General features: G+C 48.4%; 4 protein-coding genes across 7 annotated transcripts; 2 read left to right on the top strand and 2 right to left on the bottom strand.

The window, feature by feature from the left end:
* The first annotated feature begins 32,398 nt into the window (after positions 1–32,398).
* SPEN (spen family transcriptional repressor) lies at positions 32,399–96,284 on the top strand. Of its 2 annotated transcripts, none has more exons than XM_080921886.1 (15): positions 32,399–32,703; positions 46,651–46,971; positions 51,638–52,114; positions 72,004–72,164; positions 72,864–73,064; positions 76,996–77,147; positions 78,829–78,954; positions 79,265–79,378; positions 81,066–81,179; positions 82,318–82,418; positions 85,084–93,085; positions 93,804–94,298; positions 94,424–94,618; positions 94,776–94,934; positions 95,245–96,284. In XM_080921886.1, the coding sequence occupies exons 1-15, from the start codon at positions 32,621–32,623 to the stop codon at positions 95,374–95,376; spliced, it is 10,833 nt and encodes a 3,610-aa protein (XP_080778012.1). In that variant the 5' UTR covers positions 32,399–32,620; the 3' UTR covers positions 95,377–96,284. The 2 variants fall into 2 exon arrangements, with proteins under 2 accessions (XP_080778012.1, XP_080778011.1); XM_080921885.1 differs by having other exon boundaries at positions 94,421–94,618.
* A 715-nt stretch (positions 96,285–96,999) lies between these two features.
* ZBTB17 (zinc finger and BTB domain containing 17) lies at positions 97,000–116,351 on the bottom strand. Of its 3 annotated transcripts, none has more exons than XM_080920769.1 (17): positions 116,221–116,351; positions 113,748–113,834; positions 102,739–102,830; positions 102,194–102,400; positions 101,376–101,564; positions 100,683–100,823; positions 100,303–100,500; positions 99,668–99,909; positions 99,443–99,585; positions 99,054–99,354; positions 98,738–98,825; positions 98,534–98,650; positions 98,332–98,452; positions 98,067–98,197; positions 97,644–97,853; positions 97,447–97,536; positions 97,000–97,367 (listed from the first exon to the last, which is right to left on the bottom strand). In XM_080920769.1, exons 3-17 carry the CDS (start codon positions 102,782–102,784, stop codon positions 97,084–97,086), a joined length of 2,508 nt encoding a protein of 835 aa, XP_080776895.1. In that variant the 5' UTR covers positions 102,785–102,830; positions 113,748–113,834; positions 116,221–116,351; the 3' UTR covers positions 97,000–97,083. The 3 variants fall into 3 exon arrangements, with proteins under 3 accessions (XP_080776895.1, XP_080776897.1, XP_080776896.1); XM_080920771.1 differs by having other exon boundaries at positions 100,303–100,425; XM_080920770.1 differs by lacking the exon at positions 102,739–102,830.
* A 6,578-nt stretch (positions 116,352–122,929) lies between these two features.
* SRARP (steroid receptor associated and regulated protein) lies at positions 122,930–125,798 on the top strand (the record flags this gene model as incomplete). The annotated part of the gene is made up of 2 exons (XM_080921900.1): positions 122,930–123,035; positions 125,380–125,798. The coding sequence occupies exons 1-2, from the start codon at positions 122,969–122,971 to the stop codon at positions 125,796–125,798; spliced, it is 486 nt and encodes a 161-aa protein (XP_080778026.1). The 5' UTR covers positions 122,930–122,968.
* Positions 125,799–135,035: 9,237 nt separating this feature from the next.
* Positions 135,036–138,046, bottom strand: HSPB7 (heat shock protein family B (small) member 7). Its single transcript, XM_080921797.1, has 3 exons — positions 137,758–138,046; positions 137,135–137,268; positions 135,036–135,933 (listed from the first exon to the last, which is right to left on the bottom strand). Exons 1-3 carry the CDS (start codon positions 137,951–137,953, stop codon positions 135,754–135,756), a joined length of 510 nt encoding a protein of 169 aa, XP_080777923.1. The 5' UTR covers positions 137,954–138,046; the 3' UTR covers positions 135,036–135,753.
* Positions 138,047–141,440: the final 3,394 nt, after the last annotated feature.

Here is a 141,440-nt window from a genome sequence, read left to right as displayed (position 1 = left end):
CCGGGGGGGGGGGGGTGAGGCAGCCTGGTCTACAGAGTAAGTTCCAGAATAATAGCGGGTACACTGTGAAAACCCGTCTCAGAATCAAACAAGGGCATGCTAGACGGCTGGTTCAGTGGGCAAAGGCTCTTGCCACAGTGCCTCACAGGGTTCAGAGTTTGATTCCCCAACGCTGTATGTATCCGGGGTGATAGTGCCTGTCTGTAATCCAGGACTTGGGAGATGAGGCAGGAGAGTCAGAACTTCAGGTTCATTGTAGAAATCTTGAGGCCAGACTGGGATGCATGAAACCGTATTTCTAAACATCAAAACAAAATAAATAAATGGGCAAAAAAAACAAAAAACAAAAAACAAAAAACTGGAGGTTGGTTGGATTATATTTTTTAAATTTACTTTTTTACTTTATGTTAATGGGTGTTTTGTCTACAAGCATATCCGTGTATCTTGTGCTTCGAGAGACCGGAAAAGGATACCAGAGCCCCTGAAACCGGAATGACAGGACATTGTGAGCCACCAGTGGGTGCTGGGAATTGAACCTGCAGCCTCTGGACCAACAGCCTCTTACCTGCACCCTTGTTTCGTTTCTCCTGTAGCTCCTATGTTGTGTCTTTGTGATTGTCGGATTGTTCATTTGTAGGACCCGAGAGATGCTTCCGAAATTAAGAATACATGCTGCCTTTATAAAGGACCTGAGTCCGGTTCCCGGCCCTCATAAAACATATTACACTGAGTGCCAGGGGATCTAACGCCCTCTCCTGGCCTCTGACAGCTGCTGCACACACATAGCATAGGTGAGCTCACACACAAGTACACACTCACATATGAAAATAAAAAGTCAAACCTTTCTTTAAAAAATTCTAAAAAAATAAATTCATGTAAAAATCTCATTATTTCCCTACAAAAATTTTTTTCTTATTTTTATTTTATGTCCGTTGGTGCCTGCATGTCTATCTGGGTAGATCTGGAGGTCAGACAGTTGTGAGCAGCCAAGTGGGTGCTGGGAGTTGAACCTGAGTCCTCTAGAAGAAGTCAGCACTCTTTCTTTTCTTTTTTTGGTAAGGTTTATTTTTTGTATGTGAGTACGCTGTCACTCACTGTCTTCAGACACCAGAAGAGGGCACCAGATCCCATTTGTGAACTGCCATGTGGTTGCTGGGAATTGAACTCAGGACCTCTGGAAGAGCAGCCACTGCTCCAACCACTGAGCCATCTCTCCAACTCCAGAAAGACCTTTTTCTTTTTTTACATTTATTTACTGCTGTAGAGTGGGAACTGCATACCACATCCCATTTGTTCCTCTGTGTGTGTGTGTGTGTGTGTGTGTGTGTGTGTGTACACAACCTCCTTTGCCAGCAAATTCTGGCAATTTTAAGTCTTGGTAGCAACAGCCTTCACTCCTGATCCATCTCACTAACTGCATGTGCACTTGTGTGTACGAGTATGTGTGTGTGTGCATATGTGTGTGTTGCTGCAGCACCTGGAGATACACAACCATTCTCAGCCCTGAGAAAGGGCACATTCGATGTGCTTGAGGGAGCTTAGCTCAGCCCTTGAACTTTAGAAAGTGTTTCGCAATGTCCTCTGCTCCCCAAGAAAAGGTCTGGCATCCGGTGTGTGTGAATCACGCCACTTCTCAGAGGCTGGACTGTGGACTGAACCCTTTCATGACCTGCCTTGTGTGGAAAATGCCCAGGCTTTGGTCAGAAGCTATGAGCTGTCCACACAGCACATTCTTCCCCAGATTCCAGCCTTTCCCCTTGTCTGTGATCTGTTTCATAGCTCTGTGAGAGGCAGGTGGGTAAAAATCCTGTCCTGTCTGGGTAGTTTTCCCAACAAGCTTCCCTTTGTGGGGAAACTGATGTTAGCACACGAATTTCTCTTCACCTGATCTAAAATAGGCTGTATGGCTTGGCTGCTCGGTGAGCTGGTGGCAACTGCCCCTAACGAGCGGGGACTCTTTAATTTTTCTCCCCTTCCTTTTATGGCGCTGGAACCAGGGTCTTGTGAGAGTCTGGGTTCTAGCAATGAGCTAGCCTGGAAAAAATTCACTTAACACTTCCATTCCCAGGTGTTTTATGGGCAGCTTCTTGGGGGGGGGGGTAACAGTTAAAAATGACCAACAGAAAGCAGCTGCCGCAGGGCAGCCTGGGAAAGAGCACTGAGAAGTCAGAGAAGTGGGGTGGGGTAGGGGAGGGGAGGAAGGGCAATCTGTGGTGCTTGAGTGGGAGGGACAAGGTCCAGTTCTGGTTGGCTGCCTTTGTTCTGGAGAAAACCCTTTAAATTTTGAGGGGAGGAACCGAAGATAGCTGACAGTTCCTGCATTCCTGTTTTGGGTGAGGCTGAAAGGTCAGGAGAAACGCAGCCATGTTTCCTGGGGGGGTTTGGGGGGAGGTTAGAGCTAGACTTAAGAAGGTCTGACAAGTTCTTAGTCAGGATACCTGAAGTCCTACTAACAGGAACAGGCCTCACTTTGGGGACACAAGCCACATGTGGCAAGGCTTTGAATCTTGGCTTCCTGAAGAGGGACCATCCAAGCCTGTCCTTTGCACCAGGAGGCAAGGGTGACACCATTGGACAATTCAGCCACTGTGTCCTCGCACCACTGGGACCTGCCAAGTCGGCTTCTCATCTATTGTGCTTGGTTGCGATGACAGGGTCTCATGTAGCCCAAGGTGGCCTCCAACTCCAGCTGTGGAGGCTGGGGTGACAGTGAATCCCTGATCCTCCTTCCCCGGACTCACGGGTGCTGGGATTGCCGGTCGGTGCTACTGTGTCCGGCTTTCCCATCCCGGGCTGGCTCCTTGAATAGATAGGGCCGTGCTGGGCGGAGAGCTCAGTCTCATCTGGGTAAAAAGCGTGGGCTAAGGGTCTCTTCCACAGGTACCCTGAAAAGAGGGAGGAGAAAAAGGTGTGCGTGGGATTTGAGAGGAACAACAGAACAAAGAACCGACCTAGCGGAGGGTGTTCAGGACACAGCTGACTGTCCTGGCCGGTACGCAGTAACAGGACAATCCAAACAAATCCGAAAGGTGGTGGCAAGATGGAGTGAGTGACCGTGAGCCTGGTAGATTTTGGAGATGAAAGCCAGGTATGGTGGCATAGGCCTATAGCCCAGCCCTTGGGATCCAGAAGCAAGAGGAGTATCGCCAGAGGCCAACCTGCTCTACGTAGTGTGTTTCAGTCTAGCCTGAGCTACATAGGGAGCCCCTTTCTTGAAAGAAAAAGAAAAGACTCTAAAGGTGAGAAGTCTCCCACGCCAGCTGGCCAGCAGCCACACGTAGGTTTCCCGACTTCCCCTACGGGGTTCTTCCAACCCCTCCCACAGCCTGTTCCAACACCCACTTACAGACAACCCGGGCTTGTGGGGGCGGGAAGGTTGAGGAATGGAGCTGTGTGGATGAACGGGGGTCAGAGTTAGAATCAGACTGGCTGGGTGGAAGTTAGTGGCTTCTACTGATGAGAGCCATTTGCCCCAGAGGAAGTGGTCACTGGGTCTAAGGCTCAACCTTTCCCTCCTTGTGCACTTTAACCCCAGCTCTCCAGAGGCAGACACAGCCTGAACTCCTGGTGGGAGGGAGTAGCTCGCTTGGGAGGGGCGTCCACTGGCTTCCTCTCCTTGATCTGCCCTTTGGGCCCGACTGGGAGGTTGTGTCTGGACTGCCCTCCCAGCACCCCCGCCCCCATACACCCTCAATCTGAGGCTGGTAAATTTCCACTTCGGCTCCTCCATAATCTGAGTCAGGCCTGACCTGCCACCTAGGAGAGCCTGCAGGAAGTGGTGAACTTCTTTCTCCTGGGTCGGTCGGTCCGTCGCTTTCACCCTCTGACTGGGTTCTTCCACTCCCTCCGGGGTGGCTGATCAGAAACGACCGAGAACGTGATGCTTTAAGCACTAGAACAAAAGTTGGGCAAAGGGCAGGGCTCCCCGAGAGCAAATGACCAGGGAATTCCTGGATCCTGGGGAACAGCCTGGGGGGGGGGGGCACGTGGCAACCACCGAAGACGGACCTAGCAGGTCCTTCTAACTAACATGGCGGCCTTAGGAAAGGGAGGCATGTTATAGAGAGAGGAACAGGGAATACAAATGGACATGATGTCTATGAAGGGCTGCCGCATCGGGCTTTGTGTGAGGACAGAGAGACGTGAGCTTTCCTGAGGGTGGGTGGGGAGGTAGGCGGGGGGCAGATTTTCTCAGCTGGGATCCTTAGCTAAAGGATTGGAAAGAAGGAGAAGGAGGAGGGTGGGGTTGGTGCTTTAAGGAAGGGAACGTGCTGGGCCCAGAGGTCAGTCCGCGGAAGGCACGAAGGAGGGACAGTCTCTCTGGTCACAGGTTCTGAACATTCACTCCCTCCCCCGGGCACGTGACTTGTTTGTTTGACTCAATTGTCTGCCCGCACAAGGCCAGCCCTTAGTAAATATGTGTGGAATGAATTCCCCTGCTCTTGGGAATTTGGAGAGAGGTGACTTAAGCTTGTAACCCAGAGTCATGTGAAAATCGGTGGTGGCCCTTGACTGGCCTGGAAACTCGTCTTTTTCCAGACCAGATCAATCAATGTCTGTAAGAGGGCTAGAGGGGACTGGAGGGGTGGCTCAGGAGTCAAAAGCGCTGGCTGCTCTTCCGGAGGACTGGGTTCAATTTTCAGAACCCACACGGGGGGATCACAGCTTAAGTGCCGTTCCAGGAGATCGGATGTTTCTTAGGCATGCATGGACACAAAACACTCATAGCTAGAAAGATGTCTCAGTGGTTAAAAGCACCGACTGCTTTTCCAGAGGTCCTGAGTTCAAATCTCAGCACCCACATGGTAGCTCACAACCATTTGTAATGGGATCTGATGCCCTCTTCTGGCGTGTCTAAAGACAGCTACAGTGTACTTATATATAATAAATAAATCTTAAAAACATAAAAATAAAAAAGGGTGGTGCACACCTTTGACCACAGCATTCCCGGAGGCTGAGGCAGAAGGATCACTCTAAGTTCAAAGTTTCAGACTAGCTGGGATTACATGTCTAGACCTAGTCTTGAAGGAGAGGATGGCAGCTCTGTGGGAGGAAGAAGCGATACCCTATTGTAAGAACATACTCCCGTGTACCCACTCCTCAGCTAGCTAGTGTAAGGAGAGCCCCTGTGCACATCCACGTGCAAGTTTCATGTGTGGATATATGTTTCCCTACCTCCTGAGTAGGGGTAACTGCAGGGTCTCCCAGTGCCTCTTTTGCATTTCCTTATTCCTCAACTTGCTTAGAATCGGCACATAATACTTTTGTAATAAGCCTATCTTTTATTTTATTTAGTCAGTCCGGATCAGGGTCAAATTCGAGGCCTCTTGCATGCTAAGCAAGTCTACTGATGAGCCACACCCTCAGACCCCCAAATTATATGATGCATATGTATACACACACACAATCTGTCATATATACATATATAATTTATTTGTGTGTATGTATGTAAATAGGCATGCTATGGCATGCAGGTGAAGGTCAGGAGTCAATTTTGCAGAAGTGAGTTCTCTCCTTCAAACTTTATGTGGGTTCTAGGAACAGAATTCAGGGTGTCAGGCTCATGTGGCAGGTCCTTTTACCCATGGGTGATCTGGACAGCCCTACTGTTGTCTGCTATGACAAGTTTCTTTATATAGCCTCCACCTAGACGGGCCTGTTGGGCTGGCCTGTTTACACTATGTATAACTAACTATGCTCCAACTCCTAGTGACCCTCCCCAGCCTCCCTACTCCAGGGTTCTGTGTGTGTCATCCCTGCAAGTTGTCCTCTGAATGCCACAGGGACACCATGGCACACCCGCCCACCCTCCCCCATCCACACACCAGTACACTGTAGCTGTCTTCAGACACACCAGAAGAGGGCATCAAATCCCATTACAGATGGTTGTGAGCCACCATGTGGGTGTTGGGAATTGAACTCAGGACCTCTGGAAGAGCAGTCAGTGCTCTTAACCACTGAGCCATCTCTCCAGCCCAAGACAAGTCTTATAAATGACAATATTTAATTGAGGCTGGCTTACAGGTTCAAAGGTTTAGTCCATTATCATCAAGGTGGGAACATGGCAGCATCCAGGTAGGCATGGTGCAGGAGGAGCTGAGAGTTCTACATCTTTATCCAAAGGAAGCCAGGAACAGACTGGGCATACTCAGGCAGCTGGGAGGAAGATCTCCAAGCCTACCCCCACAGTGACACACTTCCTCCAACAAGGCCACACCTTCTAATAGTGCCATTTCCTGGGATGGGCATATGCAAGCCATCACAGAGGGTATCCGGTCCAGAAGAAATGAATAACTACAAGTTCACAGGAAAGCACCGTTGGGATTCTGTAAACTCCACTGCACAGTTACCTGGCAATAGCCCGGTATGCTCTGGCCCACAGTTACCTGACACTATAAAAGGGGCTACTTGCCCCCTCCTTGTTCTCTTGCTTTCTTGGTCTCTCCCTCTCTTCCTCCTCTCTTACCCCCTTTGTCTCTCCTCTTCCAATTCCCTCCCCCCACTTGCTCATGGCCGGCCTCCACTTCTCTACTCCTCTCTTCTCTGCCCCTACTACCCTCTTAACTCCCCTCCCCATGCCCTGAATAAACTATTCTATACTGTCCTGTGGCTGGTCTCTCAGGAGGAAGGGACTCCCCACATAGGTCCCTAGAGGCATCTCTCCCCCCCCACACACACTCTTCATCTTCTTCCTAACATTGGTGCTGAAACCCGGGACACATCTTTTCTATAAAAACAATAAAGCACCTCTAACTTAGAGTTAGTAAGCCCTGGAATGCTTCCATTCTAGGATATAACACACACACACTAGTGGGCTGGAGAGAGAGCTCAGTGGGCTGCTCTTCCAGAGGACCTTGGTTCAGTTCCCACCTGGCAGCTCACAAATGTCTGTAACTCCTGTTCCAAGAGACTGCCACCCTCATACTAACACACACACACAGTCAAAATACCAATATGCATAAAATACAAATAAATTATGTTTTAAAAAATGAATAAAGGAAGGCCAGCTGTGATACCAGCTGTCAGGAGGTAGAGGCAGGTAGATTTCCGTGAGCTCCAGGACAGACAACTGAAGCTACATAGTGAGACCCCCCCCACCCCCCCAAAAAAAAGGGGGCTAGAAAGATAGGAGCACTGACTGCTCTTCCTGAGGTCCTGAGTTCAATTCCCAGCAACCACAACTGTCTGCAACTTTAGTTCCAGAGGATCTAACACCTTCACACAGACAAATATACAAGTAAGACATCAGTGCACATTACCGCCCCCCCCCCCCCCGTGGGCAAATTCGGTTTGTTCCCAGAAGAGTGAACTCCGTTGGATTAGCAGGTTCTAAAAGTAGAGGGCACGCCACTTTAGGCCAGTGGTTCCCAAGCTTCCTAATGCTGCGGCCCTTTAAGACAGCTCCTCAGGTTGAGGTGATCCCCCCAACCAGAAAATTGTTTTAGTTGTTACTTTAGAACTGTTCTTTTGCTACTGCTTTGATTTTGTACTGTAAGTATCTGTGTTTTCCGATGGTCTTAGGTGAAAGGGTCATTCAACACTCCCGTATTCCAGGGAAGGGGTCCCAAACCACAGGTTGATAGCAGCCGCTTTACTTGTGAGTACATTGTAGCTGTCTTTTAGACACACCAGAAGAGGGCATCAAATCCCATTACAGATGGTTGTGAACCACCATGTGGTTGGTGGGATTTGAACTCAGGACCTCTGGAAGAACAATCAGTGCTCTTAACCGCTGAGTCATCTCTCCAGCCCCCTGCTGGACCTCTTTACATTGCTTTCCTTCTCTTTTTCTTCTTAGTATTAGACAGGGTCTCCTGTGGCCCTGGTTGGCCTCAGACTTACAATGAAGCTCAAGATAACTTTGAATCTCCCTTCACCCTGACGAAAGCCACCTCCCAAATGCTTGGACTCCCAGGGGAGCTCCCAAATCTGTTCTTTTGTCACCATTTCTAAGAGAGGTGGGGGAGAGCTGAGGCTTTGTCATTCACTCATTCCAAAGAGCAGCAGGAAGAGCTGAATCACAATGGGTGGATTACAGCCCCAGCCAGAGCTGGCAGGAAACAATGCCCCACCCGGCATTTTCAACCAAAAAGTTTTCTTTTCTCTTGCAAGCTCCTTCCGGTGCTCTGGGTGCCAGGGACTGGGGAAGTATCGAGGGGAAATAGCATAAATTCCATAGTCGTGTATTTAGCATCTTCTTAGAACCCACTTTGGGAACTAGATTTCTCTTTAAGAGGGTTTTATTTTTGTTTTTTTTTTTTTTTTAATAATGTGTGTTGGGATTCTGTAAACCCCACCCCTCAGCTACCTAGCAACAGCCAGGTATACCCCACCCCTCAGTTACCCAGCAGTGGCCAGGTATGCTCCGCCCCAGTGACCTGACACTATAAAAGGAGCTGCTTGACCCCTCCTCTCTCTCTTGGCCTCTCTTGCCCTTGTGCTCTTGCAGCCTTGCTCTCCCTCCCCCCCCCCATCCCACGTGCTCATGGCCGGCCTCTACTCCTTTACTCCTCTACTTCTCTCTCTCTGCCTCTACCACCCTCTTAACTCTCCCATGACCTGAATAAACTCTATTCCGTACTATACTGTTGTGTGGCTGGTCCCTCTGGGAAGGGATTCCCAACATGGACCCCTCAGAGGCATCTCCCTTGCCCTCAGGCCTCGCCGCACCTCCATGGGCCATATGCCCCCCACTCTCTTCATCCTTCCCCTAACATTGGTGCCGTGACTCGGATCGTTAACCTTTCACAACATTGGTGCCCTGTGACTTTTCCTTTCATTGGTGCCCCGTCATCTTTTCCTTACAATGTGCACTTGTGGAAGTGTGTGCACCAGAGAACAGGTGGCCTCAGAGGCCGGAAAAGGTGTTGGGTCCCCTGGAGCTTGAATAAGCACAGTGGGCAGGATATGGGTGCCAGGAGCCAATTCAAGTCCTCCATTACTGCTGAGCCAGCCCTCCAGCCCTTAAGACCCGGAGAGTTTGGCTAGATGCTCGTGAGGAGCCCCCTTCAGGCCTAAAGAGGGTATGTTCTAGACAGGCACTGTGTAGCTAGAGGGAAAAACCCCAAACCTACACATGTGTCAGAGAGAGCTAAGAGACAAGGAGCCCTGGAGAAGATTCTGGAAAGAGGCTTCAGCAGGGGAAGCTCTCTGAGTTTGGAGACAGGAGTTTTGATCCCCATGTGACGGGGCAAGACAGAACAGAGGCTCCCCCATTTTGTATTCTTGCCGAGGCCATTTCAGGTTACCTAGAATTTGATCTTGGAGAATGCCATGGGAAAATGGCACAACTCTGTTCTAGGACCCGAGGTCAAGATGCCCCAGGTAGGGCTGGAGAGATGATGGTTCCGAAGTTAAACCTGCTGACTGCTCTTCTATTAGACCTGAGTTCAGTTCCAAGCACCTAGATGGCAGCTCACAACCGTCCTGTAACTCCTGTTCCAAAGGATCTAGGTGCCCCCGGGCACAAACAGTCAGGCAGATCACTGGTGTACATACAAGTAAATGTTTTTATGAAAATACCCCAGTTAATCCTATTTTAGAGCCAGTTCTCCCTGCAGCTGCCGAGCAAGATACCAGGATGTGCATGTCTCTTTAAAGAGCCTTTTCCCTAAATACCTAGCGGTTGCTACCCTTAGTCCTGAATTCCTGACTGTACTCCCAGCCGGCTTGAATAAAGGCTTGCTCCCCCCTCCATCTCCCTCTCTCTCTCTCCCTCCATCCCTTCCTCCCTCCTCCTTTTTCTCTTTCTTTCCTTCCTTTTTTATCATTTGTTTCTTTTTGCTTTGGTTTTCGAGATAGGGTTTTTCTGTGTAGCCCTGGCTGTCCCAGAACTCACTATGTAGACCAGGCTGACCTGGAACGCAGGAGAGTTTGACCTCGGATTGGCCTCCCAAGTGCTGGGATTAAAGGTGCCTTCACCGTTGATGCTGCTCTGCTGGAATTTTGTTTGTTTGTTTGTTTGTTTGTTTGTTTGTTTGTTTTGAGGCAGGGTTTCTCTATGTAGCCCAGGCTGTCCTTGAACTCACTTTGTAGATCAGATTGATCTCAAACTCACATAGATCCTCCTGCCTCTGCCTCCAGAGTGCTGGGTTAAAGGTGTGTGCCAGGACACCTGGAGAGAAGAAAGGTTATTTTTTAAAACGAGGTGTGTGGTTTAGCCCACACACACACACACACACACATCCTTGAGTGTGGCTCACTAAACCAAGCTGTGTTATCTGGAGTAAGGAAAGGTGGAAGGTTTGGGCCAGCTGTTACTAATAAGAAAGTGGGTCCCTCGATCGGCAAGTGACAGCCAAGGAGATTTTGGAGTAGTGGCAACTGCTACCTTGCAGTTGAGAGGCAGGGATAGAGCTTGCCAGCCAATATGACCCTAGAGGCTGCTAACCAATGCAGCAGAGACTCCGTGGGGCTCCTGGCGGGTTCCCACTATGTAGACCAGGCTGGCTTTGAACTTAGATTTCTGCCACCTCCGCCTCCCAAGTGTAGGAATTAAAGGCCTGTGCCACTGTGCCTGGCTATTTGGTTTTTGAGACAGAGTCTCCTACTGCAACCCAGGCTTTCCCAGAAGCAACCCCCCTGCCTTGGCTCTCCCAGCAATGGGTTTGCAGGAGTAAGCCACTACATGGTTGTGCGGGATTGGCTTATGTTGCACACGCTGAGAGTCACAAGCAACTTTATAGTATGAGCTACTGGTTGGTCTTGAACCCTTGACCTCCCTGACTCAGCTTTCTGAGAGCCGTATTTACAGATGTATGCGGCTATTCCTGGTTTTCGGGGAGAGATTAAGCAATTAATTTGAAATTTTTAAAAGTTTAGTTTGGGAGGGGAGGAAGGGAGAGAGAAAGAGTTTATGGGTCACACACCCACATGGAAGTCAAAGGCCAGCTTTGTAGTAGTGCTGGGTCTTCCCTGCCCCCACCTTTGGGTGAGCCCCAGAGGTCCACAGGCTAGTGAGGCGAGGGCCTTTAGTTGATGAGCCTTCTCACCTTCGTCCTACTCTCCCCACCCCTAATCTCCAGGGAATTGCTAGAAGGAGGGAGCAAAGAGAGAAAGCCAGACCTATGGAGTTAGGATCAGCTCAGCAATGGAAGTCTGGAAACAGGGAAGAGGAGTCTTCAGGGAAAACAAAGAAGAAGCCCAGAACATTCTTACCATTTTTGATCAGTATCCAGAGAAGTCTCGCTTTTTGAGCTAGAACTCAGAAAAATCAATCAGGCTTAGGAGGCCGAGAATTGCGTGAAACTGCTAACAGGAATGTTGTGGTTGTTTTACTTAATTTTGTGTGTGTGTGTCCGTATGGGCCAGAAGAGGAAGTCAGGTGTGTCCTATTTTACCCTCTTGAGACAGGGTCTCCCACTGAATCTGGAGCCCAACCCCCGCTGCTGCCCACCACATGCCAGGGTCACACGGTGTTACATGTATACACAGGTTTCCATGGTGACATCTTTGACCTTATTTGAGCACTGTGGCTTCAGCACAGTGTCTTCCTCACTGGGGCTATTCTGAGACCGGGTCTTAGCTCACTTATGGTGGTCTCAGTTGCACTTCTTGGCTGAGGAGGTCCTTGGAGTTACTTCTGATCAGGCTTCCTCTGACTGGCGTGGGGGAGGGGAAGACTGGCAGCGATTATTCTCGGGTTTGTTCTTTTTATCTATGTCTACTTTTGCCAGGCAGATGGAACACACATCCAAAGCTGTTTGGTTTGGGACCCGGTGACAGGGGCTGAGGTGCCTATTTTACTCATCAAAGCCGACCTGACCTCCAGGTTTTCCCAGCATCCCCCAGTCCCGACCTGGCAGACCCTGCCCCCAACCTTGAACTTTCCAGCCCAGGAGCTGGGCGGCCCTTCCCCAGAGGCTCCTCCCTACATAACCCATACCCCCTCCAGAGGGTCTCTCCCTCTTTCTTTCTCTGTACGTGAGGAAGCAGGAGCCTTTCTCTTTCTCTTCCCCCACCCCTCTTTCCCCATGACTCCTCTGGCCTCAATCCTTAGGGTCAGTGAACTCGCCGGAGAGAGCGGCTTTCCAATAAACCTGCCTTTAATTTAATCTAATCTGCCTTGAACTGGATCATTTGGCAGGCAAGAAATAACCTATCAGGTTATTTATTTGCAGAGGCAGGCAAATCTCTGTGAGTTCTGGGTTCTATAAAGAGGGTTCTAGGTCAGCCAGAGCTACAAAGTGAGACCCTGCCTAAGAGAAAAAAAATTATTTGGAAAATTATGACTATTTTGCTGGGTGGACGTGGCGCACACCTTTAATTCCAGCACTCGGGGAACAGATAAGAGGATCTCTGTGAGTTCGAGGCCAGCCTGGTCTACAAAGCAAGTTCTAGGACAGCCAGAGCTGTTACATAGAGAAACCCTGTCTTGAAAAAACAATGAGTATATGTATGTATCTGTGTGAATGTGCATCCTAGTGCAGGTTCCCTTGCTCCCTGGAGTCCAGAAAATGGCGTTGGCCTCCCTGCAACTCGGATCTACAAGCAGTGTGGGTGTTAGCATTATTGCGGTCTGTCTTTAAGTCTGGCAGCATCTACGTTTCTTAATGAAAAAACAAACAAAACACCCCAGCTGGGTAGGGTGGCACAGAGGCCTATAATCCCAGCATTTGGGAGGCAGACAGGGGGATCTAAGAGTTCAAAGCCAGCCTGGCCTATAGAGTGAGTTCAAGGACAGTCAAGGGTTATATAGAGAGATTCTGTCACAAGAGAAATTAATTAAAACCAAAAAAAAAAAAAAAAAAAAAAAAAAACTAACAAAACAAACAAACACAGAAGCAGGGCTGGAGAGTTGGATCCCTGGTTAGGAGAGGACCCAGGTTCGGTTCCCACCACCCACCCGGTGGCTCACAACTATAAGTCCAATTGCAGAGACTCTTAACAACTTCTGGCCTTTGAGGGCAGTAGTCTCGAATGCAGTGCACAGGCATACATGAAATAAAATAACAAATCTTAAAAGACAAAAACCAGAAAGGGTTGAGCATGGCGATTTGTTCCTGAAATCCCTGCTTTTGGGGGTCTGAGGTCAACTGCTTCAAGATTGAGGCTCGCTGGGGATAACTACTGTGTTACAGAGGGAGTTCCAGAACACCCTTGAAAACTTGTCTCAAAAACAAAAAAAAAAAACAAAACAAAACAAAACAACAACAACAAAAAATAGACCAACAAAAGCTTCTCGCATTACCACAATTATTTCTGTGCCTCCGGTCACATAAGCCAAGATCCAGTTCCTTCCCACTTGGCTACCTGGGTTCTTCCTCCCGTAGGTACATCTACCACCTCCAGAGGGCAGCACTAGCCAGCTTGAGTCCAAAGTCCACCCTGAATGGGAACAAAAATGGGTACTGTGTTTTGTCCCGAGAGGAAGGTTAAAAGAGAAAAGGCCAGAAAGGGCTGGAACTGCTCGTGGTGACGGCACACGCACTCACGCTAATATAGAGGCAAAGGTTTTCTTTAAGAGACTTCTAGCACAAAAGACATCCAGCCCGACTGAAGGCAAAGAAGCCGAGTCAGTGGCAAAAGCCAGCCTGGGCTTTCAGAGGCGCCCAAGGACACTTTTGTCTGCAGAGTCCTCGGGACGCATGGAGCCGGGGCCAGTAGTTCCCACGGGCGCAAAGCCAAACGGTAAGCAGGTGGAGCTAGGCTCCTGGTCCAGCTTTGTCCTTCCTCTGAGGACAGAAGAGATGGATTCGAAGATGTCCAATCAGAAAACGGCGCTAGCAGGGCTTGCAGCTCCGTATCAGTGAGGTGTTTGTGACAATGCTTGCGAAGTCACTGAGGTCCTTCAGATGAAAAACTGCCCCGTGCACAAAGCAAGGCGAACTGGTGTTGCTCCGAGGGCAGCCATATTTTGTGGGCGTCGACGCGGCTGTTATTTGCTGAGGCACGGGGGGGGGGGGGGGACAAAGGTTAGGATCACGTGGGCACCACCTCACAACGTGACCCAGAATTGGGCCACAGGAAACCAGTACAGGCAGACTCTCACATCAGGTGGTGGAGGGAAATTTCACAGTAAATAGCCGATATCCCCAGAGGCTAAATGCTTGGCTTCACCATTACACAATCACCTAGAAAAATCTGCTGGGGCCAATTAGAACACACACCGGGCTGCTGGCTTTGCAGGAAGGGGACCCATCAGGCGTTACTCAGCAAACCTCGCCCCTCAGCCTGCAATTGGCTTCTGCAGTTTTCTGAGAACTGGGCGTTTGTTTCTAATTAATCCTAAAAGGCCTGGTGCTGGGTAACAGCAGGTAGTCTAATTAAGCATCCCCGCGCTGCCACACTTAGGAACACATATGGGAACCCCAAAGAGTTCCTAATGTCTCGTTCCTAAATTTAATCCTAAAGTGTAACACAGAACCCTCTCATGTGATTTTGGTTAATTGTATAACGTCTTCTTCTCCTGTGCTGGAAGGAGGGACTGGGGAAAAAAACGATGCCCTGGTCGCTTCTCTTCTCGGATTGCTTACTGGCTCCTCAGAGGAGTAAAGCCTCAGCAGATAAGAAAGTCTGCAGAGCTCAACAATGGGGACTCCTGAATTCAGGACGTCGGAATGCACTAACTGTGGTGTGTGTGTCTGTCTGTCTGTCTGTGTGTACATGGAACCCACAAAGGTCAGAAGAGGAAGTCAGGGATCTTGCTGTATCACTCTGGCCTTTACTCCTTTCCTTTTTCTTTTGTTTTTTTTTTTTTTTTTTTTCCAATGTGGAGAGTTTTTGGGTTTTTTTTTTTTTTTTTTTTTTTTTTTTTTTTTTTTAATGTATTTATTTTATTTATTTACATGAGTACACTGCAGCTGTCTTCAGACACACCAGAAGAGGGCATCCCTATTACAGATGGTTGTGAGCCACCATGTGGTTGCTGGGAATTGAACTCAGGACCTCTGGAAGAGCACTGAGTGCTCTTAACCATTGAGCCATCTCCCCAGCCCTAGAGGTTTTAACAGAAGATGGGACAGGGGTTGGGGTAAGAGGAGGGAGGGAGGGGGAGAGAGAGAGCGCGCGCGGGATCGCCACTCCCTTTCTTAGACTCACTACTGAACGGGTCATGGTGGTGGGAGAGGCTGGCAGATGAGTGAGTTCCGGGACAGCCAGAACTACATGGAGAAAACCTGTCTCGAAAAAACAAAACAATAACAAAAGAGAGATTAGCGTGTTAACACCCGTGTCCACAGGATCTCTGGGACTTAATTTCTGATGCGTTCACTTTCCTGACTTAAATGTCTTCCTGACCTTTTCACATGCATTTGTCAATTCTGTTCACAGGGCCAAACCATTCTTTTTCTTTCGCTATGTGCCCCATAGTGGTTGTATGTACAAACGCTCCATGTGAGGACGACCTTATAGTATTGTAATTTTTGTGGAGAGAGGGTATCATGTAGTCCAGGCTGTCCTGAAGCTCACTGGGGGAATCAAGGCTGTTCTTGAATTCTTGAGATTCTCCTGCTTGTCTCTGTCTTAGTTGGGGTTTCTATTGCTGTAATGAGACACCATGACCAAAAGCAAGTAGGGGAGGAAAAGTTTTATTTGGCTTACAATTCTACATCCTAGTCCATCATTGAAGGAAGTTAGAAAGGAGCTTAAACAAGGCTGGAACCCAGAGGCAGGAGCTGATGCAGAGGCCATGGAGGGATGCTGCTTACTTGCTTGCTCATCATGGCTTGCTGAGCCTGCTTTCTTATGGGATCCAGGACTACCAGGCCAGGGAAGCACCACCCACAATAGGCTGGGCCCTTTCCCATTGGCCATTAATTAAGAATATTTTCTATAGGCACGCCTGCAGCCCAATCTTATGGAGGCATTTTCTTAATTGAGGCTCTCTCTTCTCTGATGACTTTAGCTTGTGTCAAGTTGACATAAAACCAGCCAGCACAGTCTCCCACATACTGGATTACATATGTACACCAACACACCCAGCTGCAGTGTTTTTCTTTGCTTGCCTTGTTCGTTTTTTATTTATTCTTTTGATATATATATATATATATATATATATATATTCATCCTTTTAAAATGATCATTATTTTATGTGTCTGAGTATTTTGCTTGAATGTGTATCTGTGCACTGTAGGCAGACCTGATACCTTTGGAGGCTAGAGAGGAAGGCTTCGGAGCCCTTGGAACTAGCATTCCACAAAGTTGTGAGCTGCTATGTAGGTGCTGGGAATCAAATTTGAGTCTTCAGTAAGATCAGTGAGGGCCCCTAACTGCTGAGCCATTTCTCTAGCCAGAGTAGCCCAGGCTAACCTGATAACCTGAAACACACTGCCAAGGATGAACTTGAACTCGTGGTCCCTGTGTGTGTGTGTGTGTGTGTGTGTGTGATGTACAAATACATGTACAAATCTGTGTATATATTTTTTTCCTTTTTTCCTGTTTTTTGAAGCAGCGTCTTATGTAACCCAGACTGCTAGCCTCAAACTTCGTATGTAGCTCAGGCTGGCTGTTTTACCCTCCCTGGTGCTGCTGGCACCGTAGGCTGCACCATATGCATCACGGATAATGGATTCGTCTCTGAAATCCAATGAATATTTCATGAGTAGCCGCTGTTTGCCAGGCTCTGGTCTAGAAGAAGATTCTTTTTGAGGGGGAATAAAACACACCACACACGGAAACACAGCCCAAGAACACTGACATAACCTACCCAGGGAGAGGAAATGGGGAGCCAGTTCCTTTGACCGGCCACTAAAGTTGTAAGAATGAAGACACGTGACCACCAAGACTCCCTGTTAGTCAATTAGTGGCACTTCTGGAACCTTCCATGCGAGAGCTATTTATATCCCCGTCTGAGGCCAGCTCCTTCACATAGCCAGCCCCTCTCCTTAGGACACGGACCAGGGGAGCTGTTTCCACTCCCTCACACCCTGATCAGCTCCCTCTGCTTCTGTGCAGTGCACACCTATTGTGTTCCTTCCGTTCTCGTTGAGAGCAAATGAATGCTCAGAGTGACAACTACTGCAGAGACTGAGATGACAGGTCACTTGTTCCCTGATGCTTGATAGTAGCCTGAGCCACATAGCAAGACAACTCTACCTTGAAACAAAAGAACAAAACCCAAACCAGGTATCTGGAGGCTGAGGCTGTCATTTTAGTACTCTGGAGGCTGAGGTAGGAGGATCCAGTTCCGCGATACTGGGCTAGAAAGCATAAATAAATATTTAAAAGCTGTGCCACTGAGCCCTGCTGTTCCAATTTTTATTCTCTCTAACAGGGGCTTCTGATGAAGGACCTACTATCTCACATTTATGGCAATTCTCCTGCTTCAGGCACCCAGGATTATGGGTATTTGCGGGGCTACTGTTGTATCACTTATTTAATCTCGGTCTTTGATCATTTGCTTCCCAGATAAAAGGCACAGAACTTTTACTTTCTAAAAAGCTTTTAATGCACTACAGCTGGGGCAGGTATCTACACCCCCCCCCCCATGCTATTATGTCTATTCCCCTATCAATAACCCTGAGTTATAACTTGCTCTGTTCCATCTGGGCTGCTCTTAACTCCAACTGGACAGCCCTCATGACCATGTTTTCATGACTCACCTACCCCAAGGGTCTCTCTTCTCTCCATCTCTCTTTTTTTCTTCTTCTTTGTGATCTCCTCAGACCCCAAGCCCCGGGACCCAAACCCCAAATATTTCCCTTCTGCTTAGACTGTAGGCATCTTGATTCACCAGTCAGGTATAACTTGGGGGCCAAGGTTACAAAGTGTCACTTGTGTTTGTGAAGACTCTCTCATCCCTGGGGGACAACCAGGCCTTGGGGGCCAGGACTAAGCATTACATACATAGCAAAAGACCAAACTTCAATATGCTGCCTTCCAATTTATTCTAACAGTTTTTATGCTTTTTAGCAAATCCCTATCAATAATTTTTTAACAAATGGATACTATTATGCAGGGATGTTTAGCATAAAGATCACAATATGTGTAAATTCATTTTAAATAAAGAGCTTGTCTCTAAAACCAAAAATCAAACCAGTTTCTTCAGCAGGCCAAGCAGCCAATGGTTAGAAAAACATCTGGGATGATGTCTGCCCAAATAGTTTCAATTTCTCCCGTATAATGGACACCACACCGTTTTTTGTTTTGTTTGTTCATGCGTTTTGGTTTTTCTTATTTCCGCAAGAAATAATAAATAAATAAATCTCTAGCATTTTCCAATATTTCTCTTGACCCTTTTAAGGAAGCAGGATTTTCATAACAAAACCTTCACTAAGAACAACAAATAAAACCAGAACATCTCGAATACATTCGAGTCAACTAATAAAGAAGTAGGCTTTTGTTAAACTTTAGTGTGTGTGTGTGTGAAAGAGAGAGAGATGAAGGGAGGAGGGACCCTCACATGTTCTTATATCATAGCATGGTTGGTTGTGGAGTCAAAGGACAATTCTGGGGAGTCAGCTCTGCCTTCCACTTGCTGACAAGGTCCCTTTCCATTGCTATTCTGCACACTGCAGGCTGACTGACTTCTGTCTCCACCTCCTATTTCCCTGTAGGAATAATGGGATTCCAGATCCCAGCCACCAAAACCAGCTGCTTACCTTCCGTACCTAGTACTTTTACCCACTGTCTTAGTTAGGGTTTCCATTGCTGAGACACCTTGACCACAACAACTCTAATCAGGAAAACATTTAACCTGGACTGGCTTTCATACAGAAGCTAGCATATTGTCATTGTGGTGGGGAGCATGGTGGCAGGCTGGCAGACATGATGCTGGAGAAAGAGCAGAGAGCTTAGCTACATCTGGATCTGCAAGCAGCAGGGAGATACATTGAGTCACTGGGTCTGGATTGAGCTTCTGAAACCTTAAAGCCCTCCCCCAGTACACACTTCCTCTAACAAGGACACGCCTCTTAATGGTGCCTTCCCCTGTGAGCCTACAGGGGCCATTTTATTCAAACCACCACACCCACTGAGCAATCTCCCGGGCCTGGGTCCCCCACCCCACTTGGAGACAAGGTCTCACTCATCCCAGGCTGGGTTCAACATACAGTGCAGCTGCCACTGACCTTGAATTCCTGGTCCTGGAGTACCCCTCCTCCCCTGAGTTCTGGGATCAAAGGTATGAGGCACCACACTTGGATAAAGAAGCCGTTTTTCTTTTCCTGGGATGTGACATTCACGTGGCATAGTTGTGTGCATCCACATCTGTGACCAGAGGCTGATGTCAGGAATCTTTCTTGACAGTGATACACTATCTTATTTGGTTTTTGTTTCTGATACACTTTTACTTCTTGGTTGTTTCTTGAGACTGTCTTCCTCTGTAGGCTGGCTGGCCTGAAGCTCACGAAGACCTGCCTGCCTCGGCTTCCTCAGTGCAAGGATTCAAGGTGTGTGCCTCCACCAGACACTGTTTCTATTTTTTTTTTTTTTTTTTTTTTTTGAGACAGGATGTCTCAAGTCATCAAACTGGCCAGTGAGCTACAATGTATCCACCAGCACTGCCCCTCCCCACTCCCTGTCTTTTCCCCAGTGCAGTTCACCGAGAGGACCTGCTTTGCCTTTCTTTTACAGAGATGCTAGGCACTGGGACTCATACGCTCATGTTTGTGTAACTGGTACTTTACTGAGTCATCTCCCCAACCTCCAGAAGTGGTCTTTTTTTTTTTAAAGAAAAAAAAAAGAAAAGAAAAGAAAACACACGCACCCCTGTGAACATAGTACCTGGAAGGCAGAAGCCTCAGCCTTGCCTGCATAATGAGTTCCAGGCCAGCTAGGACTACATAATAAGGCCCTGTCTCAAAACCAACAATATTCAAACAAAAACCAAACCCAAACAAATATGCTCCCAACTTGTAGTAGAGTTAGACCGCATCCTGAGGGTGGACCATTCCCTCCAGCCTGGCTCCTATACTGGTGCACATGTTATTTTGAAACTGAAGGCACTGGTATCTCCAAGCCCCTCTGTAGAATTTTTCTAGAGAAATTTGGGTGTGGGGCGGGGCGATGACAACTTATGGTAGCACGTTTATAATCCCAACAGTCTGGAAGCAGAGACAGGCATGAGTTCCAGGCCAGCCTTGTCTAAATAAGCCTACGCAGTGAAAAACCCTATTTCAAACAAAACTAAGCCAAATGTCTACAGATTTCTTTTTATGTATGTGTTTGTGCGTATGTATTGGTACATCCATGCAGGTGCCCTTGGAAGCCAGAAGAAGGTAGGGGATCCCCTGAAGCTGGAGTTAGAGAGTTTTAAGTGGCCTGCCCAGGGTGCCAGGTCCTCACTTCTCCAGTGGGATGATCCCTCGACTTTTCCCCTTCAGTTTATCCCAGTGCCTCACTATATGCCACACCTGGCAAATCCATTGCCTTCCCTCTCTCTGCTCAGTGGCATCCTCGTTTCTGGGTAACAATCTCTCTGTGTTGTCCCACAGACACTCTGCCTCCTTTCCGCAGACTTGCTGGCCCTACTGTCACTTGTGGCTCCTCCCAGACAGCTCTGCTGACCCCTGTCTTCCCTATCTCCCAGAAGGAGTGGCTCTAGGCATCCTTTCTTCCCTTAATCTGTCTCTATTGATGGACTCACGCAGTTCCGGGATCTTACATACTACCTACTCAGGAAGAACTTCCTTAGACACCCGTTCACAAACACACCCAAGGCTAAGATGTTAGACACAGCAGTGGCGGTGCAGATGTGTGTCTATGGCCACCACCACCAGCCGAGTAACAATCCACAGGAGGTATGAAGGTGGTTTGTTTCAATTCGACTAAGTGGTTGGTGTTGGTTCAAACCTCATGTGTCTGACCTTGAGTAGTTCATTTTAGGCATATTTAATCATAAAACAATTTAGTAGAAAACTTGCTGGTGGTAACATGATGAAGCTTGGAAGACTTGACCATATTGAAGCTTTGTAAAGTGCACACAAGACATCTTCCATACACACAGGTTCTGTAGATTTACTACATGTGTGGCACCTTCCAGAAAGACGGGTTCTATCAACCAATAAGTTCATCTAAGGGTCTGGGGGAGAAGCTGGTGTGATCTCAGTCACACCAATAGTTCAAAGGTCACTAGGTTATTAACTACCGGATCCCAGCTTTCCAGCAGATAAGCTACACATCCCTCCCTTTGAAGAACAAACCTGTGTGTCTAACGTTCTTGGTTTTCCCAGTGTTTACACGTGAGCACAGGGCGCATGCCTTGTCTAGAGCTGGCACAGGATGGCTATGAAGATGTCCTAGAGATGGGTCTGGAGTCCCAGCACTTAGTAGGCAAGAAGATCTCTTGTGACTTTGTGGCTAGCCTCATCGACATAGCAAGTTGCAGTCCAGCCAGGGATATGTAGAGACCCAGTCTCCAAAAGCCAAGAAAAAAAAGGTGGTCCCAAAAGACACGACAGGAGCAGCCGTGCCATTTGAGTTTGAGAGGAGGCTATTATGATGCTTCAATAGAGACACAGTGAATGTCACCTCTCAGAATGTGTTCCCCCACTCACCGAAGCATGAATTTGTGCATATATGACATATACACATATTTGATACATATGTAAAAGAACATAAATACATGTGTGGAACTGGCTTCAGAGTCTGGTGTGACCATGTACACCTATAATCCTAACACCTGGGAGGTAAAGTTAGGATGCTCGGTTCAAGGTAAGCCTTCGCTACAAGATGAGCTTGAGGCCCCCAAGTTGCAGCATCCAATATCTCCATGTCAACCAAAAAATAAAAAATTGTATCCTACATGCTCATCTGAGCTTGCCTTTTTTTCATCCATACTGTTTCTGTGTGCTGCTTGTGTTCCTGCTTGAAGGCTCTGACTAGGAACACTTCACTAGCCATCCACAGGACCGCTCCCTGGGCGCCTGCATAAACATGTACTTGCTAATAAGGTTTACCTTTAAGAGCATTTAAGATTATAGGGTGCACCTTACCTTTCATCACCTGTATTCTTCATGCTACCACTTACTTTTTGTGGGGGGAAGGATACAGGGAACCAGACCTAGAACAGTGGACACTGCACCAAACCGCTGAGCACACCTCTGGTTATTCATTTCCTTCTTCTGTTGGTTTGTGGCCTTCTCCCAGTCCCCACTAGGAGACTCTCTGTAAGAGATTCTGGTATTTTTATGCTCTGAGGCATTCAAAGCACCAAGGCAGGGCACACAGTGGATGCTCAAGTTATAAAACAGATTACTTTAGATCTTGGCTTTTGGAGGTTTGGTATTGAAGAGCACTGGTTGCTTTTTCAGAGGACCTAGGTTTGATTGCCAGCACCAACTACTCTCAGGAGGCCGACAACCTTCTGACCTCTACTTCTAGGGGATCTGATTTCAACCATCTGTCCCCCATGGGCAGGAGGCACAAAAGTGGTGCACAGTCATACATTCAGACCAAACATCTCTCTCTCTCTCACACACACACAGAGAAAAGTAACATCTAGAAGAATGTGCTGTATTATCTACTAGTCTATTGAAGCTATGGGATTTCACTCTAGGGATGACCAATTTGCATTCAGACAGGACAAACCTAGTAGACTATTTCTACTAGACTCTTTGCTAGTAAAGATTTATTCCTTAACTTCAGCACTTTTGAAGTGCAGGGAAGCATTTTACAACTAACTTAAAGCTTTGCCTCAAAGGAGAACTATCACAGCATGTAGGAATACTAAGTCCTGCCAGCAATATTTTGAAGGACTTCCCATATTACTAAAATCTCTAAAAGCTCATTTAATTTGATCAGGAAAAGGTTATTATTGTTAGAATTTTAAGTTCCCTTCTCTGCCTGATTTGGCATGAAAAGTTGTCTTTTCTTAGAATAATGAGAAATTAAGTGTTTCTAATGTTTAAAAGCACACACAATGTCACCAAATGCAAAAAAGGAAATAAAAACCCAGAAGGGAGGTTAAAAACAAACAAACAAACAAACAAAAAAAAAAAAAAAACAAAAAAAAAAAAAACAAAAAAAACAAACCAAACCCAAAGGCATGAGTTAAAGGACAAAGCATTTCTGCTCAGTAAGACTGTCTTAAGGACCTGGGTATAGCAGATGAAGAGATGGCTCATTGGTCATGGCTTTTTCTATCCCTGCTCAAGACAGTGGTTCCAAACTGCCTGTAACTCCAGCTCCAAGAGACCCACACACCCTTTTCAGACCTGAAAGGATGCATACATTAAAAAAAAAAAAAAGAAAGAAAAAGAAAAAGGAAAAAGAAAGAAAGAAAACAAAACCCCCCACAGAACAAAAACAAAAAAATCTTGGGTATAATACAAAACAGGATCTTTATTCAAATTTATCCTCAACCATTGAACAAAGCTGAGTTCAAGGCCAGCTTGGGCTACTTGAGTCTTTCTCAAAAATAATGAAAAGTTCTAAAGGAATTAGAATTCAGAATTTTAATCAAACCTTCCTTGTCTGTACAATGAAGTGCTGGGCAATTATTCTCCGAGTGTCAACCCTTCAGTTAGTAGTGTATGATCCTTGCCATGTTATTCTAAGGTCCCAGGATAAGATTTCACTGATTTCCTAGAGCTGCTACATAGAGAAACTCTGTTTCAAAAACCAACTAACCAAATAAGGATTTGGTTGCTTTTACTTGGTTACAAGAAAACAGGACAAAGACAACACATTTTAAGGAATCGCCACTAAAGGCTTCAGACTATTTATGTAATCCTAAAGACACAATATACAATTTTGTAACTCTGCCCAGCCCACCTATTCATGAAATGAAACTTGAAATCTAAAAGCCTCTGCTAAATGTCTCTCATCTGGAAGTCATCAAAATCCGGATTGGTTCCCTCAACACTGTTTTCAACCTTTTCAGTCTGTCATCATAAGCTTTACCCTACTATTACAGAAAAGTCAAGCAATCGCCATAATTATAGTGAGAAAACAAAAAAAGAGGTTTACTGTAGCCTAGACACAAATAGATGACTCAGGATGGGCTGGTTCCTTTATGATACCAGGCTGTTGTGAAGAAAAACCACGTCAACCATTAAGGGGGGGGGGGGGAAGCTGCACAAAAAGCTGGAAGTCAAATTTAGCAACGTTTTTCAAGTTTTCTGGCTTTGCTAACGGGTGCCAGAATTGTTAGGATTACACACAACCAAGATTCGCATTTAAATATTCCCTAAGAAGCCGTTTGCCTTTTCGGAATGTGAAAGGGAGACGTATATTTTATTATTTATAAACTCATAAGGCTTTTTGAAAATAAGTGGAAGTTGATGTCGACAGACAGAAGGAAGCCATCACAACCTATTTATTGTTCAGACTTCTGGGTCAGAGAGAATGGGTCCCCGAAAGCCTGGTGCTGGAGGGCCAGCCAATGGAAGCCAAGCTCTCAGTGCTCCTCCACCTCGTGGGCCGCATGAGCCCCGCCTCCCGGCGCTCCGTTCGTCGCAGCTTCGGCACCTTTGTTAGTTTCCACACTTGACTTTGTTTGCAGAGGTGGAGGATGCCGAGCGGGGCCAGCCCGTAATCGCTTCCCACCGCGGCGGTCCAAGGCTCCCCACGCAGGACGTCATCCCCGCAGAGGGACACTCCCCCCCGCTTCCAATGAGCCCCGGGATCCCGCACGCCTCCGGGCTGCTCTCCCCGTTCACACGCGGCAACAGACAGCCCAGCCCGAGAGGCCCCGCGACCCCAGGCGAAGAACAAAGGGGCCGGGGCCGCGCCCGCCGCCGGCCACGCCCATCACCAGCCGCGGGGCCGCGCGCGCCCCGAGCCCCTCCCCCGGGCCGCGCGAAATGGCGGCCGTGCTACAAAATGGCAGCCGGGTGGGCGGCGGAGTGGAGACCCGAGCCGCCGTCCGCCGGGTCCCCGCGGCCAGTGACCCTTCCCACGCTGTCCATGTGCCCTTCGCACTCTCGAGCCGGAAGGGAAGGAGCTCGGGCGCGAGTCACATCCCCACTAGTCCCGGGGGCCCTCCGAGTGAAGACTGGCATGTCAAGAGCCCCCACGTGAGCGGAGCTAAGGAGAACGGGGTTCGGGACCCCATAATCCAGCGCCTGCCCCGCCGTGCCGAGTCCTATCCTTCTGAGCCCCGCGCCCCAGCGGCTCCGCCTCCATCTTTCAAACGTCCCCGCCATGCGGCGTTTCCCAGTCCGCTGCCTGTCCCCGTGCTTCCTCCTTGGCTGGGAGTGTGTCGTCGGCCGTGGGCTCTGCTCAGGCCGTGTACTTTGGACTTTTTCGCCGTCTTCTCTCAGAGAAGGCTCGCTTCCCATCCCCAGGTCCCTTTTGTGTCCTTTCCAGAAACTTCTCGGTGGTAACTCAAAGGCAGAGGCCACAAGCTCCGCGCCCGCCCCTCCCCGCGCATGCGCCTGACGTCAGGCAGAGGGCGACCGTGGCGCGCGCCCCGGAGACTGTGAGAGTGCCGCGGGCGCGCGCCGGCCCGCGAGGGCGGTTCTCTCTCACAATGGACAGGTTTCCTCCCCCTTCCAACGTTTCCCTGCGCGAGTCGCGCAAGCGCATTCGCGCAACCTCGCGTTTCCTTGGAAGGGACTGGGAGCCGGTGGGGAGCAGAGAAATGGGTGGCCTTTCCGCGCGCGTGCGCAGTTCGGCCGTGTGCGGTTTTCCGCGTTGCCTCTGATGAGAAGAGCATTTGAGGACCTCCTTTGCCTTGTCCTCTTTTTCTCCGCACCCCAGGCTCGGGAACGGGTCGCTCACTTGGCGGAAAGCTAAACAAAGCCGAAGCACTGGGGTCTTCTTGCCCACCTTCTCCCGCGCCATGTTTGAGAGGTTCCCAACTGTACTCGGGGACCCTGCGGGTCCCGGGTGGTGCGCTGCCGCTCCGCTTTGTTCTCGCTTGGGAAGCCGAGGCGAAGGTGCCCTTGTCGCCCGCGTGTGCAGGCGGAGGTCGCCGGGCAGCTCGGGTTCCCTCCGCCAAGGCCTCGCGCCGCGGTAACCATAGTGACCGCGTTCGCGCTTCGGGAGAAGTGTAGTGGAAACTACCATCAGGGCTGTGGGTTCTTAGGGGGCGGGGAGGGGCAGACCAAGAAACCCCAAAACCCCACTTGTCATGGAATCTGTGTGTTTGAATCCAGGGTTTGAAGTGCAGCCAGAGGAAATTGCCTCTTCGGTTACTGGCCTGGGCGGAGTGTGAGCTGGGAGCCTCCGTGAAGAAAGCACGCTGGCTGTGTGACAGTCCCACATCGGGGAGACCCCTGCCCGCCTTTGTCCCCGCTGCTTCCCGGGTTGGGGTGCCCGGGCGGCCTGCAGGTGTGCGAGCGCCCTGCGCCCTTGACCCTCAGTGAGGTCAGCCGACCGGGCTCTGGGCGGAGCCGGATCTGCCTTCCCGGTGGGAACCGGGAGCTGATGACCGGTTCCTCCCGGAACGAATAGTGTGGAAAGCCAGTCAAGAGAATTCCTGCAAAGCTGTAAAACACGGGTTGCAAATGACCTCTGAGTCATACATTCTGTAAATTTGGAGAATTCCTGCTGCACATTTCTCTGAACAGAAATTAATGGTGCTTATTCGATATGGTCCTTCAAATCACTCTTCCTCCAGTAGGAAAATAAAGCAAATACTGAGTTGTTTTTTTTTTTTTTTTTTTTAAGTGTCCTAAAACCTTAATTTTTTTTTCCCGGATTTCATTGTTGAATAACTAGGATTTCTAGGAACATCTTTTAATTTTTTTGTTTTGTTTTTAAAATTAGCCTCTCACTGTGTCTGGCCAAGCTAGGCTGGTCCCTCTATCAGGTGCTGCAACTAAACCGATCTTAAGAGAAAACGTTCTTTCAGTGCGACATTTTTAGGACGAATTTTAAAAAGGGGTGTGTGCGTGTTAAAATTCAGATGGGGAAAACACTAGATTTAGAGCGTTTTTTGTTTTTTATTTACCTTTATTTTACGTGCATTCATGTTTTGCCTGCGTGTATGTGTGTGAGACTGTCAGATCTTGGATTTACAGACAGTTGTGAGCTGCCATGTGGGAGCTGGCATTTGAACCCGGGTCATTCTGGAAGAGCAGTCAGTGCCCTTAATCACTGAGCCACCTCTCCAGCCTCTACTTAGGGCATTTTTGTCAGTGACATTATGAGGTACACTTGGATAGTCTTCTCTGAACTGGTCAGAAGCCCTGATTTGCATTACTTTTATTCTGTTTGTTTCCTGGTAATTTAAATGTTACAATTTCCTAGATCTAGTATTTGGATAATTATCATTTATGGCAGAGTTTCATTTGGAGATTTTTAGGGTTTCTCTGTGTAGTCCTGGCTGTCCTGGAACTCACTATGTAGACCATTGCTGGCCTCAAACTCAGAGATCCATCTTCCTTGGCTTCCTGCATGTATCACCACTGCCTGGCTTCCCTTTTAAAAATTTTTTTAAAAAATATTTATTTATTTTTATGAATATTTTATGAATATATTACAGATGGTTGTGGGAATTGAACTCAGAACCTCTGGAAGAGCAGTCGGTGCTCTTAACTGCTGAGACATTTCTCCAGCCCCACTTTCTTGGTATTATTATTATTTTTTAACATGAAGATTAACACTACCTTTAAGGTTTTAAAGGATAAATGAGGCAGCAAGCTGTAAAATGCCATTAATCCCAGCAATGGCAGAGGAGTCCAGGACTGCTCAATAAATAAATAAATACACAAATAAATAGATATTAAAAAAGAAAAAAAGATCTGTGAAAATCAATATCAGTAACGTTAACATTTTGTTCAGATGGGACCTATTGTACACAGTGATTTATGGTAACGAAGTATTAACATTTCAGAATTGATAGATTCAGATGCTGACTTCCAAGAGAAAAAGAAGCAATCATGTAATTGAGCTGAGGGTACAGCTCAGATGCATGCATGGAAGCTCTGGGTTTGATCCCCAGGACCACAGTGCAAATAAATAATCCCAAAGTACATTTGTTATGACTTTTCCAATTATAAAAGTGAATTGAAGTTTAGGAAATACAGAGGAATTATCTATCTATCTATCTTTCTATCTATCTTGCTTTTTCAAAACTGGGTTTCTTCCTCGTATAGCCCTGGCTGTCCTAGAACTCACTGCCTCCCAAGTGCTGGGACTAAGGGTATGTGCCACTACACCTAGCCAAATAATTTAATTCAAATTCTAGCTGATTAAAGTGGGCTCACCCCTGTAACCCCCACACTTGAAAAATAGAGGCTATCCTGGACTACATGGAAACTTTGATCATTCTGAGTCATGGAAAGCTATTCTAAAACAAACAAGACAAATTCTGATTCTGTTACCTAAAACAACCATGATTTACATGTATAAGTATCCATCTAGTATAGGTTCAGTTTAATTTTACAAATATTAGTTAATAATTCTGGATATTAGACACTGCTGCAGCATTTGTACATGGAGAAATCTCCTCAACAGCTGTTTAGGATAAAGAAGGGTAGAAAGTTAGGAACTGATTCTCTAATGAATTATTAAGTTATTCTATTTTTTTGGAAAACTAAAAACAGAAAGTACATTATTTAACTCTCAGAGTCATGAACAGCAGACTATAAAGTGTTAGTTCTTGTGAGAGTCTATAGGTCTAGGTAGACAATATCCAACTATTGGGGGTCCTGGTAATCTGTGAAGATAATTTCCGCACACTGTTTGCTAGTTTGGTGATAGATTGCTCTCTCTCTTACCATTAGAAACATCAAGGATTCAAATACTTTTAAGTATTTTATTTTGTTTCATTTTTTTGGAAAAAAAAAAACAACCCAACTCTGATTATAACAGGCCTTTCTGAAAATGTTATTCTCTAGTTCTCACATGCTTAGGGCTTGGGTTGTTTTAGAGCTGGTTAACTTATTTTTATATGGTGGCTTCTAGAAGAAATGCATATATTTTAAGTACATGTCTTCTGGCATTTGTAACTGTTTTTTTTTTTTTTTTGTATCAATTTGTTGCGAAATATCTGGTGGCTACTCTACCCTGCTGAAATAGGTGTATCAACTCACCCGCTGTACTGAGGAGGTTAATGCTCAAAGCCCGGGTTTGACGCTCAGAAGCTTTCTCCACCTCAGCTTCCATTCCGCATGACTGAACTCTTTGAGCATGTCTAGCATGCTAAATACAGCAGCTCTTCACAGTGTGAAAATAGGAGTTGATTAAAAGCAAATCTATTTTAACTCCCCTCTGCAAAGGGCTCTGCTTTAATGTCACCTTCCTGAATACTCTTTAATATTCAAATGACATGCATTTGATCCATTTTCACAGTTAAATCGAGACCTATATTTTTGTGATTTGCAGTGATGGGGAGGGGCGGTGGCACATCATAGATGAATGCTTTATCATGGAGTTAGGACCTAGAAACCTGGTTATTCTTTTGCCATGAGCATCAATTACTGTTCATTATTATTATTTTATTATTTTGAGATAGGGTATTACTATATCTCCTTGGCTGTTATAGACGTCAATATGTGGACTGAATTTCTGACCCACATAGCCCTACCAGCCTCTGCTTCCCAAGTGCGGTGATTAAAGGTGTGTAAACCATACCTAAGCATTTTTTAAAGTTTTATTTTTAATCTTATAATTTAAAAAAAAAAAAACACATTTTTGTGATAGGGTCTTTCTGTGTAGCCCTAGCGGTCAGAGGAACCCATTCTATAGACAAGGCTGGCCTTGAATTTACAGATTCACCTGCCTCTGCCTCCTCCCAAGGGCTGACATTAAAAGTGTGCAGCACCAAGCCCATCTCTGTTTTCATTTCTAATTACGCGTATGCGTGTGTGTTTCCTTCTTGGGTTTGTGCAGGAAAGTGCAGATGCTCTTAGAGGCCAGAGGCCTGGGCCCTGGGGAGTCAGACTTACAAGTGGTTGACTGTGAGCCATAGACTGGTGCTGAGAATCCATTCAGACTTCTTAAAGAACCGTAAATTGTCTTTACTGCTGAGTCACCTTTCTACCCCTGACCTCAGGTCCTTTTTAAGACATCAGGAGATTGGACTGTCTTTGTGTCAGCTCCTCGGTTTTGTTCCTTTCTTCTACGGAAACTCACAAGGATACCGGTTCATGAAGAAATCCCCCTTAAGTATTTTGTAACACAGATGGAGATGAAAAACATCTTCCCCCGTTTCCTGATGTGTTTTCAGCAGACAGTGCAAAGCACTGAGAAAAAACCCTCCACTGGGACTATGCAAAAGGCACTTGCTTGTCTCTTGCCTTGTTATCCACAGCATTTGCACTAGGAATAAAAATCAGAAGGAAGCAGGCCAGTAATTCCTGAGCCTATTTATCTTCGTGTCCTGCCCCCCCATCTATTACCGGGGTGGGGGTGTCACTGCATCCCTCCAGGAGCTTCTCTTCTCCCACTCTGGTAAGGTTTGGAGCTTGGTAGCAAGCCATCTTTACCTGCTTAGTTTTCTCATGGACAGATTTTTTTTTCTCTGTTTTTTTTTAAGGCAGGGTGTCACTATGTAGCTATGACTGTTCTGGAGCTCAAAAATATAGTCCTGCCTCTGCCCACTGAGTGCTGGGATTAAGGGCCTTGCCACCAGAACTGGCTGGCATCAGTACCACTATAACAAGCCCTCCAGCTAATCTAGGAGAAGGATATTTTGTTATTTAAAAAAAAAAAAAATCTAGTTTTGGGGCTGGAGAGAGGGCTCAGGAATTAAGAGCACCAGGTGCTCTTCCAGAGGTCCTGAGTTCAATTCCCAGCACCTAGATGGCAGTTCCTAACAGTCTATAACTAGTTCCAGGGGATCTGACACCTTCATACAGACACATGCAGGCAAGGTGCAGTACACATAAATCATTTTTTTTAAATCTAGTTTTAGGAAGCTGAGGCAAAAAGATTGCCTGGGCTATATACCCAGTCTCAAAAACGAAAAAGGAAAGGGTTGGAAGGATCGCTTAATGCTTGAGAACACTGTCCCTCTTGCTAGCACCCACATGATACTTTAACCACCCCTAACTCCAGCTTCACTGGTTCCCTCTTCTGAACTTCACTGGCACCAGGCACACACATAATACACATGGATGCAGGCAAAAACACACAAGTAAACCACCATATAATGTGTGTGTGTGTGTGTGTATATATATATGTCCTATATGATGACATATATATGAATATATATGTATATTTGTCAAGATACACACACACATATATCAAGAAACTTAGGCTACATGGCAGACGAAAATGACCAAATTAAAAAAAAACAACAAAACAACAACAAAAAAAAGCACCCCAAAACCCGAAACCCTAGTAAGTTCATCTTTTATGGGACAAAAGAAACAATTATGTAACCCCAGATATTATTGTTATTGCTTATGATTCTTCCAATTCAAAATACTGCCTGTATATGGTAGCCAGGTCTACAGTCTCTCAAAAACATAAACGGCGGCCCTGGAAAACCTTCCAAATTAAGCTAAACAAATAAAACACTACCAAGAACTGGGAATGTAGCTCAGTGATGTAACATTCCTTGTTAGACGTGAGCGAGGTCCTTAGGTAGAACCCTAATTTGTGTGTACTGCGCACTTTGTAGTACCCAAGGGCATTACGAAACAAAACGTTTAGGCCGGCTGCACCCAAAGCACCATTTTATTTCTGTGTATGAAAAACTAAAGTATGAGTTGCTGACGGTTTTAATGAGTTAGGTTCTTTTTGTTTCTCTACAGTTGCCTTTTGCGGTTTTATCCTTCTGTAAGCCAGCCTTATATAAAAGGTCAACTGCAAGTTTCAAAAGTCTGAAAGGGCCGGAGATCTAATCCTGTTTAAAAAAAAAAAACAAATTATTCCAAACCTTCTGAGGGGAACGGTATGAAATGCTTGTATCCTTCCAGCTCTCGTTCTTGTGTACCTACGTAACCAAGAGCAAAGACATCTTGCAGAAGGTTTCGCAAGCTCCTATATAAAAAGTTGCTTAATATTACAAGCCAATGATTCTTGGGAGGGATGGGTTTCTCTGCAGCGCTGGTCCCTTGTCTGGGCGGTGAAAAGGGCGGCCTGGTCCCGACCACTTTCCCAAGCAGGCGGGGAATCTAGGCGTCCGGAAACGGTCGGGGGCGGGCCGTAGGGCGGACAGGCTAGGGACTTTGTTCTCTGGAAACCGCTTGGCCTCGAAACTAACCGGGTTCTCCAGTGTTTCCCCAGAGCAACGTCTGATCGCAGGGACAAGCCGCCCCATCCTCCCCCGACACCTTAGGCGGCCGGCCTCCCGCCCTCCGTCGCGCCTGCGTACTAAGCTGACTGCGCGGGCGCCGCTTCCCGGCTCCGCAATCCTCCCCCTTCGGGGCTCCTCGCGCATGCGCGCCGGCTGGGAGGAACTCGGCGTCGGGGCGGGAGGACGCGCGCGCGCCCGCGGCCAGGGGGCGGCGGCCAGGCGGCGGGAGGCGGGCCGCGCGCGCCGGTGGGAAGCGTCCGGCAGCCTCAGCGCCGGCTCCGTCTTAGTCGCGGCCGCCCGGGTCTCGCTCGCCCCTCCTCCCGCTCCCCCGCCCGCCGCCGCCCGCGCGCATGCGCCGCCGGAGCGCGAGGGTCGGCTTCGGGTGTTTGGTGGCGGCAGAGCGGAGCTGCGAGGCCCGAGAGTCAGAACCTGGGGGAGAGGGATGGTCTCTGCACCGGGGGGAGCCGGAGGAGCCGCCGCCGCTGCCGACGCCACCGCCGCAGCCGCCGCCGCCGCCGCCCCGGCGCCCGCCTCCCTGCGCTGACGGCCGCGTACGAAGCCGGCGAGGGGGAGCCAGCCACCGCGGTCGCCGGCACACCGCCCAGCATGGTCCGGGAAACCAGGCACCTCTGGGTGGGAAACTTACCGGAGAACGTGCGGGAAGAGAAGATCATCGAGCATTTCAAACGGTGAGTGACACGAGGCCCGGGACCGCGCTGCCACCTCGGGCGCCTCTCCGGCCCGTTGCTGGCCACCGGCAGAGCGGCGACGCGCGGCTGGCTCCTGCGCTCTGGGCGGGCGGCTGCCGTGCGGCCACCGAGGGAACGGGAGCGCTGGGGGGCTGCGGGATCGCCTCTTTGCGCGCCGCCTCGCAGTCCAGCGCGGCCGGCCGGGGCCCCGGAGCGCCCGCAGAGACGGGGCTGTGCGGACGCCGCAGCCGCGCCTGGCATCGTGGGGCACCGGGAGGTGGCAGGCACCCGGAGCTGGGGCAGCTCTCTAAAGATCCGTGCCGCGGCAGATGCTTCTGTTTCCTGCGCGGCTGGGCGGAGCGGGCTGCCTGGCGCTCGGCGGCGACTAGATGGGCTGCCCGTGTCCCGGGGCTCGCGGGGATGGGAGCGCGAACGCCAAGGCGCTGCGGATGCATTCCCGCGCCGCGCTGGTGACCGAGCGGTTTTTACAATAGATTTCTCCAACCCCGAATTCGTCCATGAAGTAATCAAAAAAGTGCAAATCTTTCTCGATTAGGTGTGATTTTTTTTCGGTTTCTCTGAATACTTTTTCCTTGTGGAAGATAAAAGGAAATGTTGCTTTTCATACGCGTTGGTAGCACTTAGCGCTCATTTGCTCCCAGAAATGCCTGTCCCGTAACTGGTAGAGGCCTCAGCGTGCAACCCCACTTACAACGAGAATTTATTCATACTTTCACACATTGAGAAAGGACATAGCAAATCTGCGATCGCCTGTGGAAATTCATTTCTCCTGATACCTAGTACCCTGGAAGGTTCCAAGTTGGGCGTACTCTGAATTCCCACTATCCAGTGGGTGCAGGGAATATAATTAGGGGAACGAACGTCCTCATTAAAGTCAACCTGAGAAAATGGGTTGTGTCACCCGGTCTGGAACCTCTTTGGTAAGGCCTGGGAAGCGTGAGCGCCTTTCTGGAGGGCCATTGATTCTGTTGGCCGTTGCTGTTACCGGGGTATTAAATCTTCGCCTCTGGGGCGCGCGTGTGCGCGTGCCCGCGTGTGAAAAGGAGCTGGGCATAGTGATGCCATTCATAACCTGCCGGGATGTCCTCCGCAGGCCTGGGGGAGGTGCGTGCTGCCTGGGACTCCCGGTGTTTACTACATTGTGTCTGAGACACGGGAGAGGGGGAGGTCCGGAGACGGAGTGTTGGCCAGGGTGCCCGGGGATGAAAGGGGACTGCTGCAGCTGGAGCGCCAGCAAATGGGAACTTTCTCTGCCGAGCTGCTCCACCCCTTCCCTCTGCCTGGGTCCCTGTCCTCTAGTAGCACCTCCTGAGCGTGGAGGAGAAAGCACTCAGCTTTCTTAGGTCTTGGAGTGGAAACCCTTAGCGCTGTACCTCCTTTTAATCACCTGGTGGGTCTCTGCATGGAAAATTGAGACGCACCGACGTGCAAACACGTGCATTGCCTCATTCGCTCTGCTGTGTTGGGTGGTCAGACTTGACATTTCACATTATGCAGATTTCATCACTGCTTGCCCCAGACCTGGAGTTTGACCTCCCCTGTGCAAGACCGGGAAGAGGGAGAGCAGCGAGGGAAGCGGTTGGGGGCCGTCCTGGGAGGCTTGGAAGCCTGGTGCCGCGGTCCGGCTGGTGTGAATGACTCTCTAAGATGGCGGCCAGGACCCACTTTATGTGGGAATCTGCGGAGCCGCTCAGAATGCAGGAGAGGGAGGGAGGAGGCGCGCAGGAGGGCTGTCTGGAGAACCCGAGGAACGCAGCGCTAGCCAAGGCTCACCGGCACACTGCTGACCCCGCGTTTACAGCAGCGTTTTATCTGTTGTAGAGCGAAAGCAGATGCTCTTGGTAAAAAGATTATTTGAAGCATCTGCAGACATGTGTCCCCGAAACTCCTCTGTCGTAAAAGCGACAGTTCTCACTTTGAAACAAATGGATCTTATTTAGTTACACCTTTAATGGAACAAAGTAATCTCCCCCTTCACCCCCTTGACTCTGGAATTCCCAGTTTTCATGCCCCCTCCCCCAAAACAGGTACTCTGTTTCTGGTTTCTTGATTGTTTCTCTGCCTACAAAAATGTTCTTGCCGATCTAGTTGTGGAGCTAAGTAGATATTTCTTTATCCGTATAGAAGAATGTATTTTGTTAAATATGCGATCGCTACTAGGAAGGAAAATAGAATTTGAATCCTTTAAAGGAAAGGATGAAATGATAAGAAAACTTACTGGGGTCCAAGCTCTCTGCCCTGTAGACCTCAGAATGAGAAGAACTGAGATGCCGGTATTAAACCGAACCCGAATGCCTTTTCCTACCCTTTTCCCCAGCTGATTACAACATTAACTAATAACTGTTTTACAGGATTAAGAGGTGTACACTGGGAATACATTACATAAAATGCTTCAAAGACTAATGTTCTTTTAACAGCAGTTAGGCTTTTGCAGTAGGTATTTGGATTAAAAGGACACCAGAAAACCATGGAGGCAGAAATACAGGTCTTCCTCCCGCTCGGGTTTGACCTGTGCTTTCACTGCACAGCAGATGGAGGAAGGGTGCTCCCCCACCCCCACCCCAGTGCCGGAGAAAGGCCGGCCCGAGAGAACATGGAGTATTTTTAAAAATTGGCTGTACCTTCTTGCATATAATAAGTCTACTGTGTTCATTTTCTTTACAGCTTTCCATATGCTGAATTAAGGAAATTAAATGACTGTTTCTGAATAGGGTTTTAGTTAACAAAGATCCATTACAGGGCCACAATGGAGAAAGTCCTTTCTTTCCTTTGTATGTTAGCCTAGCTGAAGAGTTGGAGGGGGCATCATACAACAATTGGTTGCTGTCTTGTAGAGCGAGGTGTGTGCCAGGGCTTCTTGAATTAGAGTTAGCAGATGAATAGGATCCCTCAAAGACTAACCCTTCTCTCTGCCTTACTTTCAGGGCTAAGTACATTGCATTTTCCTTGACCACCCATCACTGGTGTATTGCAAATGGGATTCATAGTAATTGAATAGGGGGAGTCCTTTTAAAAAAATTGTCAAAGAATGAAACTGGTTTAAAAAATCTTCTTAAATTATTATTATTTTTTTTTAATGGAGACAAGGTTTCTTTGAAAAAAATTGTTTGTTTTAGCACAGTGGTTTTTCAATTAAAAGCCATTACACATACACAGATATCTTTTTGGTCGAAAAAAATCAAATAATCCCACAGCGTCAGCCTTCCGCTCTCACTGAAGATGTGTTTAGAGGCCGTCTTTGCCATAGCCTTTCTTTATTCGAGCCCAGATGGTGTCTATGAAGTCACCTCTAGTTTCCAATATTGTAAATATCTGAGCATCTATTTTAAACTTTTTTTGGGCATATTTTAAAATCTCAGGAACACTCAGTTACCTTGAAACAGCATTGAAATTAGTATATAATGCTTAAAATGCATTTTATTTCTTGAAAACAAACGTATGTAGCAGACCGTGGGAAGACACGGGGCTCTTTGACCGTCTCTGTCTGTCTTGGAGAAGGAACTTCACAGCCACCTTTGTTTCAGCCTCTGGGTTGCTTGGGTTTCTACTGTTTAGTATGCTTAGGAAGAGGTTTCTGGCTGGGTTTATGAGATAGTTTTAGCTCAGTTAACACTGAAGCTTTGGAAAAATTTATGCATTCTGCTATAAAGACAGTGGTGACAAAGCATGCTGAGGTGGCTCTTGCCTTTGTCCCAGTCCTTGGGAGGCCGAGGCAGGTGGACTCTTGAGTTCAAGGCCAGCCTGGTCTACAGATCGAGTTCCAGGATAACCAGGGCTATAAAGTGAGACCCTGTTTCAGAAAAGAAAGACAGACAGTGGTGAAGGCAGCAAGCTTTTTTGCTTTTCTGAGTTGCTTCCACCTCTCACTTTCTTAGTTTTCACTTTTTACATTTTAATTTTTGAGTTTTACACCAGGCTGTCACAGTAGTCACGGTATGACTCTTTAGCTCAGGCTGGCCTCTCTCTCCGCCTTCGAGGTTCTGGGGCTACTCACCTGACTCTTTACTCTCCATTACATTTCAAAAGTATTTAAACTATTTCATGAAGACACTGAACATCCAGTTGGAGATTATATATTTCTTTTTTATTATTTTTACCCCTCCCCCATTTCAGCTGAGGATGGAGCCCAAAGTCTCGCATGGCAAGTTTCTGCTTGCGGTTGGATCCTTGGGTTTAACCTCTATGCCAGGGAAGTAGCAGTGGTTTGAACTGTCGTCAGCCATTCTGGTGTTTAGAATGAGCTACGAAATGAGCACGGTAACACAAAAGGAACGACCAGATCTGGCTGTGGAATGATTTCTACTTTATTGTACTTGTTTGTGCGTGCAGGGTGTTTTGTCTGTACCACATGTCTATCTGGTGCCCTTGGAGGCCAGAAGAGGTGTAGATTCCCTTGGACTGGAGTTACAGATGGTTGTGAGCACCATGTGGGTGCTGGGAACTGAATTCCAGTCCTCTGGAAGAGCGGCCAGTGCTGAGCCATCTCTTCTCTCCCAGCTTGGGATCTACTTTAGAGTGATACATAGCTGGTTTTCAGTGTGTGGAAATAAGTCTTGCATATTTCAGATTGTTCTCCCACATGTGTCCCAGTCCACTAAGTTACACATCAAGAGTGTCAGGGCTGGGTGTGGTGCTGAACTACTTTAGTCCCAGATACCTGCAGAGGCAGGAAGGTCTCTGAGCTCCAGGCCAGCCAGGGCTGCTGCATAGCAAGACTTTGCCTTAAAAGGAAAAAAACAAAACCCAGAGGGTGTGTGTGTCTAAATCTACAGGTGAGTGAATTTTCTTTGTTTGCTTTTTGTTTTTTTTTTTTTTTTTGAGACAGGGTTTCTTAGGGTCTCTTTTATGTACCCTAGGTTGACCCTGGTACTCGATGGATAGACCAGGGTGGCCCTGAAGGCAGAGGGATTTTCCCCTCTTGCCTCTCCCTCACAAATGCTGGGATCAAGCCAACATGCTGGGTTGCTTTTTATTTTTGAGAAAGGCTCTCCCTAATTTTAGTCTAGCCTTGAATTTGCTAGAATTCTTGATCTTTCAGCTCCTACCTTCTGAGAGCTGGGGTTATAGTGTGACCTATCAGGCTAAGTTTACGGGGTGGGCATCAAACCTAGGGCTCCGTGCATGGTAGGCTAGCAGTCTACTAAAACAGAGCTACCTTTTTGACTTGCAAATTTGGATTTAATTATGATTCTAAGTGTAGAAAACTCATGTTTAACTATAGCAAAACATGCTTGTTTTTGAGTCTCACTGTGTAGACCAGGCTGGGTTTGTGTGGAGACCTTTCCCCAGCCTCCCTCCTGACTGTTGGGATTACAGTCTTTCAGCTTGTGTATTTTCGTATTTCAGGAAGTTAGAACATTCTGAGATAATGCCTGAATAAAAATGGCCTGCCTGTCTCACTGAAGTCATGTTAGCTTTGAACTCCCCATGAGCTCCAGCCTCAGCCTCCTGAGTGCTGGAGTTAGAGGTCTGTGCAAACATGCCCTTCCTGTGCTCCCTTTTGAGCTAGGCCTGTCCAGGAGTGAGGCCTCCTCGTCTGGACTCCATATCTCCATAAGTTTGCAGCAGTAACCTCTCTCTAGCATCCTTACCTCTGAGCTCTGTTTCTAGTCCACCTGAACCTTAGAGTTTTAAAGAACATAAATTCTCCCTTCTTCGGGATAACTGAGTTTCTCTGGTCCTTGACTTGTTTGTTTAATAGTGTATGTGTGTGTCCTGGTCCCTGAAGAGGTCAGAAGGGGCATCAAGTCCCCTGGAAGTGGAGTTACAGATGGGAAGTTAGGCACATGCACAGGATGACAAGTGCTCTTATGCAGCCAGCAGCACTGTGCTCTTAGGTTTGCCAGGCTAGACCAGGCATGGTGACACTGCACTGTGATCCCAGCACTAGGGAGGCAGAGGCAGGTAGATCTCTTGAGTTTGAGGCCAGCCTGGTCTTCAGAGTGAGTTCTAGAAATTCTGGATGATCCTGTCTCAAAACAAAGGAAACAAAGTTTGCCTAGCAAGGTTGGTGCTGGTGGTGTAGTCTCCCCCTTGGTACCTGACAGGTATGTTGTGGGAGATTCCCTGGACTTGTCAGTCTCCACTCAGCAGCCTTAGCATGGGGTGACAGCTCTCCCTATGTTCCCTTCCTCGGGAGGCTGAGGCAGGAAGATGAATTGGAGCTCTGGATGAAGTGAAGAGGGGCCTTCCTTTGGGTGGCGATTAGCTCCTCAGCTTACTCATGTCCCCAGTGTGGCGGAAGCTTTCCATATCTCAGTCCCGGAAGAAGCCTCTTTTGCTAGTGGTGTGGTTCTTTAGAAATCAAAAACTTAGATTTATTTTCAGGTATTTATTGTGCATGTCTCTGGGGTATGTGTTTGTGAGAGAAGGTGTTGGTGGAGACCACAGGCATCAGGTTCTTTGGAGCTAGAGTTGTAAGCTTGGTTATGAGCTTCCTGACACGGGTTCCTGGGAATTGAACTTGGGTCTTTAAAATACTATGCTCTGTTAGCTGTTGAACCACCTCTTCAGTCTTAGAAATCAAGATTTTAAGTGCTCAGAACTGTGATTTTTTTTTCAGAGCTGAGATGTGTGTACTGTACACGCATGTATAATCATGAACATTGCTGTGTCTTAATTTACATTTGTGTGTGCTCATAGAACTTAGAGCAGATGTGCAGCAGTCAGGCTAGCTTGCCGTTCTGTCCTCGTCCCTTGGGAACTGGACTTAGGACAGGAGCAAGCACCTTTTCTCACTGGGTCCTTGCACCTGTAACCATTTGATTTTACACTGAGTTGACTTGTTCAGTTAATCAGAATATCTATTATCAATGATTAGTATTACAGTCATTATTTTGTAGGTGTATGGTATGTCTGAGTACAGGCCTGAGCATGGTGTGGTGTGTGTGTGTGTGTGTGTGTGTGTGTGTGTGTAGTATGTAGGTCAGAGGACAACTTTTGGGGGTTGAGCCAGGGAATCACGCTCAAATCCCCAAACTCCCACAGCAAGCCCCTTTACCCACTAATGGGTCTTAAGGGATGGTGAGGTTTTGACCTCGCTTTTCCGTGCTTATAACTCTTCCAAAGTAGTGAGGGACCCGACTCCTGCCCTTACATGCACAGCTTTGTTCAGTAGTTACTGTCCTTTGTAACTCAGCTCCCAGGTGCTCTGCCACCCACTCCTGCCACTTGTGAGGACATGGCCCTGGTGGCTCTTAGCAAGTTTTTGGAATCCAATGTGGTGAGGCTGGCAAAGAAGAAAAGAAGGTGACTTTGGGAGTGGCTTTGCTGGTTTTGCCCTTTTCCCCTGTCAGATGTGCTGCCTCTGGGGCATGATGAACAGACTCACTCAGCCTCACTCAGCCTCAGGGTCTGGAGGCGCAGCTGCTGCTAAGCACATGGGGCTGAGCCTAAACAGCACATCAGTCTGAGGTGTGTTTTTTCTCCTGCTAGTCATACAACTCATTTATCAACTTTCTTACATTATGTTGAGTATAGGTTTTAGGATTTGTGATGGTGAAGAAGGCTTACACTGAATCAGGCAAGCAGCAGCCTTTAATGTGGACTTGGGAAAAGCAACCGTTTCCTAAAATTTAACATAGACTATAGAGCCCTGTGGCCACTAGTGACTTAGAGCTCACTGTGCTCTAAGAACATTAACTCTTTTTCTTTTTTTTCCTTTTCTTTCCTTAGCAAGCCACCCCACTTCCCTCAGAGACAGGGCCTCCCTCTAAAGACCAGGCTGGCCTAGAACTCAGAGATCCACTTGCCTCTGCCTCAAATGCTGGGATTAAAGGCACAAACCAAAAAAGAAGTGCTACTTTTTAAGATATTATTTGTTTTACTTTCTGAATGAGCATTGCCTGCACGTATGTATATGCACTGTATGCATGCTGGGTGCCCACAGAGGCCAGAAGAGGTCATTGGATCCCTGGAACTGGAGTTACAGGTGGGTGCTGGGAACCGAACCCATGTCCTCTGGAAAGCAGCAGATGCTCTTAACCGCTGTGTTCCAGTGGGCTCATTTTTTTATTTGGGGCAATTTTTCTATCTCAGCCTCTCTGAGTGCTGCTGGGATTATAGGCGTGAGCCATCATCTGTGGGTTGGGGCTGCTTTTTTCCATACTATTGGTATACCTGTTCCTTGGCATAAGCCTCACAGTGGGTTTGTTGCTTCATCATCATCATCACCATCATCATCATTGTCATCATCATCAGTGTGCCTGACAAGGTCATGAGGGTTGTCAGATCCCCTGGAGTTGGGTGCTGGGACTTAAACTCCCAGTCCTCTAATGTAAGGACAATCTATTCTCTTTTGTTTTGATTTGTTTTTGATGCAAGGTTACATAATGGAGCTCTGGCTGGCTTGGAACCCACCACATAGACCGGCCTGTTCTCCCTCTGAAATCACCTGCCTCTGCCTCCTCAATGCTAAGAGTTAAAGGTGTGGACTACAGCACCCTGCCAGTGTTTGCTCCTAACCAACCAGTCCTACCCCAGCTCCGAGTAACTGTTTTTCTGAACCAGATCTCGGATGTCTCATTTTATCCATTAGTATTTCAATACTTTCAGAATGTGGAACTGTTTAAAGACGCCACAGCACTATAGTCATTATAATTACACCAGAGTGACTAATTCTTCTTGTTGTCAAACACCAGTTCAGAAGTTCTGGTGCCTTAGGAAAGAATCAAGGCGCTGTAGTAAGGTGCCTGGAGAGGCCAGAAGAGGGCGCCCGACCCGCGGGAGCTGGAGTCACAGGCCTGAGTTGCAAGCCTTCTGACATGGGTGCTGGGAACTGAGCAACTGCTTTCCCTGCTGAGCTATCTCACTAGCCCCATGTGAACGTTTTCTCCCTCCCATGTGCTCCGTCGCCGAGCTATATATTCTCAGGACCTTGTCCATCTTTTTTTTTTTTCCTTAAAGATGTATTTATTTATTATATACAAGTACACTGTTGCTGTTTTCAGACACACCAGAAGAGGGCATCAGATCTCATTACAGATGGTTGTGAGCCACCATGTGGTTGCTGGGAATTGAACTCAGGATATCTGGAAGAGCAGTCAGTGCTCTTAACCACTGAGCCATGTCTCCAGTCTTTTTTATTTATTTATTTTTGATCCTGTCCATCTTTTGTGGGTTGATTTATTTAATCTTTTTCTTTACTTCTTTTCTTTCATGGGGATGGAGCAGGTTGTCACTTTCCCTGTACTTGTAGGGATTTTGCATTGTTATCAATCTTAACTACTTTCCCAAGGTTGTATGTACTGAAATCCAGTGGTTTTTTGCTTTGACAGAGAGACACATACATCAACAAATAGTTGTAAATCCTACTCCTCTCCTCCCCTCCCCCTCCCCTTCCCCTCCCCTTCCCTTCCCCTCTCCTCCCCTCCCCTCCCCTCCCCTCCCCTCCCCTCCCCTCCCCTCCTTTCACTCCAAGGGCGGTATCTCAGGAGCCCATAATAGGAGCAGGAACCCAGTTTATTGGCTTACACTTGTGATCCCAGCACCCAGAGGCAAAGAGAGAAAAGAAGATTGCTGCAATTAAATGTTTCCATAGTGACTTCAGGACAGCTGGAGCTATGTAGCCAGATCTATCTCACCACCCCAAACCCAGGAAAAAGGACCAGGGCTTATGGTGGACAATTTTGTTGGATTTAGGGATTTTGAGGAGTGTTGTTGTTGCTTGAGTCAGGAATTTTTTTCTTTTCTTTTTCTTTCTTTCTTTCTTTCTTTCTTTCTTTCTTTCTTTCTTTCTTTCTTTTTTTTTAAAGATTTATGTAAGTACACTGTAGCTGTTTTTGGATACACCAGAAGAGGACATCTGATCCCATTACAGATGGTTGTGAGCCACCATGTGTTTGCTGGGAACTGAACTCAGGACCTCTGAAAGAACAATGCTCTTAAACTGCTGAGCTGTCTCTCCAGCTCAAGTCAGGGATTTCTGTGTAGCACTGGCTGTCCTGAATTTCCTCTGTAGACCAGGCTGGCTTCGAATTTAGAGATCCCTGCCTCTTTCTCCAAAGTGCAGAGATTAAAAGGGTGGGTACCATCACTGTTTATCTGGTTTTAAGTTTTTAACCATCTTTAGTAATTAAATTTTATGAATCAGTTTCATATATAAATTAATTGCACATTAGATTTTTTTTAACATCACTGTGAAGTAAACATTTGACCATTATAATAAATTACTACCATAGTCAGGTATACTTGAAGTAGAAAATGCCTTTCAAGTGTGTCCTGTTTCAGAAAGTGTGTCAGTTGACATGCAGTGAGGTTATGTAGAGCTTTTTGCCTTCCTGCCTGCTGTCTGCTTTTCTTTCTTTAATGTCTAGTGTGTATTTTATGTGTATGAGTGTTTTGCCTGCATGTATGTATGTGTACCATGTGTGTATCTGGTGCCTATGGGAGGGGGACAGAATCAGAAGAGGACATCAGGTTCCCTGGAACTGAGTTACAGCTGGTTGTGGGCCACCTTGTGAGTGCTGTGGACCAGACCTGGTTTTCTGCAAGAGTAACAAGTGCTCCGAGCCACTGGCCCCTCTCTCCAACCTCAGAATCTTGTTTGTAAAGTAAAGCCTTGCAGGGATTGGGGCTCACATTGGAGTGATTGGGACTCCACACACTCAGGAGGCTCTTCCAAAAAAAAAAAAAAAAAAAAAAGAGCTCTTTTGTTTGGCAGACAAGAGGATCCCTTCCACCCCTATTTGATCTGAAATAGGTTATCTAGACAGGCTTAAACTTTATGTAGCCAAGGATGGAATGGCTGACCTTCCTGCACAACCCTTTTGAGTGTTGTGTATTTTGTGGGTTCTTCCACTCCTTTCCCACCCTTTTAATGCCCTTCCAACCCCCTAGCACTAGATTAGAGAGAAAAGGATAGAGGGACAGGGGCAGCGTTATAGATTACATTCTTTGTTGATTAGGGCCTTCAAGTTCCAAGTTTCTTGGGGAAGTTTGACCTTGGATGTCAGCTAATTTCTTCTTTGCATATGACTCCTCAACCATCTAACAATCCACCAACTCTCTCAGGCCCTAGCATTTATCTACCCTTTCAGAACAAGTCCTCAGAATTCTCAGTGTTACACAAGTGCAGAAACTATGCAACAGGCAAAATCACACCCCTGCTAGAGCACAAAGCAAATCATAGTCCGCTTCTGTGGATGGTCTGAAGCAGCCCTGTATCCCACACATGTTAAAAGAATAATCATACTTGTTTTTAAAGAAACCAAAGATTCCACTACAGTGTTGGGATCATAGATATGCATTATGTTTGGTGTTTTGTTGTTTTGTTTTGAGAGAGTCTTGCTGTGGCACTGCCCGGCCCTACAGTGTTGACCTTTCTACTTTAGCTTCCAGGGTGCTGGAAATTAGAGAGATGAAGTTGTGCTTTTTTAAGCTATTTAAAGTTAAATACACATACATATTATTTAACTATATATACTATTTTCTCTATATATATACAATTCTATATGACTATTATATATATAGAGAGAGACAGCAGTTATTTTAATTATTGTAGAAGTGTTTTGCTTTTCTGTTTTCTTGTATGTCTGTGTACCACACACGTGTGTTTGGTGCCTGTGGATGGAGACCAGAGGAAAGCATCAGACATTCTGGTTGTGAGCTGTCCTGTGGGTGTTGGGAACCAAACCCAGGTCCTCTAAGAGCAGCCTGTGCTCTCAGCTAACCGTCTCTCCAGCCCTTAAAAATGTAAATCTTATTTTAAATTATATGTGTGCACGGTATATGTGGTTATGTAATGCATGTGTAGGTGCCCACAAAGGCCATCAAATTCTCTGAAACTGGAGTCATAGGCAGTTTTGAGTCATTTGACACAGCTTGTGGGAGCTGAGCCCCTGTCCTCTGTAAAAACAATGCATGATTTTGGGCCATCTCTCCAGCCTGCTATATAACTTTTAAAGCCATGCTGTCACTGGGCTATAGCTGTAGACTCCTCTTATAGTCTCTGGCTTTTCTTCTATGTTCCCAAGTTCTTGAATATACAGTCTGAGGCTATTAAAATACTGAAGTGACATTCTTCAGGGCATCTCTGAGGACTGTTAATATTTATTGTAGACAGTTTAGAATGTTGAAAGACTAAGCTTGACAAAACCTTACAGTATTTTGGGTAGTTTTTCATTCTGTCCTGAAAACTTAGGTGATTTGTCAGCCCTCTGTGTTCAGCCAGCTAGGGGTGGGAAGGGGGATGTGTGTTAGGGAAAAATGTCCTCTTGGGACTGGAGAGCCGGAGAGCCAGCTCAGCAGGTAAGAGAAGCGCAGGAGCTCAGCTCCCAGCACCCACACATTGGCTCACATCCATCAATAGCTGCCCTTTCAGCCCCTCTTCCAACCTCTAAAGGCACTAGGCTGAAAAGATGGTTTTTGAAGAAATGGCTGCTCTTCCAGAGGCCTTAAGTTCAATTCCCAGCAACCACATGGTGGCTCACAACCATCTGTAATGGGATCCGATGCCCTCTTTTGGTGTGTCTGAAGACAGCTACAGTGTACTTATATATAGTAAATAAATAAATCTTTTTTTAAAAAAAAGCATTTTATCTGTTTAATAAAAAAGTGAGTTTAGCCATGCATGATGACACATGCTTTTAGTTCCAGCACTTGGGAAGCAGAAGCAGGCAAGAGTTGAAGGCTAAGCCTGGTTTACAGAGCAGTTCTAGGCCAGCCAGGGCTACCTAGTGAGGCCCTGTCTTTTTTTTTTTTTAAAGTTAAATTGTATGTATTGTTTCATGCTACAGACTCAAGGCTCTTGTCATATATTTAAAAGGTATTTTGTTTGTATGGGAAGAATCATTTAAATTTCTATTAAACCATTCCCTCAGCTTATGGTACCCCCCTGCACCCTCATGTGCGCACACGTGTGTGTGTGTGTGTGTGTGTGTGTGTGTGTGTATCAAGTATGTGTTTATGCACCATGACTGAGGATAGCCTTCTGGAGTCAGTTTTCTCATTGTGTCTTTTGGTTTTTGGGTCAAATTCAGGTATGTATCAGGTGTGTCCAGTTTTACCTGCTGAGCCATCTCATTGGCCCTCATCAATCAATTGTAACAAATAGTTTGTTCACTCGTCTTCAAGTGAAGAGTTTTCTGATAAGACAGGCTTTGGTACCGTGTGTTTCATTTTTAAAAAAGCAGTAACTTAAATCATCACAGGACTGGAAGAAACCTGCTTTCTCCTAATGTTAGCTTTTCGGGGAAAACGAGAAACCAGTTGGCTTCCTAACTCTCCTGCCTGTCCCCAGAATGTTGGAACTGCTGTCTTGAGCCACCACATCCCTCTTGAGCGTTTTAAAGCTACTTTGATTTTATTTTAGCTTTCATCATATTTCTTACAGTGTAAGGATTACTGAGAACTTTTGAGGAGTTCATTTTAGCTAAGTGTTCTTGGAAGGGTAAAGGTAGTTTTAGTAAACACAAACAGTGGTAAAATGATAAAATACTGATGTGCAAATAAATACTTGTTTCAGAGTATATACAGCATGAAAGTGCAAATGAGCTTTACCAGTCTGTGAGTGTTGTGTTTTACCTGGGGGTTATTTAAGTAGCCATTTTGGGGACCTGGGAGATAACTCAGTTTGTAACGTGCTTGCTGTTCAAACATGAAGACCTTTGTGTGTTCAGTTCTCAGCATCCTCACAAGAACTAGACTGCAATCACATCTAGCCAGATCAAAGTCAGTGAGATGCCCTGTCTCGGAAATGAGGAGACAGACCAAGGCCCTTGACATGGGTCTCTGCCTTTCCACATAATAAGCATTTAGAAACAGGTATCTCCAACAGAACTACTTTGTAGGTCATGTTTCATACACACACACACATATACATGTACACATATATAAAACATAAATTATCTGAAAAAATATTTTGGAAAATTATTTTTTTTTGGAAAATTATTGATGTAAATAACTTTATTTCTTTTTTTCCCCCCCCAGATATGGCCGCGTGGAAAGTGTCAAAATCCTCCCCAAGCGGGGGTCTGAAGGAGGAGTGGCTGCCTTTGTGGATTTTGTGGACATTAAAAGTGCACAGAAAGCTCACAACTCCGTTAACAAAATGGGAGACAGAGACCTTCGCACGGATTATAACGAACCAGGCACTATTCCGAGTGCTGCTCGGGGACTGGATGATACAGTATCCATAGCTTCTCGTAGTAGAGAGGTTTCTGGGTTCAGAGGAAGTGGTGGAGGGCCTGCTTATGGCCCCCCACCATCACTTCATGCACGGGAAGGACGCTATGAGCGGAGACTCGATGGGTAAGTTCCAAGGTTTTGGTAGGCAGGTATTTTGTATTTGATGTGGTGAGAAACAGAAACTCATATTTAGGGGCCCCAGATGGATTTAAAGTTTTGGGCATTCTCAATGTTTCCTATTTTGGGTTGGAAACGGAAGCTATTTCTGTCCCAGTGGCTGGCACCTCACTGAATCGTAGAGGATATTTCCTGCAGCAACTGGATATCTACTGGTGAGATCATATGGCGGAAGAGCTCCCGTAGAGCTTCAGTCTTGGGGTTACCTGGCTTCTAGAAGGACGTGTCCTCCTTTTGGATATTATCAAGGCCTTCCTTGGATATATCCTTACTACCAGATGGAGCTATTTGGCTGCCGGTTTTGTCTTCGGGCTATTTGGAATATAACCGGAGTATCAGAGCCTACAGAGCTTCTAGAAGCTGATAAGCACCTCTCAGTTTTCAGTATGTAAAGCCTACAGACAGATTGGATTGTCACAGAATATCTCGCAGATCACTGATTCAACCACTTGGATGCTACAAACAATACTCCAGTGTGGAAATGTGTGCGTGGGCGAGGGAGATCAAAGGCAACGCTTGATTTCCCATTTTGGATCTACTCCCTTTCTGTGGAATTACATTTGATGGAATTGGGGAAACTGAGGCAATGGACATTTATAAATGCTGGATATAGCCGCTGCTAACTGCCGGGATATATGGGATGCTATGAGCTCAAGACTCCAGCAGCCGAGGGGAAGAGGATTACTGTCGCTTCTTTAGCAGGTTACCGCCCTGCTGAGGGAACTTTAGCTTTGGACTGGCCGATCCGTTGTGGATACAGCAGTCAAACTGACCGGGCTGGATGTCTACAAAAGTGAACAGTTACCAGCAACTTTGTTCTTCATTGGTTGGAATTATAGAGAAATTTTCCTCGTTGCCAGCTGCCTGATTCCTTTCTTTAGGGATGCAGATTTTTATGAATGTGGATCAATTTATAATTGTCTACTATCTCAAGAAAGAAGTCTGGGGGTTTAAGAGTTACAGTTTGTTTGGGACTACTTGCTTCCTGTGGAATTATTTGTCTGGTCACTAAGATTTTTTTTCTTGTGGTTCATCTAAATATCATTTGACACCCTTGCCCACTAAGAAGGTGGATTACCCCTGTAAGAGGGGCCAAAATTGGGGAAGTTATGTTCACAATTCTCTCCCTAGATTTAATTGGGATTATAGGTCGTGTTTCCACAGTTGGAAAAGGTTGGTATGTCCTGACCTGTGTGTATTAGCCCCTCTTCTAACCCAAGTCATTCTCTCCCCCACTAACCTAGATGCACAGTACTAATAGACGAGCCCGAGACTAGCAGTTAGATTTCAGCTCTGCTCCTCTTGTGCCTGCCTGTGTTTTCCTAATGGATAAGAACTGCACATACTTGTGGAATACCAGCTGTAGCAGTAACTGCCTAGAACTGCTGCTTATCGCTTCTGTTTTATTAATTACGGCTTCACCAATTAACACTTGGTAGTGTGCGGAAACAAATGTTTTCTTGTACATTTCAAAGGCACCTTCTTGTTAGACATTGAAATAGTCAAATTTCGAAATTATAGTTAATGAAAAAGAAAAATAATGTCATTTAATAGAATTATAGATAATGAAAAAGAAGTAATGTCATTTAATACACTTAAGGAAATATAAGACACACACACACACACACACACACACACACACAGTCTAACAGCTTCAAAGTTTTCCCATGATGGTAGCCGAAGCCAAAGTAGCTGACGGCAGTCTGAGGAGATGGCACATCCACGAGATGCTTCCATGTAGCCAGAGTCCTGAGTTAGATCCTAATACCCAGTAAAGCCTGGCACAGTGATTGGCAGCTCTTGCCCTCACTGAGGAGCTGGAGACAGGCACCTCGGGAGCTTATTTGCTAGTCAGCTAGCTCGGTTGGCGGGGCTCCAGGTTGAGTGAGAAACCTTCAAAAATGAGGTCTAGGTTGGGTGTGGTAACACACACCTTTAACCCCACCTTTAACTGGAGGCAGAGGCAAGTGAGTATCTCTGAGTTTGAGGCCAGCCTGGCATATACAGTGAGTCCTAGATCTTACAAAGTGTGACTAGAAATAAGGTTTAAAAGGAAGACACCCAGTTTGTCCTCTCTGTGGGTCATAGACATGTGCGTGCACACAGCCTGGGTTAGTACTGAGCAATCTGGAAGATGGAGGTGAGCCCTGTGGAGATACTGGAAGTCTAGGGATGGATTGAGAAGATGATGTCAGTTGTCACAGAACTGAATCCAGCCTTGTTGGAGACTCTAGTTTATCTTCATGATTCTGTATTTCTTTGATAGAAGATTATTGATAGAGGTTGGGGTCTCCTTCCTTCCTTCCTTCCTTCCTTCCTTCCTTCCTTCCTTCCTTCCTTCCTTCCCTCCCTCCCTCCCTCCCTCCCTCCCTCCCTCCCTCCTTCCTTCCTTCCTTCCTTCCTTCCTTCCTTCCTTCCTTCCCTCCGTCCCTCCCTCCTTCCTTCCTTCCTCCCTCCCTCCTTCCTTCCTTCTTCCCTCCTTCCTTCCTCCCTCCCTCCCTCCCTCCCTCCTTCCTTCCTTCCTTCCTTCCTTCCCTCCGTCCCTCCCTCCTTCCTTCCTTCCTCCCTCCCTCCTTCCTTCCTTCTTCCCTCCTTCCTTCCTCCCTCCCTCCCTCCCTCCCTCCTTCCTTCCTTCTTCCCTCCTTCCTTCCTCCCTCCCTCCCTCCCTCCCTCCTTCCTTCCTTCCTTCCCTCCGTCCCTCCCTCCGTCCCTCCCTCCTTCCTTCCTTCCCTCCCTCCTTCCTTCCTTCCTTCCTTCCTTCCTTCCTTCCCTCCTTCCCTCCTTCCCTCCCTCCCTCCCTCCTTCCTTCCCTCCCTGCCTCCCTCCCTCCCTCCCTCCCTCCCTCCTTCCTTCCTTCCTTCCCTCCTTCTTTCCTTCCTTCCTTCCTTCCTCCCTCCCTCCCTCCCTCCTTCCTTCCTTCCTTCCTTCCTTCCTTCCTCTCCTTTTTTCCCCCTTTTTTTTGAGGCAGGATTTCACTGGCCTCACACTGAGACTCACTTATCTCTGCCTCCATAAAAGAGTGTGGGCTGCCATGCCCAGTCCCTTAAATTACCGTATAACTGCATATGTGCTGTCTCTCTCTCTCTCACACACACACACACACACACACACACACACACACACACACACGCTCGCATGTATGCACACACATGCAGTAAGTTCTGTGCTCTTGAGTTGGTAACTGTTCACATCTTAACTAAGAATGTTCAGAGGACTAAGGATGTTGCTCAGAGGTGGGGCACTTCCCTAGAACACATCCAGAACATGTACAGGGTTCTGGATCGGGTCCCAGCGCTGCAGAACAACCAGTGACGTTAAGTTAGTTCATCGCCAATAGCTGCTCAGAGTAGCTCACAGTCACCAGCATTGCTGGTTTTATCTCAGGCACCTTGAGTGCAGTCAAAGCCAAGAAGACCTTTCCTCCCGTCACTGAGCACACATGTTAAGAAACTGAACCATGGAATAGGTATTTAAAAATTATGTGACAGTGGTTGGGTACACAAGGAGATAAAACACCTTCCATTCTTAGCTACAGTTGTGAAGATTCTTTTAAACAACATCCCAGGATTTTTGATATCCTAGTTGCTCTTAAGATTCTTTTTCATTTTTAAGTCTAATTATTTGGGCAATGTATGTAGCTTAGTGATTTATTTAGAGTCCCTATGCATAAAAAAATGGATGAGAGGCCCGATGGTGGTTCATGCCTTGTAGTCCCAGTTCCTAGGAGGCTGAAGCGGATGGGTTGAATGTTGCAAGTCTGTCCTGGGATACTCAGGAAAACCCGGTCTGTCTCCATGGGAAGGAAAGTTGAGGAGTAGGAAAATGTTGCATCTGATTTTCCCCCCTTATTTGTTTTGTAATCCTTCCACTGAAGTGTGGGGCTGTCACAGGCTGCAGCGTCTTCTCAGTGCGGTATGCAGATGTGTCCCAAAGTAAACTGCAAATAATTAGAAATTTTTTACTCAGATGAAACTGCAAAAAAACCTTTCACATCAAGTTGTGCCTGGTGGGTGTACTCGGAAGCAGAGGCAGGCAGGTCTCTGAGTTTGAGGCCAACCTTGTTTACATACGTCCGTCAGGGTTACATAGTGAGACCCTGTTTAAAAATAAACCTCAGCTAGACAAACATACCAGCGAACTTTCCTATTGAAGTCAGGGTGCAAGCTGGGCACTGTGCGCTGTGCACATCCTGTAATCCTGTGCTGAAGATCAGAAGTTTAGGTTAGCCTTGTCTATGTAGGGAGCTTGAGGTTAGCCTGAGCTATAGTAGACTTTTAAAACAACAAACAACAAAAACAGGAAAAAAGGTTGGTGTTACAACACACACACACATACAAATGCACACAGACACCACACCACACCACAACCAATTCAAGTTGGGAAACTCCCAATAAAGGGATCACCACCAGGGAAGGCCCATTAAAGAAAGAAAGTAGCAATGCTCTAGTGAGGTTTTGCAGTCAAGTACAATGTCAGAGTTCGCTTACACTACGGTTTGTGCTGTTCAGAAAGAGGTGAGGTGGTAAGGCAGCTCTGATGTGAATGTTTGCATGACTTGCATTCAGGTTTGCTTGCTCCTTTCTGATTAAATATTTTCCCCTCCTAAATGCAGGGCTTCAGATAACAGGGAGCGTGCTTATGAACATAGTGCCTATGGACACCATGAACGGGGGACAGGAGCATTTGATCGGACAAGACATTACGATCAGGATTACTATAGAGACCCTCGAGAGCGGACTTTACAACACGGGCTCTATTACACTTCTCGGAGTCGAAGTCCAAACCGCTTTGATGCTCATGACCCCCGATATGAACCTAGGGCTCGGGAGCAGTTTACACTGCCCAGTGTGGTACACAGGGATATCTACAGGGACGACATTACCCGGGAGGTACGAGGCCGACGGCCAGAGCGCAATTACCAGCACAGCAGGAGTCGCTCACCACATTCGTCCCAGTCTAGAAACCAGTCCCCGCAGAGGCTGGTGAGCCAAGCGTCCAGACCCACCAGGTCCCCCAGCGGCAGTGGCTCTAGGAGTAGATCCTCCAGTAGTGACTCCATCAGCAGCAGCAGCAGCACCAGCACTGACAGGTAGGTTCTCAGCTGCTCACTGGCTCCAGTGAACCAGCGCCTCATGTGTTCTCAGTGGCCGGCGGCAGTGGCCAGAATACTTCATGTTTAAAGAAAGTAATCTTGGATTTTGTGTTTAATGAGTAACATGCAGATATGGAGTTAACCAGAGTCTGAGTGATGATTTGTGTGTCAGAGCTGTTGTGAAAATTCGGTTTCTGGAAAGGAAGAGAATTAGTGATGGAAGTCTGGTGAGACAGATGTGACCTGGGTCTCTGCGGTTTCATTGGAACTTAAGTGCACAGAGTCGGGTTAAATGTGTTGGTGGAATATTGTTTATTGTCAGCAAGAAATTCCACTTTAAGCATATTTTAATATCACAGAGTGCTTTACCAATTTTATAAATGTCTTCTTTCACCCAGAGTTACGGCATTGTTCTTCAAGGCTGCAAAAACTCAGTTGTTGGGCTTTTTTGGATACTAAGGGGTTTTATGGTAGAGATGGCAATACTAAACTGAAGGTAACTAGCAAGGAGACTTAGAGCTTAGGCTGTAAGCTAAACTGTTCCAAAACTTCATGTTGTAGAGTTGAGTAGATGGTACAGTCCTTAGGTAACACTGGGTAGTTAGTGTCCTTGTGACTTGTAAGCCCTCGCTTTCTCATTGTGTGTATGAATCTGATGTAGAAGTAGGATTGGCATCACACGCCTGCAGTGCCTGCCACACCCCCAGTGGTATGCTCACCACAGATGAAGAGCCCCAAATTCCTAGAAAACAAACAAATACTGTTATTTATTGTGAATAGTAAACTGAAATGGCTTACTGCAACGTCAGGATATAAATCCCTTCCTAGTGGGCAGATGTCATTTGCTTCATGGCCGCTGGCAGGCTTCGTGCATTCCTTCTCTCTGTTGTTATTCAGACTGTTAAACAAGGCGCCCTGTGTTTAAATTTGGGTAGCATTTATTATAAACCTAGAACATACAGCTTCTTTGACCCGATTATAAAAAAATCCAGAATTTTCTTTCAGTATTATGAGTTTTCAGTATTTAATAGAAACAAATAGTCATGTTATTGAATAGCTCTCTTAGGTTTCCTAAATAGCTTAATTTAAAATAGTAAAGTGGAAACTTTTAGCTTTTTTTTTTTTTTTTTTTAAGTATTCATTTATTTATCTATCTGAGTGCTCTATTTCTATGTATGCTTGCAATACAGAAGAGGGCATCAGTGTTAGGGGAAGGATGAAGAGAGTGGGGGGCATATGGCCCATGGAGGTGCGGCGAGGCCTGAGGGCAAGGGAGATGCCTCTGAGGGGTCTATGTTGGGAATCCCTTCCCTGAGGGACCAGCCACACAACAGTATAGTACGGAATAGAGTTTATTCAGGTCATGGGAGAGTTAAGAGGGTGGTAGAGGCAGAGAGAGAGAGAGAGAAGTAGAGGAGTAGAGGAGTAGAGGCCGGCCATGAGCACGTGGGACAGAGGGGGAAGGGAAGGGAAGAGGGAGGCTGCAAGAGCACAAGGGCAAGAGAGGCCAAGAGAGAGAGGAGGGGTCAAGCAGCTCCTTTTATAGTGTCAGGTCACTGGGGCGGAGCATACCTGGCCACTGCTGGGTAATTGAGGGGTGGGGTATACCTGGCTGTTGCTAGGTAACTGAGAGGTGGGGTTTACAGAATCCCAACAATCAGATCTCATTACAGATGGTTGTGAGCCACCATGTGGTTGCTGGGAATTGAACTCAGGACCTCTGGGAGAGCATTTAGTGCTCTTAACCTCTGAGCCATCTCTCCAGCCCCTAGCTTCATCTTCTTAATCTAGCTATGATCTATTTGGAAATTGCCATGTTAGTGAACTAGTACTTACTTTAGGAAGCCAGAGAAGTCGGATTGGCGTGTTAGCTGGACAAAGGGTGGATGAACAGGTTGTAAAACCCTGTTGTGTTTCACTTTCTTCTTTATTTCTCTAAAACCTGCTCATTAAAGGAACCCCTCAGTATTTCAGGGGTCAGATCTGGACTGAAAGTGTGTGCAGTGTGGGTGTTGATGTAGTGTTAGGAAAGTCCATGAGCTCAGCCCCGTGTCAGCTTTACACTGAAGGCCCTGGTTACAATATGGCCAGGACACAAAGCTTATGTGCATGTGTGATCTGATATGCTCCTAGAGCTCGTCTTTGCTCACATAGATGTTCAGATCTGTGTTCTGACAGTCTGAACGGGAGGAAGGGCAGAACGTACCTGGAAAAGACCTGAGAACCAAGTCTTAGGGTGAAAGTGGGTGAGCAGGAAGATCCCAAGGTGGCTGTGGCAGGTGACCCTGTCCAAGATGTCCTGCTGACAGAGAGGACAGCAGCTGGCGGGTCAGAAGCTCACGTCTGACCAGCTGAGCAGTTTAATGTGTCTCACTCACGGTGTTTGTATCTTTAAAATGTAAACGTTTATGCTCTTTGTATTTTCCAAGGCTCTGATTTGTACCGGGAAGGCACACATTAATGAGGCAGGAATTCAAGCCTGCTACCAGAGGACAGCACCCCATGGGCTTGGGGATGTTGACATTACAAGTGTGTGATGCCATGCCCTGGTTTATGGGGTTCTTTAGGTTGAGCCTGGGCTCTCTGTGTGCAAGGCATCCCAGCTACCAAGTGAGTCTGGTCTTCAACCTGTTTGTTTAACCCCTTTGAAGATGTTCTGATACATTTCTTAGCTTATTGGTTTCCTTTTATATATAGTAATAAGGAAGTAAGTGTGTATGTACTTATGAATATGTACATATATTCATTATATGTGTGTGCATGTATAAGATTAATTGTGGTCACAATCCCTTTTCCAGAAGCAGGATTTTCTGGGCCTGGTATATTTCAGCCTTACACATTGCTTTTAGTTACCTGAGCCTAACATGTTAGCTTATTGATTTCTTTCTGTTATTGGCAGTGTGACAGCTGCTTTGTGATAAGTGCTTGGTATCTGTGTGTTGAATAATGGGAGAACCTTGAGACCTAAGGGGGAGCTGGTCAGGCTGTAAGGACCATGTAGAATGGAAGGAGAAAGGCATTTTAATTTAGATGGAGACTCGTGTGGGCAGAAGAACGATCTGAAAGTTTTGAGACCAGCAGTTAGTTTTTGTGTGTGACAGGGTCTCCCTACATAGCACTGACTGACCTGAAACCTTACTGTATAGACCAGGCTGGCCTCAAATTCAATCACCTGCCTCCGTATCCTGAGTGTTGGCATTAAAGGGGTGTGTTACTGTACCTGGCTAAGACCAGCAGATAGCTTAAAAATGGTTAAACATGTTAAAAGTTTAGGATTTTATTCTTTAACATTAAATCTTTGTAGGTTTACTTGTTTTATGTGTATTAGTGTTTGGCCAGCATGTATATATGCGTGTCATGTGTGCCGGGTTTGCACAGAGATCAGAAGATAGTGTACATCCTGGAACTAGAATTATGGACACCACTGTGTGGGTGCTCAGAACTGAAGTCAGGTCCTCTGCAAGAGCAGTAAGTGCTATTAATCGTGGAGCCATCTCTCCAGCCCCAGGGTTTTGCTCTTTATACAGAGATAAGCATGCAAGGACTGAGAATAGAGGTGGCTGCTGAGGTGTGCACTTTGGGAAAGCAGCTGCTGGGCCTGCCCACTTGGAGTGCTTGTCTAGAATGCATAAGGTTTTGTTCTGCAACACACAGCAGCAACGAAGAACAAAAAAAGAAGACCCCCAAACCCACAAACCTGTACCACCCCACTCTGCAGAAAAACCAGCCAGTCAGCTAACCACATCAGCCCGTCAAAACCATGGGGAGGCACCTGTAAGCTCAGAGTAGAATTACAATGTTAGGTCTTTGGAGAAGGAAAGCAGGTTGTGCCAGAGAGTGCCTGACTGGGGATGGGTGGTGACAGTGTGCTGAGGCTGAGCCAGGGATGACACTGCCGGTTCCCCAGCAGCACCACAGCGCCACAGCGCCTCAGTGCCACACGCTCTTGGCCTTTCTCAGAGACTTCTCGGAATCAGCTGGGAAACTTAGCCGGGTTCATAGTTAACATGAGGGACGCTGAGCCGGTGGAGGGGGATGGTCATATGGTCACAATGAAATTAGCTCTTGTGGTACTGAGAAGGTTCTCTTAGCCCTGTGTTCCTTTATCAGATGTTCCTTTTCCTCTATAATTAACATGAAAAGAGTAATATTTTGGAAAGTCATACAAATTTATACGGCTTTATTTCTTTTTGGGAAGAAATAGCTCCTTTAAATCAGGTGTGGTGTTTATCATTTAAACAGGAGGCTCAGAAAGTCCAGGGGCATCCTCAGCTACCTAGTGAATTTTGAGGTCAATTTGGGACATATAACCTGTTGGTTAAACAAACTGAAGACGTGTTGGTTTTTTTTTTTTTTTTTTTAGTACAGAATAGAGTTTATTCAGGTCATGGGAGAGTTAAGAGGATGGTAGAGACAGAGAGAGAAGTAGAGGAGTAGAGGCCGGCCATGAGCATGTGGGACAGAGGGGGGAAGGGAAGGGAAGAGGGAGAGCAAGGCTGCAAGAGCTCAAGGCCAAGAGAGGCCAAGAGACGCGTCGTTCTTTAATCCCAACACTCGGGAGGCAGAAGCAGGCAAATCTGTGAGTTCAAGGCCAGCCTGGTGTGCAGAGTGAGTTCCATGCCAGCAAGGTCCACAGTGAGACCTTGTTGCAAACACCTTCCAACAAATGCAAAACCAAAACCCCAGACAGAATCACTAAAACAAGCCCCCTTCTCTCTCCCCTTTTAGATGATTTTTAAATGGAATAGTCACAAAAGCTATTTAAAGATGTTTGAAATTAACATTGTTTTATATGTTGTAAGTTGACCACACCATAAAGAGTTTCTCCTTGTCATTTTGCTGACTGGGAGACCAACCTTTTATACACCGTGACTGAGGGAATGACAGTGGCAAGACTTCTGGCAGCCCACCTGGAGTGAGCCCACGAGGTTGTGCCACTTTCCTGAGAGCTTTTCTCACAGCTTTCCCGGCAGTTGCTGGTGGGACGCAGGCCCGGGTGTAAGCTCCACCCCGTCCTGTCCTGTGCTGCGGCAGGTGCCTGTCTTTGTTGTAGCTGCCGTCCAACACACTGGTTTGCCTTTAACAGAACACTTACTTGTTTTATTTTATTTTTAATTTATTTATTTTCACGTACATGGATACACTGTCACTGACTTCAGACACACCAGAAGTGGGCATCAGATCCTATTACAGATGGTTGTGAGCCACCATGTGGTTGCTGGGAATTGAGCTCAGGACCTCTGGAAGAGCAGTCAGTGTTCTTAACCGCTGAGCCATCTCTCCAGCACGCAGATCACTTAAATGCATTAAGTTTCTTGAGTGTTTGAAACTAGAACATGTACTTTGTGACCAACAGTTGCAATTCTTAACATGAACTGCCTCTGCTGTCACCGCCAGTGGGTTGGGCTCTGCACCAGACCCACACCTGGGCTTCTTTACTTAGAAGCACAGACCAGCACGTCAAGCCTCCACCGGAACCTTAAATCCTGGGTGGGATCATTAGTAAAGGGTTTGGTACTGTTGCCTCTTGCCCTGGCTGTGGTGCTGTCGCCTCCTTCCTGTCAGAAGAGTAGTCTGCTATTTCTTTAAAGGAAAATGGGAGGGGGTGTTTTGGTTGTTTTTAAATTGATACAGAGTTTTTCTGTGTAGGCCAGGTTGGACTCAAACGCAGAAAGATTTGTCTGTCCCTCTTGAGTGCTGGGGTTAAAGAGAGCTAAAAATGTAAATATTAAAAGATTTAACTTTACTGGGGCTGGAGAGATGGCTCAGTGGTTAAGAGAATGGACTGCTCTTCCAGAGGTCCTGAGTTCAAATCCCAGCAACCATGTGGTGGCTCACAACCATCTGTAATGAGATCTGATGCCCTCTTTGGTGTGCCTGAAAACAGCCACAGTGTACTTACATACATAAAATAAATCTTTTAAAAAAGTTGTCTATAAGTGGTCATGGTCTTGAATGATGTAATCCTAGGCTTGTGGGGGTGACCAGACATTCAAGGCCATTCTCAGTTTACGTGGCACACTTGGGTCAGCCTAAGGACACATGGGACCCTGTCTGAAATGAAAAATAGTCTATGACACCACTAAGTTCCCCTGATGTTGGACAGTTTGGAATTTTATCTTACTTGAATTTTGGGTAAAAAGTTTTAAAAAATATTGAATACCTTTTAGATCCCCCCCTCCCCATTGTTGGGTAGCTGAGGAAGACCTTGCTCTACCACTGAGATAGATATACTGTGACCCCTGAGCTTTGATACTGGGCATAAAAAGGTGGTGAAAAAGACACTTTTAATTTAAACAGTGTTAACATAATGTAATTCTAGTCCTTTGGAGGCTGAGGCAGTTTAAGTACAGGGCCATCCTGTATATAGTGAGGTACTCTCTCAACAAATAGAAGCTGGTGGTGGCACAGACCTTTAATCCCAGCACTTGGGACACAGAGGCAGGCAGATCTCTTGAGTTTGAGACCAGCCTGGTCTACATACAAAGTCCAGGACAGGTAGAGCTATACAGAGAAAGCCTGTCTCAAAAACAAAACAGACCAGAATTGACCCTGGTGTCTAATCTCTTATTTCTCCTTGAGGACAGAGTTTGCACAGGGCCCTGTGGATATCTGCATGTTCCATACAGTTCACAAGTAGCTTTGTAGAAGTTTTACCTCTACAAGCTGGTTTGAGTTGTGAGAGGTACTTTCTCTCCAGCTCACATAGACACTTCCAAATGCCCAAACACTTACAGGGTTTGAAAGAATGTGTGAGGGAGCCCTGGGGTTGGTCCCCTTGTCACTTGACACCTTTGTTTTGCTTTTGTGAGTGTGCTTTTTTAAGGGGTTAATTAGGAGAGTGAATTGGCTTGTGCGTGGGTGTGTGTAAGTACACTCCTGCCACAGTGAACATCTGTCCTTCCTTGCCTTCTGTCTTGTGTGAGGCAAGGTCTCTTGTTCCCCACTGCTCCTGCCAGGCTCTCTGGCCTTACAGCTTCCTGGTTTCTCCTGTCTCTACATGACAGCGCTCTTAAGGATTAATACATCCATAAGGAACGATGTCTGGTTCTAGGGATGGAAACTAAAGTCCTCAGTCCCGACGACGGCTCTCCAGCCCTTGTTTGGTCTTTTAGAGAGAGGCTCTTGCAGTGCCCCTACTCCTGTGTGTGAGGATATAGGTGTGTGCGATCGTGGTGGACTCTGTGAGATCTTTTTAAAGTTAGGGCAATGCTTTTGTTATGACATGCTCAGAGATAACATACCAGAAAGTGTATATGAGTGCTCATTTTATTGCCTGGTCATGCAGTTCACTATGATATATAGTCTTCTAGAAAGTTCCACATGTGGGAGTAGCTTCATAAGTATAATAAAGAAGAGCTTCTCGCTGAGTGTGGTGCACACCTTTAGTTCCAGCACACTGGAGGCAGAGGCAGGTTAGCCTGTTCCAAGTATTTTGGACTCTGTATCCAATATAAATAAATAAATCAGATTAAGATGAATTGCTTAAGTTGAAATGTTATTTTTTCCATTTGAGAAATGATGTATGGAGAAAGATGTCTTGTTAAGAGACCATTGAAACAGTCTTGTTGGTTGCAAAAGAAGTACACACACATACACACACACACACACACACACACACGAATTTGTGAAAGTCAGCAATTAGGTTTATATTGCCTTTTTTTTTTTTTTTTTTTTTTTTGGCTAACAAATGAAATACATATTTTGGGACACTCAGGAAGGTTTCAAGGAAAGGCTTAGAGGATTCTTTTTACTTAAAGCAGCCATTGTCAAAAATTAAAGATAGAGGGTTTTTATTTTTGTTTGGTTTTTGTTTTCTGAGGAGGGGATGTTGGGTATGGAGCCTTGGCCCTTTTGCACGCTCTCCCACCAAGCTCCACCCTCTAGCCAGTACATGCTCTTAATTTGTCTTGTGGCCCATGTTTTCACCTAAAGTGCAGTTATTTGCACTCTTATATAAGCTCAAGTAACATGCTGCATTGCCTTATGTGTGTTTCTTGAGCCTCTCCAAGGGCTCAGAGAACAGTACCAAAGATGTACTATGAGCAAGAACTATAATCCTGACTGTGGGCCTTTGTAGCTACCGGGTGCTGTTTCTAGTTTGCAATTTCCTGCTGTTTGTGATAAAATCCAGTAAAAGTCAGTTCATGGTATTATCCACCAGTTACTCTGCTTCCTTGAAGTATAGTATCCAGATTTTCCTGGAAGTTATATTCAGAACTTGTAGTCAGTAGCCAGACCTGAGGGACAGCAACTCCTCACCTCCCACCCCCAGAGTATTTGTGCATGCTCTGCTACAGGTAGTGTAGGGCTGTTTAAAGGCCGAGTGTGTTTAGTAGAGTGTTCTGGTGAGGAGGAACACTGCAGGTTTTCCCTTCCCTTCCATGGCAACCTGCAGAGGTCACTGCAGAGCCTCGTTTTGCAGATGTTCTGCTTCCCACACAACCTTGTATCTTAAGGTTGTGGGCATGGCCGGGCTGGGAGTGATGTGGACTAAGTGTGGAAGGGAAGTTGGCTGCCTAGTTCGGACTGTGGTGATCCGGGAACAGGTGCATTTCCTAGCTGGCTTCCCAGAAACCATGTCAAGTCTAGAATTTTAGTAACACTTAAAAGAAGTCTGTGTGTGTGTGTGTGTGTGTGTGTGCGCGCGCGCGCGTGCAGGTGCCTGCCTGCCTGGTGGTTTTAGGGCCAGAAGAATAAATCTTCCTTTTGGGGCTTAAATGCTGAGCCGACTCGGTTTTTCTCTCCCACCGGAGGGAGGAAAAAAAAACTAGTCCGTAGCTGAGCTTGGTTTAACGAGCTAGGGACTGTGTATCTTGAACCAGCCTGAACTGGAATTATCCGGTTTGAGTTGGCTATTTGCCACCTCCTGAAAGCTTCCTTGTTTTGCCAGCGTTTGCCTTGTTTGTGGAGTTGCTGGGCGCAGTGGGCAGAAACTGCTGCTGGGACCAGCAGGCCTGGTGGTGTGGGTGTGGCGTGGGTGTGCTCTTGGGGGCGGTGCCTACCAAGCCCAGGGGCGGGGCCGCCGCGCTGTCCTGCTGCCCCGACCTCTTGCTGTAGTACATACACTGTTCTGATCCCCAGTGCTGCCTTGTTGCACCAACGCATTCTCTAGGGACCTGGTGACTAGAGCTCTCTGGAGCTGCTTTTATTCAGCTTCCCATTCTTTTTTCCCTTGGGCTGTGCCAGGGTCGATTTTTGGTTAGGTTGAAAGTAATTAAAACAAGTTAGGGTAAATGTGCACTTTGATAAGATTTTGACATTGATGTAATGTTTGGTTTGCTTGTTTTCGAGGCAGGGTCTCACTATGTAGCCCTGGCTTTTTTGGAATTTACTCTGTAGACCAGGCTGACCTTGGAACTCAGAGATCTACCTGCCTCTGCCTCCAGGTGCTGGAATTAAAGGTGCTGCCACGTCCCCTTTGTTCTATTTTTGATACAAGGTCTCAAGTAGCCCAAGCTGACCTGCACTTTCTGGAGGATGGATGTTCTAGAAATACTGACTCTCATCTGTACTCCTGAGTGTGGAGCCAGGTGTGAGAAGCCTGGCTCCCAGTTTGTATTTAGTAATCCCTTGCCACTTTCCTTTCTTCTTAAGATACCTTACTTTCCTGGGCATTGGTGTTTTGCTTGCCTTTGTCTATGTATCAGGGTGTCAGATCTTAGAGTTACAGACACTTGAGAGCTGCCATGTGGGTGCCGGGGATTGAGCCCAGGTCCTCTTGGAAAGTGGGTGTATGTGTGTGCTCTTTACCTCTGGCCCTGAGTTTTCTTTTTAAGGATGGAAGCTAAGATTTAATACCTACTGAGCAGAGCTTTTTGTTGTTTTTTAAAGATTTATTATTTATTATATGTAAGTACACACCAGAAGAAGGCATCAGAGCTCATTACAGATGGCTGTGAGCCACCATGTGGTTTCTGGGAATTGAACTCAGGACTTCTGGAAGAGCAGCCAGTGCTCTTAACTGCTGAGCCATCTCTCCAGCCCCATGAGCGGGATTCTACTACCAATCAGTATAGGTGTTCCCCAACCTTATGACAGAACTCACTCTATATCTTAGACCTGCCTGAGTGTGTGTGTGTGTGTGTGTGTGTGTGTGTGTGTGTGTGTGTGTGTATTTATGTCTGCTTGGAAGCTAGAAGAGGCCCCTGGACAGGAGTTAGGGTTTAGGGTTGTTTGCAGGTCCTGGCTTACATCAGTCTTGGGGTCTGAGCTGTGGTCCTCACACTAGGGCTGCTAACCACTGAGCCATGTTCTTGCCTTGCTTCTGGGCCACCACACCTGGGTAAACTTACTGTCCATAAGGAAAAGGTTAGTGTGAAGGTTGTTTAAAGTGATGACTAACGTCTTCAGCAGAGGTCCTACTATGTGTCTGTGAACATGCAGTAGAGTTGTGCTGTGTTGCTCCAGAACAGGGTTCCTACAACCAAACTGAGGCGTTCTATGGGGACAGCTGCTTTTGAATGTGCGTCAAGTGCCGTGACCATTGTGCACTATTGCTTTCTGTCTTTGGAAATTCTAAAGAAATGGTTGCATTTAAAGGGAACAGCTTTAGGTTGAGGTTTCTCAATAATAAGCCAGCATTCCTGCATTGTGACGCCAAGCTGTCTCTGGGTAGATTAGTGCCTTTCAGACCTCTAGGGCCTGAGGATACTTGCAAAGAATGTTCAGAAGTAGGCACTCGCAGGCTTCTTGTTCTGGACAGGATGGAGAGTTAAATTTGGAAAGGACAAAACCTCACGGTGTATTGATGCGGCATTGATATAGGCTGCATCAGGTACCAGTTGGGATTGCATTTGAAATTAAATACCCCATGTGTTGGTGGGTATGCGGCCGACACTGGAATCACTGTACTCAAGTGTCCCATTTAAGCTTGAGCTACAGAAGGACATCCTGAATATAAAAAAAGGTGGATCAAAAAAAAAAAAAAAAAAAAAAAAAAAAAGGCAGATCATGGTAAACTGCACCAAAGAGGCAGAGGCAGGTGGGTCTCTGAGTTCGAGGCCAGCCAGGATTACATAGTGACACTCAGTGGTTTGAGTGAGAAAGGTCCCACATGGGCTTATGTGCTCGAATGCTTAGTCCCCAGTTGCTGGAACCATTTGGGAAGGATTTGGAGGCACGGCAAGGTGCTTCTCTCGGTGTGGGCTTTGAGGTTTCAAGAACCCACAAAAGCCCTGTTCTCTGTTTTCTGCCTGTGGATCAGGGTGTAAGCTCTCAGCTGCTGCTGCAGTGCTGTACGTGATGCTTGGTTGCCGCCAGGCTTCCCACCATGTTCTTGGACTAACCCTCTGAAGCTATAAGCAAGCCCCCAGTTAACTGCTTCCTTGTATCGGAATGTTTCATTGCAGCAATAGAAAAATAACTATGACACCTTGGTGCAAAACAAAAGACACCTTCCAAAAACAACCCTCCAAACAAAAACCCTTCCACATTCTATTTGATCTGTGTGCTGTCTTGGTTCAGGCTTTTCTAAGCATTTGAGTTAATTTTATACACTACACAGTTAAGAGAATAAGTAGATTACACTATGACATCATTGATACTGAGATTTCCTTTCCCTTCATCTTAAAATTTATTTACTTAATGTGCATGAATACACTGTTGCTGTCTTCAAACACACCAGAAGAGGGCATCAGATCTCATTACAGATGGTTGTGAGCCACCATGTGGTTGTTGGGAATTGAACTCTGGAAGAGCAGCAGTGTTTTTTTTTTTTTTTTTTTTTTTTTTTGGAACAACTTTATTTAAGAAAACAAATAAATGAACAAATTTTAAGCATTTTTGCATAAAAGTATATGAATACGTTTTTGTCAGTGCTTGGCGTTTTTTTTTTTTTTCAAAGGTTTGATAGTGTGCATTAAGGTTTTACTAGTTAGAATGAGCATAAAGTACATGTAAAACAGGAGAGCAGCAGTGTTCTTAACCACCGAGCCATCTCAGATTTTCTTATCTGTCTCCTGACTGTCAAGTCCAAAGGAAACTCCCAGTTCCCCAAACTCCAAAAGGCAGCCCAAATGTCCAGAAAGGAGGGTCCAGGCTGACCTGTCTACAACAGGATTTCTGGTGATTAGAGAAAAGCCAGCTGCTTCTTACCTGCCAAAAGGAGGTAGTTTTCTTACCTCTGGCAAAAGGGACCTGGCTCTCCAATTACCATAAGCCTGTGTTGCTTATCAGCATATCAAGGTTCCTGTTAGCCTCTAGGCTCCCTCAGTTCCTACTTACAAGTACTTGCTGTACAGTTCAAAGACACTGGCAGCCCCCTGCCTCTGCACTCCCTCCCAGCTATTCTTACTACAGGCTCTCCAGTCTCCATCCCCTGCTAGTTTCTCACAGACCCTGCTCAGTCTACTTTTCTCTGTCTGCTCTGTACTTTTTCAGATGCCTCTGGTGTTTTTTCACACCATTACTGGGAGCTGTAACTGTAACCATTACTGGGAGCAGGCTGTGGGCAGGTTCTTTCCTGCACACCCTCCGATGTATTGCCTGCCCCGGCACCCTTGGGTGCTCTAATGCTGCTGCTGTGAGGACAGCTCTTCTTCTTCAGGCAGACTTGCTCTGACTGTGGAGAGAGCATTTGTGCTTGACGCTTTTGGAACTTTATTTTTCTTGAGACAGGGTCTTTTGGTGTAGCTCAGGTTGCCCGCAAACAATCCTCTTGCCTCGGCCTTCTAAGCGCTTGAATTCTAGGTGCATTTCACCGCAGTGGGCTGTATTAGGTTCCTTTGCTTTGAGGATGACTTGAGAAGGAGCTTTTCTGAAGAACTCGGCCTTGTGCAGGCCAGGCAGGTACTGTGACGTGCCCTGTGCTTCTCACCTGCTTTCTGAATCTCAGGGATTGCAACTACTTTTACTTGTCCTCTTTGGAATTTAAACTGAAAACACTCCGGAGCCAAAGTTGGTTGTTTCCCAAAAGTGAGTCAGTGCTCTTAGCCGCCCCTCCAGCCCTGCTTTTTTTGTTTGTTTGTTTGCTTGCTTGCTTGCTTGTTTTTGGCAGGATTTCTCTTTTCTCTTGGCTGTCCTGGAACTCACTCTGTAGACCAGGCTGGCTTCGAACTCAGAGATCCACCTGCCTCTGCCTCCTGAGTGCACCATCGCTGCCCCTGTCTGTGCCTCTGCCTTTTCATTTCACTTAGCATACTTCACCTTGTTCTAAGTCACTCCTTTGTAAGGCTGAGCAGCACTTTCACATTGTTGTTAGGACAGGATCTTGCTGTAAAGGTCAGCCTGGTCTCAAGCTTGCAAATCCTTTTACCTCAACCTCCCCAGTGTTGTAATGTTACAGCTGTGCCCAGTTATAAAGATTTCTGCATATCTGATTCCTCCAGCTCCCCCGCTTCCTTTCTTTGATTTATTTCAGCCAGGTCTGATGGGGATGCTAAAACAGAAGGTCCGGTGTTCTGCTTGTGTATGTAAGAAGTTCAAGGCCAGCCTGGGCAGTTTACCAAGACTGGCTCAAAAAGGTGCCTGTGGGAGGATGGTGATGGTTAGTGGTAGTGCCAGCTCAGTGTACGCTCCAGGGCTCAGAAGGGGCGTCGAAGTTCATCTTACTGTCTCGTGTTGCCAGAGGCTTAGATCTGGGTCTCAACTATTATGGGCAAGTGCTCTATTGTTGAGCAGCACTGTGCTTAGCTTTAGGTTTTAATCTCTTGCTTATTACCCAGCTCTTTGTGATGAACTATTTCTATATTTTACATAACTTCCAAAGATAATCATGAGCCTTAAAAAACCAGCTGCAGCTGTCGCTGCGTTCTGAAGAATGAAGTCATGGTTACCCTTTTGTGAGAGCTAAGTGCACATTTTAAACAGCACTTTCTGCTAAAACCAGACGCTCCAAGTCCTTGGGCTGGGGATACAGTTCAGGGTCCAGTACCTGCCCAGTGTGTGGAAGACCCTGGGGTCTGTCCCCAGCATCTGATAAAGCACAAACCCTTCAACTGGGGTAGATTGTTACTATTTGCCTGTCAGCAGGAGTTATTACATGTAGCTAATTGTCTGGTTTGGGTGTGACACAGCTTTGCCCTTCTGTGAGTTTGTCCTCTAACTTCCTCACCATTGTTTCAGATTGCTGTTACGATTGGTTTTCTCAGTAAGGTCTTGAGTGGAGAGCTGGGCCCTGGGATGTCATTTCCATCACCCGGGGCCACCTTGCTGCTCTACTCTGCCTTTGCTGAGTCACAGTTGTCTCAGGGCAGCGGCTGTGCTAGCTAAAGAAACTTACTTGAAGACAGGGTGTGTGAGACCCCTTGAGATTGACCAAAAAGCAGTAGGAGCTACTTACATTCTTAGGAAACAAAGGGAACTCTTGTTACCGTGCAGGATGTCTGTGGACGGTAAACAAGAGGACTCTCTCCATTTCAGACTGAAGTGCTCAGCTCTGTGGCAGTACGGTTCTCACATCAGCTGACTTGTACCATCTCTAGAATTTTCCCACCTTTCCAAACAGAAATACCTAAATTTTTAAAAATTTGTTTATTTTATGTGTGGGCATTGTGCCATGCGTGCTGATGCTCAGGGAGGTCAGAAGAGAGCGTTGGGTCTCCGGGACCGAAGTTATGGATGGTGAGCCATTATCAGGAACTGAACCCAGGTTCTCTTCAAGAAGAAATGTTCTTAACTGCTGAGCTGTCTCTCCAGCCCACCAAACTGAAATGTAAAGGCAGTGTCTGTTAAACAGTTTCTGTGCTGGGGAGGGGACTCAGTCAGTGGCCTTGCCATATAAGTATGAGGATCTCAGTTCAGATCCCTAGCATCCACGTAAAAAGCTGGCTGTGGCGTATGTGGGACAGGATTCCTAGCTGCGTGAGACCTCAGCCAGCTCCTAGCTGCGTGAGACCTCTGCCTCAAAATATAAGGTGGAGGGGAATTGAGAAAGGCACACCACGCCACTCCCCACACATGTGGGTTCGTGAATGTGTGTGTGCACCCACTGATTCTTTGCCTATGACTTTGACTACACTCAGTGTCTAGTACGGAACCATAAATGTGCTTTTGTATCTGGTTCTTTTGCTCAGCACAGCGTCTTCTAGGTTCTTCACATCATAGATTGTGTTAGGCCGAATTTACTTCCTCCTTAAGGCTGAACAATAGCAGTAGTATTGTGTGTGCCCACTGCACACTACATTTTGTGTATCCATTCAGCTGTCTCCTGTTTGGTTTTAAGTGCCTACCTCTTGACTGTGGACGGTGTTGCCTGTGGGTGTACAGATACCCATGAGTCTCTTTTCCAGGTTTTTAGGTGTATGGGCGCAATGGAAATGTTGGGTTCTGCAGTGTTGAGTTTGGGGGATCTGCTATACACTTCTCTCAGTGACTGCCCAACACCTGCACAAAAGGCTCTAAATTCTTTGCATCCGAACTGTTTGAAGACATAGAGCAATGACCACAAGCTGGCCTTAAACCCTTCACCTTTCTGTCTCAGTCTTTCAAGTGTTGGGTCTACACTTGAAGTAGCTCATGGTTGAGGCTAGAGAATGGTTGCAAGTTCAAGGCCAGTATGGTCTAATGGAAGAGAAGTAAACTGTCATGTAGGTTTTGCTATGTTTGGTTTTGGAGACAGGTTTATACTTCCAGATCATCTGGTCCTCCACCGTCTCCTGAGCCATCGGCACAACCTCAGTCACCACATCCACCCATCCTCCCACCGCCCTGATTTCCATCTGGGCGTGCTCAGTGCTGTTGAGTGGCTTTCCATGTACTTGGTTTTCTTTCATTAGTTCAAGTCCTTTGCAAATTTTGGGGGACCCCCCTCCCCGATTGTTTGAGTTGTATCATTTTAAAAGACAAATTGAAAATATCTCACTCAGGAGCTGAGTTAGTCAGGGTTCTCCAGAATTACAGGATTTACAGAACGAATCTCTTTATATATAGAAAGGGAGTTTATTAGAACAGTTTAGAGGTTGTGGTCCAGATAATTCAATAATGACTAATTGTGAATGTTAAGTCCCAAGAATCCAGTGGTTTGTCAGTCCACAAGGCTGGATGCCTTCGCTGGTCTTCAGTAGACTCTAGAATCCTGAAGACGTAAGCAGGCTCCGATGCAGAGGAGTGGACTTGCTAGCAAGGCAAGAGCAAGAGGGCAAAGAGCAAAGCTCCCTCTTGTGTCCTCACATACACGTCAGCAGGTGTGGCCAGATTCAAGGTGTGTCTTCCTGCCTCAAGATACAGATTAAATGTGGACCTTCCTACTTCAAATTAAGCAAAAATTCCTCCATTTTTGGATTTTAGTTAATTCCAGATGTAGTCAGGTTGACAGCCAAGAACAGTCAACAACAGGGGCTGAGAAGAAGATGGCTCAGCAACAGGAGGGTGAACTGGTCTTGCGAGGACTCAAGCGAGGTTCCTAGCACCCAGACTTTACAGCTCACAGTTTTCCCGGCGCTTCAAGAGATCTGACATTTTCTTCTGGCCTTCTCAGGAACCTGCACACATTTAGCAAAAACGTGTACTGTGCTATACACATGTGCATGCACATAAGTAAAAATAAAAATAATCTTTGGAATGTTAGTTATAAAGCAAAATAATTCACTAACCTTGATATGCAATATAGATAGCTTATTAATTTTTTAAACTTACATTATTAAAATTACAGGGGTTTTAGTGTGCACACCTACACCCTATGGCACTTCTTACACATGAAAACCAGAGGACAGCTTGTGATAGTTAATTCTTTCTCTCCAGCGTGTGTTCTATCAAACTTGGCAGCAAGTGCCTTTACCACAGTGCTGCCTTATTGACTCTGTTAATATTGAGCTTTGAGGGCTGAGTATGGTGACACACGCCTTTAATCTCAGCACGCAGGAGGAGGCTGAGATAGATGATCTCTGAGTTGGAGGCCATCCTAGTCTACAGAGAGAGTTCCAGGACAGCCTGGGCTACACAAAGAAACCCTGTCTGGAAAACCGACAAACTAACTATAAGGAGTTTTTTGGCCTTGCTATCAATGCGGGGAGAATCTGATTTTCCTTTTTGGGTTTGCTGCACCCAGGTGCACTGGCAAAATGCAAGACCCAGTCTTCCCTTCAGGCTAGAGACACACAGGAAGGATAACAAAGACCCCTGAGAATGTCTTCATCTCCACACATTGTGGCATGCTCGTGCACAGTACACGTGTGTGCACACACACCAAACAAGCAAGTGTAATAAGACAATATACCTTGTCCTTAACTAGAGATGTGGGGAATCATTAGTGCTGTTGGGGTTGGAAGGCTAGGAGTAGGAAGGCCAGCATGGTGGCCCACATGCACTGCCAGCACTCAGATGCAGGAGAATTAGGACTGATCCTAGTCACAAAGAGTTTGAAGCCTGCATGGATTACATAAGGCCCTGTCTCAAAAAAAAAATTGTTTAATACCAAGTATCTGTTTCCCCAGTGCTCTAGCTTACAGAGGCCAGTGAACTGCAGTCCTTCCTGCACTGTGTCTCTTAGTGCAGTGATGCATTTTATAATGCAGACATCTGTTCTGTATCCGAGCAAAGCACCGAGGACGATGATCACGATTTGAAGTGTCTAATGAAAAGATCCACTAGACACACTTTCCCTCCTGGTTCAGGCTTATGAGTTATGTAGAAGACAGAAGTTAGTAGCTACCCGGCAGAAGAGAAGTATTTTGAAACAAGCGGTGGTGGTGCAGGCCTTCTATGGTGTGCTCCAGGATATCAGGGCTGTACAGAGAAACCCTGTCTCAGAAAACAATTACTGCCCTAGATTCTGTCCAATTCCCTGTCTCAACAAAACAAACCGGGCCAGCAAGATGGCGTCGAGAGTGAAGGAGTTTGTCACCAAGCCTGATGACCTGAGGTGGATTCCAGGGACCTAGATGGTAGAAGGAGAGAATCAACTCCAAAAAGTTGTCCTCTGACTCACGTGCGCATAGAGCCTTGAGATGGAACCACAGGCAGCCTCTCCAGGTTTTCTATAATGTCCAGACCATCACAAAAATATTACTTCATTATATAAGCAGCATCTTGAATAGGAAAGTGTGTTGTCATGGAAACTCACATCTAAGATCATAGCTTTTTAACTAATGATGCCTGTATAGGTTAAAAAACCAAAAACAAATTCTTCAAGCAACACAAGTCACTGCAGGGTGACCACAATATTGAATGTGCTACACAGTAGCACCTGAAATTGCATCTAATCACCAAGTAACTGTTAAGGGGAAACCTCTTCATCCCAGTGTTATGTTTACACACCCAAATTCCTTAGCAATGAAAAACACGGAAGCAGCAAGTGCACTGGCACACATGCAGTCTACTCAGATCATGGGCAAGTTCTAGCTCTAGCCAGATCCACACAGCAAGGTCCTCTCTTAAACAAAAGCAACAACTAAACGTGGCTAAGACCTCAAGTCCTGGCATTGGAAATGAACAGGTAGCCACACGTTATACACACAGTTACATTAGCGAGACACAGGGAAGGGGTCCGTGAGATAGCTCAGCAGGTTGAAGGTGCCTGATATCCTGGGCTAGTCCTGGCAGAAAGAGGACCAGTTCTGTCGAGCCAGCCTCTGCTTCCACAGGTACAGACCATGGCATACGCATTTAGAAGGCAAAAGCAGTTGGGTGTCGGTTGGAGACTCTCCTGATCTACATAATTAGCTGTATCCAGACCAGCCAAGGCTACACAGTAAGAAACTGGTTTGAACAGAACAAAACCAATAAACAGAAGCAGATAGAATCTGTCAGGTATGGAGGCTCCTGTGTCAATAAATTCTTAGAGGCTTGCCAGTGAGTGCCAGGCCTCAGACCGAGACCCTGCTATTAATCTCCATAGAGCCTCCGGAGCTAGAGGCCTGTCCGCCTGGCTTTCTCATTAATAAGCTTATTAAGAAAATGTGTGTAAGGAGTCTCTTTGTTGTTTTCAGTTGACCAGCTCCCTTTCTGAAGATTTTATTAAAGTGAAAGAAAATAAAGTTTATTTTATTTATTTTTTTAAAGATTTATTTATTATATATAAGTACACTGTATCTGTGTACACAGACACGGAAGAGGGCATCAGATCCCATTACAGATGGTTGTGAGCCACCATGTGGTTGCTGGGAATTGAACTCAGAACCTCTGGAAGAGCAGTCAGTGCTCCTAACCACTGAGCCATCTCTCCAGCCCCCCAAATCTATTTTATTAATGGTCACTTCCTCCTTCACCCACAGAGAAGCCAAGCTGACAAGGCTCAGGTAAGTTGATGCACTTCATCCTCAGTCACTCGAGTCTGGAAAGCAAACTGGTGTCGCACACTTCTGTTGGAGACAGTACTGTGTAAGGCTAGACAGTGCTCTTACCAAACTTGGAACGTACCGAAATCTGGAATAAAAGTCCTCAATGCTGTTATCATGAGGCTTTGTGTAGCGTGTGCTTGGGAGATGAACGCTCTGTGTTTGCCTTGAGTTGTGTATCTGTAACAGTCACAAGAGCCTACGTGACCCGTCCAAGGACGGTGCAGTGTTCCTAAACCAGTGTTGGGACTCTTCTCTCCTGAGCTGACTCCCACTGGTCTACCACAGTTGTCACTGTTGATATTCTAGGGAATCACGTACAGTAATGTGTCTCTTTGCTTTTTTTAGGTAAGGTCTTGCTGTGTAGTCTCAAGCTCTCAAATCTTAGTGCTACCTCCTCTAGGACATAGGGTTACAGATGCAATGACTTGAGGGGGGACAGTTGTGAATAGTTGTAGAAGCTGCAGTTGCCTTTTGGTGGCTGTGGTGAAGAATGCTAAATTTTCTTTCTAGACACAGCCAGTGCGAATTGCCCTCTGTTCTTTGAGGACAGAGCGTGGACTCCAGAAACCTTGTCCTCAGAGTGGCCCTTATTGCCCTTCCTTCTGCGTAGCTCGCTGCCGTCACACTAACGTGTGTCTCCCTGTGTTTTGTGTGTTTTCTGATCTGCAGTAGCGACTCCAGCAGCACGTCCAGTGATGAGTCCCCGGCCCGCTCCGTTCAGTCAGCTGCCGTCCCCGCACCCGCTTCCCAGTTGCTTTCGTCTCTTGAAAAAGATGAGCCCCGGAAAAGTTTTGGGATCAAAGTTCAGAATCTTCCGGTCCGCTCTACAGGTACAGTTCCATGTGAGCGCCCTTTCCTCCCGGCTGTTGTGAGACTGCGGTGCTCACGGATGAGCTAGACTGCGCAGTTCAGTTCACGTGTCTTGCTTCTCTGGCTCATTAGTGTTTGATGCCATGAACAAAAAGCAAGTAATCATTATAACTGTATGTGCCTTAGTTCCTAAACATTGAGAGCAAACTTCTCTGTAGGAGGAGGGAAGTCAGGCCTTAAGGGAAGCAGGCAGGGCCAGCAGTCCTCAGGCAGTAAGGAGCAGAGAGGTTTGGGGACAGCAGGCTTAGGATTCTCACTGTATGTAAAAAGATAGAAAGACATGAGCAGCGACACACACACACACACACACACACACACACACACACACATGAATGTCACAGATACAAGCAGAACATGGTTTGCCTTTGAAAGGTTTATTTATTTATTATCTATAAGTACACTGTAGCTGTCTTCAGACACCAGAAGAGGGCATCAGATCCCATTACAGATGGTTGTGAGCCACCATGTGGTTGCTGGGAATTGAACTCAGGACCTCTGGAAGAGCAGTCAGTGCTCTTAACCACTGAGTTATTTCTCTAGCCCCTTTGGAAATAGGTTATTTTTCTAGATTAAATATTTTGGTTTGGGGGGAAGTAGTTTGCTCTGGGGTTCCAGATATAACACGAGAAAAATTTGCTTGTTTTTGTTTGGCTATGTAGACACAAGCCTTAAAGATGGCCTTTTCCATGAATTTAAGAAGTTTGGCAAGGTGACTTCAGTGCAGATCCATGGGGCTTCCGAGGAGAGGTACGGCCTGGTGTTTTTCCGGCAGCAAGAGGACCAAGAAAAAGCACTGACTGCATCGAAGGGAAAACTCTTCTTTGGCATGCAGATTGAGGTGACTGCATGGGTAGGACCAGGTAAGACACAAAGACTGACTCTTAGTTAGAAAGTCACTTCCCCATTTCAGTCCATTTGTAAGTGGTAGTTAGCGGTTGGCACAGTTGTTTCTTAATTTCTGGCCCAGTGTCTCAGTTTGTAACAGGTAGCTGAGTTCTTCAGTCACTGAGCTGCTCTGAGTGGGGTACTGACGTGCTTTTGTCATGGTGATACTGTGTCTTTGAGAGTCTGAGTAGAGCTCTGTCCCAAGGGGAGGCAGCCTTCCTAAAGGATGGGAGTGAGACCGGGAAGCAGAGTCCATGTTTATCAGTTGAGGGAGTCATTTGCATTATCCTAGGTGACTAACAGGGTTTGGATTGTCTCCTTACTGGATCAGAGCCTGGACCCTGGTCTCAGCATCATCCTCAGTTGGTGTGACAGTGAAGAGCAGAGGGGCTCACTCAGTGTAAGAGCAGCCCCCCCAGTACTCACAGTAGGCAGCTCACAACTGGGTGACTCCATTTGCAGGGGATCTGCACCCTCTTCTGGTCTCTGGGCACCCATGTACACATGGTACACGTTCATACACACATGTTCATACATGGAATACATTCATACACGTATTCACACACGGCACACATTCATACACATAAACACAAATGATGAAAACTTTACAACAGATGAAAAGCAGAGAAGGAGACAGCACATTATTCAGTGTCTGTTGAGAAGACCATGGATATCCCGACACCTTGTCTTTCTCCAGGGTCGCAACATGAGGATTAACATTCATTCAGAGGGCGAAAGGTGCACACAGCCGAGTACTGGTGTCTTTAGAGATGGGGGGACGGTTGGTGTGGGTGTGGCCGACCCCTTGAGAAGGAAAAGGAAGCACTTCCGTTAGCACAGCCCTCCTGTACGACCTGCCTGGAAGGCTGCAGGTCCCTTGCGTGGCTCCGCTCAGTTGTGGTCCCTTTCAGAAAACACACGGTGCTTGTTTGACAGGTAGCCACAGCTTACCTGATTCAGAATTTGGATGTTTAAATAGACTGTGAGCAATTTAATAGAAGTATTAGACAGTGAGTTTGTGAGTCTGAGAAGAGTGAACTTTAAGACTTTGAATGGAATTTATAGCCCATTTTTATGGTAAATCTTACACTATTCGTCTTATTTAATAAAAAATATATATGTTCATATGAATATGTAAATTTATACTAAATCAAACATAATATTGGCAAAGTGGGTGTAGTGGGTATTGTAAGTTACATTTATATATATCTAATTTTTATATAATACTATATATCTATAATTTTATAATGGCAGTTTAAAATGCAGTTTGAGTATATTGTTACTGTAGTCATTGCTGATGAAGGAAACTTACGTGAGAAAAGTTAGGTATGTTTTGCTCACAGTTTTGGTGTCTGTCTTAGGGTGGCGAAGAGCAGTCAGGAGCTTGAGGTGCCTGGTCATGTGCGTCAGCACCTGAATTGTCACCCACATTTAGGGTGATCTTCCCACCTCAGTTACCCTACTCTATACAGTCTTCACTGATAGTTCATCCAGATACTTCCATGACAGGTTATATGTCATACCAGGATCCAGAGGACAGTCTTTGTCCAAAGGATTCCTTCTCCCATTACCCACTGAGTTGTAGGTGTGCTGCCCCAAATTGTACTCAACTAAGAACAGTCCATGAGGTCTTTTTTTGTTTTGTTTTCTTGAGAGTTTCACTGTATAGCACAGGCTAGTCTAGAACTCACTATGTAGTCCAGATTTCCCTTGAACTTAGGGTGGAGTCCTCTCAGTCTCTGGAATGCTAGGTCACAGGTGAGTATTGGGTTCTCCTTGGATTGCTGTGGACAGTACAGGCCTCTTTAGAAATACTCAGCGTATACCTAACCTGTGTAGGCCTTCGACCATCAGTTGTTAAATAACGAAGTTCTAATTCCGGGACATTCATGGAAGATGGGACTTGAATCTTTAAGTTTGTAAGGATCGTCTAAGATGTTTAGTATATAAGGCCTTAGTGTATAGCATTCAAAGACAGTTGGGTTATTACTCATTCTTTTGAAACAGTCTTATGTAAACCAGGACAACTTTAAATTTAACATCTATTGCTTGCAGTTCCCAAATGCTGGGGTTAGAGATGGGGTCACCATGCTCAGCTCATCTTTCGATTATTTAAGACAGGGTTTCATAGAACCCAGGCTAGCCTTGAATTTGCTATGTAGCAAAGACTACTTTCAGACTCCTGTTCCTTCTGCCTCCACCCTCTGGGGTCATAGGAATGTGCCTCCCGTGCCTGGCTTCATTATGTGCATGTATGTGTGCATGCGTGCTTGCGTTAGGATTGAGCATGCTACACAGTGCTCTTCTTCTGAGCTATATCCTCAGCTTGTCAACATATCTTAGTTTTTGTTTGTTTGAAGACAGGGTTTCTCTGTGTAGCCCTAGCTGTCCTGGAACTCACTGTAGAGCAGGTTGGTGTTGAGCTCGGAGGTCCACCTCGCTCTGTCTCCCGGTCGATGCTGAGGTTGTGAGCACACCCCATCATATCCAGCTTTCTACTTATCGTGTGTTGGGTTTGTTTTACATTTTCTAAAAGTAGAGAACATGTAGTGCTGAGCTATAAATATCATCAAAGCCTTGAGTGTGTGTCTCAGAATTAATAAGTGGATCCTTAACAAAGCTGTGATCAAATTAGATGTTAAAGCAAAGCTTTTCATTATTTAAAAAAAGAAAGAAGAAAAGAAACCCTGCAGATGTGGTTAGGGACCACATAACACCAAAAGAAAAAGAAAAAAGCCTGCAGATGTCACTTGAGTCACTTTCTACATAATTACTCTTACATCTGAAAGTTTTTAAATTAATTAGTATAGTATTCGTATGTGTCTTGTGCCTGCATATGTGTCTGTATATGTGTGTGTGCCTGATATTCATGGAAATAGGTGTTTGATCCCTTGGAACTGGATGCTGGGAATTAACCTGGGTCCTCTGCAAGAGCAGCCAGTGCTTGGCTGTAGAGACATCACTCCATCCCCTAGAAATCTTGATGCAAACGTTTGAATTACTACATTAATGTAGTATGCATGGATTGCTGAATATTATTAAATCTTGAAAGTAAATGAAACTAGCCAATGAATTGGAGCTGTTAATACTGAGCTGTATCTCACTGTAGATTGTAGAGTAGAGGTTTGTTTGTTTGTTTGTTTGAGATAGGTAGGGTTGCCCTGTGCAGCAGCCCACTGTCGCCTGGAATGTTCTATATGGTACAGGCTGGCTTTGAACTCTTAGCTCTCCTAGGTCTGCCTTCTAAATGCTCGGATTATAGGTGTGTGTCATCACACCTAACCACATTATAGTTTCATACTCTCTGTGTTAAGATCAGAGGGTAAAGTGCACTTACCTGCTGACCTGAGTCTACCCCTGGAGCCCTTGTAGAAGAGAATAGAGAGAACCTGCTGACAAAATAATCCCTTGTCCTCCATTCTCACATGCCCACATCACATGTGCATGCACTGACATGATAAATGTGGCCCTGGTCATGGTGTCTAACACTTCTAATTGCAGCACTCAGAAGGCAGAGGCAGGTAGATATATTTCTGAGTTCAAGTCCAATTTGGTCTATATACAACTCACAGGACTATCTGTGTGTTGAAGGCCAGTTAAGACATGGTGGAAGCCTGTTTCAAAACAAACCCAAACCAACTAACCAAACAAAAGAAAAAAGGAACAAACAAAACCTTTTCTTACTAAATTTCTCTGTGTGAGGGGAATCTTCAGTTTCTGCACATTCCCTGTTTTCTGAAACAGTATCTGCTGTGTGGCAGGCTGGTCTTGAACTCCAGGCCTGTCAGTGTTGTTTCTGGACTGGTGAAGTACAGGCCTGTTCACAAGGCCAGAGTAAGGTAGTTGGTCAGTTATGAATAGAGTGTATTAAAGCTCCTCGTTCTGCTCTGCCCCACCCGTCCACAGAAACAGAGAGTGAAAACGAGTTCCGGCCTTTGGACGAGAGGATAGACGAATTCCACCCCAAAGCAACAAGAACTCTCTTTATTGGGAACCTTGAGAAAACGACTACTTACCATGACCTGCGGAACATTTTTCAGCGCTTTGGAGAAATTGTGGTATGTTGTTGAGTGGCAGAATGCTATAGATGTCTGCAAAACGCAAGCACAGGGCATAGAGTGGAAGTGGCTGCATGGTATTAAAGGGTAAACTCAATGTCCCCTGCTCTTTTTTATTTTTAAAGTCTAGTGTCTCGTGTACTCCAAGCTTACCTTGAACTGATAGTGTTTCCTCAGCCTCTTCAGGACTGGGATTCTGGGTGTGAAACCTGCTTTCCCCATCCTCCCATTAAAAAGTTTCAGACACTTAGGAAAAACAGAGTATGCATACACATATTTTGCCTGTGTATATGTCTGTATATGCTGTGTCTGTGCCCTGTAGAGGTCAAAAGAAACATGGGGCTCCCTGGAACGGATTTCCAGGTGATGTGGGACTGTCAGGTACACAGTGGGAACTGAACTCAGGTTCTCTCCAAGAGCAGCCAGTGCTCTTCCACACCACGCCATCTCTCCAGCCCCTCCAAAACATTTCAGACACTCTTGCTGCGTAGACCAGCTTGCTCTACAGAGCGAGTGTCAGGCTAGCTAGGCTACAGGTTGTTGGGTTAATTTATTTTGTATTTGTGATACGTGAGAATGTATATGTCTGTGTGTATGTGCCAGCTGGAATTAAAGGCAGTTAGGAGTAGTCAGAAGACGGTTCTGGGAACTGAACTCCGCTCCTCTGCAAATGGAGCAAGTACTTGTGCTTAACCTCTGCGCTATCTCTCCAGACATAGTCTTTTCCAAAAAGACAAGTACTTTCATAATTTCAAGTGACTTTTTAAAATTGTTATTTGTTGTTTATTTGCTTGTTTGTTTTTGAAGAAGGGAGGCTGGAGAGATGAACCAGTGCTTCAGAGCACTGGCTGTGCTTGTAAACGACTCGGGTTCCATTTTCTGTACCTACCTGGTGTCTCACAACCTGCTATAATTACACTTTCCCTAGGATCCAGTGCCCTCTTCTGGCTGGTGCAGGCACTGCACACATTTGGTTCACAAACACGCATGCAGGCAAAACACCCATAACACATAAAATAAAAATTAATAAACCTTTAAGGAAAAAAATGAAAGATTGGTCTCCCACATCCCACTCTGCCCTTGGATGGCAGAGGTGTCCTGGAACATGCAATAGTGTCTGCCTTCCCAAGTGCTGGGAATGGCGCTGTGTGCTGCTGTACCTTGTCTTCTTTTCTCTTTCTTGTTTTGTTTTGTATGTTTTGAGACAGTGCTTCTCTGTGTAACCCTGGCCGACCTGGAACTCACTCTGTAGACCAGGCTGGCCTCGAATTCAGAAATCCACCTGCCTCTGCCTCCTGGGTGCTGGGATTAAAGGTGAGCGCCACCAGACCTAACTTAGGTATTGCATTAAGGGGTTTGGCTCTACTAAAGCTTTTCTGAGATTGCCAAAGGGAATTAACCTCTAAGTATTTCACTATGTAGGTAACCTTTTCTTTGTTAAGAATTTCTCTTTGCCCTGTATTTGAATTTTTTGTTTGAGTTATACATAGTTGCTTTTCTCTAGGAGCCTCAAACAGATTGCTTTCATGGAATGTGGTCTTTATACCTGATGTTTACAGTGTGTTTGGATACATGATCCATCTAAGAAGTTATTGAGACTCCTAATTGTAGAACTAATCATTCTACGTGGACTTGGCTTCTTGTTGGTCTGTTGCTAAGCGATATTGCTTGGCTCTTGCAGGACATTGACATCAAGAAAGTGAATGGAGTCCCTCAGTATGCATTCCTGCAGTACTGTGACATTGCAAGTGTGTGTAAGGCCATCAAGAAGATGGACGGCGAGTACCTTGGGAATAACCGTCTCAAGGTAAAGCACATCTCAAGGATCATAGGTTGTTGCTATTTGACTTGCTTTAGGACTTTCGGACCTTACTAATTTAGGGCTGCAAAAGGACAGTACACTTACACGTTGATTTGAACAGTTGAGGGTGTGGCTCACTGGTAGGTGACACATGTTAGCATATGTGAGCTCCCGGGTTCAATAACCCAGTTGGTTACAGGCATGCACGCATGTACACACAAACAATTCAGCATTTCTATAGACTAGCTTTAGGAAAATTTTGTAATTAGATAGTAATTATGATCTATGGTGATACAATTTTCCCTTTTCATTTCAGCTGGGTTTTGGAAAGAGCATGCCTACCAACTGTGTGTGGTTAGATGGGCTTTCTTCAAACGTGTCTGACCAGTATTTAACGAGGCATTTCTGCCGATACGGGCCTGTGGTAAAGGTAGGCACTTGCTTTTGACTTTGTTTTCTTAGTATTCTGTCCTTTGGTCTCTCTCTCTGTTATCACCCCTTCCTTTTCTTAAATAATGTATGTCTTAAAACACTTCAATGCAGCGATGCCCAATGCTTAAAAAGCTTGCTACCTTTTCAGAGGACCCGAGTTGAGTCCCCAGCACTCAGGCCAGGCGACCCGCCCTGTCAGACTCCAGCTCACTCTTCTGGGCTCTGCCTGCCTGCACATATGTGCACGTTTTTTTAAAAAATCAATTTAAATTTATGGTCAGTTCCGCCAGGCTCTTGGCTTAGTCACCTGCACTGCAAATCATCAACAGTAAAGCTGTTTCCCAAACAGGCAGGATTCTAGGAAACTTAAACTTCTTTATATATAGTTAAATAAAATAGGATTTTAGGAGGTTGGCGGGGGGTTAGTTGGCAAACACTAACTGCTCTTCCAAAGGTCCTAAGTTCAATTCCCAGCAATCACAGTGTGGCTCACAACCGGCTTCGATGGGATCCGATGCCGACTTGTGGTGTGCAGACAAATGTGCAGGCGGAGCCTTCACACACGGAAGTGTGTCTGTCTTTCTTAAGGTGGTGAGAAAGCCCAGTGCACAGCTGTTGTCTTATGTAGCATCCCTGTGCATGTACACAGGATACGTGCACACACCGATAAAAGGAAAGTTAGCTGAGGGGATAAGATTCCTGAGTTTAAATCCTAAGCCCGAGATTGCTTCAGTGTTCATGCTCAGCGTGGAGTCAGGAGAAGCTGAGAAACAAGCTGGAAGCAAGGGTTGGCACCTACATTTGTTCTTTGATCTCTGCACACACTCTGTGGCACACACAGGCCAGACTCATAGCCAGACATGGTGGCTCATGGCTGTGAGCTCAGTAGGAGTACCACTGTCTGCCCCGTGCTACCCCATAAGACCCTGTCTGAAATGATAGCATCACAGGGCTGGGGTAGGTTGAGGAAGAGAATTTACACCCAAACCACAGTGGAACCAAATGTTTACCTTCACTTGCTTTTTGTGGTGCTGGGGACTGAGCACTGGGTTGTGCAGGACTGGGCACGTCTGAGTTCTGTCCGTAGCTCTGCTCTCTGTGTGAGTGCATGTGACCAGGATTGGCCAGGTAGCACCCATAAAGAACAGGAAGAGGCTCCAGACTCAGCTCTGTGGTCTTCCCATGACTTTAAGCCTTAGAAGAGGAATGATCTCCTTCCATACGGTAAAGACAGGAGGAAAACAGTGGATACAGAGAAAGAAAGGTTTGATAAACATGAAGCCTCAGTAGTGCATGATTTCCATGTCTCTGCACCAGACTTAGTGTGTTTTTTCTTCTTCTTCTTTTTTTTTTTTTTTAAAGATTTATTTATTATATATAAGCACACTGTAGCTGTCTTCAGACACACCAGAAGAGGGCATCGAATCTCATTACAGATGGTTGTGAGCCACCATGTGGTTGCTGGGATTTGAACTCAGGACCTCTGGGAAAGCAGTCGGTGTTCTAACCTCTGAGCCATCTCTCCAGCCCCTACTTAGTGTGTTTATTAAGACATGCCTCTTGGAACAGCCTGCATGTTTCTGGAATACTCTAAATATAGTACTTGTAGCATCCTTAGGAGTTTGTTGGGACTGACAATCAAACCTGTAGATAAAGCTCTTGATTGGTTGTTTTGTTTTTTGCAGGTGGTGTTTGACCGCTTGAAAGGCATGGCCCTGGTTCTCTACAGTGAGATTGAGTACGCACAAGCAGCTGTCAAGGAGACCAAGGGCAGGAAGATCGGTGGGAATAAGATTAAGGTGTGCAAAGTGACTAACAAAAGCCAGAGGCTGCGTGTGCCCTACACCTTTAACCCACAGGTCCACACAGCATGACACTCCCCAAACATTAAGAGCAAAAACAAAAAAAAAAAAAAAAAAAAAAAAAAAAAAAAACAAACCAAAAACCAGAAGCCAAACAAGTCTGTTTAGATCTCTGCCCATAGTTACATTTGGAGGTGGCATCCTGGACAGGGGTTTATAAAACATGGTTTTATTTTCCCTCAGGGTTTAGGAGCAATATTAGGATTTTCATTCTTACTGTTTGTAGACAGAGGCCTTTTGCGCCCTTAGCCCTTAGAGCCTCCCCTATCCATTATATAAAATAATAGCCCTTTTGAAGCATTTCTCCTTTCCTGGGTGTCTGGTGTTCTTAGCTGTATTCTTGCTGCAGGACACTCCTTTCCCTATTACAGAGAGTGTCTGTATGCCTGTGGCTCATTTATGAGTCAGTCAGCTTCCAGAAAGGACGCTACCTGTGGCTGTGTGTATATGCGTGTGTGCAGCACTTAGCACAGCCCAGGATGCCATGAGCCTAGGCACAAGCCTCACTTCAGGGCCTGAGAGCAAAAGGGCCAGAGACACTCCCTGTTCCACTGCCAGGTGTCCCCAAACACCAAGCCCACGGCCACAAAACACTCGAGTGATTCACAGAGACATGCAGGCTGTGGGTCACTGCATCTGTTTTGTCAGCTGCCACAGGTGGCCTCTCTCATGATGACTGGGCTGGCATCTATGAGCAGAGCAGGAAACCACTGGCTGTCATGTCATTGCTGGATGGGAGTCCTGTTTGTCCCCCTAGATCTCTGGGCCATCCAGCTTCAGGTTCCTGTCACCCAGGCAGAGTTAGGGATGGGCTCCCTCTTGTGTATGGGCCTCACATTTGACCAGTTACTGGTTGGCCCTGTGGTGTACACCTTTAGTCCCAACGCTAGGAGGCAGAACCTAGGAGGAACTGAGTTCAAAGTCAGCCTGGTTTACAAAGTGAGTTCCAGGTAGCCAGGGCTAAACAGAGAAACACAGTCTAACTTTCCAAAGTTGAAATCTGAATTTTCCAAAATACTTTAGTGTTTGTTCTAAATATGCTTATCCTATAGCAATTATATGATTTTTTTTTAAGGTGGACTTTGCAAATCGGGAAAGCCAACTGGCATTTTATCATTGCATGGAGAAGTCGGGTCAGGACATGAGAGACTTCTATGAAATGTTAACAGAAAGAAGGTAGGTGGCTTGGAGGTGCATCTCAGAAGCACCCCAGCTTTAGATGTGTGCAGCAGACCTGCCTGTAGTCAGGTTCTAATTTCTGTCTGTAGCCTGACATTTGTTCTTCTCTTTTTCATTTCTGCCCTTCCTTCCCCACATACATTCTAAGTGTGTCATGAAAAGCAAAGGTTTAGTTTTACAAATCTGGTTTTTAAGTAGTTGAAGTAGGTTGGGTTGGTTACCTTGTTTGTCTTTGGTCTCAGTCCCCACTGAGTGCCCTTGTTTGTATCAGAAGATTTGTGAAGTATGACTCTTATAAATAAAGCAGTCAGATCATTATAAACCTGTGATTTTGGCAGTGCAAAAGGTAAGTAATTCTTTTCCAGTCACAGTGATGTCACCTTTGATTTTTCTTTTTTTTATTTTTTTTAAAGATTTATTTATTTTATGTATGTAAGTACCCTATCACTGTCTTCAGACACACCAGAAGAGGGCACTGGATCCCAGATGGTTGTAATCAGGACCTCTGGAAGAGCAGTCTCTTAACCACTGAACCACCTCTCCAGCCCATGTTTGATTTTTCTTCTTCTGTTGTTTAGTTACTCTTGATTATACCAATGCAAACTTTTGCAGCGGTTGGTCTGTGGTCTCCTGGAGTGTCAGCACTTGTTCCCCACCCCCACCAAGCACATCAAAGGCTTTAGACAGTTAAGATCAAGAACCTCCGGAATCCTGGAGGCCTGCTAGAACCCAGCACGAGTCTCCCATCCACTGCCACAGTTCCCAGTTTGCTGTGTTGGGGTACACAGCAGTATCTCTTGGAGGCATTTTCTAACTGGATATCCAGCTAAGTCACTGAACTCCTGAGCTTTTTAAGTGAAAACTGACCCCTACTGCCAAACTTAAAAGCTAGCGCTTTGGTATTACTCATGAATCGATCAGAATCCAAACTGCAAAACACTGAAAATGTACAGTTCTTCAAGCTAGAGAGAGTAAGCTTGTGTGTGCACAGAATGTTCTCAGCTACAGGTCCCAGAGTAGTGGTTTGAAGTCAGTGGAGGTGGGAGAGGTGTTCTTTGTTTTTTTGAGAGGGCTGCTACTATAAAGCTACGCCTTAGACCCAGGTTTGTTTTATAGCCAAGGATGACCTTGAAGTCAGTCTCTGAGTCCCTGCCACTGCACCTGACTTAGTGTGCTGGGGTCTACCCAGTGCCTTCCACTTGCTAGGCTGTAAACTCTTGTTCTTAGTGAACCGGACAAGCAGCTGTAGGTAGGGTCTCTGGGTGCTCAGAGCCAGTCTTAATTTGTTAGCTGGCAATTTGAGGAAAAGTTTTAAGTAAACAGAAAAGTTGAAGCTAATTTTGTCTTTAATTCTCTTTTTAAGATTTGTTTTATTTTTACATGAATGCCCGGTACCCACCTAAGTCAGAATAGAGCTGGATCCCCTGGAGTTGGAATTATAGATGGTTATGAGCTGTCTTGTGGGTACTAGGAATTGAACCCAGGTTCTCTGCAAGAACAAATGCTCTTAACTGCTGAGTTGTCTCTCTAACCTTGAAGCATATATTATAGAGAGAGGGGTGGGGGAGAGAAAATACTGTTTTCACATATAATCACTTGGGAGGCAAAGGCAGGTAGATCTCTGTGAGTACGAGGCCAGCCTGGTCTACAAAGTGAGTTCTAGGACAGCCAGGGCTACACAGAGAAACCCTGTCTTCAAAAAACTAAATCACCACCATATTTTATTATTGTTTTATGGGGGGGTAGGATCTCACTATGTAACCTTGGCTGACCTAGAGTGACACCCACCCAGAGATCTGCCTTCAAGTTCCTTATTTTTATTTTATGCAGAGTGTTTTGCCTGAAGTGTTTGTCTATGCACCAGGGATCTCTGGTGCACAAGGAAATCAGAAGGAGGCATCTGGTCCCCTGGAACTAGAGTTATAGACAGTTGTGAGACACCCTATGGTCTCTGGGAACTAACATGAGTCCTTTACTGTTCTTAACTTCTAAGCCACCCCTCCAGCCTTGATTTAAACATTTGAAAAATTCTTCTCAAAAAACTTGATATAGTAACATATATTACACTGGGCAGTGTGGTAAGGTAGGTGGATCACATCTGTTTACTGGGTGAATGAGAGAATGTATATATGTGCACAGTATAGCACAGTGAGGTACAGGTAGATAGCGGTCTCTTTAAATATGTCTCATTTATTTGTGATTACTGAGGTTTTTTGTATAACTGTGTCAGTGCTGGGCTTGTGGCTTCTGTTCCCTTTAATCCCAGCACTCCAGAGGCAGACGCAGGAAGGAGATCTCTGTGACTTGGAAGCCAGCCTGGCCTACAGAGTGAGTTGCAGGCCAGAGCTTAATAAAAACCTGGCATTTTACATGTGAATTTTATTTAGGCCACTAGCTTTTAAATTCCCACTGCTTCCTTTGGCTTAGGAGCTACTGCTAAACACCTGTGGTTGGCCAAGTGACTAAGTAAACACTGAGGATTCCAGAGGTCCTGGTGTGAGAGTTTCACCGTGCACTGCAGGCTGGCCTGTAACTTGTACAGTTGAGCCAGGTCTCACGTGCTGTCCTCCTGCCGCTGTCTCTGAGTGCTGGGATTGTGGAGATGGGACTGCAAGCGATAAGAAGACAGAGGAGCTAACGTAATCTTTCTGATGTTTGGCAGAGAGGAACGAAGAGGATCCTATGACTACAGTCAAGATCGGACATACTATGAAAATGTCCGGACTCCGGGTACCTACCCTGAGGACTCCAGGAGGGACTACCCAGCTCGAGGGAGAGAGTTTTACTCAGAGTGGGAGACGTACCAAGGAGAGTATTATGAGTCTCGGTACTATGATGACCCTCGAGAATACAGAGAATATAGGAGTGATCCTTATGAACAAGATATTCGGGAATACAGCTATAGGCAGAGAGAACGCGAGCGAGAACGGGAGAGATTTGAATCTGACCGGGACCATGAGAGGAGGCCCATTGAACGAAGTCAGAGTCCCGTGCATTTGCGTCGTCCACAGAGTCCTGGGGTGTCCCCTGCACATTCGGAGAGATTGCCAAGTGACTCTGAGAGGAGGCTGTGCCGCCGGTCTTCGGAGCGAAGTGGAAGCTGCAGCTCCGTGTCTCCCCCGCGGTACGAGAAACTGGAGAAGGCGCGGGTAGAACGCTACACAAAAAATGAAAAGACAGATAAAGAACGGACTTTTGATCCTGAGAGGGTAGAGAGGGAGAGACGAATAATCCGCAAAGAAAAAGTAGAGAAGCCTGACAGGCAGAAACGAAAGGGAAAAGCTCACTCCCCCAGTTCTCAGTCTTCTGAGACAGAGCAGGAAAATGACCGGGACCAGAGCCCTGAGAAACCACGGGGTTCTACCAAACTGAGCAGAGAGAGGGCTGACAAGGAAGGACCAGCCAAGAACCGCCTGGAGCTCATGCCTTGTGTGGTTCTGACCCGAGTAAAGGAAAAGGAGGGTAAGGTTATCGACCACCCACCCCCAGAGAAGCTCAAAGCCAGGCTCGGTCACGACCCTGCGAAGTCCTCAGCTCTGGACCAGAAACCCCAGGCCTCTCAGGTGGAGCCTGCCAAGTCAGACACCTCCAAGGTGGACTCGGCCAGAGGGAAAGCGCCAAGGGAAAAGGCCCCTTCGAGCCACGCGGAGGGCGTGGATAAGGAGGGCAGGCCTAAGCTCAGGAAGCACCTCAGGCCGGAGCAGATGCCCGAGCTGAGTGCTCTGGACTTGGAGAAGCTGGAAGCAAGGAAAAGGCGCTTTGCAGATTCCAGCTTGAAAGTAGAAAAGCAAAAGCCAGAGATCAAGAAAACCAGCCCTGAGACAGAGGAAACTCGAATACTTTTAAAGAAGCAGCAGCCTGACACGTCGAGAGATGGTGTTTTGCTGAGGGAAGGAGAGTCTGAAAAAAAGCCTGTGAGAAAAGAGATCCTTAAAAGGGAGTCAAAAAAAACGAAGCTGGAAAGACTTACTTCAGCTCTCAGCCCCAAAGACTGCCAGGAGCCTGCTGCTGTCTCTGCAGGGTCTGGCTCTCGGCCCAGCTCAGACGTACACACAGGGCCGGGAGAACCAATACACGGATCTGTGGAGACTCAAGAAGCCCAGCCCAAAAAAGCCATCCCCTCAAAGCCTCCGCTCAAACAGCTGCAGCTCCTGGATAATCAAGGGCCTGAGAAAGAGGAAGTGAGGAAAAACTACCGCAGGCTTCGTGAGGAGCCGACGGAGCACAAAGCAGGCCAGGAGAAGCCACATGGAGTAGCTGCTGAAGAAAAACTTGGCATTGACATCGATCACACACAGAGCTACCGAAAACAGATGGAGCAGAGTCGCCGAAAGCAGCTGGAAATGGAGATAGCGAAGTCTGAGAAGTTTGGCAGTCCTAAAAAAGATGTAGATGAATATGAAAGGCGCAGCCTTGTCCACGAGGTGGGCAAACCCCCTCAGGATGTCACTGATGACTCCCCGCCCAGCAAAAAGCGAAGGACAGATCACGTGGATTTCGATATCTGTACCAAAAGAGAGCGAAATTACCGAAGTTCGCGGCAAATCAGTGAGGACTCGGAAAGAACCAGCTGTTCCCCCAGTGTCCGCCACGGCTCCTTCCATGAAGATGATGATCCCATAGGCTCCCCTAGGCTAATGTCAGTAAAAGGGTCCCCTAAAGTGGATGAAAAGGGTCTCCCCTATTCTAATGTAACAGTGAGAGAAGATCCGTTAAAATGCAATCCTTATGATTCTGGCAAGAGAGACCAGGCAGCAGACATGGCCAAAATAAAGCTGTCTGTCTTGAATTCTGAGGGTGAATCAAATCGTTGGGACCCTCAGATGAAACAGGACCCCAGCCGGTTTGATGTCAGCTTCCCAAACAGCATAATTAGGAGAGACAGTCTGCGGAAGAGGTCCGTGCGCCATCTGGAACCTGGTGAGGTGCCCTCTGACTCTGACGAGGATGCCGAGCACAGATCTCAGTCACCCAGAGCCCCTGCCTTCTATGACAGCCCTCGGCTGTCTTTTTTATTGAGGGACAGAGACCACAAACTTCGTGAGCGAGATGAAAGACTCTCTAGTTCTTTAGAAAGAAATAAATTTTATTCTTTTGCACTGGATAAGACAATCACACCAGACACTAAAGCTTTGCTTGAACGAGCCAAATCCCTCTCGTCATCCCGTGAAGAAAACTGGTCTTTCCTTGACTGGGACTCCCGGTTTGCTAATTTTCGAAACAACAAAGATAAAGAAAAGGTTGACTCGGCCCCAAGACCTATTCCGTCCTGGTACATGAAAAAGAAGAAAATCAGGACGGACTCAGAGGGGAAGCTGGATGATAAAAAAGATGAGCACAGGGAAGAGGAGCAAGAGAGGCAGGAGTTGTTTGCTTCTCGGTTCTTACATAGCTCCATCTTCGAACAAGATTCCAAGCGGCTGCAGCACCTTGAGAGAAAAAGTGAAGAGGCTGACTTCCCTCCCGGGAGGCTGTACGGCAGGCAGGCTTCTGAGGGTGGGAACAGCACAAGTGACTCGGTCCAGGAGCCGGTGGTTTTGTTCCACAGCAGATTCATGGAGCTCACACGGATGCAGCAGAAGGAGAAGGAGAAGGACCAGAAGCCCAAAGAGGCTGAGAAACAGGAGGATCCAGAGACTCATCCCAAGACTCCAGAACCCGCTACCGAGACTAAAGAGCCGGAGCCCAAAGCCCCTGTTTCAGTTGGGCTTCCTGCTGTCACCGCCGTGACACCAGAACCAGCATCAACACCAGAGAAGGCTGAGGAAACAGCAGAGGCTCCTTCGCTAGCAGGAGAGAAGCCCGTGGAGCCCACTCCAGTCTTGGAAGAAACAAAGCTTGTGTCTGAGCCGGCTTCTGTATCCGTGGAACAGCCCAAGCAGGCGGACTCAGCCCCTGGAGAGGGCAGCCACGGTAGCGCTGCTGTGGCACCCTCGGCTCCTCAGGAAAGCGCATCTACAGACGCTGTCCCTACTGTGGATGCCGAGCCTCTGACTCCGGGACCCACAGTTTCCCAGGTAGAAGGCAATGTAGACCCAAAACCCAGCAGTCCCCAGTCACTTTTAAAACTGTCTCCGAAGTCTGAGGAAGCTGAAGAGCCTAAAGTGGAGAAGCCAGATACAACTCCGAGCATTGAACCTGACACCACTGACAAAGCTGGAGTCGTGCCTGAAGTTCAGCTCCCAGCTGCTGAAAATGTAGAAGCCAATCCTCCAGCCACAGCAAAGGACAGGAAGACTAACAAAAGCAAGCGCTCCAAGGCATTGGTCCAGACAGCTGCCACAAGCGTCGTGGAGAAGCCTGTCACCAGGAAGAGCGAGAGGATAGACAGGGAAAAGATGAAACGGTCCAACTCTCCTCGTGGAGAAGCACAGAAGCTGTTAGAACTAAAGATGGAGGCAGAGAAGATCACAAGGAATGCATCTAAAAACTCTGGGGGAGACACGGAGCACCCTGAGCCTAGTTTGCCTCTCAGCAGAACCAGGCGCCGGAACGTAAGGAGTGTTTACGCCACGATGGGTGACCACGAAAGCCGTTCTCCAGCCAAAGAGCCTACTGAGCAACCCAGAGTGACCAGGAAGAGACTGGAGAGGGAGCTGCAGGGGGCCGTGGTGCCTCCCATCGCCCCTCGGAGGGGAAGGCCTCCTAAGACACGCCGGCGTGTGGAAGAGGACGGTGAGCATGAGAGGAAAGAACCAGCAGAAACACCCAGGCCCGCTGAGGGGTGGAGGTCTCCGAGGTCTCAAAAATTGGCAGCTGGTGGACCCCAAGGGAAAAGGGGGAGAAACGAGCAAAAGGTTGAGGCTGCTGCTGAAGCCAGTGCCCAGGTGAGCATGAGGGAAGGTAACTCTAAGTCCAGGGGCGATAAAGAAGCAAGTGAGCCAAAACGTGACAGGAAAGACCCCAGCACAGACAAGGATGGACCCAACATCTTCCCAGTTGAGGTAGTGGAGAAAAAACCTGAGAAAATCTACAAATCAAAGAGAGGCCGTGCTCGTAGCACCAGGTCAGGGATGGACAGGGCTGCACATCTGAAGAGCCTGGAAATGGCCACCAGGGCAGCAGGGCAGGCGGTAAACAAGGAAGCCGGGCCTGTGGCAGCCTCTCCTGAGAAAAACGAGAGCCCCCAGAAGGGAAATGGCTCCTCGCCTCAGCTGGCAAACAACCCAGCTGATCCTGATAAGGAAGCAGAGAAGGACAGTGTGTCTGCCTCCATGGAGTCCCCAGAAGCCACACAGCTGGCCAAGCAGATGGAGCTTGAGCAGGCTGTGGAAAACATTGCAAAGCTCGCTGAGCCCGCCGCCGGTGCCGTTAACAAGGGCGCGGCCACGGGAGCAGCTGAAGAGCCAGCCACTGAGGACGGCCACAAGCCTGCACACCAGGCAAGTGAAACTGAGTTGGCTGCGGCCATCGGCTCCATCATGAGTGACAGCTCTGGAGAGCCAGAAAAGTGCTCCACGTCTCCCTCTGTTCCCCCAGGATCTCAGACACATCTCCAGGAAGGAATGGAGCCAGGGCCCCATGAGGCCATGCCAGGAATCTTGGAGACAGAGGTAACAACAGAGACTTCTGCCCCACAAGTCAGTGCCTCAGACCCACCAGCAGGTTCTGTAGACACCAAGGAAGCCAGAGGAAACAGCAGTGACTCTGTAAAGGAAGCCAAGGAGGCTAAAGTGGAAAGCACGCCTCCCCGGAAAGACAAAGGGCGCCAAAAGACCCGATCACGCCGGAAAAGGAATGCCAACAAGAAAGTGGTCGCTGTCACAGAGACCCGTGCCTCTGAGGCTGAGCAGACTCGAACTGAGAGCCCTGCTGATGATGAGGCGGCGGCAGCACCCCCAGAAGTTCCCCAGGAAGAGAAGCAGAGCGAGAAGCCTCTCTCCCCTCCAGGGGAGCGCACTTCTGACCCAAGCAAGACCCCACCTGCTGAGAGTCTGTCCCAGGAAAACAGTGTTGAAGAAAAGACTCCATGCAAGACCCCTCCTGCACCCCCTGACCTGCCCCCCCTTTCACAGCCAGCACTGGTGGATGATGAACCCCAAGCCAGGTTCAAGGTGCATTCAATAATCGAAAGTGATCCGGTGACCCCACCCAGTGACTCAAGCATACCTCCACCCACAATTCCTTTAGTGACCATAGCAAAGCTCCCACCTCCTGTTATTCCTGGGGGAGTCCCACATCAGAGTCCCCCTCCTAAGGTGACAGAGTGGATCACAAGACAGGAAGAGCCTCGGGCTCAGTCCACCCCATCTCCAGCTCTTCCCCCAGACACAAAAGCTTCTGATGTGGACACCAGCTCCAGTACACTGAGGAAGATCCTTATGGACCCCAAATACGTATCTGCCACAGGCATCACTTCCACAAGTGTCACCACAGCCATTGCAGAGCCTGTGAGTGTCCCTTGTCTGCAGGAGGTACCAGCTCCTCCATGTGAACCTAAGTACCCTCCCTCAGAAGAAAAGCCAGCAGCCACAGTATCAACTGCGGACACACAAGCCTCAGAGGCTCCAGTAGCGGCCGATAAAGAGAAGGTGACTCCAGTCATTGCCCCTAAAATCACATCTGTTATCAGCCGGATGCCCGTTAGCATTGACCTGGAGAACTCACAGAAGATAACGTTGGCAAAGCCGGCTCCTCAGACCCTGACAGGCCTAGTGAGTGCCCTCACTGGTCTGGTGAATGTCTCTCTGGTCCCAGTGAATGCCTTAAAGGGTCCTGTGAAGGGCTCAGTAGCCACCCTGAAAGGTTTGGTGAGCACCCCTGCTGGGCCTGTGAATCTCTTAAAGGGGCCCGTGAATGTCCTCACCGGACCTGTCAATGTCCTGACCACTCCAGTGAGTGCCACAGTGGGCACAGTGAACGCTGCCCCTGGCGCCGTGACTGCTGCCTGCGGCGTGACTGCCACAACAGGTACAGCAGCCGTGACGGGTGCCGTGACCGCCCCAGCGGCAAGGGGCAAGCAGCGGTCAAGCAGCAGTGAGAACAGCCGCTTCCACCCCGGCTCCATGTCAGTCATCGATGACCGGCCAGCAGACACAGGCTCTGGTGCAGGGCTGCGTGTGAATACTTCAGAAGGGGTTGTGCTTCTGAGCTACTCGGGTCAGAAGACAGAAGGCCCACAGCGGATCAGTGCTAAGATCAGCCAGATCCCCCCCGCTAGTGCAATGGACATTGAGTTTCAGCAATCAGTGTCAAAGTCCCAGGTGAAAGCAGACGCTGTCACCCCAACCCAGTCTGCACCCAAAGGCCCTCAGACCCCTTCAGCCTTTGCAAACATGGCCGCACATTCTACCCTGGTCCTCACTGCCCAGACATACAATGCCTCTCCTGTGATCTCCTCTGTGAAGACCGACCGTCCATCCTTGGAGAAGCCTGAGCCCATTCACCTCTCTGTGTCCACACCTGTCACCCAAGGTGGCACAGTGAAGGTGCTCACCCAGGGCATCAACACACCCCCAGTGCTGGTTCACAACCAGCTTGTCCTCACCCCAAGCATAGTCACCACTAACAAGAAACTTGCTGACCCCGTCACTCTGAAAATAGAGACCAAGGTCCTTCAGCCAGCTAACCTGGGTCCCACCCTCACTCCCCACCACCCCCCTGCCCTGCCCAGCAAACTGTCTGCAGAAGTGAACCATGTTCCTTCTGGACCCAGCAATCCGGCAGAGCGGACTATCACCCACTCGGCAACCACTAAGCCAGATACTCACTCTCCTCGGCCCACTGGGCCTGCACCGGGCCCGTTCCCAAGGGCGTGCCATCCCAGCAGCACGACATCCACGGCGCTTTCCACCAATGCCACAGTCATGCTGGCTGCAGGCATTCCGGTGCCACAGTTCATCTCCAGTATACACCCAGAGCAGTCTGTCATCATGCCCCCCCACAGCATCACTCAGACTGTGTCTCTGGGACACCTGTCACAAGGTGAGGTGAGAATGAACACGCCCACCTTGCCCAGCATCACCTACAGCATCCGGCCAGAGACACTGCACTCTCCTCGGGCCCCTCTGCAGCCCCAGCAGATAGAGGCAAGGGCCCCGCAGCGTGTGGGCACACCCCAGCCAGCCACAACCGGTGTGCCTGCCCTGGCCACACAGCACCCTCCTGAGGAAGAAGTTCACTATCACCTCCCCGTGGCCCGAGCTGCAGCCCCTGTGCAGTCGGAAGTGCTGGTCATGCAGTCTGAGTACCGGTTGCACCCATACACTGTGCCCCGGGACGTGCGGATCATGGTGCATCCACACGTGACTGCTGTCAGTGAACAGCCCAGGGCCGCAGAGGGGGTGGTGAAGGTGCCACCAGCCAATAAGGCCCCCCAGCAACTGGTGAAAGAAGCAGTTAAGACTTCAGATGCCAAAGCAGTCCCGGCTCCAGCCCCTGTCCCTGTCCCTGTCCCTACCCCTGCCTCTGCCCCCGTCCCGCCCCCTCATGGTGAAGCCCGAATTCTCACAGTTACCCCCAGCAGCCAGCTTCAGGGGCTGCCTCTGACGCCACCTGTAGTGGTGACCCATGGGGTGCAGATTGTGCACTCCAGCGGCGAGCTGTTCCAAGAGTACAGGTATGGTGACATCCGCACCTACCATGCCCCCGCTCAGCTCACACACACTCAGTTTCCTGTCGCCTCTTCCATCAGCCTACCCTCCAGGACCAAGACTTCTGCCCAGGTGAGGAAGCCAGGTTTCTTCCCTCCCCTTTAAGCACACACTGGTTTTAAAAGACAGGCAGATCTCAATAATAATAATAATAATAATAATAAATTTGGGGGGCTGGAGAGATGGTTCAGCGGCCAAGAGCACCGACTGCTCTTCCAGAGGTCCTGAGTTCAATTCCCAGCAACCACATGGTGGCTCACAACCATCTGTGATGGGATCCGATGCCCTTTTCTGGTGTGTGTGAAGACAGCTACAGTGTACTCGCACATAAAACAGATCTTAGACAGGCGGACTATCAGGGTGCTTCAGTGGGTGAGGGCATATGCTTAAGTATGGATCCAGTGACCGTAGTAAAGGTGAAAGAGAGCTCGCCCAGTTGCCCTCTGACCTCCACACGCACAGTGTCACACCTGTGTCTTCCGCCATGTACTCATGTATACAAACTAATAAAAATGTCCAAAACAACCTTCAAGGATCACAAGCAAGGTACGAATAAGCTAGGCAGGAGGTCTAAAGGGGTTTTGTGAACTCCTGGAAAGTGGGGAGATGCTTTGTGCAAGGGCTCCTTCATGCAGGGTGAGAAGTAAGTTTGGTGGCTTCTTTCCCTGAGGTGAGCCCCACTGCCCAGAGACACAGATGCCTCTCGTCGGGCCCATTGAGCTCTTGTTTGGGAGCAGGGGCTTTTGTACAGCCAATTCTGACTGACCCTTTGTCTTCTTCCCAACTCCAGGGCCCCCCTGAAGGTGAGCCCTTGCAATCTACGCAGCCTGCACAGCCTGCCCCGTCTACGCAGTCCACGCAGCCTGTGCCACCTACCCCACCCTGCCAGCCCTCCCAACTCAGCCAGCCTGCCCAGCCACTGAGTGGCAAGATTCCTCAGGTCTCCCAAGAAGCCAAGGGGACGCAGACAGGAGGTGTAGAGCAGACTCGCCTCCCAGCTATCCCCACAAACAGGCCTTCTGAGCCACAGGTTCAGAGGGCGCCGGTGGAAACAACCCAGCCAGCCCACCCGTCCCCTGTGTCACTCTCCATGAAGCCAGACCTCCCTACCCCTCTTTCCTCTCAAGCTGCCCCAAAGCAGCCATTGTTTGTCACTGCAAACTCAGGCACAAGCACCCCTCCTGGAGTGGCTCTGCCTCATACTGAAGCCCAGCCAGCCCCCAAACAAGACTCTTCTCCACACATAACACCACAGAGGCCTGTGGATATGGTCCAGCTTCTGAAGGTAAGATGGTGGAGCCTGCCCTTGACGAGCTGACTTTGTTCTAAGTGTCGGTGTGGCCCAGCAGGCTGCTGCGGCCATGCCGGACATGTCGTGACCCTGTCTCTGTTGTTTATCCTGCTAAGCAGAAGTACCCCATCGTGTGGCAGGGCCTGCTGGCCCTCAAGAACGACACGGCTGCTGTGCAGCTCCACTTCGTCTCTGGCAACAATGTTCTGGCTCATCGGTCCCTGCCGCTCTCTGAAGGAGGTCCCCCACTGAGGATCGCCCAAAGGATGCGACTAGAGGCCTCCCAGCTGGAAGGGGTTGCCAGGAGGATGACAGTAAGACTCTCGGGCAGGGTAAATGCCTGAGCCGTTCTCAGGGAGGGAGGAACAAGAAGACAGCAGTGGGCAGTGAGAGACAGACTACACGGACACACACAAGCAGGTGGGCACACATGCTGTTTAGTCACATCCTGACCATTCACTTCTGCTCCAGGTGGAAACAGACTACTGCCTGTTGCTGGCTCTGCCCTGTGGCCGTGACCAGGAGGATGTCGTGAGCCAGACCGAGTCTCTCAAGGCTGCCTTCATCACTTACCTGCAGGCCAAGCAAGCAGCAGGAATTATCAATGTTCCCAACCCTGGCTCCAATCAGGTTGGTCCATTGTCTCATCCTTACCCACAGGTAGTACCAGTTTAGGGCAGGACAGGAGGGCTGGTCTGCCAGATGGCATGGATATTTTTAATACTAACCAGGCTACCCCAGGAGTTCTAGAGATGAGCATGCAAGTAACACGGGTACTAGCCAACAGTTGCCCATCCCAGATAAGGGAGCTAGGGGACAGCTGAGAGACAGTGTAGACCATCCCCTGATGCCCTGCACAGGCCTGTTAAGGCCTACCAGGTACAAGCACGGTAGGAGGGTCGTAGAAGACAGTGGTTCCCACTCTCTCTCTTTCCTCCAGCCTGCCTATGTGCTGCAGATCTTCCCACCCTGTGAGTTCTCCGAGAGTCACCTCTCCCGGCTGGCCCCTGACCTCCTCGCCAGCATCTCCAACATCTCTCCCCACCTCATGATTGTCATTGCCTCAGTGTGAGGCTCTAACAGTCACCACCTCAGGGCATTTTCCTGAGGCTCTGCTGCAAAAAGATGAACACAGGACAGAACCGTGGACAACCCAGCCAGGCAGAGGGGAGGCTGCTGAGGGGCAGACTGCCAGGTGCCCCCAGCTGCCCTCGCCCTCCTGCCCGCCCAGCTCTATGGACAGACCTCCTCTGGGGGTGGTGCTGCTTGTATGTTTACATGAAATCCTCGCCCAGGACAGACCACCAACCCATGGACTCGCAGAAACCTTAGGGGCTGGGTTTCTCCTCACTTGGAGAAAAGGAACCGGGCCGTGGGATTCTTCTGTTTTTGTTAAACAGAATAGAACAGCCTTTGCACTAAATTAGTGACTCACACAGTGAACACAGGCTGTGACGCTCTGGAAGTGTGTACGTGAGCACGCCATGGACTCTCATGCAGGACTTGGGACTTGTGCTGAAACCTTGGGGTCAAGGAACATTTCAGTGGGTTTTTGCCCCATCTCTTCCCTCACCCTGCCCATCGGACATGTCATCCTTCTTAATTCTCCTGCCGCCGCCACCTTCAGCTCATCGGATGCACAGTTTACAGTTGAGTAAAAGTGAACAGAAGGATTTTCTTTCTTGGTCGGATGTGCAGAACTTGGGATGTGTATATATAAATATAATATATATATATATATATATATAAATATATATAATACTGACTTAAATCAAATTTCCCTGACATACATTTTTTTTAATCTGTGCCAAAAATGTGTTTTCAAAGAAAATCTTATTTTCCTACTCAGACTTTGTACCGCCACTCCTTTGTATAAGCGCGCTCCGTTACTGCACGGGTCCTGCTCCTGCAACATGGAAGTGTCACGTGGCACCTGTACAAAAGACCTGGCCACTCCACCCCTCTTCCTGCGACTGACCCCCCGACTTCCTAACACTTATTAATTTATGAAACTTTTCCTCAGCGCAGTTTTGTTCTGTGTGTCCATTGGATTACAAACTTTATTAAAAAATACAAAACACCTCGTGTGAAGGTAGTTGTCACTCAGTGGGAGCCTCGGGGTTCTTGATTTGGACAGCAGATCCCACCCCTCTGTGAACAAGGAACCTTTCTGCTGCCTAATCTCCCCCAGAGCCTCCCCCCTCGTGCTCAGCCTAGACCACTGGGAAGGCACCTCAGACTGAGACCCTTTCTCCACCCCCTTGCAAGCTCCTGCTCTGGGCTCATGCTGGTTCCTTCTCCCCTCCCCAGGGCTTTGTTCCCTGTGGTGGCAAGGAGCCCACTATTCCTCGGGGCTGTACCTGCCTCAAGAAGAAGCACTGGGGGACACAGTGGGGACTACAAGCTGCCCCCTTTCCGTCCTTGCCGTCCTGGTAGCACACTGCAGCTTGGTCAGTATTGCCAATGCATGGTGCTGCTGTGGCCTTGGTAAAGCAGGTACTTGGTCCTACTTTCCAGCCAGTGGTCTGTACCTGCACTGCTGCTCTGGCTGGATCCTGGTACAGGCCTCAGCCATAGGATGCTACCCACACCTTAAATAACTTAGTCCACTTCCCACAAGGGACAGCGGAAATCAGCCTGTTCCCCACCCACTGGTAACACAGGGAGACAGGCAACATTAGAAAATAATCAAATTTATTCTCTCTAGGGAATGGGGCAGGAGCACCTTGAGTCCTAGGGTGCCATCCATCCTTAAATAAACAGTCAGAGGGCCACCTGCTCACTCTGCAGGTGGGAGGCAATCAGGAGCCGTGGGTGGAGTTTCTGCCAGTGTGGGCTGGCCCTCAGTCCCATCCCTAGGACGGAAGACCAGCTCTCCAGCCTGCAGCATCTGCCCAGCTGGCCACGCGCTGCCTGGCCCATACTGCTGGTAGAAGTCCGCATCCGTCTGGAACATGACCAGTGCCTGGGCTGTGTGGATCCGGACATGCTGGGCCAGGCTATTGGCATCCAGGAACTTGTCCCCACAGGAATCACAAGCGTAGAGGATGTGGGTGTTGGGGTCTGTGGAGGTGGGGGCTGTGATCAGGATGGGAAGGACCTTGGGTCCACTGGCGTTCATGCCCCAGACTGCCCCTCTCACCTTCTTCCTGCACTTGTTTGACAGCTTTGCTGATCTCAGCTTTGAGTACTTCCGTCTCGTCAGCTGTCACTGCGGCCCCCACTGGTACCACTGTAGGCAGAGTTAGCAGGGTCTGAGGCAGAAGCCACAGGGACCTACCCACTGTTGCCACTGGGCTGCTGTAGCTGCCCCTCTGCCACCCTGCCCGCAGTGCACACCTGTGAGCTGAGTGACCGCTGTTGCTGCCAGTGCCTCAGTGGCCAGTGTGACCATGTCGTCCACAGTGACTACGCTGACCTCACCACCCTCTTCTGGTTCCAGGATCTTGATGCCCGCCTTGCCCTGATGCACGGTCTTCACATGAGATCGCAGGTTGTCGACCCGGTTGAAACCACGGCCACACTTGTCACACAGATAAGGCTTCTCTCCTGGTGGGGAGGCAAGTTACCATCCTGCCACCTGCAGGCCTTCCAGTACCCAGCAGCCCCAGTGCTGCCAGAAGGCAGGTGGAATCCACACTGGAACCCCATGGCTACCTGTTAAGCAAGTGTGGCAGGAGCTCCCTACCTCCACCCCTTACCCGTGTCCTCATATGGGCTGGGAGGGGACACAGGTGGGCTGTGCACAGGTGGTGTGCTCACCAGTGTGGATGATGATGTGCTTGGACAGGTCCCCCACATTCACGAAGGCCTTGCTACACACGCTGCACTTGTGTGGTCGGATGTTGTCATGGTGACGAATGTGATTGGCCAACTGGCTGGACTGGACAAATCTACAAGGCCACAAATAATAGGCTCATGTTGACCCACAGGAGCTTCAGTGTGGAGGAATTTGAGGGTCCCCACCACTCTGGGGCACAGCCTGAGATCTGGCCTCATGCTCCCTGGGGTGGGGGCAGGCCACTACCTCTTGCCACAGCGTTCACAGACGTAGGGCTTCTCCCCCGTGTGCTGGCGGACATGGGCGATGAGGGAGCTGGCTTGGGTGAAGGCCTTGCCACATATCACACACTGGCACGGCTTCTCACCTGGGGCAGAGGCACACGGCACTCGCACCTGCTCGGCTCCCTGTGCCCCTTCCACAGCCCACACAGGGCCTCCTCACCCACCCGTGTGGATCCGTACGTGCCGCTGCAGCGCGCCTGGGTCGGCAAACTGCCGCTGACAGTGGGTGCATACGTACGGCTTCTCCCCACTGTGGATCCGCAGGTGCCGCTTGAGGTTCCCTTTGGAGATGAAAGGCAAGACTAGCGTGCTGCACTGTGAGGGAGGCGGGGGACAAGGCATGGGGAACCAGGGTGCTCTGGGCCTACCTGAGGTGGTGAATTGCTTCCCGCACTCCCGGCACTTGAGAGGGCCGTCGGCAATGTGGATCTTCAAGTGGGCCTTCAGGTTCCCCACCTGCACCCAGACAGGGGCTCAGAAGGGTCCCCTTGGAACCTGGCTTTTCCCCAACCCCGTAAGCCAGGGATTATTTCTGATTGAAGCCCAGGTTCCTGGAAGGAAAACCAACCACAGCCCTCCAGGGTACCATCCTAGGAGAGTCCCTGTCCATAGACGGTGGCTGTTGTGTGCTAACCCTGGGGAGCTATGAGGAGCCCTGCGGTGCCGGCTCAGGAGGGTGCACACCTGGTTGAACTTCTTGTCGCAGTGAGGGCACTTGTGTTCCTTGTCAGTGTCATGAGTCTCCAGGTGGCGCATCTTGGAGGTGGGGTCAGAGAAGGAGCGGCCACAGTAGTCACACTGGTAGGGTTTCTGGCCACTGTGTACCAGCTGGTGGCGCTTGAGGTTGCCTGAAGTAGTGAAGAGCTTGCCACAATCCCCGCAGCGGTAGCGGGCCTCCCCGGAGTGCCTCTTCTTGTGCAGGTTCAGCAGACTGATGAGCCTGTAGCTCTTGCCACACTCCTCACACCCATAGGGTTTCAACGGGCTGTGGGTCAGAAGGTGCGAGGTGATAGGAAGGGGTGTTCGCAGGGTCCCAAACAGGTGCCCAGTCTTGGGGAGGCAAAGTGGGGTACCTGTGTGTCTTCTCGTGAGCCTTGCATGCCGCGGGGTCCGAGAAAGCCTTGCTGCACTCCCGGCATGAGAATGGCTTCTCACCCGTGTGGATGCGGATGTGCCGTTTGAAGTTCCCTGTGTGTGTGAACTCCTTCCCGCAGTCCTGCAGGCGCAGCAGGAAGGAGCGCATGAGGGGCTGCAGAGACCCTGGAGGCACAGGGCTGGCACCGCCCACGGCCCCGCACCTCGCACTTGTGGATGATGGAGCCATAAGCCTTGGACTCAGTGCGGTCCCCGTAGGTGCCTGAGCGCAGGTTCTGGCCCTCCATTCCGAGCTCCTGCCCAGAGTCTGTGCCTGCAGACTCTTCATTCTCCTCAGGAGGCTCTCCATTCTCCAGATGCATCCCCTCTTCCTTGACTGTGGCAGGCCCTGTGCCCTCTTCCTCTTGTCTCTCTTCTCCTTTGCTGGCTGGCTCCACTTCCATTTCTGCACAGAAAAGAGCAGGGACTGAGGACTTTCTGGGTCTGGCCCAAGCTGCCCCCCACTCTGTAGGTAACAGTGACTCCAGGATTTGTAACATGGGTACTGACTACTTAGAGAGTGTGCTACCCCAGGCAAGGGTGTGTGGACATTTCCAGCCAACCAAGTACTCTGGGCAGCATGGCACAGCACATGTCATGCCCAGGGCTGAACAGAAAGCTCCAGGGCAGTGTCAGGATGCTTCCAGACTAACAGAAACGTGGAGGGGATGGGAACGTGCAACAGACAGCTTAAGAGCGAAGAAAAGAGATGAAGTAGAGGATGGGTCCGAGCAGACAGGCTAGAGACAGATGTGATCTGAGGGCGTGACAGACAAACCCCTGGCTGGGGGAGGGGCACCTTGCTCTGAGCTCTCTGACAAGGCTTCCGCTTCTGCAGCAGCCATGCCGCTCGTGGGGTCCGGCTTGAGTTCCACGGATGGAGGCTCCCGGGGAGCATCTGCCTTCTCTGTCTGTTCTGCGCCTGAGGAGGGATGGGAGGCTGGATTGGGACTCTGTCCAGAGGCCAAATGGGTCTCTTCCATGGCTGGAGCAAACCCTGTAGAACAAACTGTCTGAGCTAGATGTGAGCCAGAAACTTAGAGGAGTGCATGCCACCAACCTCCCAACCACAGGCCGTTACTGTGTCCTGGGGCCCAGACTGCACAGATGGGCGAGACCACCTTCCAACTGTCACCTCCTTCCAGGTAGTCAGCCCACGAGAGCCAGATCACAACTCACCACTGGATGCACTCTCCGCCTGGCCACCCCGCTCCTCTTTGAGCTCTCTGCCTGGGCCTGTGGATGAACTGCTTCTTGCTTGGTCCAGCCTGCTCAGCATGGTGGCAGCAGCCTTCTCTTCTTTGGCTCTCTTGTCTCCTCCTGGAGACAGAACACAACAGACTTGTCATTTGTCATCAAGTGTCGACCTCAACCTGAGGGATGAGGTGGCTCCTGGGTCCCCACAGTACGTCTAGGTCCTCTACTGGTTTGTTCAGGGAACGCCTCAGCCCAGGACGCTGACTTCACAAGCCCTGCAGCCCTCGACTGTACAAGTGAGATTATCTTACACGGGCTGGTGACACTGGGTGTGGGTCGGTGCTCAGCAGGGAGAGACATGAGCCTTGACCTGACCCAAGATAGGAGTTACGGGCTTCTGAGGACACCCTGAGAGAACACCAAGAGAGCTCCTGGAAGGGCAACTACAAGAGGATCTGGGCCACTAAGTGCCCAGGTGTGGCTCCTGCCCTCTGCTGCTCAAAAGTAGAAAGGGACACGCATGGGGACCCTTTCCAGAATGCTAGCTGTGCCTTATCAGCATCCTCCCACCCCCAACAAAGGCAAGGCAGATGTGGAATGAGAGCCAGTGAGGTGAGCCAGGGTCAGGCAGGCTCCAGAAGCCACTTTTCAGAAGTGGCCTGCCAATGACCTCACCTTCCACAGCCGAGGCATCTGCATTCTCCCCAGGGGTGCTGGTTGGTTCCGAAAGGGACTTCAGGGTGTGGCAGGCTGTGATAATATCCTGCATCTGGAGGAAGCTGGCCACGGCCAGAACATCATCCACATTCTCAGGGCTAAGGTTCAGCTTAGCAGTGTACATGAACTCCAGCACCTGCCCCAGGCCTGTCGAGGACAGGACGGCTGTCACAGACCCACTTCAGGGCCTATCAGTATGAAATCAGATTTTGCAACGGCTTCACCACCTGTCTGCTGGGCTAGAGACAGCTTCTAAAAAGATACACAAGGGGACTGGACACCCTCTCTTCTGACAATGTGGTCTTCAAGACCTTGTCACCTGCTCTACCAAACCCTCAGTCATCTGACCTTTGTGTATCTATTTCCACATCTATAAAATGGGAGACTACCTTTTCCTGACCATCTCAGAAACAGGTGACAGGGCTGACCCATCTTCCTCAATTCCAGGCCCATCTCAAGCCTGTGCCCCAAGCTAACTCCTCACTCTTTATGCCTGGCTGTCAGCTCTAGGGCTAACGCAGCCACAGAGAGAATCAGAGGTCTAGGGCCTGCCTCGCTCTGTCCTTGATAACAAGGCTGGTCCTACTTTCTCTGTGCTCTAAGCCCATGAATCTGTCCCTCCATCCTGCCAACTCCATGTCCAGTCAGAAGAGGCTCCGAAAGGCGGGAGAAACTTGGTACCTATAGGGTCAGAGGTCAAACTCAGGTGGGACATGGCTTGCTGGCACTGCCCTACAAGGGCCTTGTGTGACGAGGCCCTGGCCCCAACAGGGTACCTGCCGCATTACTGATGTCCAGGTGCACCACATCCTTCTGGTCCACAAAGAGCATCTTGAAGTACTCGCTGCAAGCTGCCAGCACCGCCTTGTGAGCCTTGAAGTCCACACCGTCCACCACAAAGGTGCAGTCACAGAGGAGGCCCAGTTGCCGCTGCTGGTTCAACTGCTCCAAGACACGCTGGCTGTGCTGGGGGAAATCCATGGCTGCAGAAAGCCAGAGCCTTCTGTCAGCATGGAGAAAGGATGCCAGCCCAACTCACCGCCAACTGCCAAGCAAGCCCAGGTGAGACTCACAGAGGAGACAGAAAATGAAACACGGGACAGGCTTTTCTACCGCAAAAGGGCAGATGACTTACTGCAAGGCGAGGCAGCCCTGTCGCTCCCAAAGCTTACTCAACAAGGCAAGTTCCCCACAGCAGAAGGTATCAAGACAGCCCCATATCTTGCCCCCACTACACAGGAGTCAAAGCAGCAAACAAATGAAGCAAAGCGAATGTGCTTCTGCCTCACACAGTTGGCCACCTTTACCCAAGAACACACACCGTTAGAATAAAACGCTCTAAGTGCGGGCGGCTCTTCCATTGTCATCTGCAGAGCTCCCTCTCCACGGCTCCCACAGGCTCTGGGAAGTTCCCTGTGCACAGGGTGGTGGCTGGGATCTTTCGGGTGGGGAATGGTCCTCTGCCTCTCCCCTTCCTGGCCTTTCCCACCCACCCTTGCTCAGTTCCTCCCTCCCTCTCAGGCTCAAGGCCCTACAGAAAGTGGGTTAAATGGGCTGCCTCGACATCTGAGTGTGAGCCTCCCTGGCCCAAGAGCTGCTTGGGCTGGCTGCAGTTTCAAGGGCCTCCCTTAACGCTGGGAAAGCCCACAGCCATCCCAGGGGCTCAGATGTCCTGGGCTGGTCCTCAGTTATGAACGATACACACAGAAAGATGAGACAAATACTCTAGCAGCCCAGCCCCACTGCAGAATCTTCTCCAGATCAGCAATGTTCTAGGGAAGCGAATGGTTTTTCTTTATAGAAAAACTTGTTTCAGAACATTTTAAAATAAAACCTGGCAGTGTATGAGGCCAAAGTGCAGAGAGCAAGTGTTGGATCCAAACCCCAGTAACAGCCAGCCACTCCAGAACCAGGCTGTCCCTGAGCAGGAGAGTGACTCTGGGGCTCTGTGCCCCGATGCAGCAGCCCTGGCTGCTCCTGATGTTACCATCCCAGGCTCTCACTGGCCTGCAGCCTGGAGCCGCAGTGACCATTTGAGGAGAGCACAGAGGTCATAGCCCTCACATTGTGCTTTCTGGAAACTTCTGAGTATGTGCCTGCAATCTCAGCACTTAGGAAGCTGATGCAGGAGGATGAGTTCCAAGCCAGCCAGAGACACTGTCTCAAGCAGCAAGAAAATATGGAGATATGTACATGCTGATCTAAGGGGAGTATCCAATGGGGAGCGTGCCTGGTATCAGGCAAACTCCAAGTTTAAACTGGAGACGAGGACCAAGCAGGGACACTGCTTTCGGGCCTGGCAGTGTCAACAGCTATAGCTAGAAGGCAGCCTGAAGCGAGAGATAGGCATGGGACAGCACAGCAAAGCCACTGGGCACCTTCTCTAAGTCAGTGCTTCTCGACCCTCCTGATGCTTTAATACAGCTCCTCATGCTGTGCTGACCAACTGTAACATGTTCATCGCTACTTCTTCATAACTGCAGTCTTCTTGCTGTTATGACTCCTAATGCAAATGTCTGTTTTCCAATCAACTGTCTTAGGCGACCCATGTCAAAGAGTCATTAGGCCTTAGAGACACCATAATCCACAGGTTGAGAACCACTGCTCTAACTCCAGAGAGAGCAAACTCCGGAAGGATGAGAGGGAAACTCTCAAGAGTTGCTGTTCAGAGTGAACACACAGTGAGAGACACACGCCCAGGAACAAAGCAGATGTGGACACCCCACACCAGAGTGATCCTAGTGCTGTCTTCTGAGGCGGAAAAGCTGTGGGCTCCACAGCCAGTGAGCCAGCTGAGCAGGCAGGGAGCCAGCATCGCAAGTGACCGACTCATGCAGGCATGGAGCGGGCCGGTCTTGGCAGAGCCCCGGCCTCCTTCCTTTGTCCAGGAGGCTCACCTAGTTCCTGACCCACCATGACCCTGTCTCTGTTGTTCCCCTGTGTTCTGTAGCCCTCACTTTGATGTAGCAAAGCACCCAGCTCAGTGAGTGGAGCCCTGTGAGCCGTCTGCGTGACCATCTCCTCCCAGCCCCATGGAACTCCAGCAGTGGGCATCTGGATTTTTTTTTCTTTTCTTTACTTTTTTGAGACAGGGTCTCTCTGTATATCCCTGACTAGCTTAGAACTCAGAGGCCAGCCTGCCTGCCTTTGCCTCCCAAGTGTTAAATTAAAGACGGTTACCATCACACCTAGAAAGTTCAAGGCTTTTAAATAAAACAACAAAAATGAAGCAGCAGTGCTGGTCATGGCACAAGGTCCATGGCTAAGATCCCTCGCTCTGGGCTCGGTTTCCTAAGACTCTGGGGGAGGGTCAGGACGCTGAGCTTCAGAGGGATATTAACCTGACATGGGACCCACGAGGGCTGGAGATACACACTCCTTAGTTCAAACCATTCTGGAGCTAAGATCCACTCTGCCAAACTCAACAAGCTCCTCCAACAATGAAGAAACAGCATTTATTGAGTTGAGCAGCCTGGCTGGTCACAGAGCCAGAACACCACACCCCGCTCACCTGCACACTAATCACACAGCCACTCTGGGCACCAGCTTTCCTGCCGCTGCCTCAGAGATACAAGGACTAGGGAGAATTTCTCCAGACCTGAATCCAGGGTCTGCCCTGGCTGCCAAGGGACCAGAGTGTCTCCAGTAGAGCAGGAGCTCACACATTCTTTACAAGATTAATTACACCAACTCAAATAGGCCAGGGGGAGGGGCAGGGGGCCCCCTAGCTCAAAGCAGCCATCTGTTAGCACAAAGCAGAGAGACATGTTCCCTACATCCTTTTACTTGGGCACTCTGGTGAATAGACCAATCATAACCTATCATCCCTTCTAAACACAATCTGGAAAAGGCCTATAACACAATTCCAGTGGTGCTGAGACAAAGGGAGGGCATGCTAAACAGAGCATGGGGGGGGGTTCTTTGTGGACAGACACTTTACACAGACCCACTGCGCTGTTACAACCTGAGGCCAATGCCTGCCTGAAGCACCAGGGCAACACAGCTCCTTCCTAAAGCCACACCGTCCTGTCAAACACTGAAACATGATCTAAGTCACTGGCAGGCCCTGACTAGCATGAGGGGTGGGGCCACATTGCTGCACAGAAAGCAACCTCCCTCAAGCACACACTGAGCTTCTCTGGCTCCCCAACAGAGGGCTCAACAGACACACACCCACGCAGGCCAAGGAAACAGAAGTTTTGCAGGCCACCCCTTCGAGGTGAAAGCTATGCACTCAGCCCCATTACCAACCTTCATGTAGAACCTGGAAGAGAAATGACTGTCAGCACCTGTGCCTGCTACCTCAGCAAATGCTCCTTGTATAGAGACTGTTTCTTCCATTTTTAGAAGTTCTTCCTCAATATATACATGTACATACATGTGTACGCACACACACACACACACACAATCGTCTAGAAAGATAATCCTTCTTCTGCTCAGTGAATAAGGGGAGACAGTGCAGTGCTGGACCAAACCCCGGGTGACTAAATGCCTGACCCTTGCGCTGTTCCCCGTCTCCTCTTCTAAACACACATCTTTATAGAAACACCCAGGCCTACTTGAAAGCCCAGCTTCCGACACTTCATCCTTCCGGCCCAGCTCCCTAACTCCTGTGGCCATGACACCTGGTCACTCCAAAGCTCATAAGCAGACTAGGCAGAGAAAAGAGGCGAAGAGCCTCCAGAGAAGAAGGTTAACCACCGACACCACGTGTAACATGGGCATCTGATAGAGAGGGGACGAGGAGGGCCCCTCTGAGGAGGGAGAATTTAAACAAAGACCTGGAAGAAGGTGCAAGAGGAAGCTGCGCCACTGCAAATCCAGGAACCACTATGGAGCCGGGGCAGACGGCAGTGACCTTTCTTCCAAAGTTCTGTGCATGGTAAGATTTTACCCATTAAGCTACACCCAAGATTATTCTAAACACACTTTTAAAAAGTCCTGGGAGAACTGAAAACAGAAGGGCCACTCAGCTGCTAAGGGACAGCAGGGAAGCAGGAAGGCCAGCAGCCACTGCAGAGAAGGCCACACGCAGTGGTCTCGGCTGAAAGCGATGCTCCAGTCAAGGACATACGTGAGCTGGAGGAAAATGGCTCACATCTTTAATCTGAGCACTCAGGAGGCAGAGGTAGGGCTATCTCTTGAGCTCTGAGTTTGAGGACAGCCTGATCTACAGACAAATCTACAGAGAAACCCTGTCTTGAAAAACCAAACAGCAACATATGTTGGAGCTGACATAATTAGCTGTCGCAGAAGTGGACTGTGAAGGGAGAAGTGCTTAGGGGGAAGCAGGAGGGTCCACAGTTCTATCATGAGAAAGAAGCTGGCATGGTGACACCATTCCTTGAGAAGAGGAGAAACAAGAGCCCATGGAAAATTACAGACTCTTCAGACCAAGGAGACAGTGCAAAAGGAGGAGGCAGTGGATAAAACAAGAAACAGGTCAGCGTACAGCTTGGGGGCTAAGCATACTTCTGCCAGCCTGATGGCCCAAGTCTCACCCCCACAATCCACATGGCAGGACGGAACCAGCTCCAAGTATCCTCTGAACCCTGCATGTACACACATACATATACACATGCAAAATAAATACTTTTTTTTTTAAGGAAAGAACAAGGGGAGAGTGGCAGGAAATGAATGCGCAGGGACAGCCTGGACCGTGACAGCCGAGCAGGGACAGCCTATCCTCCACAATCTGAGAACAGCCAGCAGGTCCGCAGCTTGCCAACTAATGGCTGGAGGTGCTTCCATCGGCTGGCAGACGCTTCTGGAGCATACACAAAGCTCTGGGTTCAATCCCCAGCAATGTACAAATCCCAAGTGTCGGTACACACCCCAAATCCTCAGCTACACAGAGCCTTAGGCAAACCTGGGCTTATAAATAAAGCTGACTTGAAAAAATTAAATTTTCAACTGAACTGCTGGAACCCGAAAAAAATGGTAATATCCCCTGATGACATTGAAAGTGTTCAGTCTCTGGCCCAACACCACAGAACAGGGAAGCACTGCTCCCTTTAGGGGCTCAAGGCCCAACATTCAGCTCAGTTCTGAGCACTTCAGTGCTGAATCACAACGTGACCGAATCTCTGGAGACACCCACATCCTGCAGGGCACATGAGGGGGAAAAAAGAAAACGGAGAAGGCACTCCTCTCACATGGAGCTCATGGGAACAGTTGCCCGAAACCTTCCTGTCTTACCGTAACCCATAATATCCTTAAAAATTAAAACAGAAGTGGCGGAGGAAGGGGTGTCCTGGGTTGGGTATTTGCTCAGAGACCTTCGCCATCATAAAGCCTTTAAGGTATTCAGGGTGTGCACCGACACTCGGGGCTGGTGCCACAGGCTGTTGTAGAATACACCTGTAAAATCCGAGCATCAGGAGGCACAGTGCAGCGCATTGCTGCTAGTTCAAGGCCAGCCTGAGGTATCCTGTGAGGCTCTGTGTCAAAATAACAGCAAAAGCCATTCCTACTTCCTGTAAGACCTGGTGACTAAAAATTTCTCAATAGAAAAAAAAAAAAACATTTTATATGGGAAATGGAAAATTACAAAAATTTTCACAAAGGATGTGTTACTCAGAAAGATTCTGGGAGCAGAAGTCCCTGAAGAGGATTCCCCTAGAGCAATAGACCCTCAGGTCAGGCACAGATGAAGCCCTGACACTGTAAAGAAGCCTGCCAGTGCTGGGGCCACAGCTTAGCTACGGCTCAGGGCTTGCAATTAAACAGAGCTGATCCTTGGGCAGCGGTACACACATCTCTAACCTCCATTCCTTCCTGTAAATCAGGCTAACAATGGAGGCTTCTACTTCAGAGAGCTGCTGTTGGGCTCCTGCACTGTGACACTATCATACAGAAAACCATGCTGGGGCAGCGACACTACCCACCGCCTCCTTTCTAAAAGCACGTGACTTGTACAAGCGAAGAGCCATCACTGAGTAAAGCACAGCCTGGCCGTCCACAGAAAAAAGGAAACCAATTGTCGCCTGCATTCTACGATCTCATTTTCCTTTAGCGTTGAATGGTATTCCATCACACACACACACACACACACACACACACACACGCCACTGCTGCAACTGCCCAGCCAAACTAGACGGTCCAATGCACTGATGAAGATCACACATGCTCTGGCTGCAGGACGTGAGAGAGAGGAGCCCCCCCAGCCCTCATGGTGTCAGAAGGTGCTAGGAGACTCTGGGGAAGAATGGTCAGCGTCAGCCATGCTCAGCACGTCCCTACGGAATACACCTCACTGAGCAGCAACGAGGGCCCACTGCCGTAACAGTGGCGTGGCGAGTCTGTGACGACCAAAAGCTTCCTGAATGACTAGAGATGCTTCACAGAAGGGAACTCATGTTTGATACTGTAACCCTGGTCAGAAGCTTGTGACTAGAGAGGCCAGAGAGAAGCTGCTGCTTTACTAAGTGGATTCAACATAGTCATTACACTTCCTTCTATAAATGAGTCTTTTAAGATTTATTTATTTTATATATATAAATACACTGTAGCAGTCTTCAGACACACCAGTTGAGGGCATCAGATCCCATTACAGATGATTGTGAGCCACCATGTGGTTGCTGGAATTTGAACTCAGAACCTCTGGAAGAGCAGTCAGTGAGTGCTCTAACCACTGAGCCATCACTCCAGTCCTACATTTCCTTCTAAAGACTTATGTTACTCCTCAGAGATCAGTGCTGCCGTCAGAAAAGTTTCTTTGGGAGTAGGAAGCAGCAACCCCATAATTTATCCAAGTAAGGAAAGTCAGTCAGCCATAATTGGGGTACCTGTATCACCCTTCCAAACCTCAGGGGACATCATGGGAGGAGGGGAAACAGAAGGGATATACAAGCCTGAGGAGGGTGAGCCCTGATATTCCTGTGCTCAGAGCTGTGGTCACTGGACTCATCAACAGCCTGTAATAAACAAACGGTGGTGGGGTGGGGTGGGGGTTCATAAGGTGCCACCCCTCTGAAGATCTAAGAGGCTAATAGTTCCTAAGAGAAGTAAAAAAGTGTCCGTGCTCCTGTAAATAGCTCCTCACCCATGTTCCTGTAAGCAACCTTAATTAAGTCACTGGGTTAAAGAAGAGGAGAGGAAAGGAGGGGGCATGAAAGTAAGGACTAGCTAGGAAGAAGGGGAGAGAGGGAGCAGAGAGCAAGAGTAGGAGGGGAAGCATGACCAGATACAATGTGTACATGTATGAGGGGCAGGGATGAAATCATTATATATGTAATTAACATGTGCTAAAGCACATTAAAAGCCTCCAAGAGACAGAAGTCAGAGCCTCACACCGCTCTCTCACACTCTAGCACATGGCAGTGAAGGCTGGAAAGTCAGGAGCTCCAGAAAGAAAAAGAACAGAGTAAGACTTGGTGGCCCTCAGTGTGACATGTCTTCTTCACATACAGACCTTTCCTGAGCTTTTGTTCTACATAGGATTGAGTGCTAAGGTCCCCTCTAGGGTTAAGATTTAATACATGTTAAAGAATGAAGTTCACTCATGATCCGGCCAGGTTACTGTGACCAGCACACGCAGCAGGACAGAAGCCACGGTGAGGACAGAAATGAGGTGCTCGCTAGCACTCAGCAGACTGTTTTAACTTTATATTGTCTTTGGATTTCCAACAGCTCCAGGCCATAGTGATGGACATGCGCAGTGCCGGTGCTTGGGATGCTGAGACAGGACGAATGAGTTCAAGGGCAGTCTGGTCTTTGCAACAAAATCCTGCCTCAAAAAAACAAAATCCAGAAGCCAGAGCGGTGTTCCCTTTAATCCCAGTACTCAGGAGGCAGACAGATCCCTGGATACTGGCCTGCTCTAAAGCGTGAGTTCTAGGACAGCCAGGGCTATGCAGAAAAACTGTCTCAGAAATACCAAAACAAACAAGAAGCTAGAGCTTGGAGAGGTGGCTCCGGGCTTACAAACACTAATCCCTCTCTCTTGTAGAATACCCAGGTTCAGTTACCAGCAACGATATGGCAGCTTACAACCACTTGTAACTTTAAATCCAATGCCCTCTGATCTCTATGGACACTGAACACACATGGTGCCCAGCCGAAATACATGCAGGGGAAACACCCACACACGTAAAATAAGAATAGAAAACAATAAAAAAGCAAACGAGCCAGAGCTGGAAGCACACACCTGTAACTGATGTATTTGTTAGGCAGAGGCAAGAAAGAAAACAGGGGACCTAAGTTCGATTCCCAGCACACACATGGTGGTCCACAACTGTCTGTAACTCCAGATCCAGGGATCTGATGCCTTCTGTGGGACACTGGGCATGCTTGTGGTACAGATATATAGGCCTGAAAAACACCCTCTGTAGCATCCTAATGAAGAAAGGCCAAAAATTATGAGTGCATTTCCATGTCTAAACAGCAAAGGGTTCATGTCCAAGATAAACATAATACCTAGTAATACCTACAGACAGGCACTGTGGCCCAGGGAGGGCACCAGGTCAACTGGGAAGAGGGTGGGTTAGTGTCCACAAAACATAGCAAGAAACCAAACTCACCCTGCTGACCTGAGTTCATCTCTGCACTGGTGAAAGGAGGCCAAGGAAAGGAGAAATTTCTCCCACTTCCTAATGCTGTCCTCTAAACATCACACATGTTCTATGGCATACATGTGTCCACTTACACAGACACACATGCACGCGTGCACACACACACCAGTGAAGTTTAGAAACTTTTTTAAAGAGACAAGCAAACAGAACAGTGGACACAAAATGTAAACGGATGTTTCAGAAAGGCCGGAAGGAGAACGAACCTCAAGTGCAAGCATGGCTCCTGCCGCACTAAGAATCAGGAGATGCAGATCAGAAAGTGTATCTGAGAGGTGAGCAGGACAGTGGAAGGTGGAGGAAGCAGGGGCACGGCCCACTGCCTTATGACAGCGCAGCAACATCAGCAACAATGTGGGCACCTCTAGCACTAGGAAGCCAGAAGCAGGATTACTATGCCTTTGAGGCCAGTCTGAGCTACAGAGAGTCTGGGGCAAACCTGGGCTATTGAGCTACCCTGACTTAAAAACAAACATTCAAACAAAACACCTGAGTTGAAGAAAACAATATTATACTGAGTTTAAAGTGTGTAAAATCAGCCCAGTGCCCCAGCCCCCAGAACTTAAACAATGTCTGAAGCGTGAAGGACCGCTCACTGACCCGCACTGGCAGTCCAAGGCCTTCAGCCCCAGCTGAGACGGTGCGCTGCCCTCGTCAAGCTCTGGCCTGAGCTGGGTGGGATGTCGAATCTGTGGCAGACTTCCATTAGGGACGGGGGGTGACTGTGACAGTGGACAGGCCTGGGTGTCCTTCAGGTGTGCTGTGACAATGAGGCAGCAGACCTGCCTCGGCTCCGTTCTTCCAGCTGAGCCTCGGTTCTCAGGACTGCAGACTGAGCATTCCTCATTCATTCTAACCTCATCCCTTGCTTCCTTCCTTCGCTATGGAAACCAGGCTGGCCTCAACCTTACAAGACCTGCCTGCCTCTACACCCTTCTTCTGGGTTAAAAGCATCAGGAAACAGGGCTCCCCCCAGCTTTTAAGGAGTCTTAAGACAACCTTCCAGAGACCCAGCAACAGACTTTTCAGGGTTTGGTATGTTCTCCAAGGTCCAGAGACAAGCAGCTTTGATTAGAAAGCTGAGGATTCCTGGGAACAGATGCACAGCACAGTCCTGACTTTCCAGGTACCACTCAGCTAAGGTCTGCCTAGGGGAGGGACAGCAACCAGCCTTGATGTCTGGGCTTTCCTCTTTAAATCCCGACTGGCTTTAAGGATTGAGTCACCTTGCACCTTGCAGCAGGAGGCAGCAGACACCTGGTAAGTAGCCATGGCACACACCCCATAGATCTCATCCAGGTCTCAAAACACCCCCAGGAAGGAGGCTTTTAGCCCTGCTTACAGAAGGGAAAACTGTGACTTGACCATGACAAAAACAGCCCCCTAGACAGAGAGTTCTCACGGTCCCTACTTATCTGACAGGACATTTAGCATGAATTCAATCTAAGTTTTCATGGCCTCAGCCCAGCCCTCTGACATCAGGCAGGTCCCCTCCTCCACTGTACATGACATGAAGTCCCCTGATTTTGGAATCCAATCACAGTGGGCACCATACACCAGGAAGTGTCTGATACATGCTGGGCACAGGGCATACTTCAGTCCTACACAAGCCTGGATACTCCAAATCTACCAGAACTCTATCCCATGCACCATGGCCTGAGAACACACCCAGCCCCACTCAGCCTCGCACTAGATTTTCCTTCGGGTATGGCCGCCCCACACTCCAGACCTCATCCCGCTGGACCCAGGTTCTCACAGTTGGCTCACCTCCTGCACCGAGTTAGCATAACATCAGATGCTTAGATGCTTATCGGATGAGAATAGCTCCCTGCTCTCTCTCCCTTTGTGAGAGATGAAGTTCCTATATGATGGCAGGATCATAAGGAGCCAGCTTGGGCTGTTAGATGCCTGGCTTAAGCAAAAACCATGTGGTCAAAGAAATCCTGGTCCAGGTGCAGCTCATGGGACAGTGGCCTGCTCAGCGAGCTCTAAGGAGTGTATCTAGGCTGTTGAGGGGCGGAGAAAAATAGCTCTTTATTTTAGCCACCATATCTGGGGCTGCTTCCTTAGAACATTTTCCTCATTCATTGATAGCCCTGGAGACTTGAACCCAGGGCCTTCAATGGGCTGGTACTACCACTGAGCCACACCTCTGCCCTGTAGGAAATTTTAGATTTCACCTAATTAAAATAAGATAAAACCTGGGTGTGGTGATATACACCCTAAATACCAGCACCTGGGAAGCACTAAGAGACCTCCTAGCGAGGGGTAGAGAAACATTGTTTCAAAGAGGGAAAAAAAAAAAGCCTGCCCAGGAATCCACTTTAGTGTTTGCTGGCAAAAATAAGTAGATCAAGCCGTAATTCTGAACTCAGAAAGCAGAGGCAGGAGGATCACTTTGAGTTCAAAGCCAGACTAGATGACAGAGAAAGTACCATTTAGACTCTGTTCAAAATAACAAAGCAAAGATTTGGTCAATTTTACAATGTAACTATTACAAAAACTTGTTTTGTTTTTAGTTTAGTTTTTGGTTTTTCAAGACAGGGTTTCTCAGTGTAGCCAAGTAACCAGCCCTGACTGTCTTGGACTGGCTTTGTAGACCAAGCTGGCCTTGAACTCAGAGATCCATCTGCCTCTGAATCTCCAAGTGCTAGCACACCTGACTTTAAAGAAAAAAGTCTTGAATAGATGATCTGAGCCATGCTGAGTGTGGACAGTAACTGGAAGCAAGCTCTGCCTTCAGTGTTACAGACATACATACCTCAGATCTCCAAAAAGCCGGGGGCTCTCTTCTCAGACAGTTTGTCTGTAGGAACTCCAGCTCGGCTCCCCTCCTCCAGCTCATCACCTGAATTAGATACCCGAGAAGAAGCCCCAGTGAGACCGTGAGAGAACCTCAGCCTCCAGGGTCAGCTCTTCCTCCCATCCATCCATCAGGCAAGTGCAGAGCTTAGCTGGGAGCCCTTAGTGAATGGTAAGTGAATGATTACTGGCTGTAGGACAGACTGTGTGCTGGGCTCGGGGAACACACTCAGGAACTCCTTCCTGGGACAGCTGTGCCCAGATGATGATCTTGCCCCGTTCAGTGCAGCATGAACTTTGCTGAGATGCCCACTAAAGGGTTACTCACCCCAATACATGCCCTACCCATGACCTCAGCTGGATACCAGCCATAAGCTCACCACTGGAGGGTCTCACTTAAGTGTTTTTGGTGGGTTTTTTGTTTTTGTTTTTTCCTAAAACAGGGTCTCACACTACAGCTCAGGCTGGCCTGGAACTTACAGATATGGCTCTGGTTATATAGTGAATGGTGAACGACCCACAATTCTGTCCTGGCCTCCCTAGTGCTGGGATTCTAGGCTCACACACCACGGGCTTCGCTTCACCGTTTCTCAGGCACACATTCCCCACCCATTTAAAGCTCAATCTTTCCTGCTGTAAGTGGTGACACGCCTTTAATCCCAGCACTTGGGAGGCACAGGCAAGTAGATCTCTGTAAATTCAAAGCTAGCCTGGTTTGAGGCTACAAATCAAGTTCGAGGACAGCCAGGACACACAGAGAAACCCTGTCTTGGGTGTGGGGGGAGTACTAAATCTTTCTTTTACTCATTGTGTTCCCTGTCCTACCAACAGCCATCAATAGAAGACAGGGGGCAGTGCCAGAACTTGGCTTAGCAGGCAAAAGTGCTTGGCTTCCTAAATAAACCTGACAACCTGAGTTTGTTTCCCTAAAACCCACAATGCAGCGGGGGGACATCTGTGATCTCAGCTCTTCCAGGGAGAGCTGCCAGGCAGATAGTAGAACCAGGTGGATGCAGGAAGCTAGCCTGCTATACAACACAGCAGGAAGGAATGAGACCGTGCTCAACAAGGTAGATGAGAACCCAACCAAGCTGTCCTCTGTTCTGCACACACACCACAGTTTGAAGAAATGAGACAAACCTGAGGACTCTGTGCCTTCCCACAGTTATCACCCCGTTTTATCAAATCTACCTCCAAAATTAGCTCCGCCCACTTGGCATCTAATCTAAAATTACTCAAGGCCACCCTTACCGTGAATTAGTCTAACAATCTTTCTCCCTCTTTCAGAGATCCACCTGTCTCTGCCTCCCAAATGCTGGGATTAAAGCGCACCACCACCCAGCATCTAGCAATCCCTTAACTGATTTCAGGTTCACTCCTTTATGCTTCTTCAACCTGCCTCAACCTGTGATCTTTCTAGTCCACAAACCGGACTCTTAAATGCCTTCCCATTAACCTAAAGTTAAAAGTGCTGAACTAGGTTTGCAACTTCCCCCAAAGACTTTGACTGAACCCACCGACCGTACCAGCCACCTCCGAGGAAGAGGAGTTTGAACATTCACACGGACAACACCTTAAACTAAGGATACACTGCCTAAGGACCCTTTAGGCTCAGCTTTCTGGGACACCAGAACTCCCTGGATTCACCTAAACTGTGTACGGTGTCCCGAGTTAGGCTTTCTTCCTGCAGCGCAGTGACATCTGAAAAGCCTGTTTCTCTCTCCCGCGTGAGTTTCTGAGCTCTCTGGGTGACATCGGTAATGACAGTAACAACAAGGGACTTTCCACGCATTCATGCTCCAACTGTAAGCATGCTAGGCCCCAGACAATATACCACGTAACCCATCACACAGCTTAGGTTTATTATAACCCCTGCTTTAAGGATGGTAGAGTCTCCGCTCGTAGCTGAGAACCCTAGTCGCACTCGGGGACCCAGTCCGCCGGCATCTCTCGCTCCGTCCTCAGATCTGTCAGGGGCGGAGAGAGCGAGGGTAGCGGGGATGGAAGGATGGATGGGTGGGTGAATGAATGAACGGTCTGTTACGGGGGGTCAGGGCAGCTCCCGGTCTGCGACACCTCCAGGTCGCCCCCGCCAGCCCCGCGCCGCCCCGCACTTCGCCTCCGCGCGGCCGTAGCACGCCCACCCGCCGCGGCCGGCGCGCGGGGTCAGGGGGCGGTGACAGCCCGGCGGCGGGGGCGGAGATGCCACCAGTCGCCCTGTCACCCAGCCCCAGAGGCGACTCGCGCCCCTTCGTCCGCGCGGGTGCATGGCCACCCCTCCGGGCCGCTCTCGCCGCTCCCCGCCCCGCGGCGCCCTCCACCCGGGCCTCCCCTCCCCCACACAACCGTCCGGGCGACCCGCGGCTCCGGCCTCAGCCGCTTCAGTTCCGCCTCCCGGGACTCCCGGGCCGCCGGCGCCGCCCGGGCCTCACCTGCCATGTCCCGAACCCCGCCACAGATGGAGGTGCATCACGGCCTCGAGAAGGCCGGGGGCAGCGCTTCACAGCAGACAAAGGGCGCCGCCATGTTAGAGCCGGGCGGAACCGACCTCGCTGGCTTCCCGGCTGGGACTTCCGTCGCTGGCGCAGCGCTCCTCCGAGCTGCGCGACCGCCGGCAGGCGCATGCGCCTCGCCAGCCAAAAGTTCGTTAGTGTACTTCTGGCAATGTACCCATTTTAACCCTTGGTTTTCCGCTCCAAATTGATCTGCAGCGGCACTTGCTGTGCACCAGACGCTGTGTTAAGTAAGCTCTTTATTGCAGTTCGTTGTCTCATTCCTCACACCACCACACAACCGAATTATTTCTCCTCTCTTTCGAAGGAGTGGAAGCTTAGGTGCAAAAATGAATTAGTCGCACATCTTTGTGACAAAGCAGTGATGCGGACCTACTTGTGACTCCCGTTATGGTTTTGGTAATATGTATATACACACATATATATGTATGTATATATATATATATATACATATATATTATTTTTTGCAGTACTGTGGATCAAACGCAGCAACTTGGGCTGGGTAAATGACTCAGTGGTCCAAATGCTTGTTTGCTTCACAAGTATGAGAAGCCAAGCTGTTTTAAATACTACATCAAAAGCCAGGGGGGCTGGCAGGAGCAATAGCTCAGAGGTTAAGAACACTTTTGCTCTTGCAGAGGATTTGACTTCAATTCCCAGAACTCACTTGGTGACTCCAGTTCCAAGAGATCTGATGCCTTCTGGTATTTGCAGGATATAGGCATGCATATGGTGCACATACATACAAGCAGGCAAAATACTCATAAATTTTAAGTAAACCTTAAATGAATAATTTAAAAAAGAATTCTAGGAGTGGTGGTGCATGTCTGTAATCCCAGAGATTTGTTAGCCAGTCAGTCTATCAAAACCTCGGGCTTCAGTGAAAGACCCTGTCCTGAAGGTTGGGAGTGAGTTTAGAACTAAAGATGTAGGACTGTAGTAAAGCACTTGCCTCTAATGCCTGAGGACCCAGTTCCGTTCCCAAGTGAAGGAAGTGATTGATATAGAAAGTATCTGAAGGAGATCAGGGGTAACAGCCAGGGTGATTTTTGTATTTAATCATTATGCCAGAACTAAGGATTATTACCTGTTATTTCTAATCTCACTGAAAACTTTCAAAGGACAAAGGCTTAGCCAAGTGTAGCGCACACCTCTAATCCCGGTGCTCAGGGGTTGAAGGCAGGCAGCTCTCTGGCTCTGAACACTGACCATTTGTGGTGTGATTTCTATATGGGTCACACTCACAGACTGGCCAGGTATGTGGACGTGGAAAGAGTTACATGGCTGAGTGGAACAGATGGACCTGTTGTGTCCCGAGTTTCTGAGCCTACAATTCAAGGAGACCCCCTCCCCCTTGTCTCCCACTGTCACTGTCCCTTCTCCCTTTGAAGGCAGTTACTTTGCAAGGGGCTGCCAATTCCATGAGACCTGTTCTGTCACCCTTCAGTTTCATCTAGGTCCTCAAGGACAGAAGGTTCTAGAACATCCTTTAAAGCCAGCACTGTGTCTAAGCAAAGAGACATCTTGTATAACAGGTCAAAACAAATGAATGAGCCCTTACCAATCAAACCAGCAGAAACCTACAGGGTGTGGGCACAGCCTTGAAGAGGATAAGACTGGACATGATGCCCACTTGACATCTCAACACAGAGGAAACAGAGGCCAGGGAATGAATGCAAGGAGGGCCACAAAGAAAAAAATCCAATTTTTGTTGTTGTTCTTCCTACTCTTCTTCCCTGCTTTAACAAGCAAGATTTCTTTTTTTTCTTTTTTTTCTTTTATTTTTTTCTTTTCTTTCTTTCTTTTTTTTTTTTTTTTTTTTTTTTTTTTTTTTTTTTTTTTTTTTGTTGTTGTTAGCTGCTTTTTTTTTGTTTGTTTGTTTTTTCAAACTGTTGGGGAGCTGGAGAAATGGTTCCACGGTTAAGAACATTGGCTGCTCTTCCATTACATCTGCTGACCTCTGTACTGGGATTAAAGGCACCCTGCTTGGCAATAAACAAGATTCTTGAGCCAGGTGTGATGAGACACACCTGCAGTCCCCACGGTCTGGAGGCTGAGGCAGGGGGAAGAGAGCTTTGGAGGGTTTTTGTTTGGTTTCGTTTTGTTTTGTTTTGAGACAAGCTCTCTACATAGCCCTGGCTGTCCTGAACTCAGAGTTCCACCTGCCTCTGCCTCTGAGTGCTGGGATTAAATGCATGTGCCACCACACCCAGCAAGGTAGAGTTTAAGGTTAGTTTAGCTACATATGTTTCATTTTTAATAAAATAAAAAGGCCAGAGAGCTAAGCAGTTTAAGACCATTTACTGTGTTTGCAGATGACTTGAGCTTCGTTTCTGGAAAAAGAAAAGAAGAAAGAAAGAAGGGACAGAAGAAAGAAAGGAAGGAAGGAAGGAAGGAAGGAGAAAGAAAGAAAGAAAGAAAAAGAAAAAAGAAAGAAAGGAAGAAATTGGAAAGGAAAGGCATACTACTCCTAGATGTGGAGGAGAAGTTTACTGCAGATAAAAGGGAGCGCATAGCCAGAGGCAGACACATCTGGGAGAGTTCAGAGTGGTCTTGACCTTGAGCCTTGTGAGGAGAGGGGGAGGGGAAGGGAGAGAGAGGAGCCAAGTACAGCAGCCAGAAGGCCAAAGGTACAAAATGAGGTAAGCAACCTAACCCCCTGGATTATATAGGGAGAAGCGTCTGGGGAAGAGCAGCCCAACCGTGGACTGGAGAGTTCAGTGGAGGGTGGGGCATACATGCCAAGTCTTGTAACAGGTACTGAGGAATGCTGGGAGAACCTGGCATCCAGGCCTGCTTTGATATGTCAAATAGACCCCTCAGCCACTTCTGGGTTTGAAATTTAACAGTTCCCAGTGCCCACAGGGCAGCTCACAATCCTCTCTATGCCTGCATGAGTTTATGGGCCACTGTACACATGCAATGCACATAAACTCACGCACATGCATGTGCTCTCGCACACACATAAACTTTTAAGGTGTAGACTTCAGAGGTACTTAGACTAGGCAGAGTGCTACAAAACAAAGGTCTGACCTTTGACATTTAAAATGACTTTATGTGTCACCTACAGAGTTCACGGTTGAGAGCCAAGTGATCAAGAACCAGAAAATAAGTAAATAACTAAATAATTGGGGTGGGAGACCCTTAGCATTTGAAGTAAGTACTGTTGGATTTAGGCTGTTTGTATATATTGTCTTGGGAATAACTTGAGTACAGCCCTCAGGCAACAGGCTGGATACAGTTTGCTAAATCAGTACAAAGTCTCCCTGAGCTCTGTAGCCTGTTCTCCAAAATTAGCCTCCCCTAAGTTGTAGGAACTCACTTTATAGCTGAGCTGGTAGGTCAACAGCCCAGGTTAAAAACACCTGAGGCAGGCTGGAGAGGTGGCTCAGAAGTTAAGAGCACTTGACTGCTCTTCCAGAGGTCCTGAGTTCAATTCCCAGCAACACGTGTTGGCTCACAACCATCTGTAATGGGATCTGGTGCATGAAGACAATGTATTCATATATGCTCATACACATAAAATAAATCATTTAAAAAGATTCACACCTGAGGCTTGAGGTTGGTATCTGAATCATGACAGTCTTGGGAGTAGAACCCTCAACCTATGGGACCTACCACTGACTCCAGAACTTCTGAACTGAACTGAATAAAACACCCAGCTAGTGTCTGCTGCAAAACCAACCACTCCTCGGTGTGAGGAATCTGTTGGAGAAGGCGGAGTAACTCAGGGTGTGGTAGGTTTTTTTTCCTTGTTCTGTATGAAGCCAGCAGTGGTAGGTGGGGTCCTCTCTTCCTGTCTCACTGGTTTTCCTGTGCCATGCCCCACCTTCCTTTCTCATCAGGGAGAGTTTTCCAAATTCCAGGATTCCTAGGATTAGATGGGGTTGCTCCAGGGAATCCAGATAATCAACTCACAAGCCCATAGCTCCAATCAAACACGCAAAGCCCTTTCTAAATGGGCAGGAACTAAACCACAGGGTCTGGAGGTTGGCATAGACGTTGTTAATGGGGTCTTCCTTCTACTCATTGAATATGGTAGCTTAAAGAAGAACCTTACCTCCCTCTAAGGAGCTAAGGTGCCCCCACCCCACTCTTTTGGAGCCCCAGGCTGTTTTCCATCAGGTGACTTGGAGGTCATGACTTATGCCAAGCCAGGTCTGTCCACATATCCACAAGAAGCCAATTAAAATGACTAAATTAAAAGTGGGTAGCAAAGGAAGATTTATTCAGTAGGGTCACCCTGGAATATGGGTCAGGAATCCAGCAAGCCCTCAAGTTTAACTTTAGGGACCAGAAATAAGATAAAAGTTTAAAGAGAAGGCCAAGGATACACACACACATGAACAATCTGGGTCAAGATGGTCACATTTACCATTAATTCATCCCTTCCTGGGTGTTAGTTCGTCTTGTCCGTTGAACTCACTCTCAAGGGAATAAGTTCATCCTCTGGTTGGTGTCTTTTCCTTAACCATGTGTCCTGCTTTTAATACCTCACACTGGCAAAATGTGAATGCTTTTTCTAACAAACCAGTTGGCAGTATCAGTTAGAGTAACTCAAATCTTGAGTAAATGGTTTAAATGTGACTTAAAAGGCAAAACCAACCCATGTTCACAGCTGTGAGGTGCCTAAAGTACCTTATGTTTTCCTTGTATCTGAAATGACTAAGGTAACGCCATATTGTTCTGACTCCATTTTGTGTTTGTCTAGAAAGTTCTTGGGCTCGAGATATGGCTCAGTGGTTAAGAGCACTGACTGCTCTTCCAGAGGTCCTGAGTTCAACTCCCAGCAATCACCTGGTGGCTTACAACCATCTGGAATGGGATCCTCGCCCTCTTTTGGTGCCTCTGAAGACAGCTACAGTGTATACACATGCATAAAATAAATAAATAAATCTCAAAATACAGAGAGAGAAAGAAAGTTCTCACTCAACTTTCTGCTCCATCCTCCCAATGGTCATGTCTGCCCTGGTAACACATTTGAGATTTTCATGGCCTTGACCATGGAACAGATATTATTAACCACAATAAAATTAAAGTAAGTGAAATATCTAAAAATCTATCATTCAAAAGTAACTGTCATCCTATGTCAGAAGTAATTACTACGCTATGTCAAAAAGAAACATTTTAAGGTTTCTCTGATCCTCATCTGACTTTGATGTGAGTTATGATCTTGTGGGTTTTGTCTTTAATAGCGCTAGACCACTGAACTTGGGCACCGAGAGACTATTCAATGGCTGGAGCCCTTTCTTAGTGTGGCTATCAATAAAAGGGACTCAATTTTGACCAGGCTTAATCAGCGTGGTTATCAGTAACTATCTCATGAGGGTGATTTCACAACCTTTTGAGCTTTCGTTTAAACTCACCTCATTGAAACTGATTGCTACGCTTCATAACCACAGAGCTGGAGAGATGGCTCAGTGGTTAAGAGCACTGACTGCTCTTCCAGAGGTCCTGAGTTCAACTCCCAGCAACCACATGGTGGCTCACAACCATCTGTGATGAGAACTGTGAATTGAAACTTCTGAAAGGAATTTGTATGCAGAAGCCGGTGGCTTTGAATCTCAACACAGTGGAGAAGTTGGAATGTTGCCCATCCAGAGACTAATTACTCTATCTTTGGGCTAAATTCTAGGCCTCTGGAACAGCTTTCATTTTGTGTCCAAACCAACAGATTTTGACAATAAGAATTTGACAATAAACAGACAACTGGTGCCCAGCAATCCAAAAGCTAAGATGTCATCAGATAGCACATTGAGCCTATAGAAAAGTCCACATCTCTCTGGTGATGTACCCACCAATGTATTTTATTTTATTTTTTTAGATTTATTTTATTATTTTATGTATATGAGCAGTACTCTTTCTGCATGTACACTTGCATGCCAGAAGAGGGCATCAGATCCCATTACAGATGGTTGTGAGCCACCATGTGGTTAATGGGATTTGAACTCAAGACCTCTGGAAGAGCAGTCAGTGCTCTTAACCACTGAGCCATCATTCTAGCCCCCCCCCCCAGCAATAGATTTTAAACTTACTTTGATTTATAACTTTCTCTGTTCTGTAAAACTACCGAAACTTTGTAAAATTGCTTCCACACTGAAACATGGAATTTCGGTAAGCCAAATCTAAGTTCCTGGGCCACAATCACTCAAAATGGCTCCAGAATAAATGCTTATTCCCATTCATTGGGGGCGGTGGCTTTGGTGTTGACATCTGTTTCACAGCCAGGCATAGCGGTCCCTCTGTCATTCCATCACTGGGAGGTTGTGCCAAGAGAAATACAAGTTCAAGAACAGCTCACTATTTGCTTGTTAAGACCCTTCCCCCTCCAAAAATTAAAGGAAATAAAAGTGAATAACTAAAAGCCAGAGCAGCCAGGTAATGCCTGGAACTGGAAGGGATTAAGGCTTGGCTGAGAAGCTTCCAAAGAGCTATGTCAGGAAGGAGCCGGACTGGACCGGGAAAAGATAATATCTGCCTGATAGGAAACCTCTCCCCTACACCCAACAACCTGTTGTTATAACCTTTCAGATCAAAGAACTCCCCAAGGGCCAGAAGTCCCCCAGGGTCCCTGCGGAGTATGAAAGGTTTGACTTCAGGGTAGGATAGCTCTTACACCTCCGGGAAGCTGCGTTCGAAGACATTTTCAGAAGAGCACAGGGAGAGAATGGCTTCCTCAAAGGACACCAAGAACTGGAGAGCCAGCTTTAAGGATTCTAGCGTGGAGAGCTCTGGTAAGATGGGACAGTGGTACCTTCATGCTGCTGAGCTTCTCCAAGCTGAGGAAAAGACCAGCTGAGCAGGAGAGAGCAGGCAGAGAGCCGATGGCTAGGGTTAAGCTGCCAATGGGCTTCCCATAGTGGGTGCATTAACCAGCAAACCAGAGCATATTCCTCTGAGCTGGGGAAAAATCAAGGTAGGGAAGAGATCTGGGATGTCATTTGCATAAGTAGGGAAGTTACTTTTTGTTTATGTTCGTTACTTTTTGTTGTGTGTGTTACTTTTTGTTGCCTGTGTGTTACTTTTTGTTACTTTTTGTTGTGTGTGTTACTTTTTGTTGTGTGTGTTACTTTTTGTTGCCTGTGTGTTACTTTTTGTTGCCTGTGTGCATATGCACACACAGGATGTCTGAGTAGAACTTCAGAGTTCATCATCTATCTTGGTCATATGAGATCTGAAGCTCAGACTTGGGTTGTCAGGTCATAGCAAGTGGTTTTGCCTTCTGAGCCATCTCCTGGTGTGTGTTGTGTGTGTGTGTGTTGAAGAGTGGTTTTGTGTACCATGGTGGCACACACCATTAGTCCCAGCACCCAGGAGACAGAGGCAGGTAGATCTCTGTGTTTGTGTCCAGCCTGGTCTACAGATTGAGTTTCAGGACTGCCAGGGCTACACAGAAAAACCCTAGGCAGGGGTGGGGTGAGGTGGGGTACATATAACACACAGCAGTGGTGGCTTCTCTTCCTCCTCCTCTTCTGCTTTTGGTTTTTTTGAGACAGGGTCTCTCTGAATAGCCCTGACTGTCCCAGAACTTGCTCTGTAGACCAGGCTGGCCTCGAAATCAAAGATCTACCTGTCTCTCTACCCCCCCCCAGACCCTGCCCCCACTCTCAGAACTGGGATAAAAGATGTATACCACCACTGCCTTGTTTAGGCTGATCTCAAAATGGGATTCCTCCCAAGGTCTTCCCAACTGCTGGGATTACAAACCTGAGGTACCACACCTGAGAGATGAGAATTTAGACAGTGTTTCTTCATGAACAAATATGCTTTATTTAATTGATTAGTGCTTCTTCCCTGTGCTGAGCTCGGAGCTGGGAGCAGCATGGTAGAGCATTTACAACAGGGACCCCCGGCAGACCACCTCAGATATCAGTGTATTTATTGTAGGTGGTGGTGAGGATTCTGTGGGGCTCCCTAAAGGCCACCAGCACCCATGCTAGCCAAACCTTTGTTTTCCTCCTCTGTCTAAGTTCCCCCGGCTTCCCTGGATTTTGCTATTTACAGTATGGTCCAGAAGCCTGCATAGCTTCTAACTCAATCATTTCTACTTAACTTTTTTTTTTTAAGATTTGTTTATTTTATGTATGTAAGTACACTGTAGCTATTTTCAAATACACCAGAAGAGGGCATCAGATCTTATTACAGATGGTTGTGAGCCACTAAATGGTTGCTGGGATTTGAACTCAGGACCTTTGGAAGAGCAGTCAGTGCTCTTAACCATTGAGCCATTTCTCCAGCCCCCAATCGCAACTACTTTACTTTTTTAATTAAAAAAAAATTTAGTTTCCTTCCTTTTATTCTGTATAGAAATATTTTACCTACATCTATATATGTGCACCATGTATGTCCCTGGTGTCTCTGTATTCCCTGGAACCGGTTATAGATGGTTATAACGCACCATGCGGGTGCTGGAAACTGAACCCCCATCCTCCATCTCTACACCCCCTCTTCACCATACCTTTATTTTCCCTCCACCGCACGGTTTCTCTGTGTAGCCACGGCTGTCCTGAAATTCGTAGATTAGGCTGACCTCGAACTCACAGAGAGTCACCTGCAAAGGCATGTGCCACCGTACTTTTTGGGACAGAGTCTCCCACTGAACCTGGAGCTGACTGATTTGACTGGGCCAACTGTCAAGCCCCAGGAGTCTGCCTGTCTTCACCCCAACCCCTACACTAGGATTGTAGACCTCCTTGTGAATCCGGACTTGTGCTGAAAGGACCAACTGAGCCATCTCCCCACCCCCCAGCCCTGCACTATAAGGATACTCCCTGGGCAGTTCACAAGCCAGATAAAGCTGAGACACACCCATGGGCTAGGTTTGAGGTTTCTGGGAGTGGGAGAGAAAGGGAGAACACAAGGTTTAAACTTAGAGCTAACCAGTGGGTAAAGGCATGTGATACAAAGCCTGAGGAACGGAGTTCAATCCCCTAGAGCCACAGGGAGGAAGGAGAGAGCAGACTCCATGAGTTGTCCTCTGACCTCCACATGCAGACCACGGCGCATGTGTGCCTACAGACACACACACACTTAGTTGGCTCTGCTAACCCAAGCTTTTCCTGGGACTTTTTCCTTTAGATATGCAACTGGCCTGCGCACACAAGGCTGTCCCCACAGCTCACGTCACGTTTATTATTGACTGCGCAACTGGGAAACAGGTCTCCCTGGCAGCATCCACAGTGCCACCCAAAACATCAAGAGCCGACCAGGGATATGTCACCCCGCCCATGAAGACCTTTGTTATGTTCTGTGGAAAAAACACAATGCCTGGGACTCCGGACAGTCGCGGACCCCCTGATGGAGCCAAGGATACCTTGCCACCCTGCAAAGGACTCCGGGCTCCAAACTCCCTCCCTACCAGCCTACCCGGTCCCCAGAATGATCCTAAAACCCAGGGGAGCTCCTCAGAGGCTGGAGCTACAGAAAAGCCTTCAGCTCGGGAGAAGGTCAAGCACTCCCTGAAGGCTCTGTCCTGTCTCTGCGGGCGGGTGGAGTAGTTTGGGGTGGGAGCAGGGTAAGGGTGGGAATTCGGGAGTCTTTGAAGCCGGAAGCCAAGAAGACGGTGCTAGATGCACCGGAAAGACGTAAGGGCCAGTCATGTCTCTGTCCTCTTCCTCCTCTGCCAAGCTCTCCGCTGAGGGCTGGCGTGATACCAACCAAGCGCTTTCTACATGTCCTACGCTGTTGCTGCCGTCATGGTTTTCTTGAAGCTTAGAAGGGGAGAAGGGTTGAACAAATGACCATATAAATAAAAACAATAGTTTTGAGCAGACTGAGGGAAAGGAATCTGCTCCCCGCCCCGCCCCCCCCCCCAAGCCTGGCGAGCCTGGTTCTGACAGATCCTGCACATGCTCTCTGCCTTACTAAAAAACCTAGACTCTGGGCAGGAGAGATGGCTCAGCGGTTAAGAGCACTGACTGCTCTTCCAGAGGTCCTGAGTTCAAATCCCAGAAAACACATGGTGGCTCACAACCATCTGTAATGAGATCCGATGCCCTTTTCTGGTGTGTCTGAAGACAGCTGCAGTGTACTTAAGACACATAAAATAAATAAATCTTCAAACAAACAAACCTAGACTCTATTCCTACAGCTGGCCACCAAGTTCTATTCCCTTATTCCCACTTCCTCCTCCTGAGGCTGACTACCATGGTCCAGCTATCAAAGTATTGAAGTTTGGCAATCAAAAGTCCCCTTCGGCTCATTAAAATTCAACACCTCATCCTAACATGGTGCTCACCCCTTGTACCTTTATAAACCGCCATTTTCCCATGTGCCACATTGGTATCCTCTGTCCAGAGGCAGTCCTTTGTCTCCAGTGGGTGAAAGTGAGAGACAGACAAACACCCTCTTCCCTCTTCTTCTTTTTTCTCTTCCCTTATCTTCTATCTCCTGTCTTTGTCTCTCTCTCTCTCTTTTTAATTTTATTTATTTAATGTATGAGTGCTTTGTTGCATATACGTTCACCTGCCTAAAGAGGGCAATTGAGCCACCCTCAATGTGGTTGCTGGGAATTGAACTCAGGACCTCTGGAAGAGCAGTCAGTGCTCTTAACCACTGAGCCACCTCTCCAGCCTCTCTCTCTCTTTTTTAATTTAATTTTTATTGGATATTTTCTGTATTTACATTTCAAATGTTAATCCCTCCCCCCCCCCCGCTCCCATTCCCTCTCCCCATCCACTTGCTTCCATGAAGGTGCTCCCTCTCCCAACCACCCTCTCCACCTCAGTGCCTTGGCATTCTCCTGCACTGGGAAAACACTCCTTCACTGGACCAAAGGCCTCTTCTCGCATGTATGTCAGACACTGTTATGAGAATAATGCTACTGAGACTCTGCTACTGGAGCCAAGGGTATCTCCATGTGTGTTCAGTGGTTGGTGTTTAGTCCCTCTGTCTTAGTCTCTTATTCCTTGACCTCTGTTCCTTTGGGGCAAATAAATCTCCCTTGTGCTGAGAACTTGGTCTTTCAGGTCCTGTGGTAACACAGTATGATCTGAGAAATAGAAAGAGCCAGCCCTGGGGAAGTTTTTCCTTCTTACAGAATCTTCTCTACTAGATTCTGGTGCAAGTCAGGGAGAGCTTGGGGGTGTCCCTACTGTGATGGTTAGGGCCGATGGATATACTAGTTGCTGTCACCTTGGCTTGGGTGGGGTCCTGGTCCTGGAGGTGACTGGAAGGATATGGGGAAATAGAGAGGAGTGATAGGCTCAGCTAGACTCAAAGGAGGGAGACTGAGCCGGGGCATAGCTCAGTCAACAGACTTATCTTCGCACTCGGGAGATGGGGCAGAATCATAGTCAGAGACATGGTGAATCTGAGGCTAACCTGGGCTACATGAGAGTCTCTTTTTAAAAAGTGAGGGATATACAGAAAGGCAGTGGAGCATCACACCGGGCATGGTGACATATGCCTGTCATCGTAGCAAGACCACCAGGTTCAAAGTCACTGTCAGCTACATAGAAATCTCAAGGTCAGCCTGTGACCCTATTTTATTATTTATTCATTTTAAAGACTTATTTATTTTATGTATGTCTTCAGACACACCAGAAGAGGGCATCAGACCTCATTACAGATGCTTGTGAGCCATCATATGGGTGCTGGGATTTGAACTCAAGACCTCCGGAAGAGCAGTCAGTGCTCTTAACTGCTGGGCCATCTCTCCAGCCCTGACCCTGTTTTAAGAAAGGGGGAAAGATGGTTTGGCATGCAGCTCCATTGGTGGAGAGCTTGCCTGGCATTCGTGAAACTCCAACACTCCGGAGGGAGGAATTAGAGGGTCGGAAATGCAAGGTCATCCTTGGCTACATAGGAAGTGTGTGGTTAGCCTGGGGTATCTCAAATATGTAGAGAAAGGATGAGCCACAGACGGAGGTGGTACAGAGAGCAGGCTAACACTGCCCCCTAGAGGTACAGGACAAAATGAATTTGCTCTAGTCCCAGTCAACCTGGGGACGGTTGGAATGGAGGGTATCAAAACTCCGGGTCAAAAAATACTATAATGTTGACTAGTTTACTTAGTGGCCATACTATTTTTATTTATTTAGGATTTTTATAGGAAACAGAGTCTCACTACTAGCCCAGACTGGCCAAAATTCACTGGCCTCATTTTTGGACAATTCTGCCGTCGCCTCATGCATGCTGGGACTACAGTGTGTGTTGACACGCTTGGCTGTGACCTCTTTGTTGTTTTTGCTTTTGTTCTGAGACAGGATTTCTCTGTGTAGCCCTGGCTGTCCTGGAACTTACTTTATAGACCAGGCTGGCCTCTCACTCACAGAGATCCTCCTGCCTCTGCCTCTCAAGTACTGGAATTAAAGTGCACAGAGCACAGAGTGGTATATATTGAGTGTTTACTGTACTTAAAGGAAACAGCAGAATTCGTATCGCCAGGGACAAGGAAACTTTTTATTTATTTATTAGTTATTTTCTTTAGTTTTTCAAGTCAGAGTTTCTCTGTAGCCCTGGCTGTCCTGAAACCTGATCTATAAATCAATCTGGTTTCAAACTCAGAGATCCATCTGCCTCTGCCTCCCAAGTGCTAGGAAGTTTTATCAACAGACCCCAGATGCCTACTGTGGCCTACTAGGCCTACTGTAAGTTTGAGGCCAGCCTGGTCTACAGAGTGAGTTCCAGAACAGTCAGGGCTGTCTGTCTCAAAAGAAAGGAAGGAAGGAAGGAAGGAAGGAAAGAAGGAAGGAAGGAAGGAAAGAAGGAAGGAAGGAAGGAAGAAAATAAAGAAAGGAAGAAGAAAAGAGACAGACAGACAAACAGAAAAGGACTAAAGAATCCTGGCCCTCTTGACTACAGAACATGCGCAGGCAGGGAGGAAGCTGAGGGGCTGGCTGTTAGCTCTGGCCAAGGAGAGAGATACTTTGGAGCGACGGTTTAATATAAAAGACTCGTGTCCACTGGGAACACAGGGTACACTCTGCCCTCTCCTGTTGGGCATCCCTGAGTTAAAGCTGCTGAGAGTTCCCTTGGAGAGAAGCCTGGGGCTGCATATCTACCTCCGACCAGCAGGTGTCGCCCTATCACCAGCTGGACTGTGTTTTCCAACAGCAACGCCTTCGTTCTGTTCACTCCCGTGTCCAATAATGAGTGTGGGTGCCAAGCATGGTGACTTTTCTGAATGTAGCCACTTGGTGAAGGTTCGGGGCTCAGGCGCCGTTCTTGTACTCAGTAGAAGCAGCTGTCGCTGTAGGTACAGACTAGAGGCTGTATGGGTGGCATGCCATTCAGGATACTCCAAGTCAGTCTGTACACAGACGGGGGTTTTTTAAACTGCCATTTTATGAACGAAGAAACCGAAACCAGAGAGCAGAAACCCTTTGCCCACGGTCATTGATTATTCAGGAGGATGGAAGAGCAGAAAGAGGAAGGAAGGGAATGGGGGAGGAGTGAGGAAGGAGAAGAGGCAGGGATGGAGGAAGGACAAAAGCAGGGACAGAAGAATGCCAGAGGACCAGAGAGGGAGGAGGAAGGGGAAGCAAAAGTTTGCAGCCTATTCCTCTCCTGGAGGCACCCCAGAAGATCCTGCTCCTTTCCATGGCTCCCAGACTCCCAACAAAGACTATTCTTACTTCCTGCCTCTGTTTGTTGCAGCCCAGCCAGGTCCTCAAGAGCCTACTCCTTGAACTGTATCCACCATCTTTAGGGTCCAAGGTTCTGACCTTGAGCTGGAGTAATGTTGAGACAGGACAGTGAGCTTCTAAGAGATCTTTGGTCTCAGGGTACAGCCTGGGGAAATGGGACCGGGTCCTCATTCAGAAGGGCACCCCAGAAATTCACTGAGTGTGACACAGGAACCGTTAAGGCCCATTAAAAAACAAAACAAAACAAAATAAAATAAAAAAACTATTCTTTCAGGATGAAATCTCTAGACCTAACATTCTTAGCTATCCAAAATATAAAGGAATTAATCCAGTTGGACCAAGATACTACCCTTAGTATCTTAATTAGTGTGTGTATATATATATATATTCACAATACACAAATACACACACACACACACACATACACACACACACACACACAGGGTTTCTGCTAGAACTTGGCAGTACCATCACCAATAGTGATGTGTTTATAAAAAGATAGAGGGGGAGTATGTTTTGTTGATTGTGTGGTGAGGTGTGGTTAAGGGGAGGTGCCTCCATGGGCCCATACTGCGGCATCCCTTCCCTCCGAGGGACAGCCACACAACAGTTTAATATAGAATAGTTTATTTCAGGACATGGGGAGGGGCGTTAAGAGGTTAGTAGGGGCAGAGAAAGGCAGAGAGAGAGAGAGAGAGAGAGAGAGAGAGAGAGAGAGAGAGAGAGAGAGAGAAAGACAGAGAGAGACTTGGAGAGAGAGAAGAGGGGAGGGGAGGAGAGGGGAGGGTAGTGGAGGCTGGTCATGAGCACATGGTGGGAGAGGGAGGAAGGGAATGGGGAGGGAGCAGGAGCAAGAGACAGGAAGGGGCAAGTAGCCCCTTTTATAGTGACTCAGGAATACCTGGCTATTGCCAGCTAAATGGGGCGGAGCTTAGACAAAATGCTAACAAATAGCCTCTCCTGGAATCTCTTCAGGCATTCCAGTTCTGCCTCGGCTTCTCCCTGGGATCCCACCCACCCTGTGCCTTCCACCACAACAGGCTGCACCGTCATCAGTGGCTTTTCCGGACCTGTCTTCAGGAACCCCAGTGCCAATACAGTGCCAAGCCTAGCTGCTATTCACTGACACATGGGATACGCTTACACATCCCAAAGTTTGGCTGCCGGTGCAAGACAGAGCTTTGGTCTCAACGATGCTGGTCTCCCTTAAATTACAGCTGATTTCTTCAGCCCCAGCTGCCCAGCACTAATAATTGTGCCAGCAAAGCAAATGTTTCAAGTAGTCATTTGTTTGGCTTTGAGACAGTGTCACTATGTAGCCCTGGCTATCCCCGAGCTCACAGAGATCCACCTGTTTCTGCCTCCCAAGTGCTGGGACTTAAGGGGCACACCAACACATCCAGCATTTTAGTGGTTCTCAATTCAAGATCTTCGATGCTCCCACTGAACAGACCTCTGAGGGCTGAGCCTTCCATGGCTCTTCCAGCCCAAGCTTCGGCTACTACCACAACCCTCCCTAAAACACTGAATCAGAGTCACCACAGGAGACCTAAATTTTGCCTTAGCTGGGGATTATATTGCTATAAAACACCATAACTGCTGGGCTTTCGTGGCACACGCCTTTATTCCCAACACTCGGGAGGCAGAGGCAGGAGGATCCCTGGTTTACAAAGTGGGTTCCAGAGCATCCAGGGCTAGACAGAAAAACCCTGTCTGGATAAACAAACGAACAAAAGACGAACACCACAACCAAAAGTGTCTTGGAGAGGAAAACATCTTACACCTTGTAGTTCATCATCCAGAGAAGTCAGGGCAGGAGGCCCGGGAGGGGCAACTGGCTTGCTCCCCATGGCTTGCTCAGCCTGATTTATAATAGCACCCAGGACTGCCTGCCTAATGATGTTCCTGCCCAGTTAGCTGGGCTCTCCCGTCTGAACTGTCAAGAAATGCACCACAGACTTGCGTACGGGACAATATGACAGGGCATTTTCTCCACTGACGTTCTCTTTTCCAGAATGATGCTAGTAGCTTGTGTCACGTTGACATAAACCTAGCACACGTAGGAAGCTGGAGATAGGTGGAATAATTATCCCTTCAGTGAGATGATGTCCTTAGCATCCCTGACCCCAGTGCAGTGCTGGTAACCCGCCACGAGGTTCCTGACTCAGAAAGGTCCAGCTTTTCCTTTCTGTGTTCTTTCTGTCCCTCTCTTTCAGACACTGCCCAGAGCGTGAGTACACCCTCTCCAGGACACCCAGCTTCCTTACTCTTTCCTCTAAAGCGTCCTCTCCACCACGGTGACCTCCACGATGGCTTAACTCAGACAACACATTTCCCCCCTTGCCCTCCATTTTCCTCCCACTGAGATTGATAGACGCCTGCCCTGGAGTTTTTCTTTTACAACTCTAATAAAATAGTCCTCTGTGCATAAACTCTGTCTTTGCTTGACTTGCAAACTCTTTGGAAATGGACCCGTTCTTGTACGTTCTTGGTAGTTTCAAGCTCACAGACAGCGCCAGGTTAAGGGCCAGTTAGTTGTTGGCTGAAGATTGAGGGGGTCTAAGGCTTCTAGGGGTTTTCACTCCAGGGCTCAGGATGCTGAGACTCAGGTCTCAGAAGGGGTCCAGGAAGTACAACACAGGGGTTAAGCTCCACCCCCAATTGCTTTTCCCTGGAGGGAAGGATCAACCCAGGTACAGGTCCTGATGAGCTAGAGACAGCGTGGTTCTGAGTGGCTGCAGCCATTACACAGAGACCTTCTGCCACTTGCTCAGTGACACACCGCTTAGAGGCAGTGAAGCCAAGATTTTAATCCTAGGTGACCAGTCTCTGGGACTGATGAGGGACCGTCCCTCCCCTCTTTACCGAGGCTCCTTTGATCTTTTCCGCACCAGATTTGGGAGCAAGAGCATCAGACATAGAGAGCGCACAGGAAGGGACTCTGGTCTGGGAGAAGAGTGATGCCTCTTTAGTCCACACTTGTTACTGAGCTATGGGAACGCTGTTACTGTGTGACTCTGGGTGAGGGCCCATCCCTCCCTGAGCCTGGGTCTCATTATCATATAGAGTTTGGACTGGATCCCCGAGACATAGGCTAGCCAAACAAATGGACAGAATGCCGAGCTACACCCAGCCAGGACTTTACTTTTGAGACTTAAACTCTTGGATCTCTATGGCTTGTAGAAGGGAGTCTTTGGCTTTTGGTCTTCTTATCCCCTGGGGCCTGGGGCAGCCCCTGGCTTGGCATTTCCGTAGGTCTCTGAGGGCTCCATCTTTCCAGTTTCTCCTGGCTGATATGCAGGTCTTTCCCCAAAGTTACAGGACATAGGAATTCCCCCTTCTCTCTGCATTCTGAAGAAGTAAGGGTTTCCGTGTCTGAGGGAGAGATAGTCAGCCCAGATCAACAGAGAGTTTTCCAGAGCCACAGGCAAGAATTCAAAGTCACAGTGATGGTACTTCCAAGCTGGATGACTTTAGATCATTTACTTGACCTCTCTGAACCTCCACATCGGTCCTTGTGAACGATAATACAATCTTTCTCTCAGGATTGCCGTGTGGTGCCTGTACTGGGGCTCTCAGAATTAAGCTTCAAAGGTGGGGGCGGGGTGCAGGACCTGCAGCCAGGCCTATATTTAGTCTAGAAAGGGTGGGCCAACCCTGGTGCCCCAGCAGGCGGAGCTGAGGAGAGACTTGTGGATGGTCGCCGCCCCCGTATCCCCCGCCCTCCCGGTCAGCAGGGTCACCTTGGCTGGAGAGACAGCCCAGGGCTCCATTAGACCAGAAGAACCTGGTTTCTAGCGGCAGTGGCTGTGATCTGTGGAGCAGCCAAATAGATCCTGATATGGGCGGCACAACCCCACCCCACCCACCTCGGGGTCGGTACCCTTTCCAGCTCTGGCTCTCAGGATGACGTAGTCTTCTCGCCAAGGTGAACCTGACCTCGGGTTGGGGGGCGAGTGAGGAAGGTTGTCAGCCCCGCCCCCCGCCTCAGCCCCGCGCTGATGAGTGTTGGGGCTGCAAATAGCCCAGCGGAATCCGTGACTCACGAGGCTGGAAATACTGAGTCCCCATCTTCCCTCCCTGTTTCGACCGCGGCCGCCAACGCAGCCTGACACTCTTGATTTCAGTAGCTCCTGGGGGGTGGGGGGGATAATGGGAGGAGCAAGGGAACCCCCTCCCCCCAGAACACGCCAGGCTTACAGCCATCCAGCACCCCACCCTGCAGTGGCCCTACCCCCTAATTCCGATTGGCTGTGTCTCCGGAGCTGCGTGAGTTTCGGCCAATCACTTAGCCTCTCTGGGCCTCAAAGGCCTCATCCGGGAGAAAGACGACGTTGTAGCCCTTGGGGCGTGACAGCGCAGCAAATAGTGCTGGTTGAATCCAGCTCAGACATTCCTCTTGAACGAAAGAGTGAATCCAAAGAACCGGGCAGGCAGCCTGGAGACAGGGCGCTTGCTATAAGCGTTTCTGAAGACTAACCCCGGGATTTCTGCAAGCGGGTTTGAGGAGAACAGGCTGCCTCCCTCTCCCCCAGACACGGAAGTCCCCCAACCTTCCTTCCCCAGCCCAGATGTCCACCCCACCCACTCTGGCCTTCTTCCCAGGTAGAACTTCAGGTGGGGTCTCCACAAGTCTGTCGTTCTGTCCTTTTATTGTGTACAGGTTATAGAGACTAGACTCCCGCAAACCCCTCTCCCACCCCCCCCCATCTGAAGGGTCCCAAGACTGCAGGAGCCAGAGGCCCCAGAGACTCCAACTAACACTGAACTTCCCCCTTTTACACCTGACTCTACATGTGGAGACTGAGTCAGAACCCAGGTCCCCCAGGGTTAAGGCTGACAAGGGTTTTTGCACTGGATTTAGGGGCCAGAAGGAATCTGGTTTGGGGCTCTTCCTGCGGCCACCGCCCCGCAGTTAGGGCGAAGCAGGGCATGTGGCTCAAGAGAGGTGGAATGAAGGGAAGTCTCCCCAGTACACAGAGGTGAGAGGCTGAGAGTGGCTGAGGCAGTGCTGGCTGCAGAGACAAAACTGGGCATCCAAATGGCTCAGAGACACCATGTCTCCACTGATGAAGATAGAGATGCGAAGTGTGATTCTTTAATGCTTCAAATTGGGCTCTAACCAATGGGAATGAGTATTTATGGGATAGGACAATGGTGTGTGTGTGTGTGTGTGTGTGTGTGTGTGTGTGTTGTGTATACAAGTCCTGGCTCTCCCTCTCACTTCCACAGAGGACTCTCTCTCCAGGGGCAGCCACCCAGGAGGCTGGGGCTCTGGCCTCACACACCAGCAGCTGGAGACAGAATCTTCATGTCATTTTAATAAACTCCACCTAGGCACAGGTGTTCTTGTCTTGTACAAGTAGCTGTTAGAGGCTCAGGGTGACAGGTAGACCTGGTCTGAGGCTTCAAGAGTTACAAGGGAAGGTGACAGTCATGGTTATCTCTCTGCCTTTCCTGAGGCAGTCCACCTAGGCCAGAAGCACTGCTTGTGGCCAGCCTTTTCTATTCCATGTGCCAGGACGGCCCCTGGTCCCCTGCTTTGCAGAAATGCCATTGACGTCACCCTGTGTTACAGACTCTTTCCTCATCTTGCTCCCCAAGTTGGTACCCCAGCCCCTTTATCGTGAACTAAAATAGGGAGGGTCTATCTGGGTGAGGGTATCAGGTCTCTGGACTGCCTTGGGTGAAGAAGAGGGCCCTAGTTTGGGGCGGGGTTGACCCACCTGGGGCATAGGAGTGTGTGGCATGACTGGGGCCTGGGCTGAGATGTTCTGGGGAGCCACTGTCTGGGGTCATGGTGACCTCATCAGCAGGCCAACGGGGGAGGAGATGGGGGGGAAGGCCAAGGGTGGGGAGACCCTCAGATTTTTATCTCTGTCCGGAAGGTCTGCTGGACATGTTCTGTGTGGGGGTGACGACGCGCCCGGATGGTGAGGCTGCCATCCTCTCGCAGGGCCGAGGTCACCGATGTGGGGTCCACATCTTCTGGTAGTTGGCACTTATGAGCAAAGGTGTTCATGACTGTGCCATCGGCTGCCAGCTGGGGGACAGATGACAGGTCAGGAATGGCTGCCCCAGCCTTAACCCCAACCTGGGTCCTGGTGACACCCAATCAAGCAAGAGTCTCTTCTTTGTTCTCTGTCCTCAGTTACTCCAGTGTGTGATGAGAGGTTCAGCAATCAGGTGCAAAAGATCTGGCCAGGGGTGTTGGGGTGGCCAGGAGCCAAGGGCTGTGCAGAGGGGCTCAGAGGTATTCAAGGGGTACCAAGGGAAGCTGGGTATAGAATGTGGTTAGGTGGGGCTCAGTAAGCGTTAAGCTTCTATAGCAGTGACTGGAAGTCTGGGACTCTTGAGCCATAGTGGGGAGATGACACAGCTGTGCCCTCTGGATCCCCAGGCACCCTGAGTGTCTACCACCAGGGCCACCGCCCCTCCCCCACAGCCCAGCTAGCACATAGTGTCCAGTGGCGTCGGCTGGCTGAGTCACTCTTGAGATGTGGGGCTGGCACGTGCAGCCAGTGGCTCAGTCCTCGAACCCCTGGCAGGGTTTCCCAGCGTCCAGCCTGAGTTGGGGGAGCCAGCCAGGCTCGGGGCGGGGGAGGGGTGGCAAGAAGGCTTCGGTAAATATCCTCTAAGAATCAGCACGGGCCTAAGAGCTGGGGCAGCTGCTGTCTGTGTTGGCCATGCATCATCTCTGATGATCTAGGTACCCTGAGACTCTGGGAAAGGAACGTGAGGTCTAGAGTAGGTGTGACTCAGCTTCAGGCCCAGGATGGAGGAACCAAGACAGGACCCAGGCTTTTGCCTCTGGGATGAAGGTGAGGGAGAGATGTGATAGGAACGGACCATGCTGCCCCAGGTTGGGTGTGTCCTTACCATCTCCTCTATCCTGTGTCAGAGAGCTGTCCTTACCCCACTTGGGTCACTCTCCTCAGCTCACTCATTCAGGTTCCTTTCTGCCCACATCCCAGCATCCCTCGCCCATCCCTAGATGGTCCTCGGGTACCAGGGCATGTCCCCCAAAGACAGGTTCTGTGAACTTTAGGTTAGAGAGGGACAGGTAAAGGTCCCTGACCTGTGAGCCTACAGGCTGCAGTTTGCCCTGGGTGAGTACAGACAGGGAAGGAACACAAGTCAGGGTACAAAGTCTAAAAAGACGGGTGAAAAGTCAGACACACAGAACCGGCTAGACCAGGCAGAGTGCAGGAGCAAAGATGGGGTAGGCCAGGGGCCAGACTCACCTTCTCAGCTCGCACCTCGATGTGGTTGTTGGAGGTGGTGACGATGATGTCTTCAGGGGAGAAGTCTCTCATGTCCACTGTAAACTCGTAGGCATCCCCGAGGGTCTTGATGTTTCCTTGTCCCCCAGGACGGGCTGTGGGCAAGGCCACCATATAAGCTGGGCACAGAGCAAGCCTGGCCCTCAGACCCCGCTCCCTGATCTCTGCTCTTCTCTTGGGGAAATGAGCGGCTCTCCCAGGCAGCAGCCCCTCTTGTAGCCTACCTTGTCCCTGAGGGATGGAGTAAGGTGAGCCCTTCCTTCAGCAATCTGACCTAGACCTGGAAGCTCCGAGGGGCCAGCCGCCCCTCAGTCCCAGCCCCAGCCCTCCAGGGTTCCCATTACAATGCTGGCCATATGGGACTATTAGATTCCCATCTCACCCCTAGGGTCCCAGGTGGCCCACCTGTATTACAGCCACATCTGTCTTGGTGGCCAGGTCTCTCTTGGCAGCCACATGTGGCTGTAACCCATGCAGCACCTATTCCAGGCAGGTAGTGGGCGGCTACAGTGTGCTCAGCGATGGCCTGGAGCTGTTGTCCCTCACCTGTGCCCCTCCCCTCCCCTCAGAGCCCCAGCACTTGCCTGGGAAGGCCAGGGGCTCCGAGTGAGGCAGCATGAAATTGCCAAAATCGTCTGAGAACATGCTCAAGGCCTTCTCCATGGGTGGGTCCTGGGCTGGAAGGGCACGGGAGGTCGAAGAAGAAGAGGAGGAGGAGGAGGAAGAGGAGGAACGAAAGCTTCTCTCCGCTCTGAAGGCGGAGGAGGTCCGATGGCTCATCCAACAGGCAGCAGGGGCCCTGTCCAGGCGGGCAGGGGCTGGGCTGGAGAAACGTGTGGGTGCAGGCCTCCAGAGGAGCGTGCCGGGGCCCCTGACTGCCAGCCCTTTATAAGGCCCAACTGTCCCTGGGCTCGAGGCCAGCCCCTTGTCTGCTGGCTAAATTTAGGCCTCTTCATGGCCCAGAGGGGCCTGGAAATCTTCTTGGGAGAAAGGGCTCTGCTGACAGCCCTGACACAGGAGGGCAGGGTTGGAAGGCTGAGCTCACTGCCTGGCTCTCCAAGCCCAGAGCTCCAGCCCCAAGGGCCTCCGTACCTGCCAGGGTACTTACCCCTAGGACTTTGTGGTTTGCTGGTCCCCTCATTAGCCTGGGACCCTAAAGAGAGTGTGTTCATGCAGGCACTCTGAGGGACTCCAAGAAGTTCCAGGTTCATCTATCTCTCAAGGAAGGCTGAGAAAGCCCAGGGAGGGGAGATAGAACGTGTGGGTGACCCCTGTCAACTGACACAGGGGACTGGTGATTCCTTACTTCATCCCCACTCTCAGGACCATAAGTGGCAGAATACAAGAGCCAGCAGCTGGAGTTGGGGCTGTGGGAGTAGGGTGGGGTTGGGCCCAGCTTCAGGGAAGGAGAAGATAACTTCCGTAACTGTCTTTAAAGGCCTAAGAGGCCAAGTTGCTGGTAACAGTCTGCTCCATCTCAGGCTCAGAGTTGATGCCTGCCCAGGGTCCTAGTCACATGATTTTATATCCAGGTAAAAGAGAACACTGACAGGTGTCTTGGCTTCTAGGGTGTCTCTGGCCACCTCTGTCCCTTCTCAGCAGAGCTGTCTTTGATCTTCCACAGCTCAAAAAGACCAACTTTCCAGGTTCCCAGACCCAGAAATACATACAGCCTCCTAAGGAAGGGAAGGGCTGAACCTAAGTACGTTGGAATGGCTGGGATTCGATCCAGATGTGCCAGACCCTTGTGTCCAAGGATCTCCTTTCTTCCCAGACCCTGAGGCTGGGCAGGAGGCAGAAGCCAGGGGGAGGCTCTTTCAGGAGGGGAACCAGCCCTCAGTCCATGAAGCACACTCCTCCAAATCTTCCCCTTCCCGTATAACCACCTCCTTTCTCTCTCTCTCCCATGGAAGCCTCCGTTTGCCCACACAGGGCTCCTTCTGTTCAGAGTCCCCCAACACATGGCAGAATGAGAGTTTTTGCAAGTCCTGAGACCTCTCTGTGGTTCCCCCCCATCCCTAATCCTGAGGAGGTTCACCTGTCTCTCCCCATTAACCTGCAGCTCCTAAAGGTGTGGGGACTGTGCTTCTTGTCTGTGGCTCCAGCTGCATCCCCTGGTGGTTTGTGTAGGGAGAAGAGGCAGGGGTACAGCTGGGGGACAGAGCAATGGCTGGAGCTACAGAGATCTGTCACCCCCAGATTCCTGCTGGTACTCCAGTCTGTGTTGCCTGTCCCAGCGGAAGTGTGGCTGGCAAGGAAGGCGTCAGAGACTCACCAGTACTGAGGTGAGATGGGAAGAGGTGGAGGATCAGCTGGGGGGCCCCCGGAGAAGCCTGCCAGGGAAACGAGCCACCAGCTAAAAGCAGACAAGCTGTCATGGTGCTCAGGGCCTGAGTCACTACTGCTGGGTGTCAGCTGTCTTTACTCCCCCACACCCGCCCACCATCCCCCCTCCTTTCCCCACATCCCTGAGGAGTCATCCACATAAATATTGAGTCCTGGCTTGGGTGGCCAGGCAGGACCTCAAAAAGGTCATCAAGGTCATTCTCCTGTCACCAGACATGCCTCTCTGTCAGATCACAGCGACAGGAGGAGTTTCAGAGACTCCTCCGATCTGATCTGGTCCATAGATGGGTGCGGTGGGATGTGCCTGTCACCCCGGGAGGATCAGGAGTTCAAAGTCAACCTTGGCTTCTTAGGAAGCTGGAGGTCATTAGTCCTGAAACCCTGTTTGAAAAACACAAAAACAATAGCTCTAAATGGCCTCTCCAAAGCCCAAGGGACATCACAGAGAGGAGAGAGGGGATGGGAGGATGGGGAGGGAGGTGTGTGGTGAGGTGCTGTCACCTGCATGTGGCAAAACCTTGCAAACATGAACACACAGCAGCTGTGGCTGTCTGCATGGGCCCTGAACCTTTGTATACGAGTGCAGATGAGTTAACAGGAAGGGATCGATGACATGGGGCGGGGCGACAGAGGGCCAAGGAGTGGGGTGAAGATGATCTCAGTGCATAGTACACAAGTATGAGACTGCCAAAAACAAGAACCTCAGGGGTCAGAGAGATGACTCAGCAGGTAAGAGTACTGGCTGCTCTTCCAGAGGACTAGGGTTTGATTCTCAGCTGTGTGGTGGCTCACAACCCTCTGTAACTCCAGGTCCAGGGGATCCAACACCCTCTTTTGGTTTTTACAATGAGTACCAGGCACTATGTGGTGCACAGACATATAGGCAGGCGACATTTTATACACAAATTAACATATATACATACATACATACATACTTCAAATCAAAATCCAAAAAGAGATGATGGTTCAGCCTCTTACATTTGGGGCATCTTTATTTCTGGGGGCATTTTCACAAACACAGGTGCTCCCCAAGATTCTGATCTGGGGAGCTGGAGAGATTGCTTACTGTTTTTGCAGAGGACCTGAATTTGGGTCTCAGCACCTACAACAGCGGCTCATAACCACCTGTAACTCCAGTTCCAAGGCATGCAACACCATCTTCTGACTTCTGTGAGTTCTACACTCATACATCCACACATAGACACGTGGTTAAAAATAAAATAAACCCTTGAACATTTCTATTAGATTTATTCCTTTTTAAATTCTTATGAGTGAGTGTTTTCTCCAAATGTATACTTAAGTACCATGTGTATGCTGTGGGCCCATGGGGGCCAGAAGAAGATATTGGATACCCTGGATCGGGTGCTATAGATGGTTGTAAATTATGCACGTGGGGGGCTGGAAATCAAACGGGGGTCCCCTGCAAGAACAAGTGCTTTTAACTGCTGAGCCATCTCTCCAGTCCCAAATAACCCTGGTGATTTAATAATAAATAAATTAATTAATAAGATGCTTCTGATGTGGAGTTCTGAGGACCAGGAACTCTTTGCCCTCAACTCTCTGCCCAGTCAGCCTGAAGGCCAGAGTCGGGAATCCGTTTACAGAGCACCTCCTAGATGGGGCTTAGGCCTGGGAGACTCAGATGAATGAAGAGCAGGCAGGCCATGCTGCATGACTCATGGGGCAGAAGTGACCAAGGACCCAGGGGGCTTGGGCATAGGAGGAAGACCTTCTTGCGGTAAGGGAATGGCAGGAAGGATTAGTGCATTTGAGAGGGTGTAACCCTGACATCCCTGTCTCAGCTTCTTGGTGCTCAGAGTGGGGTGTGGACATGTGTGGCCAGCTAGTGCTAGCTAGCTGCCCAACAGCAGAGACATGTTTGTGTTGTCAACAGAACAGCTAAGCATCTGTTGACGGGTAA

This window comes from Micromys minutus, assembly GCF_963924665.1.
Source record: "Micromys minutus genome assembly, chromosome: 9".
Classification (NCBI taxonomy): domain Eukaryota; kingdom Metazoa; phylum Chordata; class Mammalia; order Rodentia; family Muridae; genus Micromys; species Micromys minutus.
Note: the sequence above shows the minus strand (reverse complement) of the source record. Positions and strands in the feature narration are given on the sequence as shown.

Excerpts from the sequence above, each read along its gene's own strand:
- HSPB7 (XM_080921797.1), bottom strand. The coding sequence starts at position 137,953 with ATGAGCCATCGGACCTCCTCCGCCTTCAGAGCGGAGAGAAGCTTTCGT. Across the intron at positions 137,269-137,757 it reads GGAGCCCCTGGCCTTCCCAG|CCCGTCCTGGGGGACAAGGA; the intron begins GCAAGTGCTGGG and ends CCTTGCCCACAG. Across the intron at positions 135,934-137,134 it reads TCGAGGTGCGAGCTGAGAAG|CTGGCAGCCGATGGCACAGT; the intron begins GTGAGTCTGGCC and ends TCTGTCCCCCAG.
- ZBTB17 (XM_080920769.1), bottom strand. The coding sequence starts at position 102,784 with ATGACAATGGAAGAGCCGCCCGCACTTAGAGCGTTTTATTCTAACG. Across the intron at positions 100,501-100,682 it reads GGCGGAGAGTGCATCCAGTG|GGTTTGCTCCAGCCATGGAA; the intron begins GTGAGTTGTGAT and ends TTTGTTCTACAG. Across the intron at positions 98,651-98,737 it reads GAAGCAATTCACCACCTCAG|GGAACCTCAAGCGGCACCTG; the intron begins GTAGGCCCAGAG and ends TCATCTCCAAAG.
- SPEN (XM_080921885.1), top strand. The coding sequence starts at position 32,621 with ATGGTCCGGGAAACCAGGCACCTCTGGGTGGGAAACTTACCGGAGAAC. Across the intron at positions 46,972-51,637 it reads TATGAGCGGAGACTCGATGG|GGCTTCAGATAACAGGGAGC; the intron begins GTAAGTTCCAAG and ends TCCTAAATGCAG. Across the intron at positions 94,935-95,244 it reads CCAACCCTGGCTCCAATCAG|CCTGCCTATGTGCTGCAGAT; the intron begins GTTGGTCCATTG and ends TCTTTCCTCCAG.